At 42.2% G+C, this 117,682-nt stretch overlaps 4 protein-coding genes across 6 annotated transcripts in view; 1 reads left to right on the forward strand and 3 right to left on the reverse strand.

The window, feature by feature from the left end:
- The window catches only part of ADIRF (adipogenesis regulatory factor), a 6,004-nt gene extending 3,115 nt beyond the window's left edge, over positions 1–2,889 (reverse strand). The window contains exons 1-2 of one of the 2 annotated variants that reach the window (XM_026851946.1): positions 2,825–2,889; positions 1,128–1,238 (exon numbers count right to left, since the gene is read on the reverse strand). In XM_026851946.1, the coding sequence (XP_026707747.1) occupies positions 1,128–1,188 (61 nt within the window). In that variant the 5' untranslated portion in view covers positions 1,189–1,238; positions 2,825–2,889. Of the gene's footprint in view, positions 1–1,127; positions 1,424–2,824 lie in introns of those variants that run through there. The other variant, XM_026851945.1, reaches the window with a different exon arrangement.
- Positions 2,890–8,426: 5,537 nt separating this feature from the next.
- SNCG (synuclein gamma) lies at positions 8,427–24,652 on the reverse strand. Its single transcript, XM_026852007.1, has 5 exons — positions 24,349–24,652; positions 19,280–19,321; positions 18,294–18,421; positions 9,945–10,031; positions 8,427–8,794 (listed from the first exon to the last, which is right to left on the reverse strand). The coding sequence occupies exons 1-5, from the start codon at positions 24,467–24,469 to the stop codon at positions 8,783–8,785; spliced, it is 390 nt and encodes a 129-aa protein (XP_026707808.1). The 5' UTR covers positions 24,470–24,652; the 3' UTR covers positions 8,427–8,782.
- A 7,465-nt stretch (positions 24,653–32,117) lies between these two features.
- On the forward strand, positions 32,118–52,349 carry MMRN2 (multimerin 2). Of its 2 annotated transcripts, XM_026852047.1 has the most exons (7): positions 32,118–32,688; positions 43,549–43,671; positions 44,173–44,279; positions 45,618–45,686; positions 46,916–47,089; positions 48,174–50,081; positions 51,074–52,349. In XM_026852047.1, exons 1-7 carry the CDS (start codon positions 32,405–32,407, stop codon positions 51,460–51,462), a joined length of 3,054 nt encoding a protein of 1,017 aa, XP_026707848.1. In that variant the 5' UTR covers positions 32,118–32,404; the 3' UTR covers positions 51,463–52,349. The 2 variants fall into 2 exon arrangements, with proteins under 2 accessions (XP_026707848.1, XP_026707849.1); XM_026852048.1 differs by lacking the exon at positions 46,916–47,089.
- A 3,579-nt stretch (positions 52,350–55,928) lies between these two features.
- Positions 55,929–98,655, reverse strand: BMPR1A (bone morphogenetic protein receptor type 1A). The gene is made up of 13 exons (XM_026851936.1): positions 98,487–98,655; positions 95,684–95,805; positions 77,634–77,834; positions 69,458–69,620; positions 67,508–67,610; positions 65,948–66,047; positions 64,738–64,837; positions 63,681–63,825; positions 62,748–62,940; positions 62,064–62,361; positions 61,139–61,314; positions 60,249–60,379; positions 55,929–59,215 (listed from the first exon to the last, which is right to left on the reverse strand). Exons 3-13 carry the CDS (start codon positions 77,698–77,700, stop codon positions 59,090–59,092), a joined length of 1,602 nt encoding a protein of 533 aa, XP_026707737.1. The 5' UTR covers positions 77,701–77,834; positions 95,684–95,805; positions 98,487–98,655; the 3' UTR covers positions 55,929–59,089.
- Between the last annotated feature and the right edge of the window lie 19,027 nt (positions 98,656–117,682).

Genomic DNA, 117,682 nt, shown 5'->3' on the forward strand with positions numbered 1-117,682 from the left:
ACTTTGCTTTTCTTTCTTGAGGATTAAGTAACCCTGCGATACATCTTGCTGCCCCCAGCGTGGAGGGCACGGGTCTCTCCGTGCCCAGCCCTAGGCAGCAGCTGGGGTCAGACATTAATGAGAGCACAGCTGGAAACATGCTGTCAGGAAAGTGTTGGTGTCTTGCTTCTGGGGATTTGGAACAAGTTAAGCTAAAAACTAAGCTCAATTCTCACTTAATTTTAATGCTTTTCTAAGAATGAGGGGAGAACTAGCAACTTTGGGGTCTAATATATTTAATGAAAGCCAAAACGCACTGGCAATATGTCCTTAGAGCAGACACCCTCTCCAGCTCCACGGATGTGACGGGAAGGGTGGGCTTGGGCACCTGTTGATGTTAGATGGAAAGGCAGAAAAATTGCCAAAATCTTTCTTCATGATATATCCCTATATTCCTAAAGTCTAATAATTTTCACACCTCTCCCAGCCATTATAAATATTAAACCACGTTGCATTTTTCCAGCTTTCTGCTTATCTTTCTCCTTCTCTTGCAGCTATTGACAAGGCTTCCAAGATGGCACAAGATGGGGTAGAAAAAGCAACCGGACAAGCTGCAGAAGCAATGTCAGGCTTTGGGAAGAAATGTGGATTTAAGAAATGATGCTAATTTAAGCAAACAGTATTGCATGTAAAAAGCTCCCTTTGGTCTGCAATTCCCTACTCCTTTGTGTAGAAAAATGAAAGCTGTTGATATTTGAATAATTTCTTTCTCTTCAAATATAAAATTTTAAGGCAGAAGGGCCCCCTCATCCTTCACATAGGAAAAATACATCTTTTAGCACAACTGCTCACAGTCTTCAATATGGCTCAAAGGCTTCGGCAAGCTCTTGCCCTACTCTTACAACAACGCAATGATTATTGCCACATCTGCTGAGTGTGTTTACAAAACCAGTGAAACTGTTCACACTCCAGGACACCACTATGATGAAACTGGGTGTCCTTCCAGTAATCAACAGTTAAACTAGGGTTATATTTCTTGTCCATTGTTTGTTTGTTCCCATCTGCTGTATTCTCGGATTAAAATAAATAAAAGGTATTGTAAGAGTCCCACCTCCTAGAAATATATAAGGATATTTAATCTTTCTTACCAGCACCTTTCGCTGCACCTTCAGCCTGTTCCTTCAGTCCCTGGAAGTTTTTACCCGACATCGTGACTTCTGACACCTGTTACCACTCCTCTGCTCCAATAAATTAAACACCTGGAGACAAATAACACACTATGTGAGGGGTGTCCTGGCCTGTCCTGGGGTTTTATACCTGGGCCAGGAGACCTGCTGATGCTTTTGGGGGTGATTGGTGCAATGGGTGGAGTTTGAATGTGAGGAATGAGAGCTGAAGATGCACCCAGAAAAGCTATTTATTTACCCTCCCCAGTGAGAGGGTGTGCCTGGGTTGAGATTTCTGCTTCGTCGCACTGTCTTTGTTTAGAAATTTGTTGCGTTGGGATTTTTTTTTTTTTTTTTAAATCAAAACCACAAAAAAAAAACTTTTCCACCATCACAGACAGAGGAAAACCACTGAGCTGAACTTTTAAAGAGTGCTGGAAAACTACTGAAGTAGCAGTGCTTGGGCACGGCCAACGTTCGTCCCCACTGGGCTGGCTTCTTTCTCCGTCATTCACACCCTCAGCTGAGCCTCCTGGGAACAGAAACTAGCCCAAACTTCTTTCAGTTTTTAGCAGTTTTAATCACAATCCACTTTTTTTTTTTTGTCAGCTACAGTTAGATGGCGAAAGTTGTCATTTATGTGTATTTTTATGAGAAACCACAAATCTAATTCATCTTTCCAGTTGCCTGTTCAAGTTGGACTGCAAGAGCCCATCATGACTGAAGGCCTTGCCTGGGTTAGGGGGGTAACCAGTGCCAGCAGTGCTCAGGGGAAGGGAGAAAAAGAAGCCAAATCAGCAAAACCACCTTTTCCTAGTGTGACTTTGTAGTACGGATTTTGTTAGCACAGAAAATAATGCTAAAAATCTTTTCCTTACGTAGCATCACTGGCATTAATAAAAGTTTCAGACTTTAATCCCTGGCATTTCACAGGTTTCCACTAGCCTTTTGAATTTTTGTTTTCTACCACCAATCCCCAGTGCAAAGAAACTTTGTACAAATAAAACTATTGGCAGAGTCGGGGGCCAAAGGTCTGGCCGGCTCTGGGGGGGGTTTGGATTCCTCATCGCCATTTTCCAGCACACAAAGCACCTTGGTTCAAGCGTTCACACTCATACCCAGATTCATCTTCCCGAGGAAAGCCTTTTTGTTGAGAAATGGGCACGAGAACAAGATGCTGTGGATAAACTAGGGTGGGAAGTGACAGTGCTCGTCAGTTCAGTACTTCATTAGTACCCAAGTGAGGAAGGGGTGAAGAAAAGGAGGCTGAAGGCTTGCCTCGCCTGGCTCTGCGCAGCCTGGCGTTCCAGAGAGCTCTTTTAAACTCTTGCACCACTGGCACCACTCATTTGTTATTTCGAACAGCAATTCTCTTTTCCTCTCAACAGGTCAATTAGCATTTTAATTATAAATTCCCATCAGCTCTCTTTTTCAATTCCTTGCTGATTTATTTTTTCGGAATGCTTTTCTTGGATTTACAAAATCTCAGATAAAAGACACCCAACATTTTGGGGATATGGCTTTTTTTGGACAAAACCACCAACCCAGACCTATTTATCTTTTTTGCCCGAACTCAAAAACCTAGCAACAACAAAACCACAACAAACAGGCAGATTTCTGCTGCCTCGATTAACTTTGTGCAGAGTGTTAGTGAGAGCAAGAGGCTCTCCAGCACGCACCAGGCAGCTTGTCTTGGCTTGAGAGAGGACATGTCCAGGCTCCAACCGCAAATACCTTCCAGCTGCCCTCCCAGCTCTTCTCTGCTACTGGATTTTCAGCTCGAGGGCGGCTCTGACACTGGCTGGGGTGATCTGCCTGAAAGGGAGAACGTTTAGAATTGATGCACGCTTACACCGAGCATTAAACATGCAATATTTTGGAGACAGCCATTCAGGTAACTCTTGCTCGCTAATTCTGCCCTGACACCTACCTAGATTACCCAAGCTCCAACTATTATTCTTCCCAGTGGAAATCTTTGTTCAGCACTTTAGACTCATGGGTGGCTGATCTGTGACACTGCCCGTTTTACCTCCCGCTCAAAACATTAAGTAGCGTGAATTCATGAGTTAAACCTACACCACAGTCAGCAGAGCAGCATCTAATGTAACCTTACCCCTAGCATTAATATCACTAGCTGGATTCCAAGCAGAAAAACCCAAAGCGAGCAAATTACACTTGCTTGTCAAACTGACATGGTGTGATCCCAAAGGAAAGGAGACCTTTGATACAGTCCGTGTTTCTCCCACATGATGGGATAAATGGTCTGTGCATCAGGTGGCTTGCAGAGTTACAAAACCACATCAGAAAATTAATGGAATGTATTGCATCATCCTTGTTCACGTTGTCGGTTAACATTACTTTTTTAAAGCTAACACGAAGCATTTTGAACTGATGTTGGAGTGCTCAGGTATAAAAGGGATGGTTGGCCCAAGCAAATATAAGGATTTGAATTTCATCTGCTTTAGAAACTTACGGCAATTTATCCCTGAGTTTTCACTTTGTCCTGTTGTGAATACTGAAAACTACTAATGTAGATTGGATCTACTCGTGGGATTTTTTAAAAACCTATTTCTCAAAAGAATTTAACTTTCTCTTGGCCTCTAAGGAGAACAATATCACAAGAGAAGCTGTTGAAAGCTTTTCCTGAGACAGACTGTTTAAGGAATAGTAAAAGTAAAATAGTAATTTATTTTTAATTATAAATCAATGAACTAAGCAAACTAATCCTATGGCTTTAGATTAATTTTTGTCCTGGTCCAAGCTACAGGTTCTCTGATTTACATTTCACTGCATACACGCCCTTACACCAGGTGTAAGTGTGCACACAGGTGTCTGTGACGGGCTTCCCTGCGCCTCTTGAAGTGTCACGGGGGGCGTTTGAGCTCCTGATGAGCTGGGGACAGGCACCAGCCTTTCCTCACTTCAGCTGGAGTTCAACACGCTTGTGGCTGCCCTGGGATGCCTGTGGCGTCATTCTCAAGCCAGCCTTCGAATGTGCAGTCTCGGAAACGCTGCATCTTCGGCTTGCTAGGAGTTAAGCTATCCTGAATGTCTGGGTGGAAAGCGAGCTTTTGTAAGAGCTGTTCCTCCTCATGAATCCCAGTCTTTGCTTTGACTCCTTTGTCTGTGTTCGGACAGCCTGTCGCTCTTGTCAGAGAACTAACCGACACGCGATGGACCTGCCCGCTGAGTACTGTGGGACTCATTTCACCAGTCGGTTCTCAACCGGGTTGTCTCATGACAAGAAAAGACAGGGGTGGGGCAGGAGAGTATAAAGCACTTTGGACTTTTGCTCCGTTCAGCTCTCGGTATCTGCTGAGCCTGCGGACAGAAACCCTGGTGAGCGCCAGCTGGGGTGGGCAGCCTGCCTGTGCGGGCAGAGCCACGCGCCGAGGTGCCCCTGAAGTCTCAGGCTGTTCCGAAGGTCACTCCAGCTGGTAACGCCAGAGCGCGTCGCTGACGCTGCTTGGTCAGAACCAAGATGTGAAAAGTGCCACGATCCCCGGCAGCGCTGTCTGCTCGCCTCTGCTGGGCACTTGTCTCGCCAACATGCTCCTCCCGTGCCGGGGTCCTCGGGCTTCTCCTCCATAGTCTGTTGCCTTTGACGAGCCGTAGGGTATTTCTGTTCAGTGGGAAAAAAAACCCCAAAACTGATTCCTTAACTGCTAGGAGGGCTCCATGAGCCACGGCTCGCTCCGGAGCTCGTTTACAACCCTAAACATCCCGTCCAAACGGCTGTCAGTCCAGTCGAAGGCTCTGCAGGGAAATCAGAAATTGTCCTGGTTTCCCTTCCTTTCACACCTCTGCCGTGGCATCTTTGAGCACCATCTCACGTATCAGTAAGAGGAACCCTTCTGTTTTTATTACCTGACAGGATGAGAGGTAATCGATCAGAGCTAGAACTCATGTTTTACACATGAAAATGGGAAAACAGGGTTAATTTGATGAGATCAAAATCAGGCCAGTATATGTGGAGTTCTTTACCTTCTGGTCCCTGAATCTTCAGGCAATGTTTAGGTGAAGTGTCCAGTTTCTGCCACCTTCTGGAACACTGAAGATTAAAACTTGCTTAAATACTGGGATTTTCATGGAGTCTCATGATAGTCTGCAGCCTGAGTATTAGGTGAAAAAATTGTCTGGTCTTCAAATTATAAAAATTAAAAAGATGAGAAAAGCTTGGCTGTCACCTTAAGGACTGGCACAGGGCTGAGGGAACAAATAACTGGTCCTGTCCCGGGAGTGAGGAGCATGGGAGGGCTGTGGCTCTGTTTTGAGACACTCGGGGAGGAAGGAGAGCCGGTTTCAGTGCGTGGGTGAGACAAAACAAGTTATGTTTCAACATAGAAAAAAGTCTCAAAGAGGGGAGAATATGTGGTTGTGTATATTTTATGGAGAAAGGTATTAAAAAAACAGCCCTTCAGTTTTTAACCAGGCACTCTGTGAGTTCAGCTTTAGGACATGCATTATGCAGTCATGAAAACAGAACTTTTGGATGAGGTGGTATTTTAGGGCGTGTGTTACATTGAAATTAGTGGAATGCACTGAGATTGCTTTCTCTTCTGCATCCAGACAAACGTCTTTGAGAAACCGGGCCCTGCCTGCCCTTTAGCCCTTGGCTAAAGCATGATTGTGGCAGGAGCAGCTCTGCACCAAAACAAATCACTGTTAATAACGGCAGTTTTAGATGGTGTTTTACTCCTACAAGGGGGAAAAAAAAAAACCTGCCCTTTTTCAGCATTTTGGTGGTCACTTGTACGGTGAAGTTGAGGCAGCGCTTGGCAGCTGCTGTTCTTGGCTTGTTGGATCCCCGTGGAGCACGAGCACGAGGAGCCGTGTCACCGGGGACAGACCATGGCCCTGCCACGCCGGGCCCCGAGCGCTGGCTCGTCACAAGGGGATTGAATTAACAGCTCATACGAGAGTGGTATTACACACACGAGGTCCACTTAAATAATTCACAGGGTGAGATGTGTAAAAGAAACTCTTGATCGCCCAGGCCACAACATGTCAGAAAAAATTTATTTTGCTAGTGTTTGCCTCTACCAGTTTTACCTGGGGCAGGGGCATTCCTGGCGTTTCCCTTGAGAAGGCACCTTCTGCCGTGGGTTATTTTCTGATGGGTCTCCTCCATCCTTCCATCTTTCAGCTCCATCACTTCTCGTTACTCTTGTCTGAACACTCATTAAAAGTACAGATTCGTTTACATGCAGTGAACCAGAGAGACATACGGCGAGGTTGAACTGAATAATTAATAATCTTCTGGCTCTTTTGTGACAGACCCTTCTACTTCAGGAGAAACAAGTGTTCACTTTTCTTACCTCGCCCGAGGCGCCTCAGCCTGGCACCTCTGCTCTCCCTGGCTGGGTGGCACCGGCCCGGGGAAGCGAGGGGAGGAGGGAGGCTCATGCCCTGCCATGGGCACAGCACTACCCTGGTCCCGCTCGCGGACGCGGGATGCTCGCGTGGGAGGAACCACACGTCCCCATCTCTGTCCTTCAGGCTTGTGTCTGCCCTGAGCTCTGACTGCAGCAGGACTAGACCAGACCTAGGCAGGGGCTATGGCAGAACCTTGTCCAGCCCAGGCACGACACGGTGCTCAGTGATGGGAGAAGCAGGCAAGCGCAGAGGCAGAGCCTTAGAAAACACTCAGACACTTTCAGTGCCCCCGGTCAAGTAGTGTCCAGGCTCACTGGTCCAGATCAGGTGTGTAAGTCCAGTTAAACCCTTTCCTTCCCACAGCAAAGAGGATGCTGTGGCACAGCACACCGATGTGGAGGCTGCAAGGCCGCGACGCAGCTCCGGGCCACGGAGCAGCGTGTCTCACTCTGAGCTCAGCAACTCTGACTCTCTCCTGGTTTAAGTCCTTTTGAACCGGGGGCTAAGCCTGCTCAAGAGATGGGCACTGGGGAGCAGCCTACTCCTTGCTTTGAGTTACAGCCTGGCCTAGCTGATACCTGCTCCTGCCTCTCACACGTGCTGTAGCTAGCGAAGGCACTCACCTCCTCTTTCCCCCTGGCTGGCAGAACTTTTTTTTTTTTTTAATCCCAATAAAGCAAAGCTTTGGAGCAGAAGGGTTTTTCCCTGTCTCTCTCTAGTGAACGCCAAGAATAGGCTCCAGCCTCCTGCTGCTGGGCGTGCGTATCACATACCTTTATGCCCCCTCACCGGGGCCTCAATTTGAGTTGTTCTGTTTAATTGGCAAGTTCTGCAGATGTTTTGCAGGACATCAGGAAAGAGTATGCACACATCGGCGATCACTTCCTTTGAAGGACCTTGTTAGCTCTGCTAGGGCTCTTTTGTTCCCTTTCCTTGCTGAGATCAAACATCCGTTCTGGGTGGAAATCCTGTGGTCTCTGCAAAGCAAAGCTTTCTGTGGGTTGTTAATGCGTGAGAGGCTGATCCCACACTTGCTAGATCCTTGCACGCTACAGCAAGGCTCTCCTGTAATCCCTCCCGTAGTCATCACCATTACTCACCTTAACGAAGAGGAGTGGTCTGGCTCTGAAACAGCCTAAATCCCTACGGTTTTACTCTGGCTTCTCACGGATTCACGAGTGCTCTGCCTGTAGGTGAAGACACTTCGATTTGAGATCCGTACTTACTGACGCGCTTTAAATTCACCATTATTTACAGCACCGAGCTTGTAGCAGCGTTTTCCCATTCTCTGTGCTTGTGAACACGGCAGGTCTCTGCTGCTCTCACGCTGCAATTTACGTGGAGCGTGAGCAGCTGCTGTAACCGATACTAGTCCTGTCTGCGCGGCACCAGGAATTCTCCTTTGGCACCTGTCACTGCACTCACGCATCTCGCAGCAGCCCTGCCTGCCCTGCCAGCAGTAATGCAGTTCTGATCTAACGACTCAGTGCCCATCAAGTCTCTTTAATTACCTTCCAGCCGTTTGTTACACCCAGATGTCAGGATCCAGTTTTCAAGCAGCACAAACAGCAAAGAATAAATGTTAACTGAGCCCAGCTGACTTTCACACTCCTTTAAGAAGCTTCCTTTTTTTTTTTTCCAATTCCCCCCCACACACTCTTGCTTAAACATGGGGGAGTATTTAGAAAGTGAAATCTTTATTTTTCAGGCCTGAGAGGCAGAAAACCAGCCTACCTACACGATCGACTTCAGAAATATAATTTTTCATTATTCCCCATTTTTTGCATCATGAACTAAGGCTCTTACAGTCCTGAGATCCCTGTGTTTTAGTACCAGACTTTTACAGGAAGAGTTCATCTGTTTGGAGTGATCAACAGTGCAAATAAAACCGACAATACAAAAAAACTTGTTCAAAAGCTTTTTTATTAGTTTAAAAAAAATATTTCTGCCATACCTAGAGATCCCAAGTGCGAGTGCAGATGGACAAGAGACATGAATCAGTGAGTCTGACCAAAACGCACAAAGCGGGCGGGTCGGGAGGTGGGGGGGAGACACGCACCCCTGCACTTCACTTACAGTCAGAGGAGTCGGGCTTACATACATGGTGTGACTGGTTTATGAGGCAACGGAAAGGCTACAGAGCTGAGTGCAGCTAGTCTATGGAGAGCAGGATTTTCCTCTTGTAGTGTCAGCTAATATTTCCATGTATGCTCTTGGAATGCTCTCTTCTGAGCTAGAAGTCCCTAAGCTGATTAATTGCCTTAATTTTCACCCTGTGAGAGAAGACAGACAGGAAAACAGTTAAATATTTCCAGTGGAAAACACATGCAAATAAAATTAGGAGAAAAATCGATGCTGGTAGTCACCACATTAAACCCCATAAACAGCTACAAAACAATGAGGACCGTATGTGGTGCAGAAAATAAATGAATTATCCGTTCCTTCTGGGAACCAGCCACAGTCCTGCTGTAACTCAGACCTCCAAGGAAAACAAGAGTGTGGTTTCCCACGCGGTTGACGTTGGGCTAAGGTGGGGCCGGGCTGCCCCCGGCGGAGCGTTGTGCTCTCTGCCGCCGGCCCAGCACGGAGCCTGGCATCAGCGGGCTCAGCCTGGGGACTGGCACCAGGGGGGCGACGACTGGCCAAGGTGGGAGGTGCAAGCTGCGGCTTGTGGGAGTGTCGGGCACCATGAAAAAGTCCGAGCATCAGAGGAGCTGAGAACTGGGGAGTTTGGGTACTGTGGGGCTTGTAGAGTGGGCAAAGGCCTTAGGATTGGAATCGTAAAGGAAATACCACGTGACAAGTGTTTGTTCCTTTAAAGCATCCTTCCATGATGGGCAAAAAGAGATTCCCCTCCCCTGCTCAAGAGCTGAAAGCGGCCCAGAGACTGGCGTGTGGTCCAGGGCTTCGAAAAGACATTGCAGGTAGAGTAGCTCAAAAATTAAAAGAACTAATTTAAATATAGAAAAATATATTTTTTAAAAATCTAACTTGTTATCTAAAAATCTATAGAAAAATTTTAACTTGTTATCTAAAGCTCTCCTGAAGCATGGCTGCAACCAGCAAAAAGCTATTCCATGTGATGATAAAACCACAGGAAAGCGTTAACTAGTGTGTGTGTGCATTTACAGCCCCAGATCAGCTCAGACTCAGATCAACCTGTCACTCACGGCAGATTCTTGGTCCCAAACAGAGACGTGGCAAAAGCGAGAACCGATGAGCTCAGGTTTTGGTCAAATAACTCATGAAAGTGGAAATACTGATGGGCTCCATGCACGGCAGATCGATAACCACAGGAAACGAAGGGGAGAGTGTCCTGGGGAAACCCGGTAGCCCAGAGAAAGCTCACACGTGGCCTGGAGAGCCCAGGGGCCATGGGGACGTCGGGGCCATGGGGACGTTGGGGCCGGGGCATCAGCTTACCTCTCCGCCGGCGTCGGCGCTCGCTGCTGGGGTCCCCTCTCCTGCTGCCCCCGGCTGCTCGGGCGGCTGCGGCACGGCCAGGTCCTCCTGCCAAGTCACAGCGAGACACCGTCCTCACTGCCCCGGGGACACACCGTCCTCACTGCCCCAGGGACACACCGTCCTTACTGCCCCAGGGACACACCGTCCTTACTGCCCCGGGGACACACCGTCCTTACTGCCCCGGGGACACACCGTCCTCACTGCCCCGGGGAGACGCCGTCCTTACTGCCCCACGCAGTCATCGCCCCCATCTTACAGACTATTTGAGCAGACGGTGCAAAACGGGTTTGAACATCACACGTACCAATAAAATACTTGGTTTCATAGATGGCAAATGTTGCTCAAAATCTATTTTTTTGTGCAGCTTATCAGAACAGTTGTCTACGAAAAAGCAACTCAAGTTCTTACAGCCTGGTTTAGGGTCTTTTTCATAAAGAAAATCAGTTCTTTTTCTGAAGTTTTCTTTCCTGCCACCAAGACCAGAATTTTCACTCCTTCGGTGTGAATAAACTTCGGAGGAACAAATAAATTTATGTAGTGTAAGACGCAGCGTAAGCCTCTCCTCACATCGTCTGTCTTACCCTAAACACTCATTGCATGGACTCGCTGCAGATACAGCAGTATTGTGGGGGCATTAATGTCAGATAAAATGTCATTACCAATCACTAAACTTTTCTTTGTGTCTAAAGCCCAAGCATTTTCCTAAGCACTTTGGGCTCTTTTAGCCACTTGCTCACATCTTTCAGCTTCCTATTCAAAGATAAAAGATCTTAGACATGATTTGGCCACACGGGTAGACAAACATCCCGACCATAGTGGATGTGCACGAGGGATGGACAGAAAGCAGAAATGCATTTCCTCGGTCAGCAAGAGCAGGGGGCAGCAGAAATAGCAGGACCTCTGCAGTCCAGCCCCGAGTCACCAGGGAACTCTGCTGAAATTACAAAGCTTCTCCGGTCCCTTGGAGCACACGTCCCCAGCAGCATCCCTGAATTTTTACTCTTTTCCCATATGGCCAGGGCCTTTATAGAAGGAACCTGAGACACACATATTACATTAAACAAAAGTAAGTGGAAGGGAGATATATAATTCAATATTTTGGAAACACAAGGCCACTGCTTTCACCGGTGCCACTGCTGATGCAATGCAAATCAAACGTCCCTGTCAAACCTACTGTAAGCAGAACTTCATGCTCCATGCGTTTTGGGAGACTCCACTCTTCGTTTTCATGTGTGTCCTTACTTTCCTGTCCAGTCACAACTATTCTTATCAGTAGGAGAACACCCCTGCTGCTTTTGGGTCTGAATTAGGGAAGGTGTTGTGAAATGAAAAGGAAAAAATAGACATCTTTCACAGAGTTGCGTAGATATAAGGTAGATCCCACTAAAATTTAAACTGGAACTTGGACTACAGATGGATTTTTGGCAGGAGGGGGAGTCGGGAGATGGACAAACCTGGCTGTCCTGCCATAGGGTTCTTGCTCTCCATGCAAGCTGCCGTAAGAGATCCATCCACCAAAGAAAGAAAGTGGCCAAAATATGAGCTGCAACCCAGTACCAGCGTCTGTCACAGCTCTAGGGATTCCCTTCACCTCCCTGCCGAGAGTCAGCTTTTTTGTTTATAGAGAGCCCCATGCACCGGGGGTGTTCCCATATGAAAAGCACAGTGTGGGTTTTTTTTTTTTTCCCCCCATTAACTTGCAGAGTATTGTTGGCTGCAGTGGTTCCTGCTAGCATCAGCCTGACGTGTTAAGTAAGCCCGGGTAACCTGGTTCTGGTCTCCGGTTCCTGGCGCAGCCTGAGGCCACAGCTCTGAGGGAGCTGCTTAGCCACAGCCTTTCCCAAACACGGGAACTCTCCTGTTGTCAGCAAACAGCTCACGACCGAATTTATGGGGTCTGATGTGGCCTCAGGACGCAGTCTGTAGCTTTAAAACAGTGCACATGCATACAGAGCCATACAAAAAGGACTACACCTTATAAGTCGACAGTGCCATTGGGCCAAAGTGAGTAAATAGTCTTAACATTTATTTTGAAGCTTTACAAACAGTTTCCTGACTGTTAGGTGGAAAGAAAAGAAACCTGCAATGCAAGGCAATGACAATTGCTGCAGCAGCAGGTGCTATGTAGGTTTCCTGCAGGCAGCTGTGTGAAACCGTGAAGGTGAGGCAAAGGTGACTGCCGAAGGCACTGAGCTGTGCTGCGAAAACTGGGGGACAGCTGGCAGGAACACAAGGACCCCCCCTCCTACAGGGCCTGACCCCCGGGAGCTCAGCCACGGCAGGTGTGGGAACGGTCACGGGCGAGGGGACCCTCCTCCAGGAGCGATGGGTGGGCTGGAGAATCCCTGCTCACCTATTGTGCTGCTTATTAGAGCCTGGAAATCCTGCTCTCTGCCAAGACTCTGCTCCAGGACACAAGTGACTCATCCATCTATTTTTGGAAAGGGAAGCAACCATGTTTCTGGAGAGTGTTTCTAAACTGTGGTGGAGGAACCAGCACAATTGCAGGATGAAGAGGTGTCAAGCCGTGTTAGGGACGTCGCCTCATGGCCTTTTTCTCACGCACTTCCCACCCCGGCCATCACAGGGAGCAGATGAGGAAGGGCTGCGTTCCTCGGCGGGGCGGTAGGTGCCGGGGAATTCTGGTCATCGGTCAGGAAAGCAAACTAGAGAGGAGCCCCATGTGCTGGAAGGGTCTTCGCTTCGGGCAAAGGGCCAGAACTCCCCGGTACCAACCCCAGCGGTCCCAGCGCGATGCTGGGCAAGAAAACAAGGGTGAAAATCCACATTCTCTGGAGGACAGCAAGAACTCTGCCAGGCCTTTCAGGGTTCATCTCCTCATTAAAAGGGATAAAATGTTCTAAGGGAAAGGCATGTTGCAACCGTGAAGTAATTAGTAACGCTCCTCCTGCTCTGAAATGACAGGCAGATTTGTTTTTATCCCCTTCAGAAATCACACACTGTCTTAGAAAAAGTATTTAAAATCAAAACAAAAACTAATTTAGCTTGCTATGGTCTGGGTTTTTTTGTTTGTTTTTTTTTTGGGGGGGGTAGTTGGTGAATCTTTTTGGCTAGAGAGAAGAATGAACTAGTTTAACATAATAGTTAAGTGAAACACAAGACCTTAGAATTCATTACAGGAATGCTATACAAGTTTTAAAATATTTTTTATGTATATAAATATATTTGTATCTAGACTATATACACGATAGTAGATTTATATATATAAAAGACAACATTTCACTGTTTATGAAACAGTTACATGTTCAGATCTCACTAGTGAAAAACTCAACACTACAGGCTTCTGGGTTCTGATATTTTCATAGCTTTGGGGTTTTTTAAAAACAAATTTTAAAAGTCCGTAGATTTTGAAGAAAGATTTCATTATAATGTGATTCTTCAGACTGCACTGTCTCACAGGTTCTAGGAAATTCCCCTTTTCAGCTCAGTGACTGTGTTGGCTGAGTCCACACATGAAATGGAATTTCTATTGTTGTCCATGTTATGTTATAGACCCGTGGGGTTTTTTTTGCCATCGCCAAAAATTCTAAGACACGCAACCTTACCAGGATTACCTTCCTTATCTAACAGAGAAAGCATGCAGACTCTAAATGCTGGATGCTGGAACATTACTCACCAAAACCTCCAGAAATTTAGTGGCAAGCAAGATTTCTGGTTTTAGTATTATTTTTATTTTAAGGCTGTAAACCCAGAGAGGTTCACTGGCAACCTAACCTGCTGCAAACTTAACAGCCCTCAGTGGGCCATCGGCGGCGTAAGGCAAAAGGCTCAGGCTCCTGTAGCGCTCGTGACGCTGGGTGTTGCTTTTCCTCCAATGTTACTTGGCAGCAGCCCCACACCGCTCCCTTGTCAACCCGCAGGCAACCCGTCAGGTCCTACAGACGGGCTGTCCCGGACGGGTCTCGGGCTGAATGTGCTCGCAGTGATGCTCACAGCTCTAAGAGGTCAACCCCTGATCGGAGCGAGTGGATCCACCGACAGGACAGACAGGCGGGTGCGTGGGAGTCCTGTCTTACCCTGCAAACCCAGGTGGAATCTAGGGGTAGCTTTGCTTTCACCCAGCTCACAGCCAGACTCTTAGGGTTTTTCCTGGAGCTGTGTATACAAATAACACATATTTACATTATTAGCCTACAGGATTACTGGGGCACGGGCTTCAGCCATGGAGAGAGCACACAGAGTCTTGTAGACTTTAAGATCTCACCAGTGCCACTACCTCAGCTACTCCGCGTGTGTAAGACGTGTGCCTGGGCGCACTAATGAGACAGAGGGAAGCACAGAAGGGTCTGCAGGCAGAGTACCCACCCCACACTGCTCCTGGAGTCTCCCCTGCTCCGCGGGATGCTGAAGGATACCACTGGGATGCATCACTGCATCAGTGAAGTACAATGAAGCCTGAATACAAAGGGGAAGAGTTTCAACTATTTATTCTGCTTAATTGTACGGTAGTTAGGCTGCTGATTTCCCTGTTCCTCCTGCTAAGCAGCTCTGCCCTCAGCTGCCTCTCAGATGCCCTTGGTTGCTCTCTCCTCGTGACACTCGCCCTGCCCAAACTAACTTAAACGGGGGGGGTCACTCATTGGTTTCTGCTTCTAATTCCTTCGGTGCGACTGTCCCAGCGTCGTTGGCATTGCAGGGCTGAAGTGAACAGAATTAAGGCCACGAACATCAACTGCTCGTATCCAGAATGTGCAGTTGTTATGAAAGCTGTAAGCTGTGGCACTGGCGCAGCACACGTGCGCGAGATCAAGCGCAGACAGAAATGATGTGAACCAGTGAGCGCACCCAGTGGTTGCACGTAACTGACAACCGCTCAAAGAATTAATGGAGTGAAATAAAAAAAAAAAAAAAAGATCAAACCCAATTCAAAATGACAAGAGCCGTGAACTGACAACCAAAATCTATAAAAACTGACAGGGCAAACAGATCTAAAGGGAAAATCTAGGTGGAGGGAAGCATGAAGTACTGGGGAAATTCTTCCAGTCCCTGAGGAACATTTTGTGAGTGTGTGTGTGTGTGCTTGTTCCCAACCACGTGGTGTCTGCACTGCAGCAAGCTTTGTGCTGTGTCATGCTGATGAAGAATTAATCCTCTTTAAGACAGGGATATTTAGTGGGTGGTTATCTCACTGAAATCCCTTAATGTCTACCCCAGGGACTGGGATGGGTGCAGAGCCACAGACAAAGCACATTACTGATAGCTCTGATTACTTTGCATATCAGGAAAAATGCAGAGGGTTTAGAGCCTTTTAACTTACGTATTTTTCAGTTAATACTTAAAAACTCCTCCTCCTGAGTCCATACTTTCTTGCCCCGTTGGCCATGACCAGCTCTGTACCAAAGCCCTGCTGGCCACGCCGATGCTCCTCGCGGTTGCTCTCTCCTGGCGCTGGCACCCCCAGGCAGAGCTCTCCCAGCCCTGGCTCCTTCCGCGGGGCTCGAGTGCTCCCGCCCAGGACAGAGGGGAGCAGCAGGCTGCCAGCAGCCCCACGTGTGTTCACATTTCAGCGCCTGCCATGTTCTGCGACGGGCTGAATTCCTCCCCACGGCCACAGTCACCACCTGATCCACCCACAGAGCTCAACCGCCCCGCGCTAAACTTAATCCAGAATCCTTAGAGTTCCCCACTCCTTGCTAGCATGTACCCACTACTGATCCCAGCTGTCAAGTGCACAGATTAAATGTCAACCAGCTCCCTGTAACTGATCCTCATACTGCGAACGCTGAGCTGGGACGTGCCTCCTGGGCCACGGCACTCGCCAGCTTTGAACCCCCGCAGCGCGGCTCGGTGCCGCGCGTTCCCAGGGAGCCCGGGGCCTGCGAACAAGCCCTCTGTAAAGTCATCAGGGAGCAACACTGGAGAGAGTGGGAAACAGAGAGGAGATGTTAACAACTACTCTTTGCAGTTAGAAAGAAGGCAGCACAAACACACCTCAGGACCGCATGTAACGGGGCTCTCGGACTTCAGGGGCTGAACCCTTTAATTCCGGTGTTGCGAGACTACACCAGCAGACGTTTCTCTTTCAAACATCTAGCTGCTCTGCTTTATCACTCCTCTTAGTGTATCTCCCCCGGGTCTCTCACACGCACTACAGTGCCTGCTGTGGCTCTTGGCAGCCTCTGGCTGTATTTCCATTAGCAAGTTGTGTAGCACAATAGGAACAGATCCGGAGAGCCCAGCACAAACCCTCGGCTCCTGTCGGGCCGTGACTCCAGCGCGGCTCAGGCTCCGTGGCAGTCACCCGGCACATCACCGGGGACACACGCGCTGAGCTCAGTCCTCTGGGTCATCACTATCCAAAAGCCAGCTAACAAATGCAAGTATGGTGAGTGACGGTGACTACGAGACTTACACTCCTGATCTAAGATGAACTAAACCAGTAGATGATCCCTTTCTTTCACAGAAACAAATATTTTTCCTGAATTTCTTTCTCCTGTGCCATTTCCCTTGTTTTTCTCCTCCCGTTTCCATCCTGCTGGCCACCTCTGTTATTGTCCATGACACCATGATTCTGTATCCAAAGCAGTTTCCTGTCTCCCTTATTTATCTGCCCTTTGCCATGTGACACATCCCACTTTTTTATTTCTTGATCAATCCCCCTTTTAACTCTAAGCAGGCAGACATCAGTGCCAGATGCCAGAATGACAGTTCAGATGCTTGATGCTTTAACCCTCGGGAAAACTCACAGCTTCTGTGCATTGCCCGAAGTCTGCGTAACCCGGGACCATCGCTAGCGTGAAGGAACTGCTGATTTTCTAAGGGACTACCCACACAAGGAAACTGATACAGTCAAATGATTTGAGCTCTGAAATGAACACCTGTAAGTTGTAGCTTGTCAGCCTTTAAAGGGGAGGCTCTCACTTCGGACGGAAGGGGGAGAGGACTGCTGCTGCTCAGTCCTTGCCAGACAGTTGGGTATCTGCAGGACGGATTCCTCCTGTCAGCAAATTCTTAGCTCTGCTGGGTCAACCACCCCGCTCCTGGTCAGGCAGAAGGCAGGAGGGGGTAGTGTGGCCCCACAGAGTCAGGAATCGCTGTTTGCACTCCTGCAGCCTAACTGCTGTTCCCTGTGGGAAGAGAGATTAATCTTATCCCAAGGGCTTAGCAGAATTTCTGCCTCGGCCCTTTTCACATGCTGTCAGGAGGGCATTTTGCGTCACTCGTAGCCGCTGTTCTCCTCTTTTGTTAGGCTATTCTCTCAGGATTTATATGGTGGGTAGAAGTTTTGTTTCGCATCACAATGTGTTTACGTGCAGGTCAGGAAATTCATCAGCCAACTGTCTGAACAATTAAAAGAATTTTGGCCAGCCTCGCTTGGCTTTGATTCCAGGTTTGGGTTTGCTGTGACTCATGGAGCTCTGGAGAGGGGAAACGCAGGCGGGTTTAGCACAGACCTGCCAGATCTCACCCTCGTGCACTGTCCAAGGGTTGCTCTGTGTCACCACCCGCCAAAAGCATCTTCTCTAATGATCGACTTCGTCCAGGGAGATGTTCTGCTCCTTCACGTGCCCCTTAATCCCCTGACACTGAACCCACCCGGTTTGTGGCGTTGGGCCGGAGGACAGAAGATGCCTTGTCTGCACCCGGTTAATCCGGCACAGCCTGGGTCTCATGGCTTTTACCAACAGGCGCTTGGTGGTTGTTAAAACCGGGACAACGCAGAGCAGGAGGGTCGGGCTCTCTGCTGGGCCCGGCTTTGCCTGAATTGCTGCTGCCCTCTGCTGCCTGCGGAGCTGCCGGGCCCGGGGCCAAGGCCAAGGCCAAGGCCACGTGCAAGGGCTGAGCTCCGGCTCCCCCACAGCCCGCACACCCCCCGCTCCGACTCTGGGCAGGTCCTCGCTGCAGCCTGGCCACGTTTCTGCTCAAGTCCCCCAGGAAAAATGCTTTTCTACGTTCGTAAGAAAATGGGGAGCCAGACCCTTGCCAGCAGTGCTCGCTGAGGGGCCAAGAGGCACAAACTGACTAACGTGTCCACCCGAACACAAGCAAACACCTCTTGTTTCCTGTGAGGGTGGTCGAACACTGGCACAGGCTGCCCAGGGACACTCTGCACATTCAAACCCCAACTGGAGACAGTCCTGGGAAACCTTTCATTGACTCTAAGGGGGATGGACTAGACAACCTCAGGTAGTCCCTTCCAAACAAAAAAAAAGTTTCTGTGATTATATTAGGCATCATACAATAATATTAAGCATTATATAAAAGCATCAACTGTACATATTTGCAGATATTTTAAATGTAATCCAAAGACCACTCTTCTGCGCATCACCAAAGAAACAAACGTACCTTTTTTACAACTCCTGTGGTGGCCACAATGGTCTCTGCTCCTTCTACAGTCTTGTTTGCCACTGTGTTCACACTGGCTACTACAGCTTCTCCCACCACATTGGCCTGCTCTTTGGTCTTCTCGGCAACTGGGATTTCAACGAAAGCAGAAAGTCAATGAATGAGCTAGACACTGCCAAAAGGCTGACAAATTCGTTGGGACAATTAAAACCATTGCATCAAGGTCAGAGAAGTAGTCAGCCCTGGTACAGTCCTTGTTTGTATTTTTTATATGAGATCATGTCTGAATTTAGCTCATGTACATGAGGGGTTTGTCTGACTCAAAGTGCTGCTCGGAGGGCAGCACTGCAGCCTGCCTGTCTTTGTGGGCAGCTGGACAATGAAAAACTCACTGTAAGAGACTGACAACTGTGCAAATAAGGTGCTTTGCATTGCAGCCTGTGTACGAGCTCGCTCTGGATACCTTCTGTTTGATTTAATAGATCTGGGTAGAAGAAAAAGTAATCATCGTGCAATTCTCCAGGGACAGGATCCTTTCAGCTCACGGCAGCCCACAGAGCTGCCCTGCCGCGGAGCTGGGACGCCAGGAGGATCCCTTAGGGGCCCTGGGGCTGCCTGACGGGGGTCTCCCAGCCACCACAGTGCTGGCCCAGCAGGATCTGATGCAATTAAACCCTCTCCACACACTGGGCAGTGCTCTTGACATGGTGAGATGTCTAAATTGTAGTGAATCATCCAAGCCTACCAAGTAACATTTGTTAGATTTTTTTTTTTTTCTTTGACCTGCTCTGCTGAATAAATATTTTCTCCCATTCACGTGTACGGCAAATGCCAGACCCTGAACCATCGCTTCTGGCAAGCACCCGCCATTCATCAGACGAGAGATCACAGAGGTCAGCGTGTCCCCCAGAGACCTTCCATCTGGCAGGAGCGATGGCCCAGCAGCACATCACAGATTTCCACATCTCTCAGGGCCGTGCTCTTACCTGAGGTCACACTTTGCACCACGCCTTCCTTGGTTTTGGTACCTGTGAAAGGAAAAACACGGCCCGTGAATGCTACCTGGCAAAGAACCCCCGGGTTTCTGGACACAGATGGATTTCTGAGGCGCAGCGGGGAGCTGTGGTGCTGCCAGCATCTCCTGCTGAGACAGAAGCCATTTGTAGAGGTGGCAGAGGGACCAGGTGCCTTGCCCAGTAAAGTCAATGAGTACCTTTGTGTCAGCAGTCGGGTAACCTCAACCACAAGTTGTCTGGAAATGCCTAGACCTGAAAAATCTTGATTATACCATGCTGAGGTACGAAAAATTATCCCTGGAATATTTCCAGAATGAAAAGAACAGTCAGGTGAAGGCAAATCAATGTTGAGCCAATTGTAAAAATGAACGTACACGAAGTCATCTGGCAAAATCTCACCCACTTCAGCCTCTCAAGACAAGGAGTCACATCCGTGACTCTCCTGCCTTCCAGCAGGTGCCTGGCTGCCGTGCTCATTTAAAGCTTCATTCTGGACCTCTAACAAAGACTCTGGAGAAACTTGAGGCTGAATTTACAGACCAACCAACCCACCTACTACATACCTACTTACTAGATTCACATTTCAGGGCCTCAGCTCAGGCTGTGGGTGCCTGCTCGCAGCGATACACAGAATGCAAACGCTTTCATCTCAAATTATGAAAGCACGCCATATGCAGGCTTACATTGTCATTTATCTCGCTGTTCTCAAGGCAGAAAAGCTAACAGGATGTGAGGGCATTCAGTCTGCAACACAAGTAGCCCTCAAGGAGTAATTAATCTCTGTGGTTTTCCTCCAAGCTTGAAGTGACCTTCTATACATCCTTTCTGTTTGTACACTGCAGCATGTGTGTTAAATCCTACAGTAGATGGGCAGCCCCCACTGTAACTAGATGCTTCTTCGCATTACGAAAACAAAGGATCAAATTTATCTCTGTTGGAAGTTAAACAAACACGTGTCAAAATGTTCCACTGGACCCACCTGAGTGTGTTTGGAAAGCGATCCGCGCCTATACACGCTCTTTTCAAGTTTCCCATGCTGGTACAACAAAAGGATTTTATGGCCAGCTGTCAAAACTACAGAAACAGAGCAGCAGGCAGGCCTTTGACTCCTGAGGTGCGGGAGCATCCATGGGTGTGGTGGGAGAAATCAGCTACAACCCACATCTTGTTCTCATGAACAGCCCGAAAAGCAAAACAGGTGCAGTGCCCTGATAACAGCCCGGCTCTGGTCCGCCTCATACATGTTATGTATTATTGAAAGTAATTCTCAATTGTTGACTTATTTTGGTTGCCTGGGGCAGAACAAAGCTGTTCTACTAGAGTATGCCCCCAACATTCCACTCCACCCTCCTGAACTGTGTTAAAACTGGAGAATCTTCGTACTTTAAATTGGTTTCTGCTGTAAACTGCAGTTACTAGTGATGCACAGGATACGTGTGCTCTGCTGTAAGCTGGATTTAATAACGATGCCCATGATAAACAAATGTGTGCAGAGGCAGAGCAGCGAGAAGATGCAAGTCTTAAGCCATGAACGTGAGCTCCGGGACGGGCCAAATGCCCACGGTTCAGTTCAGATGCCATCCTGCCTCAGTTTCCCTCCCGCTGCATTCCAGTAAAAATCTGCCACAATATTGATTTGAGGGACAAGATCTTCTCCCATCAGACACAAGTGTTCAGGCTTAGCCCTTCTTTGCTGGCATTTGGTCACAGAGCAGTTGTTAGGTAAGCGAAGGGTTTAACTCGCTGTACTAGCCTTGCCTACATTCCTGCCGAGCAGTGAACACGCTTAGTGAGACGAGAGCTGTACCTCTGTAGAGTTTTTGTACCAGACTTTGGATTTAAGATGACTCACTGGGCTTGATTCTTTTGCAGGGGGAGGGGAATGGGTGGGTGCCATATTTTTTGATGGAAAATAATTCCAGAAAGGAAGGATGGAGGTAGAAGAAAAACACCCCAAGCCCATTTCGCGACAGAAGCAACAGGACGGGGAAGTGCCCCCGCTGCAGCCTGGCGAGAGCTTGTCTCATCTTCCTAAGCCAGGCTCCTGGCCACACCCAGTGACTCAGGCTCAGCAGCCACCACGCACCCCATGAAATGTGACCTTCCGGCACATGCCCTTGCCAGCAACCCGCATCTGTTGAATCGCAAAGCAATCACCCGATGCTCAATCTCATTTCACTCATTAGTCCTTGCCTGCAGCTTTTGTACATTGAATTAAAATGTTCATCCTGCCTCTTCTGAGTGCTGTGAGTCATCTGCAAGAGCTTCGGTATCCCAAGGGTGCAACCGAGCTGGTGGAGCACTGTGCAGTGGGAAAAGGTTCATAGCAAAGGATATTATGTGTGGTGTAAGTCCTGCAGGAGTTTGTGAAGCAGAGCTCGGTGTGCTGGGCCTGTCTGCGACACGCACGGTCAAAAGCCATTCTGGAAAACCAGAAATGCATCCTTTGTTGAGGTTTTATGAATTATAGTATTAAGCCATACTAATGACTTCATACTCAATACTCTGATGCAGCTTTGCATTAACCTTGTTAATTAACTTCAGCATAACTTATCCCCCTATTTAAAACAAATAAAAAAGACAGCCCACTGAGTCAAGTGCTGGGTACCCATTAACGGCAAGGATCCAGTACCACCCCAGTACACCCAGCGGCTGCTGCCATCTGGAAAGCAGATGGTGGGTTTACGAAGTGCAAAGGTGACTCGTGCTACAGGCTTTCTCCCTCTTTTTGTGCAGGGTCTCCTCCCCCCTCCACGCTTGGCAAGCCCTGCGGCAGGGCAGGAGCAGACAGGAGCCACACCACGACCCCTGCGGCCAGGGCAGCATCTCCCACCAGCCCCGCCGCAAACCGCAGCGCAGCGGCGGCACAGGAGGGAGGCAGCTCCGGCCCTGGTGAGGGTTGTGCAAACTCAACCTCTGTGGCTCAGAGGGGAGGACCCTGAGGACACTGCCTGCTCCAGGAAAATGCCTTTGAAGGAGCGTTGTTGTCTTCTCCTGGGGCGGCAGCAAGTGTCTCACCAGACATGGGGGTTGTGCCCAGTCATCTGGGATCCTCCTTGAAGAGTCAGCAATGAGTTAACACAAACCTGAACAAAAGTCAGGGATCCGCTTTATCCATCCTAGGCTTTGGGTTTTTTTTTTCTTCCCTTTCCTGATGTTCTGAAAAGACTCTCAAGGTTTTATAAAAGTATTATTTCTCCTAGCATCCGAAAATTCGGGTTGCTCATAACTCTGGAGACCAAGCTGCTGGGATAAGGGGCTGTAAGGGAAGGAGCAGGGGAGGAACAGCTCAGGTGCCTGGTTAACCCTTCATTGAGAAAAGGCAGCACAACATACGAATCATTCCAGTTTTAATCAATATGTTTGGCTTCCACCTTCTCTGCTTATTTAAAAATCAATTCTCTGAGCTAATCAGCATCTGGCCTTTCCTCTTCCTCTCTGTGAAAGACTGAATTTTCCCCAGAGGGCTGAGCATCCCCCAGCGTGCAAGAGGAACTGAACCAACCCCAAGGCAAAGCACTGTCCAGGGCATGACAGGGCAGGAATCGGCTGCATACCAACACACCAAGACAAAAAAAATAAATTGAGAGAGCACTTAATCTTCGCCTTGGTCCTTATCTGATGCTCATTCAGAGATTTAGGTTTTAAGACGGCTTTTAGAGAACTTTACTGAAAAGGTTAAAATCCCACGAGCAGATGCCATACCTCACGGCTGTCCAAAAATGAGAACCAGGTCACAGTACAGGTACAGAACGACTGAACAGAGCTGTGAGGAATTACGTATAAAATTTCGGAATAAGCCTTTCTGCCACCACTCAAACCAGGACCAAGCTGGAGCAGTAGCGATGCCACGATCCGACACCTAGCCGCGATGTTTTACAGGCTGGCGTTCCAGCTACTGTGGTTAGTTTAGTTGTTCACAGGGATGCTGCTTACCTTTTCTTCTTGCAAGTCAGCTTCAAGCTGAAATGTGAACTGTTACATATGTTCATTTACAGCATGCCAATAGCTGAGTATTTAAAATTGTGGCATGAAGATATCAGAGCTGCTACACATACCATTTGTGTTTCATTTGCAATGCACAAATATATATTTGCAGCTATTGCCAGGGGAGCTGTTTTAAATAGAGTGGCTATGTACAGCTGTGGATGTTGCAGCACGATAGCAGGAAGAGCCTGCATGTAAACTTTCCTACTAAAAAAAAAAACATCCCTCTCTCCCACATCTAGCAAACACAAAAAGCTGCGTGAGGTGCAGCAATCAGCAGTGAGGGAATCAGACTTGGGAACTTAAGACTCTGTAGATTTGGTAGTACCTGGAATATCTGGCCATCTCCCCCATAAGTGCACACGCTAGATAGTGAAGATAGAGGGTTTCAAGGGTGCCCTTGAAGGGGGAGGTTTCTAAACCAGTGCCTTAACTGTGAGGGGGGTCTCTAGGCAGGACAAACCTGCTGTTTGCCAGATCCTGTCCTCTGGGCAAAGCGGGTCTGGACATCTCTTGTAAAGCAAGATCGGTGCCTGCATGGGGAATGAACCGGGTCAGCGAACAAGAGAAGGATTTCGGGATAACACAGTGGTATGTACGTGGGGAAGCAGATGCATCCTGCAATCCCCACTTAACAACGCTGCTGGAGCTCTCGGGCACTCCTCAGGATGCGCCTCGCAGCGCAGAGGCGAGGCAGAGCCCGGCTGCTCAGATGCTCGGAGAGAGAGTGACTCAGCCTGAAAACAATCAGTGAAGAGTCACAACAGAAACCTCCCACCTGGGCACTTGCTCCTTAACGCTGCATTAGTTCTGCCTCTTCTGAAGTAGTGGCCGTTCCTATGTCTAGTTTACAGTTGGGGAAACTGAGGCACGGGGAGGATGTGGCACCCCAGGCTTACACAGCAACAACGTGACGGAGCGGAGGATGTTATCCAGACCTCCTGCCATTCACTCCCAAGCTTCAGCCACAATATAATTTCCCCAGACTTTCTCAAGGACAACCCATGCAGCAGTGCATGCTCAAATGTAGACTGAAAATAGTTCTCTCTTACCTACATACATCACCCCTTCCTTAGTCTTCTCTGCAGCCTCCGTCACTCCCTGCTTGGTCTTTTCTGCAGCAGCCACCACACCTTCCTTAGCAATGGAGAAACCTTTCTTAAAGACATCCATTCTTGCTTGCTAGGGGAGTACCTGGACGATCCGAGTGAGGGACAGCAGCAAAAAGACCAGGACTGCGGTATGAGCCTTACCCTCGGCAGACACTCGGTCTCTCTGCCGGTCTCTGCCTTTGCTCTTACTCCTCCGCCGGATGAAGGCAGTGTGGCAAACCTCACAGCCTTTGCAGGCTCTTATTGATGAAGTGCACTGCAGTGTGGCCAATGCCTGTGAACAGCTGATACTGAAATATTAATGATACAGAGCTGCTTGGGAAGATTTAAGAAGGGAGGGGGAGAGGAGGAGGATGGCATCGGTAGGTAAGGGACTGTCTGGAAAATTTCCAGACGGATAAAGCTTTTAAAATATGCTGCAATGCTCACAGGAGAGCATCCTTGAGTGAGAAGAGGGAGACTTTTTATCTGAAGAGCCGAGTTCCTGAAAAGGCATCTCCCCAGGGCTGCAGCAGCAGGCAAACACAAGCTCTCCTGGGCTCCCCGAGGGTGGGGAGCATGTAAAGCCGGTCGCTTTTGTAACAAAAAAATAACAGGGGCAAGTTTCTTGATCTGGCAGTTACCAGAATCCACCCTGCACAAACAGGTAACGAGAACATTATTTCTAGAAAATACTGAGAGGAAAAGAGAGCCAGCTAATGCCTGGTGCTCAAGAGAAGGAAGCTACAAGTCCTGCTCGCCATGTCTGTTAAGTCTGAAGGCTTTTAGTATAAATTATGGTTTTTGCTTGGCTGCACATCCCGTTACAACGGTTCGTTTCTGAAAAATCAGATGCCTGTTGGGGGAAATCCTGTTTCCTATTTGTTCCTCTGAGTTGCTGTAGACAGAGCTCTGCTCCGCCACCGCAGAGAGAGACAATGTCTGACAGCGAGGCCGTCGCCCAGGCCGGAGCTCTGTGCTGCAGAGCACAGCGGGACCAGAAAATCCTCCCCTGGAGAACTGGTGGGGAACTCCTACACTTTGCACAGAGGATCCATCCAGTCTCAAAGCCTCGCTAGGAAAAAAAATACCAAAACGTAGGATGGTTAATCACAGTTGGATATCCCAATGTGCTTAAAATCAAGCTAAATTGTTTTCTGAAGTACATCCTGAGGGGCCCAAACCAGCTACTGTCCCACTAGCAAACTGAAATTCAGGGCAAGCCTCTGTGAAAGCAACAAGGTGATTTATTTATCTAATTATAATTTTTAAATAGTGCCATATCTGAAACTGTGGCAGCCACGGAGCATCGGCCTCTGAGCACAAACCCTGAGCAGTTCTGTCTGCTTTTACTCACCAGGCCAATAAAATATGAAATTGAGAGGTTTAACTATGTTATGGGATGGTGGCACACTGTAATGCCATCAAGTGTGGTGGTCCGGGAGCCACTGCTGCCACAAGTTATCAGTGTCTGGAAGTGTCAGATGGGGAAGGATTACACAGAGAAGAAAAAAGTCTGAATAAAAAATGGCATGTCTGTACATGCACACAGACCCGCACACAGACCCAGCGTTCCACCTTACTGTGGAACTGAGACTATCTCTTTAGTTTTGGGGAGTGGCTTTTTTCGCTTCACGCTGAAACAATCGAAAAACTGTTGGTCTGGAAAATAACGTGCAGATTTCTTAATCTTTTTCTCACAAGTAAGTCTCCTGACTTATAAATGAAGAACAAATTCCCATTTGGATGTAGAGGAGCCAAATCTCTGACAAATAAACTTATAAATTGTTAATTTAAGAAAGTGCAAGGTTCAGAGGAAGACCATCCCAACACACCAGTTATTATAGGAACTCTTGTTGTCCCAGACTGTTGCAACAAGGAGCAAAGAGGTTTTTCTTACCATCTTTCAAAATTTCCTTTAGGTGGCTGATTGACCGCTACCCAGAGTGGTCATTCCTGCTCCCCGGGTACTCTTAAACTGGGTATCTGTGTCTTACTGTGCTGTACAGCCACTGGTTTAACCTAGCTGCTCTTGGAGTCAGTCACAAGACTCCCACTGATTCCATCAGGCACAGGGCAGGAGTCTTGTGTTTACCACACATTTAGTAAAAACGGAGCTTACCATCTTTGGGAGCTGCTAGAGGGCCCATCTACTTCTTCACTGGGCTTTCAGAGACCATTAAAGCAGAGCACAGAGCTTCCCAGGGTCATAGGTTTTACTGGTATTTTCAGAAAGCCTAGGCTGATAAGACTGAGGAGTGTTGTTTTGATTTTGTTAAGCTATTGTTCTGTCATTGTGATTTGTACAATTGAATTGTACATATTTTGCATTGCTATAAAAGGTAATAAGTCCATGAAATACCAAGCCATCCTGGGATGTGAAACATGAATCATCACCGGATTGAATTAGCTGGTACTCGAGTGGGATACTCCTTTCCTGCCCTCTCCTCTCCCGACGACCTTCAGAGAGAGCTCACAAGAGGCTGCTGGATCCCTCCCAAGGCAGCAGGCAGCTGCACAGGCATTGTTTTACCTTGGAACCTTTTTAGGAAAGCTCTGGACTCGAGACAACGTCGTGGGAGATCTATATAGAGCAAAGCATCAATAATGGCTCCTCGATGTTTACCACTCTGTGGAAGCTGCAGTACCCTATTTCTGTTCTAGGCGGAGGATTCAGTCCGGATTTGTTGCTGATCCTGCTTCAGGTGAACGTAACAACAGGAGTTAATATAACCTTACAATAACCTGACCTTAATATAAGCTTATAACGACCTCAGCTTTAAGATTTTGCTCGGATCTCAATTTTGCATGGTAAGGTTTTGCCTCGTATTAGATAACTTAATCATCAGCTCAAGAGAAGTTCCTCCAGGGGACAATTCAGAGGACCCAAGGTCCTACCTCAGCTGGCAGCAGCCTCATTTTCTCTGTTACCTCCTTGGGACACTGAGGAGAAGTCAGTTAAGCTAGACATTAAGTTCCCATATTTTTCTATTGAGTTTTATTCTTGTCATTTTGTAAACACATTCATATCTCACCAACATTTAGCTGATTTGCATAGTACCAGAAGAAAACCTTTACTTGACTTGCGCAATGACCCATCCAACCGCTGCTCACTTAAAGCCTCTGCTCAGGTTTGCCCATCAGGTCCCTCGCCGCATACCACCGCGGTTTCTGGGCGGTGTCCGAGAGGTGCAGTTCCCCGCTCCCGCGTGCCCGATCCTCTCTCTGGGTGTTGGTGGCTGACATCTGGAAGCAGGCCTGTGCAACGCCTGCCAGCAGCTCTGGAATATGGGCAAGACAAGGCTAACTCAAGCCTACCTATTCCAAAAGCACAGAGGCAAGAGAAAGAAAAGAATGCAAGGCAGAAATCAAGATTTCCTGTCCTCTCCTGTCTTTTTCTTTGTGTCTGAAACAGATTAAAACAGGATTTTACTTAATTTATGTCTCTTCTCTGTTTAGTTTTCCCAGTTGCAAGTTACTCTGCACACAAACCCATCACCTTGTTGTTTAACGATGGCTTTATGCTGGAGACTAACAGCTGACAAAGGCATCTTGCTGGATGAAAAGAGTGGGATTTGGTCACATTCTACTGAAGTATTTAAATGGTGTATGATGTTGTTTGAAAGATGGGCCAGGAAAGGAAAGACAGGCTGCTTTTGTGGCTGGTAAATATCCTTTGTTTGGGAAGTTTTTGCATGGAGAATAATATGAACAGGATCAAACCTAGCTCCATATAAAGAGAAATCCTCTCTCTCCATTTATGAAAACGTCAAAATGCAGAACTCAATGACTGAGACGGTTCTTTCAGGCCATAACAAGACCAAGCAACTCTGTCTGACATCCTCTTGGCAAACAGTTTAGGACTTGAATCCCTGCATGCAAGTTAATGAGTAATTTCCTCAGCCAGAGAGTGAGCAGCGTGAAGGCTGATGGACAAGGCATGTTTAAGACAAGCCATGTTTAAGGCACGTTTAAGACAAGCCATGTTTAAGACAAGCCACGTCTAAGGCACACACACGGAGGAGCAGAGTGCTGCCAGCACAGCAGTCTGTCGTGGCTGATCTCTGCTGTTGAATACCACTGATAGCTTTTGAGCAAACTAATAAAAATTTAGTCGATGAAAATCCACCTTCCCCTGAAGGCCAGAGCCCCGAAAGGAATCGCTGCCCAGCCCAGCAGCCCCTCCCTGGCTCTGCCCCTCCCAGAGCTGCTGCACACACACGTGTCCTGGCACTGGGCAGGGATGAGACAGCGTTTTCCAGACCTGAAACCCAATGTCTAACGAGAAGTCATCCCCTTGCTGTGCAGCTAGCGCTAAAACCATCCTATTCCTCTTCCCAGACATAAAATCCTTTCAGTTATTCAGGCTGCCTCAGAGATTTGCAGCTGGAATATAGGAATCTAAAGCAACACACGCTTATTAAAATAATTCCATCTTGTCTTGGCTTTTAAAGCATTTTTCCAAGGCTTTTTTTTTTTTTTTTTCTTTTAAATATACAGATTCTGAATTTAAGTCTATAATTAAAAGCATTATGGAGCAGGCAGAGAATCTGGGAAGATACAAAATCAATGAACAAAAAAATATTAATCTATTAATTGAAAAATTAATTTCTAAGGGCTGTTTCTCCAGAGAGACACCAACTGGAATAGCCAGCACGTTTGCTTCCCAAGTGTCTGCTCCGTGGTGACCCTCCTCCTGTCCAGCTGTAGCTGCAGGACTCTGACTCTGAACGAACAGAAAGGGGCCAAGATGAGATTTTACACCATACGCAGATTATCCAGAAGACACTGTTGGTATTTGGCAACTTGATTAAGGAATTGCAAGTGGGACGTTGAATTCTTGGGTGGGCACCATTGGAGGGGGCTAAGAGCTGTGTTTGATGGAAATGGTTATACTGGCCAGGCAAGGGTAGTCCTGGCAGGTATCTGCAGGATCCCAGGGCATACTGGTGAATCTGGTGTAACTGGCAATGTCAACTCTTTCAAGACTTGTTTGAAGTCTGAAGGCTAGTTTGAATAGTTTGGAGAAGTATTTATCAGAAATACTTGGGGGAAAAAAAGTATTTTCATTAATAAGGGCACAGGATAAAAAAGCTACTAATGACAGGGGACCAGGAGAAGAACAACAATAACTGTCACCTATCAGATTTAGTTGCCGAAACAAAGAGCGAGTGGGGTGGGTTTTTCTGGCTAGCTGTGCTGAGAACTGCTAGAAACATTTGAGAAGTATCAGAGCAGCTCCAAATCTCTCTGCGCTGCTGTGATCGCGTCACTGACTGATAGGGTTTCAAGCATACTTTTGGAGTAACACTTATTTCCAAAACAACATTTCCCAACCTATGTTTTAAATTTGATTTACCTTGCCCATTTCTGCCATTCCAGCAGGTGAGGTACAGCTAGCCTACAGCAGGCAACTGAAAAGTGAATACCTATTGATGTTAGTGGGGGCACAGCTGCCTTTTTCATCTAGAAGGTACCTCCTAGAAGAGGCTGACCTCAGAAAGCAAATTATTACAGCAAATGTCCTTGTATGTTTGTTTTCTGTGGTTCCACAGAAGGCACAAGCTAAAAAAAAAAAAAAAAAAAGAGGCAAAGTTGTGGTGTAACTTTTTCCCAAATAGGTAAACTCCTTCTATCTGCTCTCTAGATGTGAAAGCAAGAACACTTACAACTCAGTCTGCCAATAAATCTAACGTCTAATGTTATGATCCAACACTATAATCTGAATATGTTATTCAGACACCCCAACTACGAACAGCTATTAGACAGAAACCTTAACTAGTGTTTAGAAAGGAAGGGCCTTCGGATAATTCATGCCTTCCACGTGTACGTGGCAGCCCCGTATGCCGCGCCCATCACAAGGAAAGAGATGACAGTCCCTGGTGTGCTCAATATTTTAACATCTTTCATAACTGCTACCAAAAAGTCATGCTAAATTATTAACGGAGCAATCCGTGCCTCCCGACGGCTGTGCTCGCAGCAGCGCCGTTACAGAGGCACAGAGAATGGGTTCTGGCACCCAAAGGAGCAGCAGATGCTCCAAGCCAGGGGAAGCGGTGTCCCACCACGTGGGAGGTGTCACATCCACAAAGAATAAAGATTTAACAGAAGAGTTAAAAACTAAGTGGAAAGGTATCTATTGAAAGACAAGTCCAAAGGGTTTGGAAGAAGGTCCCAGGTGGGACAACTTCAATATCTGTAGTACGAAATCACTTTTGTGAAGACAATCACCCAACAGTTCAGGTTATAAGCCTGTTGTTTGTTTTGTCTCATGTTTGTTTCAGTTCCTTCCCAGTAATGGGTCATTAAATAAACAAACACAATGCTTAGGTCACATCCAGTTACTTGTAAGAAAGGCACATCTGTATGTGAAACACAGCACATAAAATCTTCACACATTAACATCTATTATAGTAGGATGCAGACAGTTCTGAAATAAAAGCAGGAGGAAGGAACAGGGAGAAATTCCTTATTTCTTTCAGTCTCCAGTCCAGAATTTGTGATTTGATCTCCCTGGAGAAATGACTACAACAGCAGGAGCAGATTTTGCCCTTAGAATTATCAAAATCTCTCCTTGGAATTATCAAAATCTCTCCCTACCTTGCCCCATGTGCCACTGCTGCTGTCTTAGTGCTTAACTGCTCTTACACAGTGGTGTCGTCACAGATCAACAAGGGCTTTTCTGCGCTTTCCTAGGTTCTTCCATTAAACATAACAGAAGGGCAACCAGAAGGAGAGGGGTGCAGATCCAACCAGCGATAAGGAGTTGTGAATTCACAGCCTTTAATAAGGCCACCTTCCAAAATCCTAGAGAGGTTTTATCCTCTCTTTTTCAGCTGGCATTGGAATGACTCCAGGAAAGCTTTACGTGTAATGCTCTGCAGGATGTACCGAACCTCGGGCTGCGCATCCCATCATTCAAACCAGGAGATGATCTTAGCAGCCCCTCACAGCATTCCCACTCGTTTTCTCCGTGAAGCACTGTTCTCCCTCAGTTGATTCTTAAAAATGCCAGACTGCATCACCCTGTAAGACAGTGAGAAAGGAAATAGAGTTTATGATAGCAACAAAACTAAAAGCAGCACCATCAAGTAAAGCAAAACCGGTAAGAAAACTACATCCAATCTCCACAGCTTTTTTTTAACTTATTATTGGGATGTGGTGATGCAAGTAGCTCTTTCCAGCAGCTCTTGGCAAGTGTTTTTTTTGTAACACTAATTAAAAATGCACCAAAAAAATTTAGGCATGAGATCCAGAGAAAACAGCCCAAACAGAAATCCTTAAAAATGCTCAATAATCCTGACCTCTCTGAAGGGCTATTCCATGAAAATCTTCCACTTTAATGGGAACAGAGTACGAGTCACAGAGCCACTTTGCAAGGCCCACACAAAAATGGATGGTTTATAAGCTCTTTTTTGCTGAGCATTTACTCTGATTCCCTTAACACCCGTAAGTTGTTGGACCTATCATGAATATTCTGCTACTAAAGCCAGACTACTTCAGCCTTTAAACTGTAGAAAAACCCCCACCATGTGCAGACACTGGAGCAAGCAGGCCTGTGACGTTTTCTGGCACTGTAACCAGAGTCTGTTACACCACTCAGTATTTTCTTTCCTTTCTTTTCCTTTCCTTTAAGCTAACATCCTTTTCCTGTGCCTGAGGGAGAAGGCAGTTGATAGAAGCCGAGTTCCTGTTCACAGATAAGTTTAGAAGGCAACCAAGCTCAGAAGTTCCTTCAGTAAGCTATATTCCTACCACCTTTTTTTCCCCCCTCTGTCAGAGACATTTGAGCCCCACACAGGAACCAGACTCACATTGTTCAATAGCCACGGACGTTTCCACAGTAGCTGGGAGGGTCGAAAGCTTTTTCCTGTCTTTGTTACAATTTTTTTTTTTTCCCTTCCTTCTTCTAACTTTCCAGTTAAAGAATATTGCCAGGGCATTCCTGAATTAATCCAGGCTGAGCTTCAGAGAAGAGAACAAGACACAGGTGTAACTGGGTGGGAAAAACCCCACAATGCTGGTGAAGCTTTTGCTCATCTGTAACACAATAGGACTGGCAAAGCTGGTCAAACACTCAGCCCCTCATGGATATCATGATGGTTCAGTGCACAGCTCAGAGCCACACATTTACGAGACCTCTGCACACCCCCAGAGAACTCCTCTGCCACACGAGAAAGAAGGTTATTGGGATGCAGAAGGGCTCAGGGAAGACACTCCAGATTACCCTTCCAGTGTGATCTCCTCACATCAGGAAGAGAGGGAGGATTCTGAAGCTGCCAGCCCACAGTCCCGAAATGGGTAAGTACCCCAATGCTTTACATGTGATGGCAGTGCAATCCTGTCTGATACCTTTATATCCTGCTGGTAAAGGACCATTTGCAATAGAAGTTTCTCATTAAAATATATTTTAGGGATTGATCTATATCCAAACAGGATAAATGTTTTAACTCCAGAAAGCTGAATTGCTTGTGGGAAATGAAAGCAGAGTTGGGACTGGCTCTTTGACTGGACTGAGAGAGCAGGATGGGGTTAGGGGTCTGGACGCACCTGGCAGATGTGAAGACAGAACTCTGCTGGAGCACCATAAACCGAAACACTATTTCTGGCAAAGCAGAACTAGAGGAAATTCACTCACTGACTTTTTCTTACCACAGACCTATGCTGATTGTTTTCGCTGATCACAGCAAGCTTTGCCTGTCATCAGAATGTGCCTGGCTGCAGACCTGGGCCTGGGAAATGGAGAGGGAAAGACAATGGCAGGATGTGAGCAAAACAAAAAGAGTGAGGGGTAAACATAACAAAGCAAGGACTAATAAATAAGTTTGAAAACGACTGCAAATGCAACCTGCCCAAAAGGTTTTCACGACAGTGGGATGCTTTTGATATAAACTATAGCAGGAGAGCAGGCATCCTGAGTGGAAGAGGCATGTGCTTCACTACAAAGGTTTCCAAACACTATGGTTTTCGTAGGTTTTACAGGGCACGTAAGTAGGTCTCCAAATGTTTAAAATAGATGAAAAGCACGACAGGGAATGAATCTTTCATAGCGCTGACGGCCGGGTGCTGCAGAGCCCTGTTGGGGAGAGCTGAGGCAGCACAGCCACGCTGGCCACAGCCCAGCGCTTTAGGATGCTCTGGTGTTTTTCCCTTTAAACGCTCTGGACGGAAGGAAAAAAAGGGGGATGGAAAGAGACTATAAAATCTTGCTCGTGTCATGCTTCCCTTTCACGCAAACTAAAGTCTGCAATCTCGTTTCTAATATCATCTACATGTAAAACTAAGGCTTCCCTTCTGCATGTAACACGGGGAGTGTCTCAAAGCACCCTTGTCCTTCACGCTACATCTTCCCATAAATCTGTACCTCTCACCTTTAAGTCATTTTCTAAAGCCTGTAAGTGTTGGCTTCCAGTTTCCTAATGGGCAGCGTTCGATAACGACATGCACCGTTAATTCTCCAACTCCTGGCTGATGCATTTCAGACGCTGTCAGAGGAAGAAACCGAGGTCTAAGTGGCACTCTGGACTTCAACATTCTACTGCAAGGTGGTAGTTGTTTGAAATGCCAAAAGCATTCTGAAAACTATACGTACTATGAAAATTCAGCAATATAGAAATGATGCACGTAGAGGTCAGCAAGATGCTCTAAAATTACTGTCCTAATAGGGATTTCTTCCTTTGCTATGTAACATTGCTCAGTACCAGCTTGTGTAATTCAGTTCAGCACCAGCTATTACTCACGCTAATTTCCTTCCAAGAAGATAAATACTTCCTACTTTTATGGAGATAGTTTCAGAATGATTCAAATCATAATGTTCTTCCCAATTATAGCGCTATGTTGATGACTACAGGCAATCAAAATGTAGCCTGGCAGTAGATTTACGGAATTTGTTTCTTTTGCTGGAGCTATCACGTTTATAGTACACACAAGCCCAGGAAGCTGGTATATCTTAGGAAATAAATCTGAGACTTTGAGAGGAACTAGGTCCAAAAGTGAGGGAGGAGAGTGTGAGTAAGAAGGGTCAGCACAGCTCCCCTCGTAACTGCACCCCAAATTCTCGAAGTATTGAACATGGTCGAAGCCACGTATCTACAGAGCCTGAAGTCCTCAAGCACACATCAGGAGCTCACGGCTGGAGTATCCTGCTTTGCAGAGACTAAAAGTTGTCATGAATCTGGTATTTCCTCCCTACAAGTGACACTTACGACCTGGAAAAAACACTGAGGAACTGGGCTTACATCTCTAAAGGGGAAAGCAAGAAGAAAAGCGTCAGGAGTTATTCAGGAATTAAGAGATATGGGGAGACAAATGCCATAAAAAAGCCCAGGGTGGTGGAGAATACTTTTCTACCAAAACTCTGTCTCACTTCTAGTTTGATTTTGAAATAAGAAAATACTTTATTTTCAGACCTCGGAAACAACCAACCAACCAACCAAAATCTCTGCTAACTTTGTCTCCAAGACAAAGTTCTGACTCTCATCATTCTCTAACAAAAATGATGTTTTTTTCCAACCTCTTGCTATTTTCCTTATGTTTTAGCAATAGTGGTTGTTACAAAATATTATCAGATTAAAAAAAAAAAAGTATAGTAGTATTTTTCTTACTGCAGTTACTTGGATAATTGAGACCATAATGACTAACATGTCTAAGGTAATTAGTCAGACAAAATCCTCTGGTCTCTGTTGCAGCACGTAAGGTGAAATGACTCATTAGCTCCCTGTCAAATGCTTGGATGTTACTTTACTGATGAATTCCACTCAGAACAACAAGATTATTCTAATAAGAAAATCAGTAAGAAGTCACTGACCTTTAGGTGACTTTTAAAAAAAGAGAAACGTGTCCTCTTGTTTCAAATATTCTTTAGAGGAAGAACTGCGCAACAGCTTAGTATCTCAGCTGTCGCTTGTACCCGAGCGACCAGGAGAAGCTCTGCGTGTTCTAAGTGGACAAGTGTTTGCACATGTTACTTACAAAATCAAAACTATCAAAAGAGGCCAGTTTTCCAAAGGAAATCACCCTTTGTTCTTCTTTTCCCCCTAACAGCTGTGCCTCGCATGAGCTGGTCAGTTTGACTTTAGATATTCTATTCTGTGGCTGAGGTAAATGTGTCCCACGTGTCCCCAAACTTTCAGCAGAATTAAAAGTGAAATGAAAGCACATGAAGAGATCTGTACTGTAAAATTGCTGGACTGTATTTGTTTTAGCAATGGAAGATGAAAAAACAGGTTCTGAATTTCAAAAATACTCAGTGCATAATAGCCAAAAGAGATAATAAATACATTCTCACGATTCATTCCCCATATAAAACAGATGCCTAATGCAGAACGTCACAGGAACACCCTGCTGTTACAGGCAGCTACAACGAGGTTTGAAAAGGTGCCTGGGACAGGACCACATGTGTGGAACTTCTAAAACTGACACAGTAAATATGGAACAAGAGCTTGTATTAGCTTTGCATTAGCTCATCACTTCCTCTAATACTTACCACTAGGTGTAAGCAACTCAACTGCTGTCTGATGAGGGCATACTGAAAGGGATAAGTCAGTCAATGAGATAATACACCACTATCTGATGAGGGCATACTGAAAGGGATAAGTCAGTCAATGAGATAATACACCACTATTGTTGTCCTGACAATTGCTGTGTGGCTGACACACCTGATAGCTGGTGAAAAATTGTCCTAAGCTGACAAGCCACCTGGAGGTTCCTCTTTCTTCAGAGCTTCTTCCATCAAATACTCGGTACCGTAATCTAACCCACGTGCCTGCAACACCAAGAAGTCAGACTGACAGCTCAGATTTCATGCACTTAGTGTTCATATTTCACACACACACACACACAAAATAATGAGGCATCTAAAAGGTACAACCCCATCAGACGCTGGGTCTGACAGCAAAGCCCAGAGGTGCCTGTACCCGCAGTCGGCCTGGACTGCCTGTCAAGCAGCACTGTAAACCAGATCACTTCAGCATTCCAGGTTAAAAATAATCTCAGGGAAAAGCAGAGGTTATTTTTAACTTTCCTCCTCAGTAACCACCCTGGCAGAGTCGGTCCCCAAACAGATAGCTCACCTAGTAAGAGAGAAATGGAATGTGGTGGTGAAATGGGAAGGAGCAATCAAAGCTGGTTTCCCCACCTATGACAAAGTCTAACAGGACTTCTCTGTCTTTCCAAAAGCGTAACCACCGCCAAGTAGCCCCTGTTTTGGGTTTGCCCTCCAGTTGGGTAGGTGGTTTAGTTTTCCTTCTTTCTCTTTAATCCACAAACATGCACCCAGCCTGTCATCTATCGGGATTTTTCTTAAAATTACAACATGTCTGAAAAAAAAAAAAAGAAAAAACAAACCTCAAAAAAAATCCCCAAACCCCACTATCTGAACCGTAAGTAGGAAAGGCAGTGATCCTCAGTAGCTCCTTAATTGCATTAATATACTTTGAGGTTTGGACACACAATTCTGTGAAGTCACCCTTACTGAGAGGAAGGCTCCCTGATGTCAGGCAGGCGCATCCTTATCTCACTGAAACACTTTCTCTAAGTCAGCACTCAGCCAGCCACAAAGCAGCAGGCCTCTTGTTGGGATTACCCCGGGTGTCGAAATGCAGAACAACTATCCCCCAAAGTGTAGACAAGCAGAGAAACCCCAAATCAGTCTTATGCTAAGGAAAGTCAGAACAATGCTCCATCCGAATCGCTTATTTTTTGGTCTGCTTTCAGAGGAAAACATCCAATTGGTTTAATTAAGACCAGTTTCACTCTGACTCATCTATTTTTTCCAAACCAAGACAGGGACTTTCTTAGGAAGCTTACAGGATACTGAAATTTCCCACAAAGGGGCACAGAACAGATGCTTAATCTAAAACAGGTTTGGATGAAACGCAACTAAATGTGATCTTCAGCCCCTGACATCCTGCAAACTAGTGGAATGGCCCTCGAGTGCTCCACAATAGTTTGCACAGTGCCAAGTTCATTAACAGAGGCAATGGTTTCCCATCAGTCAGGCACTCGACTCCTTTCAGGACTTTAGGAAGTTCTCTGATGCCTGGCTCTGGCTGAGCGGCAGCTGCAGGTAGAATGGATCCCCATTAGCACGTTTGGGGCAAGCGACAGCGCTTCACCACATGCAGGACAGGTGTCATCGGACCCTCGGTGCCCAGTGGATTTTTTTTCTTTCCCAGCTCATTAATGCCAGCTGCAGCAATTCATTCTTCCAGCAAATAGCAATGAATCCCTTGACTCAGCACAGCCACAGAACCACCATCGGCATATTACCACGTGGATCCGGCATCTTCCCACCTGCGTGGGTCAATGCCCCTCGGATCAGCGGGCAGCCCTGAACAATGCCAACCCAAAGCAGGATCAGGGCAAGGCTCGCCTGCACCCCGAGGCCCAGCCTGACCTCCTGCCCATCTCTGCCATGCTGACATCAGCACAGCTCTGCCAGCCGGCGGCCACTGGCTGCAATTCCTGCTCCAAGGCGAGTTCTGGCAAAGGAACGAGCACGCTGGACTAGGGGTGAACTTAAGTCTGCAGGAGTCAAAAGATGAAATCCACATGTCAGCTGCTCTCTGAACAGGCTGCAGAGCTTCTGCTGGGGGAAGGACAATACCAGTGAGGTAACGGCTGTGGATGCTTTGTGAAGAGGAAAAACCTCTTGCATTTATTTCGCTGAAGTAGGTTGTAGGACAGCTGGATCTGGCTCAAAACCAGCTCCCAGCCAAGCCTGCTTTCTCCTGAGCTCCTGCTCCCAGGGAGGCTCCAGGTTCAGGACTGGATTTGCTCAGAAAGCTCTTCACTGCACTAAGCTTTTAGGACGTTCCACAGGACAAGTCCTGGCCGATAACAGACTAACTGGCACTACTGTTGGCATAAAAGCGCCATTCAAGCAGCATTACTAAGGGCTCTGGAACAATTCCAGCACCGTGTGGAAATCCACGTGTTTGAACCTCCCGCTGCCACTCTTTTCAGCCCAGCATGTTGGGGTAAACTCCAAATCAGTCTGCTTAAACCCCACTGAAAACCAGAGTGGTTCGCAGGATCAGTGACGGGAAGATCCCAGACCCCGGGAGGGAGCTCTGCTCATCCTACGGGAAAGGCAGAGAAATCTGGGGTTCTGCTCTCCGACTGCAACACGGGGCTCCTGGCCGCTCAGGGAGAGCTGGAGAATTCACCGACAGCCCACCAGCGGCATACCACGTTTCCTCAGGAAACCAGCACCTTTTCTGGCAGCTGAACACCTTCTGCGTTCCACAACAGACACAAAGATACACCTGCCTTAAAACTGATGCGCATAGTCCTAGTTTAGATTAATTTAAATGCGGTATTTTACCTTTGGTTTATGGAGGCTGCTTTTTCTTGTCAGTGAGAATTTTGCACTGAGAGAAAAGCAGAACCTAGGTTATTCCACAGCTAAAGCCTATTTTTTTTTTTTTGTCCTGCTTCAACTGGTATAAATCAGGAGTCGTTCTGTACAAGTCAATTGAAAATCACTTGTTTAAATTAGAAGAACATAGTCCTCGATTATCATCTTGTAGCACATTTAAGCATCAATAATTCCTTATCTGGTGCCTTTTACGCTGTGTAGAAAAGGAAAGTGCTACGGACCTGGAAAGTTTTGCACCCTGTCAGTGGTGGCCACGGGAACAGCTGGGCAGTTTTCAAAGTAATTATAGAAACTGGCTTCCTTGAGAACAGAAACCTGAGGAAACTGATGTGAAGGACAACTCAGTTGTACTAGTACAGCCAAAGGAATAACAAAACTTGTGGAAAAAACAATGTCCTGAGAAGTCCCGAAGCTTTTGTTCAGGCAAAAATTCCACTGACCTAGGAAGCATCTAAAATTATGCATGGCAGCGTCAGTCGTGAGAACTGTAATTAAGAAAAATTAAGTACCTGGCTGAGCTGGGGGGCATTACTGACACTCCCCATCCTGTTGCAATTGGTGTAAGACAAAAGAAACTCCCTCATATTTGTCTGGGCAGAGCGATAATTACTGCAGACCAGAACCTTGCTTTATCTCCTGGTTCTGTGGGGTTTGGTTTATATGATATAAGGAGGCCTGGCCGAACCCCAGAATCAGAGCTCAAACCGCCTGCATTTTGCTGTGTTTCAGTAAAAGCTGACATACTACCCAACATAAGAACAAAAAATTTTCAAGATCAGTTTTTAGTGTAAAGGCCTAAAAGGTTCAAATAACAGGAGACTCTGCTAAGCTAAATTTGCTGAATCTCATTTAATACAGAACGCTTTGTCACCAGATGTATTTAACCTCAGGCAGGAGAATACACTTGCCTCAAAATAAGGCAAAGTGGATGGATGAAGAGTTCATTCAAATAAGGAGATCAGAAAAAAACTTGGGAAAAATACCACCTAGTCTAGCAAAGGAAATTCTTCAGATGCTTTTTTTCTGGTTTAAAAAAAATTATTATATTTTTTAAATTCTATAATTTGCTCGAGATTTAATAAAATAGAAAACCAACGGAAACATCTGTAGCCCTGAACTTGGTAGGGTCCCTGCCAGCGTTGCTCTAACTTGCAGTATTGTGATCAACTTCACCATTCACCAGCCTGGAAAGCTCTTCTGCTCTCCTTACATGAGCAACTTCTTTCTACTCCTCTCTCTCCTTGGCAGCAGAAGCTTGAATCAAAAGGAAACTGTATTAAAGAGAATAAAAGCAGAGAGTGTTAAGGTGGTTATATATTCATGGAGTGAATGAAGCGACATTAATTACAAAGATGGGAAAAACCCCGTAGAAGCAGAACACAAAGCTGCTGTGTTCCAGAAACCAGCAGAATAAAGAAAGTGCTATTTGTGAAAGAGCGGTGCTGTGGAACGTCACAGCCTGATGCGGAGCCCACTGGTGCCAGCAGAAGAGCTGCTCACCTCGCTGAGCTTTAGGTGAAGCCTTTCTCAGTCTTTACTTTGTGCCACTTAACTTTAAAGAACGACACTTCTTCCCTCGAGGCTAATAGAATTAAGGAGTATTTTTAGTTGCATATAGCAGTTTCCTTAAAAAAAAACAAATTGACAAGAAGGGCAAAAAATACTGCAATATAATTTCACCTTTGGAGACATTACAGATAGGAAAGATAGGCCTGCCTTACTTATCCAGTGAAAGAATAAATTTTGATGAGCTTCATGGAACATGAAACCACTAAATTTTTTGTGATTAAAACTGAAACATGACAATATGTAGCCCTTCAGCTCCACAAACAAGCTTTTAAGAGCAAGGGAGAGAATTAACGAGTAGGCACTAAAGAAAACCAGAGACAAAGACATGTGATCACTGTTAAAGGAAGTTTTTATTGACAGTCTATCACACTCCCCTTTTTTTCAAGCTATTCATTCCCCATAATACTAATAACTGCCCAAAGTAGGCATCAAGTTGGGAATCAACCACTGATTCCATTTTTGATACAACATGACCCCTTTCTACAAGTGGGAAGCCCACCAGATACCTTCAACACATCACCGGGTTCGGGGAAGGAACCCGTCTGTCCTCTGTTAAGCGTGTGCGCACAGTTACATGTGCACTACAGCCCGAGTCCTCAGTCACACGATGCCACGTCCTTGCTCACGCACGTTGATGCACGTACGTGTTTGGTATAGATTTGTACGGCTGACGTGACTCAAAAGAACTCGTTTGGGAGCTGTGTATGGTGAGAAAAACAAATCAACCCAGATGATGATTCATGGGGAGTGGATTGTTTTCATTAGGAAAGAACAAAACATTAAAGCCAAAGAACCCCATTTTAAAGGGATGTTTCCAGACCCCTGCCTGGACCTGGCAGGCATCCCACTGGCAGACCAAGATGCTGCACCCAGCAGTGATGCCAGAGAGTTCTAGTAGTAGCACCTGGTGACTTTATTTCCCCAGAAAAAAACAGCAGAGACGATTTGAAGGGAAAAAGCCACTCCCAGCTATGGCTTGCCAGGCACGTGAGAGAGGGCAGCCTAAAGACAAGCACGGATCAGGCCTCCGTTCCAGAGTTACTCAGCGCACACCATGCACTGGAAGGTGGTGCAGCCTTTCGAGCCTGGCGCGCTCACGCCCCCCTTGGGGGCAGATGTCAGCCAGGGCACGTGTGCTGCTCTGCTGGCTCTGCCCGCATCGCCCGGCCGTCTGAGCAGAGCGTCTGACACTTCAACAACGATTTAATAAAAACTTGAGGATTTGTCCTCTGGTTCAGTCCCACAGGAAACAAAACTCCCGTTGATAATAGGCACAAAAATTCCCCCGGTCACTGACAAAAGGCCTTAAACCTACAGCTCATCACCACAGCTGCTTTGGCTTGAGGTCACTGCAAGGGCCGCAGCGGCCCGCTGCCCTGCTCAGCTTCCCTGCCGCTGCAGCCCTCGCCAGACTCCTGACCCTGCTTCCAAGAGATCCAGAATTTTGCTTGCATGAGTCTTTGCTGAAATCACTATCACATCTTCCTTAAGAAACCGGGGAGGAAAACCAGTGGGCTATGTGCCAGGGAGCCTGGCGAGCTGCCCACAGGTAGCCCAGGGTCTGCCCGTGCCTCCCGGTGTTCCCACGTTCCCTGCAGCTTCCTCCCCTTTCCCTGCCCGGCTGCTCCGGCCACAACTTCTGCTTCTGGGCAGCACTCAGTTCCCCATTGTTTCTGCCACTCTCTCAGAGGGGCAAACTTTTTCCATACATGCTGATTATCAGAGATTTGGTTCCTGTGTTGCCGTTTAAAAATACACTGCCTAAAGCGTAGCTGTTCGTTATCAGACCTAGCTCTCCCCCCCACCCAGAGCTCTACTCCATTACAACACGAGCTCTGACAAGCTTTTGGAGTACAAGGACTCCTGACGCCTCTAAATACCCCGACTGACATGATCAGTGTGGTAGAAGGTCTGATACTACTTTTGTTCTGAGAAACTAGTGTTGATTTCATACAGGAAAATCATTTAATAACATGCATAATGACACATAATATGATTTCTAATTTTTATCCAGGCTTCATTTAAACAGATACGCTGCACAGATTGACACCAGCAAGCTGTAACACTCATAGAGAAGGCTGCAAAGATGCTGGATGTTGTTCTACTGGTGATAGAACAGCAGACCCTGAAAGAGGCCAGACAGAGGGGGGAAAACCCCAATCATGTGAAAATAGCACCTGCTCATTTATCAGATTTACTCCCGGGCATTAAAACTTTCCTGACTGCCTTTAAGACAGATCATCTGTAAAATGCAATTACTGGTTGAGTGACTCTTCCTCAGAAGGTTTTAGCCAGAGTTAAACAGGGAGCGAGCAGGAACCCCTTGACTCCATGTAGCTGCTTTGGCCAAACGAAACTGCCACATCCCTTTTCTACTCATCACTATCCAGAGAGAATGGGAGGACTCCTTGGTGCTCAAGTGGTGAACTTCTGTAAGCACACTATCTGAAATGTGTTGAATACATGCGTAGTTTATGAACAATAACTGCAGTTACTAATTAATCAGATGCCAATAATGCTTTTACACTCTGGGTTTAATAGATGTCTATATAATTCTGACTTGAAAAATGTACTGGACTAGTAAAACTCACTTGTCCTTGCTAGAAGCATAAAACTAAAACCCAAGAAGCATAAAACTAAACCCCTAATTTTCCCAATATCGTTTTCCTGTAAAAGATGAGGGACATGATTTCAAAGCTAGTCTCATTAATAAAATTAATAAAATAACGTGTTAATAAAATAACCGCTGTATTACCTTGCAAAACAATACTTAAGACAAGTGATTATTAATGGAATTTATGTCAGATGAAGTTTTCAGCAGCAGTCTGCCTCGACCTGATGAGTCAGTCATTAGGCATCCGAAATGGCAACATGCCGAGAAAGGCAATTTGATCTTTAAAGTGACATTAACCTGCAGGTTATCACGGGTTGGAAATTTCTCCTGCTAAATGAAAGGGCTGGAAATGGAACTAATGCATCAAAGTTCAGACAATCAACCCTTTAGTAACAATCTCAGATAAACATCCCAAATGAGAACAAATTAACTAGGAGTGGAAGGAGAAGCTAACATGCATTTTCCACTTGCCTCATCATCCAGCTGGGGAAGAAAAAAAAAATAAAAAGAAGGCCCTTCTGCATTTCACTCTTCTTTGGCGCTGTTAACTTAACAAAAACCTATTTCAAATTCCTTTCCCATGTCTGTCTTCCACTAGGAACTGGTGTTCCCTCCTGCAGTCCCGGCTGGTAACGTACATAGAAGCCTGCATGAAGGAGAAGTACATTGTCAACTCCCAACAGCCCTGTCTAAACGGAGCACCAGACTGCCAGAAGATCATGTAAGTATGTTAAATAAAACATCTGAAGTAAACAGAATTTTCTCTGAAGCATCTAAATGATGTTTTCAAAAGTATTTGAAAGTTTTGAGAGCAGCCCCGAGGAGAAGGGCTTGGAGGTAGTAGTGGATGGAAAACTGACTGTGAGCCACCAACGTGCACTCACAGCCCAGAAACAAACAAATAAAAAAATAAAATCTACTGAAGAAGAATAAAGCGTGAGGCAGAGCACTGGAGCCTGCTCACTGAGCCTGTAAGCATGCTCACACACCCGCTGTAAACAGTAACCCTGTTTACAGCAATTTTATGTAGGGGGAAACAACCCCAAATTGCTGTGGGCTCCCTAAATGTTCTACTAGGCAGCAGCGATAGTTTGTGGCAAAGTTCTTACCCGGGCTCTGCGTTATCATCTCGGCACCAGGCTGCTGCTAGTCGGTGGGTGTACCCCGAGTGACGCCAGCTGACAGGAACTCTCAATCTAACACCCAGACCCTTGCTCCCCAGGTACAGGACCGCTCTGAAGCCAGTCTATCAAGTGAAACAGAAGGTCTTGAAGTCTTTGCAGTGGAAATGCTGCCCTGGATTTATTGGCAAGGACTGTGAACAGCGTGGTAAGGAGAGCTAGAGAACAAGCGTGAGGATTAATGACTAAATGCCAGTCAGTGGCAAGAAATAAGTCTATTTGTTTTTTCTTTTTTTTTGGTTTTTGAGAATTGGTGCCTTATTTTTCGTTGGTCTGCTATCACCAAATCACTGATACCTTGAAACAACAAGCAGCTGCAATTACCTGCAATTAGTAGCGAATAGCATTAAGTACTTTTGTGCTAGGATCAGCTTTGTGATCTTCACACACAGAGGAAGGTATTCATTTGCCCGTGGGGCCTGTCGATGTCCAAGTCCATCTGGGAATGCCTCGTTCCGGGCAGAAACTGGTGTCACCAGGAAGCGATGCTAGTCCGTGAAACGCCCCCCCGGGCAGGGACATCACAGGGTACCCAGCTCCAGCCCTGCAGGCAGCATCCCTCTCCCCCCTGCTCACCCTGGCCCACAGACACCCGTTCCTAGAGGGGGGAGCAGCTCTGCAAGAACAACAACAGCCCAGACTGTGGCTCCCATAGAAGCTCTAGCCACAGACTTCACATACACCGAACTACTACAGCAATTTGCGCTGCTGAGTGATTGTGTGTGTAGCTCCATCGTTATTACAGGAGAGAGGACAGTGTGGTTTAAAAACTGGAGTGCTATATGGCATTGGCAGGGTTTAACAAAGAATACTCCAAAAGCAGAAAGAGAATTTAAACAGGTAAAAGGTAATCCCCTCTAGCAACAAAAAAGGCAAACGTCCAGTCACACACAATCTCTGTATCTCACCTACAGACTCCACAGATAAAATAGGAGTGCCTGGTTTTCTCTGTGGGTTTAGCTTTTCTTCACCGATTTATCTCCAGGTAATGCCTCAGCCTGACCTACATTTATAATGTTGGAAAGATATTACCAAATGCAGTGCTTCTAGTTGAGTCTCTCCTTTTCCAAAAACCAGCTGCTCCATCTTTCTCTCTTCATTTGTACAGCATCACTCGCTGTGTTGGTGCCAACAGAATGTTCAGGTAAGCGTGGAATAAGGAAGAGGAATTTGCAGATCTTTTGACAAAACTTAAAAAAAAAAAAAAAGCATCTATTTGCAATAGACTTATTTTGTAGGAGCAGTCACTCAGCACAAGTTAAGCCCCCACCCCACGCACAGCACTACCGTTCTGCAGCGCTGTGTGCCAGCGCTGCCCCGCAGGCTAAGTAAATCCTCCAGACAAGATGTTCTTTCCCCGAGAAATGCAGGGGCCTGTCTCCACAGCAGGTACACTGCACAGGAAATTACCCTGCAATGCCTCGCTGAACTCTAGTAGTTTCATCACCTAAAACATTTTCACAGATGTATTACCTCTCAATTGCAGATCCCAATTTTATTCTGGTGCCAGGAAATCAAACTGAAGGACGGGAAGAAGAGGAGTTCTCAAACCACAGTATGTGCTTGAAATTACTTTGCTTCCTATTCTTTCACCTCTCAGCCAGTGATCAGAAAAAGAGATGTATTTTTAAGCTGCAATTTTAACATGATAAACTACGGCCAATATCTCTAGTGAAAGCAGTGTTCAGGAAAGCTCTTACACGACTACATGTATTGGCACAAATGAGGGCTTTTGTTATAACACTACATCGATGCTTGAGACATAAAAGCATCCCAAGTTTCGAAGCTGTATGCTGGCCGGTCATCAGCCTTACCTGGTGAGCATCCAGGTGGTACAGAGCCTTAACCTCGCAATGGCACGGATATTTTACCCCTTGCTCTGCTAAGTGGACTCACAGGTAAACACACTATGCTTGCTCACAAGTCTACCAGAAAAACAACTTATTCAAAACACTGTTTTAGAGTAGCTACCTCACAGCTTTGAGATTGTTATTATGATGAGGTACTGTGGATATCTCAGGCACTCTGTCCCACCACTCTCAGTATCCAAGGACTTTTCCTCACTCCCTGGGAAATGGTGGGGCTTGCAGCGCTATTGAGTATCTCCCAGCAACCGGCTTCAGGGTGGTACTGCAGCTCAGAGTCCTTTTTGCATCATGCTCTCAGCACTGAATAACCAGTTGCTTTACACTAAAACAGTCAAAGGTAACCGCAGAGGGTAAGCGGCCCCCAGGATGGCACAGGTGGGATATACCAGTTTCTGCAACTCAGTGTACACTTTGAAATCTACAGCTCAGATGAGCAGGTGTTTGTTTGGAATAACATCAGTTAAGGGGGCCCTCAGTGAGAGTCAGCTGTGATGCTTACCCAGTATGCTTCTGATTCCTTAGTGCAACACCCCAATTGCTCTCCTTTTATTCTGGGTTGTTAAACCTTGCTAACCTTTCAGTCAGTGGCTTGAAAGGACTTACTATTCCAGAACATTTTAATGGCATGGGGAATATTTCAAAAGAAGAGCATTTTACTGCCATCATGGCTAGCATGGCTGAAGTTCTTCGTTAATATTTAAATATATTATGTTTGTATCACTGTTGGAAAAAAAAAAAAAAATCTTTGCAGAGAAACTGTGAGTTAAGGTGCTGTAAATAAACAAATCCCCCAAATGTCAGTGCAAAATTTTCAGAGCAAGAAGTACACAGGTGTTCTCGGAGGTCTTGTAGGAATACCTGTTGCCTGGTCCCTGCACTCCATTGCATGACTTTGTTTTTTTAATCTTGTGATTAGTGTCAACATCAGTGGATTCAAGAGAAATGTTGGAAATCATTCAAAATCATGAGGCTTTACTGGATGATCTTCAAAGTGATATTCATCAAGCAGTCAGCAACTTAGGTGACTTACAGAGAATATTTGAAAACAACGGTACAAGCATGGTGTTAGAAGTGAACCAGAGCAATTCAGGTGAGAGGTCTGATGCAGAATTATCAGCCAGCCAACAGGCCCTGTACAATGACACGGATCAATAAGAAAATTTGAGAACAAAAATACCCTGATATTCCTTGGTCTGCTGGTTGCTTCTAAAGAGAGAAAAAAATGGGCACAATCCCAACACAAATGAATGAACCAAATTCAAGAGTAACTTGAAACAGGAACTGAGGTGAAAAGCAGATTTCTGTTATAGTTTTCTGGAATTATAGAATTCCAGAATAACCACAGAATAAGGAGGTTCATTATTCTTAAAATTTGTTAGCTTACTATTCTGCTTCTATGGCTTCTTCTCTTCTATGGGGATGCAGAGTTTAGGTTTGGTTTTTGTTCTCTTCCATACTCATGCTATAAACTCTGACGTGCAGGGTATCTGACTGGTGTAGGTAAAATATGTACCACCCGCCCTTCTCTGGAACATTGCTCCTACTGTACACAGGAGTGGGGAAAAAAAGTCACGGAATTTGACCTACTAATGTAAGCCACATTACTTACTAATGTAAACCAATGATACAGACTATTGCCCTCAGTGAACCTGGAAGGTGCTCAAGTTTGAACATTGAAGTTAGAAATCAAATCTTAGTATAATTCACACAGATTTTTCAAGTTATTTATTCCTGGCCTGGAATATTCAGCTGTTAAGATGCTGAATAACTTTGTGAAGGAAAAGGTGCACTGTAGGAAGTATCAGAAAAAGAACAACATTCCGAGACAGTCAAACAAGCAAGAGCCCACCAGCTAACCGGTGTAAAAATAAGCAGTTATGGCCACTTACAAAACTGCTTGTCCAGGAGTTTCAAAATTGAGGGTTTTTTAATGAGTTAAATGGGGCAGTCAATACGTATCTAAGTTATTGTCTGCAGACTCAAAGACACAATGTGCTTCACAGTAACCTTGATTTAAAATTAGGCTCTTTCTGCAATTGTCAAAATTTATCATGTGGTCAGATGCAATGAGACTGCAGTGTAGAAAAATACATACTTGAGTTACACTGGTCAGATTAAGATGGGTTCTAAAAGCATGATTTATTTATTTATTTATTTTTAAACTGTGTTGACAGATCTACAGGAAAGGTTTCTGCAGCAAGTTTTGTTTCCCCATGTGGAGAATTTTCTAAGGAAGCATTTTAGCCCAATGTGGGCAAACTTCAACAGAAGCTTACAGAACCTCTCAAACATTGTAAGAAACCTGTCCCATGATGTGGAAGCCAACAAGAAAAGCATAGAACGATTTCAAGAGAGCACTGTGCCCAAGAAGGAATTCCAGGAGCTGGGGACTAAGTTTGAATCAAAAGTACAAGAAAACATAGTCAAAGTCAGTCAGGTGAAAAGAGATATAGAGAACCAACTGCAAGTGCAGCAGGCCAGCATCCATCACAATCTCACCACGATCAAAGCAGATACTGACACAAAGCTCAAGAAGCTTCATAGGATTCAGCAGTCCCATTTCTTAGCTTTGAACAACAGCATAGCAAACATAAAACAAGAGCAGAACAATCTTGAAACTAAATTTGAGACTCTGAAAAAAGATTTAACTGAACTCTCCTCACATCACGGTCCCAAAGATGAAAATACCCAGTTAACCATCAGACAAATAAACGACGTTCTGGCAGGGCACGCAAAGCAGCTGAAAGAACTTTACATGGAGTCAGATGTGGCCTTTCAGAATATTGAAGTTTTAGAGAGGTGGTTTAAGGAGTTAAAAAAAAATATCTCAAAGTCTAGGCCAGAAGATCTTACAATAACTTTAATGGAGAAATCACTTATTATGGAAGAAAACAGAGCAGCAATGGAAAGGCAGATAGCAGAGCTCAACTATACTCTCTCAAATCTTCGGGAAAACTATTCAGATGTGTTGAGATACATGGAGGAATGCAATTGTCAGAGAATATCTGCTGACACTGATGTACTGGAGGAAGATTTGAAGAATGTCACTTATTCCCTTGAAGGCACCCAGTCAAACTTAAAGGATATGAAGCACTTGGAATCAGTTTTCAGGGATCTCTTGAGGAATGAAATTGAAGAGCTCTCCTCAGCTTTTCCATCTATCTATCAGTCCCTTAATCTCCGTCAGGAAGAAAACAGACAACTTCAGTCACAAGTCGCAGGTTTTTCAGAAGACATAGGCCTCCTGAAGACAAAAGATGAAGAAATTCATCGACACATCAAGTATCTCAACAGTTCCTTTGGCTCTCTTTTGGAAGATGCCATGCGGCATGAAGCAGCACTGGAGGCTTTACTGGGAGAAGAATTTATGGAAATCTTGTTTGAAGAAGATCCTAGTATCCTAATATCATCAGTATCTCAGCTGCAAGAATCTCTCAGACACATCTCAGATAAACTCCAAGAACAAAATGTGACTTTAGAATCTCTTATTAGAAGGTTTCACCTCTCAGAGAGAGGTCAACAAAATAATCATGATGCTCGTACATCTCCTAAGCATCCCACAGAAGAAACACAAACATCCTCGACTCTAGATGAAGTCAGCAGTCAACGCAGCATGGTAGCACACATGGAACCTAACTATGAGGCTGCCAAAGAGGACTCCTTGGATAGCTCAGCTTATAACGATATCATGACGCTGAAGAATGATATCAAACACCTGAGCTTGGCAATCAAGAGGCACGAATCCAGAAGTGACCTGAACCTCTGCTGCAATCATACAACAGTGAATGTTGAGCCACTCAACATTTCTGTGGGAATTCTCTCAGCAGATTTAGCAACCATCAAGCAGAAGCTGGAGGAACATCTACTGATATTTAAAAAGCTATTTGGAAGCAATGAAGAATTAGTTGCCTCGAATATAAGTCTGGATGTTACAAAGATTCAGTCTATGCTGACCAGAAAAGTGAGAAGGCAACAGAAAGGTCAAAGCAAGCAAAGAGACAAGAAAAAGTCTGAGAAGCACAGAGAAAATATGCAAATGACAAGTGGAAAAAATACGGTGCAGACAGAACTTTTGGAAAAAGGTGGGTTCTTTTCTTTTACTTGCTCGTGTGCAGGTCCAGCTTCTTTCTGGGCCCTGCTAGAAGTTCCATACACGGAGTATATTAGTTGGTACCAGTCAGGTATCTCGTAGGATGCTGGAGGGAGAAATTCTGAGATAATTCACGTCCTCCCCCTTCATCAAAATAAGCAGTTTTGAGTGAGAATCAAGTTGATACACTGCTGCACTTTGCTCGAGGCCAATAAAGTCACACCCATTATAGCTGCTGGGAAACTGGCCTTAAACTAATTCACTTCAGACGTTTAGAACACAAATTCTGTTTGTAGATGCCCACGTTAATGTAGCAGCAGTCTTCTCTTCTGAAGCCGATGGGGAGTGCTGGGCTTCCTGGTCTTGCTGCTTTTTTTCCTGGTTGAGCCTACAAGGAGCACACTCAAAGCACCCAATACTTCCTAACGCAGACAAACGAACTGCCATCATCTGCACAAGTGCAACTGGGAGGACTGTCCAGAGGGATGCTCGCTCTCAAGGCTAAGCTTCAGAGACCAGTTTTCAGCTTGTGCTTCACTGTGACTGGCCAGTTCTTTTTCCCTGTAAACATGTGGCCGTAACCACCTGGCAATTACAACCATCACAGCTTTACCACGGGCTTTTGTGTTGTAGCCCTTGTTAAATGTCCACAACAGAGCAAAAATCAGACCCTTTAGGCATCTGTGCCACAACACCGTAGTTAAGACTGAATAAGCAGAGAATGTATTTAAAACTAATTAATCACACAGCAAAAGCATGATACTTTTTTTACCTTTTTTTTTTTTTTCCTGGGTGGTCTCAGCCTTGTACTTTTCCAAGAGCAGCGGTTCAGGTATTTCCAGGGAACCATCTGATCTAAGCCCAGGCACGTATCCCTTTCAGGCATTTAGCGCTCCAAACGGGCACAGAGAGACCAGGGCTTCACCCCACCTCCCACGCTGACGAGTGCTTACTGTTAAAATCCCGTTCCTCTTTCTTTTTCAGACTCATTGGTGGCATTCCATGTGGGATTCTCAGAAGGAAAGGATAAAGAAAAAACTCTGAGGTTTAATGAAACTTACCTCAATTATGGAAACAGCTATTTCCCTGAACATGGCTACTTTAAAGCACCGCACAAAGGTGTCTACCTGTTTGTCGTCTCTGTGGAGTTTAGTTCAGGACCAGCATTGGGACAACTCTCCTTCAGCCGTGGGTACAAGAGAACTCTCTCGAGTAGTCAGAGGAAAACACCAAATGGAAACACCATGACTACTTTTGCCGTGGCAGAAATGGAGAAGGGGGAGAAAGTATGCTTCGAATTGCTGCAGGGCTCTATAGTGACACGGAGTCCGCCTGGGACAACAATGGGTGGATTCCTAATATTTAAAACTTGAATAGTGACATTTTGGGTTTTATTGGTATCTTTCCATAGATGCAATGGATCAATTCACTATTGCTTCATCTGTGATGTATCCAACCCTACTGCATGTGTTTAAACATAGCACTACCCTAGATTTGCCTTCATGCTTCGTTTCTGGAAGTGTTTGGCTTTCGATTGGTTGCATATGAGCAGCAATGGGATTTTCTTTCAAGTCACAAGCTAATGGTTTGGACTCCAAATGCATCAGCACACACATTCCCAAATCCTTCCACTGTGAGAATTGCACCCAATTAGAAAAGTATTTTGTGGGAATTCCTTCACATGTAACACAAATAATTTCTCCTTTCCCCTGGCAAGAGAGCATCCTCCCATGACAAACATCCCCACCACTGGCAAGGAAAAGATTTTAGGAAGGACCATACCTATCAGCTCTCATATTCTGTGAAGAGTAGCTTAAAAACAAGAAGCTGGGACGATTTTACCTTGTAGTTCTCTGTGGACCAGAGACAGTCACAGACTGTCTCGGAAACTTCTGCAACTCACTCTGATGTTTCAGTCTGTGCCCAGCATGAATACCGGCAGAGATAGATCACACCCAGTACGATGTACCGTTAGTATTTCTGAGCAAGGATCTTAGAAACGGCCCAAGTCTTTCTGTTTCTGGGCCTGCCTTGTATTTCAACTACGCTGCAAAAATACAGTAATAATACAGAATTGTTATGATGAATTACATTTACATGTAGACAATAGGAAAATGTCAACAATATTCAAAAAAATACTGGTGAAAATGCAGTTTATTTCTTAAGATAATCCTGAAGAATATAATGAATTCAGCCCAGAGTTCAGCATTTAATAAACAGTTTAGAACCAAGCAAGCAAATGAAACTAACAGCAAAAAACCAAGCTCACTGGTCTGCTGTCATTGTTGAATATAAAATAAATTTATAATTAGAGTAAACCAAAAAGTATAATTTCTGAACTGTGGAATTTTTTTTTTCATTTCCAAAAATCTCAAGATGACGACGTTTGGTCACATCCTAAGCTTTTCTTCCGTCAAATAAAATATCCTAAAGGCTTTCATTTGAGAAAAGTTCAATTACTGTGGTATTTTTCCTCGTCTACCCAATGTCTTACAAAACAATATTAAAACAATCACATTTGCCAAAATGAAATGCATTTAGGAATTCCAGTATTTGTGATGAAAGAGGTAAATTCTTTTTATGTATTTTATGCACTTTTAAGGTTGCATTTTCTAATGGAATTCTATCCTGCTGTTAAGGGGTTTTCTCCCCACCTACCTGTATGCGAATCAACATTAAACCACAAACTTTTTTAAAAAAAACCCACATCGGTACCAATACACACCGCACTTCAGACAGCAGTTTGACGAGCAGACAATATGTATCTTTTGAAATAAGGCTACAAAGCAGTTCCAGCTCCTGACTTGCTGAGAAGATTGTTATTCTCCATCCTGAAAATTCCAACAAAGCAAACAACTGAAAATGATCTCCCATCTCCTCCTGGCCAGCGCTCAGACGTGTCACCGGACACGGCTGTTTCAGTTCCTACGCACTGATGCAAATTCATCAGTAACACATTTTTATAGAGAGATAAAAAATAATCACACATAAATAATACAATTTCGATAATTATTATTGGCAGGCAATAGAACTTATTTTCAGTTAGCAAAAGCATTTTTACAACAGGATCTTTCTATCTTTAGGATATAGCACCATCCTGTGGTCATTTTAAGCAGCAACGTTATGGGGAAAAAAGTGCTTGCCTAAACAAAGACTGGTGCAAAAAGTTGCCCCCACTATTTTCATTATGTCCTTCTGTGATGCTAACATAAAAATCCCAGCTGTCACACCAATCATGGCCAGTGCAATTAGTGAAGATATTCCACCAACTACACAATAGCCACAACCATGAGAGAAAGTCTGCTTTGCCAAGACTGTAATCGTAAGGCCAAATCTTTGTGCAGTGTAATTTCCTGGTTTTATGTATTAGAGACAAAAAGGTTTGAAACTACATACAGTCTAGTCTTCCACTGTACTTTCCAGAACTCTATTGCAAGAATTTAACACCTGACTTTAGAGGGGGGGAAAAAAAAAGTGTTATAATTATCTTTATAACATACTGATAGTGTATATGATGCTCAGATAATCAAAATTTTCAGCTACTGTAAAAAACAATCTTTAAAGCTGAAAATATTCCCAATCAAAGGCAAAAAGAGAACAGAAATTAATCATGCTTCTTCCTGCTTATAAACTAAAAGTGAACTCTATGGAGACTAGTAGCCAATACATTTCCGAAATGAGAAAATAAATTCTGAGGTTTTATAGAATTGTGTACTCACAGCTGAGATATCCCTTTTCTTGATCTTCATTTGCTTGAATCACAAAAAACAGAGTGAATTTAGCAGGCTATGCAGAAGCACCTGCATAATTTTGTAACCAAGAGCACATAAGTACGTTAGTTCAAATCTCTTAATCTGGGTATCACTACACAAAAATAATGTTGTGCACAGAGGAACAAAGAACAATTACAGAACCCCCATCCCGTTATTTTTTCTCTTTTTACCTGATGAGCTTGAGGCAAATGTATATGGATAAAACCAACATGCGGTGAACTTGCGTATGTTCAAATAAAATAATTATTCAGTTTTGACTTGCTCCTGGCTTTGCTATAAGACAGGGATAAAAATCAGGAGGAAGAAACATGGGTTTTACTGTTGTGCCCAAATTTAGTCCAAGAGACGCAGAGCCTGAATTTATAGAGCATCAAATAATTCTGAACACCACTGAACAATAAAACGGATCATTAATAACTTATTCAAAGACTGCGGGAAAGAAAAAAAACGTAAGCGAGGTATTAAAAAGTAGGGAATTATTTAGTTACAGTATTATGATTTCCAAGTCATTACATTAAGGCAAAAATCTTATAGTAACAAAACACATTACTAATGTGTACTAAAATAAGGTTATTTACTTAAAAATGATACATTGGACATAATCTGTGTACAGAACAAGCAATTCATGGTAAACTCAATAAGGCACCTTCTAAAGCAGATGCTGTACAAAATACATCAGTGTGTTACATTTTCAAAGGAGTATTCTACACTTCTGGCATATAACACACACAAGAGTGTGACCATTTGTCTCGTTCCACTCTCCACTCATATTTTATTTACATCTTCTCTAGGTTAACTACAATGTTATTTATTCTTCTTGTATACAATATAGTACAGTTCATTTTGGGCACGGCATGTCAGAGCACAAACGTCACTACATGATGTGGGCTTCTAGGATTGCATTCAGTGGTAAAATATCACAAAGCAACGATTACATCAGATTTGTTCAAAAATGAGAAGTAACGTGCACTCCGCTTCTGCCATACCCACCAAGGGTAACACACCACGATTCCAGAGAGCGCTGGATCGCTGCCAGTCACGTTCAGACATCACCCCTCTTTGGAACAACGACTGTGGGCACCGAACAAAGGCTTCTGACTTCAGAGGCACTGTCAGAAGGATGAGGAAGCGCTAACCCACTGTAATATTTGACAGAAGATGAGTGCGTTTACCTTCCCTTTAAAAATATCTGCAATAGCCAAAGAATGCCTTTAAACTCAGAATTTTGGCTTTTCAAACATTTTCGACCATTCAAATATAGTCTGTGAAGACAGAGTAGATTAAATGTATTCAGATGATTCGTTTTACAAACACATTCAAACGGTCATTTAGATCAAGATCTAAAATTTGATACTAGACTATTGTGCAGGTAACTTCAATATGAATTTTACATTTTATTCAATACCTCAAAATAGACCAATTAAAAAAATAATTTGGAAAAAGTGATGGATATTGGGAAAACTGTCAGCTTACTGAGTAAAACTCAGGAAAAATTACATACTGAGTGGAACTTGGAATAAACTCAAAATGTAAGCCTCCATTTTTCTGTAGGAATACCATATTTCTTGTGGAATTTACAAGTTAACCAAGAACACAAAACTTTCATTTCCACTGCTGTAACAGTAAGAATTATAGAAGTGACTCAAATTATTTTTCACCTAAGGGAAATCACATGGAGCAGGTTAAATAAAATAAAAAAACCCAAAACCCTCTACATGTGAGTGTTTAAGAACTTCCAAGGCACAGTCTTGATACCCCCCCAATATATTTTCCTCACTTTTGATTTTTATATTTAAAAAAAAAATTACAATTCCCCATTTTGTAGGGTTTTTTTTTTTTTTTGATGACAAATACTTAAAATTTTGGCCAACAAAATAAGATTAATCACACTCCAACAGAAGAATGCTATTACCCTCCCTGACCTTAAAGGCTTCTGAACTCTACAGTATTGCATAAAGCAACAATTTAGCTTTAGAGTCTGCACTAAGTATGCTTCATGATGTAAAAATCAATGGGCTAGCTTTGAGCAGAGTTTGTTTGTGTTTTTGTTGTTTTTTTGGTTCCCCTCCCAATGATTGTTAAAACACCAGTATAGACATACTTAGGCTCCACAGTTAATGACTTTGCACGGAATGGAGATATGAGCTCATGTGCTTTATGCAACCAGATCCTTCAGGGGTAACATTTTTTGAAATATCACGCAATCAAGGAATGCTAAAGACCTAGCAGCTCCTGTTCAGGTCAGTGACAACTGCATATGCTGATATGTCTGAGTACAAACCTAGTAAGCAAAGTGCTGAAAAATTAAGGTTAAGCTTAAGGCAAAAAGATTTTTTTCCTCTCAAAGATCATCCTTGCAGCAGTCAACTAAATTCTGCGTTAAAGTAAATGTGTAAATCAGTTTAGATCTTAAGACATCTACCAAAGATCACCATCCTATTGCCTTGCAAATGCCTAAACAATGGAGAAGAAAATAAGTGAATAATTACAAATTATCGAAACTTAGACTTCCAACAGCAGCTTCCTCAAGACTTGGGAAAAAGGTATTAAAAAATTCACAAAACCAGTTTATAGCTAATAATGCTCTGACAACTTCTAAAAGAAATAATAAAAAAAATCTAATAGTTATGGGTTAATTTAAATAGACCTCCCTGCTCTGAAAATGTAAGCTAGCAGGGTACCTACATAAACATTTTTCCTTCTTATTGATAAAAATCCTAGAGCAGGAAAAAACCCAAAACTTATCCCTTTACTTTTTTTTGGCTCATGCCAAATATTTTCCAACTACTTGTGCAAAAATTATGCGCAAAGACATGATTAACCATTTCAAACTCATCATATATTTCTTGGCAATGGACGGAGAAACATTTTTTTTTAAAAAAAAGCCCTTTATCATGAGGATTGTGGCACAATAGCATGTATCTCTTGATGTTTTCAAATAAGTTATAACCATAGTTGACACACCTATGAACTTCTCAGCCAGAGTACATATTAATACTTAAAGGCATTACTGAACAAAAGTAATGACTTTATTTAAAAAAAAAAAAAAGAAATGTCCCTCGAAATAGCTAGTTTTCTATAAAATACGTAGAACTGTTAAATAAAGTCTGTACATCACAATAGAAAATAAAAATACTGCAATCTTTTGCCTGACCATTTACATTATGTGAACTACAGAATTCGAACAAAAAACCCCAACATGTTAGAAGATTGTAATTGTTCACAAATCACATTAGTCCTGCATTACATTGTTTTCTATCAGTTGTATTTTCAAGGGAAATTTAAACACATATCAAAACAATCTCCATGTACATAGTTTAAGACAACAAATAATCTGGCATAAATCAATCTGAAGTTTTAACATTTTTTCCATCAATTTTAATATTATTCCTAACTTCTTTCGTCAAATCTCAACTATGGCGTAAGTGTGTGTGCATGTATCTAATCGTACACATATACCTAGGACTAGGCGTTTGGGTTTTTTTAACTCAAGCACAAACCACACTGTATAAATAACTTCCCTTTTTAAAGTTATCTAGAACAAGATTTACAGTACAAAGTTATAGGCACTTAAATTATCGAATAGATTCAATGGTTCCAATACTGTGTGTTCATTCTTCAGATAATTCATGCATTTGAAGCTTCAACTTGAGTTATGGTACTATTTTCTAACTTCAAAGCAGAAGTGCCAAAGGAGTTATAAATCAGTAATTCTGCCTTACAGTAACCTCACGGAAGGGTTCTGGCTTTTAACCAGCTTGTCAGTGAAGAAAAGGAGGGAACTACACAGTTTCCTGTGCATGCCAAACAGTTGGCACAAGACGACCAAATTTTGCAGTGATGTTAACTTTTATCTTCATGGATTATCTTTCAGTGCCATTCCTCACAAATGTGCTTAACTAGAACTTAACTCACCCATTGATTTACCTTGTCCCAAAGGCTGACTGTTGTCAGTTAAGTGGCCCAGAGATCCAGCCTCCTGCTTTTACATCAGGGCATCCCCGTTCAGAAGCTTCTGCACCCTGCGGATCTTACCGTCAACAGTTCACATGTTCAGTTCTTCTGGTCTTGACCTTTACTATGTTCTCTAATCTTCCGAGTGCTTGGCCTGTGCATCCTGCCTTCCCTCTTTTGTGTCTGTAAATTATAGACTTGTTCTCAAGTCTTTCAAAACTCAACTTCTGCCTAGTTTTGTCAGATGACGAAAAAGCACGCTCCTACAGCTGACTGATTCCCTCCTGTGTGGAAGAAAATTCAGAGCATGACAGGCACCTAGTAGTGAGTCTCAATAAAGTAGAAAGGCAAAACACATCCTGAATGGTCTTTCTGTTCAGATGCAAATTATTCTACAGCAAAACTGCTTGTTGCATGTGGCACTGAAAAATGCACCAGATTTCGTAGTCACGCAATTATAGAGCCCACCAGACTGTAAATGAGATGACCAAGGCAGCCTACACCTCTGGGAGAGACTGTTTCAAGCTCTCTACAGACTTAGGTGAGCATTCCTTAATTTATTAAGGGTTCACATTCTTGCAATTCTCCTCCTTGTGACCAAAACAAGAATAGAAATAAACTTAAACCCGAGATCTTTGGAGGATAACTTAATGGCAAGGAATAAATTCTGTAGCAAAACTCTGATTGTGGAGCCACAAAATGCACGGAGCCCTGACCATAAAACTTTGTTCATTTAAACGGTTTCTTATCTATTCCAAATGACAGCAAAATAATCCTGGCACACACATCAAGGCATAAGGAACTGTTAAACCGAGTAGTATCACAAACAGATTCATAACCTACAGGCTGTTTCACAAAAACTTGGTATGGATTGACTAGGTTTTATCAGGTAGAAGGCAAAGAAAAAGCTTATATTCTCCATCTCTGTTGAATCCATATAGCTTGTTAGGCTTTCACAGAAAGCACTGTAATCTGAACATTCAATTCAGTACCCAGAGTTTTACTGGAGACTCACTAAGTATGACTGAAGTCTCAATGCAGCTCAAACAAAACCAAACCGTGTATTTTAATCAAGGCTGTCCGTACGTAGCATGTAGTGTACAGAGGCTCTCAGCATCACAGTCTATGAAGTACTGAAAGGTTTGATTAGCAGCCTGTAGAAGTGTGCTGAGAAAATATACTGAATCTCAGTTATTTCCTCTTTCCACATAGGTCTCACCCACGTTTGAGTGAAAAGGAGTCCAGCTTTGCTCTCCAATGTCAATTTACTATGTCAAATCTTTACATCTTGTGATTCCACCATCTTGGCAAGTGTCTTCTTGATCCTCAAGGCAGTGAGCCTTGAAGCAGGGTTATGAGCCCAGCATTCGGACATTAATTTCAATATTGCTCTTAAACACTGTGAAAAGAAAAACCAGAGTAACACTATTGTAACGACTGACAGGCCTGAGGTGTATAATTTTGCTTCGTTGTCAATCCCAAATTATAGAACAATTACAGTCCAAATGTGCCAACTTGCACATTTTCTGCAAAACTGCTGATAGAGAATTATTATAAACAGATCAACTAAAAAAAAAAAATCCACCCAACCCAACCACCACATCCCAACCCTTCTTTTTCTGCCCTTTCACTGCCTGTATGACAGCAGCTGGAACTAACCCAAGTGTTTCTTTAGTTTCACAAAGGTGCATTACCAGAACTTGGTGGTACAACTCAAGAAGAGCAGTACAAAAAAGGCAGCAATAAGCAGGAAAATCTCCTTATGTATGGCAGAAAATGAAGATGTGACAAAAGTTCTTTCAGCAGTCAGAAAATATGGAAAAAAAAAAAGGGAATTCCTAAAAGAAATCAAGGATTTGGGGAAAAAAAGTATATGGCATATCTAGCTTGCTACATGGAATAGTTACATCTTATTTACTGTGTTCAAGCTGTGGCCCTTTAAAAACACATTTAAATTTAGTATTTTAGTTACATCACGGCTTGCCCTGGAATATACCAATAAAAAAAGAAGAAAAAAACCCCTAAAACCACAAAGAAATCGCTTCATACTCCATGAAATACTTTATGCCACAAACCAATATGCTATGTACGTTAAAACTAATAAAACCAATTAAAAACTCATTTTAGTTCAAATCAAAACTCTGAAAATTGTCCACTATCTAAAAGTAAGATCTCAGTCAGAGCTGTATTCATACACTTGGATGCTGCTTGAGAGTATCTTCCCCTCAGACCACTGAAAAGATATATAAAAAATTAAGGTATTTTGATTTGATTTCAAACATCTCTTCCTCATAACTGTTGCTGTGAGGTCTTAAAAATATCAGAATGTCTGAATGCAGTCCCTATTTTACCGTGGTTTAATATTTATTAAACTAAAATACCCTTCCATATTAATGAACAGAGGGAACTGTTGTTTCCTCCGGCATACTCACTTCATCACTATTCCATCTATTTGATACGACTGGGCGCAGGCGTTTGACACACACCACTTCTCGCATGTCCTCGTAGGATGGATCGTTTGGCACCATGTCATAATATGGCAACTGATACTCTTCAACAATACCTGGAGATAGTTGTGAAAGATCAAGAACCATTAAAAAAAAACAAAGCTATATACCTACTCTTAGATTTCCTTAGCCAGGAGCAAAAATTAACTCCATTGTGTGCCAAGGCAAAGCCCCCACACTGTTACGCTGTGATAAAAATCCCAAAATTTCACTATAATAAGCAGACATTTGCCAGAAAAGCTCCAATATTATGAATATTAAATGTAATAGTTACAATAACTCCTTGCAGCCCCTTTCACTGATACCCAATGTAGAATTTGACATCTTCTAATCCACTACATGCTACAAAGAAACAGGGAGAAAGCATAAGCTGGAAGAGAATACAAGTAAAGATCTCTAAGGTCACAAAAGAAGAGTGAAATAAAAGGCAGGTCGAGTCACAAAAATATGTGTAAAGAGAAAACTGAATGAAACCAGAAATGCAAGAAACTGTAACAAAAGAATAATCTCTTATCAATTACATTTTAGAAGTTTTATTAACTGCAGAGGGGTGAAATACATCTGCATCCCACTATTTCTCCCAGACCAGACACTCTGCTTTTTGATCAAGTTAAAAAAAAAAGCCCGAGATGCTTAATTGGAACAGTGAAAAAGGTTTAGTTCAGTGATTTTCAAGCTGTACTCTAGACAGACTGTTACTACTGCTTTTAAAGAACACAAGCCTGTTGATATAGCAGGCTTGTTATATTATTTCCTGGAGAAGTATTGTTGAAGTGAGCCTGGTAGATTCTATACAGAATATTTTAGAAGTTTACCTCCTGTGACGCAGCGCCGAGCCATCTCCCAAATGATCAGCCCAAAACTGTAGATGTCAGCCATGATGTATGGCTGGAAATGGTTTTTATTCAGGCTTTCATCTAGGACCTCTGGAGCCATGTAACGTTTTGTTCCCACTCTAGTATTCAAGGGAACATCAACTTCGTTTGTGTCACTGTATGAAAAGATTAGGAAATTAGTGAACTGTGTACTGTTACAAGACATGGTATGAAATCCTGTATGATGCAGTCACTACACTCCAAAGCTCCCATTTACAAATTAAACTCTTTTCTTCTCAATATTACACTTACACTACATTGTACCTCCCTGAAAAAGATTATCTAGAAAAATGATAGTACGGAAGCTGACAGTTTACTGCTGCTTTTGCAAGGCATTAAAAGAATTATGAAACAAAATGAATTCAAACCACTATACAGTTGAGTACATTTGGTAACAGCTCTGAAAACTATTCGCAAAGGCTTACGCTTTCTTTCAGGCTTTACTGTAGCAAAAGACAATTCTCTGTCTCCATTTCAGTTAAAAAAAAGGATTCAATAATATTATTATAGTATTAGTTCAATTAAATTTCAACTCCCTTTACACTGTTCAAATGTTCTACGAGATAAATTATAACAAAACTACATGACAGCAATTACTATGAAAGGCAAGTTTTGAATAATGAATGAATTAGTCTCCTCTCCCTTTCCTCTACAGATCTACTTCTATTTTCCACAAGAAAAGTCTTTTATTTGTTCCCTTATTTTCATCTCAGTGCTCACCAGCATTCAAAGGAAGAACAGCATTTTACTCTCAACACTGAAAGCATGTAACCAAATGATTCCATCCTCCTTCTGAATTGGGTATCTGGCGTATTAAAAAAAATTATATACAAGTTTTACTGCTACAGAGGATTTGTTCACCTACCTGTTAAACTTGACTGCAAGACCCAAGTCAGCAATGCAGCAGGTTCCATTTTTCTTTATCAAGATGTTTTTACTCTTCAGGTCCCTGTGTGCAATAGCAGGCTTGCCTTGTGTCCCATAAATCTCTGTGTGTAGATGGCACAGGCCACACGCAGCAGAATACGCCAGTTTGAGGAGAGCCCTGTTGTCCAGCGTAGTGCATTTCAGGAAATCATATAATGATCCATTTTCATGATAATCTGTAATCAAGTAAAGCTGCGTCCAGGAGCCAGTGCCTTTAATATCTGCAGCTATGAACCCTATGAAAAGTGTAAACAAAGTTACAATTTATTTTTGTATGATTTTTTATGCAACAGATTTAGTAAGAGTTCCTAAAGCTACACTGTCTTGGACTGTATCTACAGATATCTGTTCCCCTTACGAAAACTAATAATGTAAAATCTCAGATTTCAAGTATACATGAGGTTCCCACTCCAGTCTCCCAGCAAAGGGATTGCAGACATGTTTCCAACCAAGAGCAGCAAGACTCGCCCCTTTCAGTCACATTTTATGGGGTATGTTAAGGGACACTCATCTTGTTATTCCACAGAAGCCGCTATACATCCTTCAAGCGACCCACTAAGAACTCCTCCTCCTACACCCTCACACAAGCCCTCCAGTAGCCAACAAAGTTCTGCTTCCTTACCAAGGATGTTTTCATGGCGCATTAGAACAGTTTGGTAAATCTCTGTTTCTCGGAACCAGCTGGCTTCTTCTGTGGTGAAGAACACTTTCACTGCGACTTTTTCACCCCTCCATTTGCCCATCCACACTTCACCATATCGTCCTTTTCCAACTTGCCTCACCATCTGAATTTGTTTGGCAATAGTACGCTGAACCTAGGGAAGAAGAAAAAAATTTAAAAAATGATGAGTGGGAGATAAAGGAAGGAAATCCAGTGATGAACTGAAAGTACCTGGACAAGCTGCTTCTCAAGCTTGGATTGCTGTGAATTTTGATCCCACTACAAAATTTGTTCTATATTACTTTTCACTATTCCCATTTCAAACTCATTATTGCGGCCTCCAAGGAAGAATTTGTATAACAAACCCCAAAAGATTAAATCAGCTCAACTTCTTATTTAATTCAGATGTGTTATCTCCCAAGATATTTGTTTCTATTTTATATATAATTACAGTCATCTGTCTCACTGGCTCATTTTTATGCAGGTATCATACAGGATGTTAAATCAAAAATTATGAAAAACTATCAGCCAGTAAAAGCAAATCTATTTTATCAGACAGTGGACACTAATAAAAAAAAAAAATATCTTTGAGTTTGCTCAATTTGATACTTGTATTATCCATATATTTAATGTCTGCAGGCTCTAATTTTTCTTTAAATTTTGCTGATGCCAACAGACTTCCTAACATAATCTAATTTTGCCCTTCATTTTAGTTAACTATGTGAAGATGGGTTTTGTACGTTTAGTTTGTATTGCATCCTCCATAGTAATTGCATATAGAATAATTAACATCCTCGATGGATGAAGTGCTTTGTTCTAGGCATTAGGTACAAATTAAATTTGGTATCTGATGGAGAGAAGTTCAGTGGAGAAAAATCTCAATTTATGATTTACCAACAACGGCAGTCCTGATCCACTCCCAGAACTCTGTGACTGGTCAATAAGATCTTTTAAGGACTCCCCAGCTGGAATAAATGCTTCATCTTGTTCCAGGTCACGATTATAACAGTGCCTCTTTGCCATCGATTTACAGTAATGCCTGCAAAAGTAACAGAAGTTAAGCTGAAGTCCAAAACATGCTTCAAAATATGTAGTCAATTTTGCTGGGAAAAAAGGTATTTAAGTGTACAAGGTTTCTTAAAAGGAAAAAAAAAAAAACCCCAACAGATTTAACTACCATTTTTTTTCAGACACGTAACCTACATAGTTTATTATTATTAAGAAGTTGTAATGCAGGTAGAGGCATGTCAGATTATTATGAGTCAGGCAGAAAAGCCGCATTTTTAATACTCAGCTCACAGCCGGCGTTACCAGCACAACACCCCTGGTTCTGGTTTAAACTAAGGGACTGACCCTTGAACCAGGGCAGAGCAGGCTGACACACGGACATTTCATTTAGAACAGCGATCACCTCAGCACGGGGCTGGGGCTGGCAGCAGCAGCACAGTCTCTTCAACTGCACCTGCACGAATTGCCATAGCTCAGACAGTCAAGGATATAGTTTTGAAACGCATCAGGAAAAGGAAAAGTTAAAAAGTAAAACACATCCTTGTCATTTTAGGTGTGCAAAAGCACTTTACAAAGGTAAATCTCAGAAGTAGATGGAACTTAAGTATCAAAAGCGATTGAAGATCCATAAATATAGAAAGTATTACAATGTTCTTATTTACTGGATGCTATAGCATCAAAGTTATGTGTAGCTTAGAAAACTCTAAACACTTCATAGACAGAGAAAAGGATCAAATTCACTTAAATTGTGTGCTGTGAACATTTCATTTTATCTAGCAATGCAACCTGCTATCTGCAGACGTGAAATTAAATTACTACGGTGTCACTTCCAATCTATTCCTGTCAGAATTACGTATGATCTGAGTACTTTTACAAAATAAGTGCTCTGTTTACATTCATTCAGGAAATTTAGTGTTGAGAATAAAGAAATTGCTTTCCTTACTTGTAACAAAAGCAGCTAAATAAGATGATCATGACAATTATGCAGACTGCCATAGAAATCAACACTGCCATCCAACGAATGCTGCCATCAAAAAGTCCATCTATTAAAAGAAAAAAAAAAAAGGAAAGTTTCCAAAGTCTGTTGAACAAACATCTATTGTGAACAGTTTATTTAAGTGTATTTTCATATACTGTGTATATGAACGTGCACAAACTGTAACAGGAGGTTTTGTCTGAACGTCAAGAAATCCTTCTTCACTGTGATCGAGCACTGGCACACGTTGCCCAAGGAGGCTCTGAAGTCTCTCTTCTTGGAGATACTCAAAAGCCATCTGGACACAGACCCGTGTACCTGGCTCTAGGCGGTGCTGCTTGAGCAGGGGCGTTGGACCAGCTGATCTCCAGAGGTCCCGTCCAACCCTCCACCACTCTGTGATTCTGTGACAGAATGTGGAGTCACTTGTACAAGGTCAGGAAGGAGGAAGACAGCTGATGCACATAACATACCAATGCATGGGAAATCCCACAAAATTTATAGTGTTTTAGTACCAAAGTAAGTATTCACACCAGAAAAACAGAGATAATTTCATGTGGATGACAAGAAAAAAAAAACCCAACATTTTGGAGTTGTTGGTTTTGGTCGACTCTTGATAGTTTGTTCTTAGAAACAGAAATGAAGGATTTACAGCAGTGAGATTCTGGCAAGGTAGTAAGCAACAGTTACACCAGTATGACTTGTCTATCAATAAGCACATGAAAATATAAACTCTTTTCACTGGGAGCAACAGAAAGAGAATGAATTTACAGTAGGTAACAGTTAACAATGTCAAAATAAGACACATTCATTATGGCAAAAGCATAGCAGAGATTAAGGAAACCATTTAAGAGAAAAGAGAACAGGCTGTGGAAAGAGAATAAAACCAGATCAAAAGATCACATGTAGCTCAAGATACCAGCAAACTGAGGAAGAGAATAAAAATATCATGAGTGACTGATGGAGGAAAAGATTGTCTTGCACGTGCAGAAAAAAAAAACTGGAAATAGAGTATGAACTGTAGCACAGAGCTTCCTGTCAAAATTCCTTAGTAAGAAAAAACAGATCTGTGCAATACTGTAATCACATTTTCTCCCTGTTTTTACCTGTTGAATAGAAGGACCGAATTCCGCACAGCATTTATTAGCAGCAGCGTGAACACCCAGGGGCTGTTTACCTGTACTGTCAAGTGGTGGTAACGTTGGCTGCAAATCCTGATTGCAGAAATCAGTCCGACAGCACTCAATCGTTCGACGTAGTTGTGCTTTAGGTGAGTCCTGTTGGAGGGAGAATTGGATAAACACTCAGATTTTGAAGTGATCAGCTAGGACAGGGACAGGTGATGCTATGGATGGGTCACAGCCCAGACAGAAGTTTAAGCTATTTTATTTAAAAAACCCAGAACAGCTCAATCTCACCATTTAATGTATGAGAACTTCACAGTGCCAGACAGGCATCATCTAATCTCTTTGGGTACATACGTTCCATGTTCACTTTTTAAAAATTTATTTTTCAAGGAATTTTTTTTTTTTTTTACTTAAGTTGCTATTTCATACATTGCAAAATTTTTAAGCTTGGTCAAAAGCAGTTAATTGTGTGTTAAATAAATACTGCTCTTAAGACAAAAAAACCCAATCCCTTTTGAAGTTTTTCTCTTGGACTCATCATGGCAGCCCTGCTTGCTTCAAAAACATCTTCAAGAACAACATATAAGAGATGGCAGGGTACGACAAGTTAATCTGAAAGACACTGATATAAATACAAGAACAATTTTAGGAGATCATGACACCTCAGGTCTGACTTGCAGTAGCCCTAAACATTCACAGCTGTAACTGAAGCCAACAGTGCTTCCAAAAAGCAGCACTGCTGTCAGCTACATTATATAGAAACTCAAGTCCTAGAGATTTAAAATTAAATATCCAAAACAGCAACAGCATTTGGGGGGATGGGAGGGTGTGAAAGCAACCCAGCTGGTGATTACCTCTGAAAGCTTTCTTTAATGCAAGCACCGTGACAACAGAAAAAAAGCAGAATGCAGTTTTCCAAGGCAGTATTCACTTGCCCAGCTAGCACTGTATTCCTGCCTTCTAAACAATTCCTTGCTTTCGTAACAGATAAAGAAGTTCTGAAGGCAGCAATCTGCTTAATTATACCCCTTTAAAGCAAAAGTTATATTCCTGCAATTAACAATACATAGCACTTCTATAAAGGTAAAAAAAGTTGTTCATCAGACAGGAAGGCATATACATTTGATAAACTCTGTGTAAATGTTCATGAAACTTCAAGGGTGCTCTTGTGTACTCTGTGGAGACAACTCATTAATATGTTCTCCTGTCAAACGAACTGAAGAAAACAAGAAATTTCAAATTAAAACAACAAGAAAGCCTGCATTAAAACATAAGCTACTCAGGTCCATTAGGTTGATTATAAAGTTGTCTCTTCAACTAAGGAGACAGCTGACAGAAGTAGGAGGTTGATGTCCTCTGTTCATTTTGTCAGCGGCTTACAGATAGCGGCAGAGAACCCCACCAAGCTAGGATTCCAGCCCAGCCTTTGCCCAAACACCATTAAGTGTCCCTTCTGCACACCCACGACTGCTCCGTCCCTTTCTCCTCACTGGTAAATGCCGAGATGCAAAATTCTACAATTGCAGCTGTAAACAACAGAGATTTAAACTGCTTATGCAGTTCCCCTACATAATCTCCATGAAGATCTTAAATTTTAGTATCTTTTTTACCTTGCACTGGAAGTCTGAACCTTCATACTTCATGCAGCCAGAAGCAAGTGTGGGTTCCCCATGTTCATCTTCCTCAATGATAGCGAAGCAGTGCCCATTAGTTCTGGAATAAACACATCACTTGTGCTTTACCAGCTTGGTTGGTTTTTAATACGCAGCATTAGTTGACCACAAACCTATTAAGAACACTGGAATGGCAATATCTTGAAAAATTCTTCTTTAACACAGTGGTTACCGTACAGTTTGAGAACAAAAGAACCCCTCAATATTTTTAAATAGAACACTCTAGGGGTATTATTTTCCGAATATTCTGCCTTCTACTCCCTTACCCCCCCTTCAAGATTGCTCGTATGCAACCACACGTGCAGTTTTTTAGAAACAACTGAGGGGGTGGAAAAGCAGAGACCTTACTAGAAAAGCTTACTGACTACAATTTCATAGGTTAAAAAAAAAATAAATTTGCTTGTGACTATTCTTGACACTGCAATGATAAACTCTCCAAGAGAAGCCCCAATATGTGAAAGATGGTTATTTCAAGGTCAAAAGCTCAGTTACACTTTTCCCACACGGTCTCTCTCAAATACTCAGCCTTTGGGGCAAAACAAACCAACCCCCAAATCCACTTTCTGAAGCTGACAGTAACAAATTAATTACATTCTTTCAAAACTAATGGCACTTAAATTCCCCATTACCTCTTTATACAAATGCTTTTATTTCTACACTACATGAAAACATGAACAATATTTGTAAGGAACACCAGACCAATTTTCAATGGTAGGTCTGTGCTTTCAACTCCTGTAAAATTAAGATTTTTACTAAGTAAATCAAGACTCATTCACTCCCTCAACACAGATACAAAGGAAAACAAATCCAGAAGTATTTTTGTTTGCCAAAAATTTTAATCTAAATGAATGTAAAGAAATCTAGATTTGGGAAACAATTCCATAAAATACCCTGCACATGAACACTGCAGAAGTGTTAACTCTCTAACAACTTTATTATCACAATAATGATATATTCAGCCACCAGTTCAGAGGCAAAAAATTAATAACGCCTATACTGACTGCACACACCAGAGGGCGATAAAAAGCAAAAAATAAATACCAAGATGAAATACTGGATTGTAACTGAACATTTTCTAGGTGCAAAACTATGTAAAACACTACCTGTGTTTACTTTTAAAAAGATAGTTGTGTTTATTCCACCTCCTCGGGTTCCTCAAAATGGTTAATCTGCCAAGCGACAGCTTTAGAGAGGCTTATGACTCTGTGTTAAAGACTCAAATCACAGTAGCAAGTAATGTTTTCTATTATGTATCTTTATATTAATTCTTGAGAAAGAAAACAGAAGGGCCTTAAACACAGAACCGCGAATGAAGAGCAAACACAAGCACGACACGAATAACACAACATCTCAAGCGAGCACATAATCAGAACATGGGTCTGTAGGATTTGAGGCTTACCAAGCTAGAACTACCCTCCAGCCCCTCCATGTTCGGAGGCTCTTCTTTTTATCCCCCTGCCTTTCCCTCACACTCCACAACTAAGCAACATTTAACAAGAAGAATTCTCAGTGAGCGGCTATGTAGTATTACCTTTTGACTATCAGGTGAAGAAATATTCGACTAAGCCAGCAGGTGGCCATATCAGAAGGTTTAGATTTGGGGCATTTAATATTTACTCAGTCATAAACTGCTACAGGTTACCCAAAACCACAGCCCTTCGAAGCAGTTGCTGGGGGCAAAATGACCAGTTGCAAATGCTCCTAAGGTATGGTGAAAGCAGGACTGGGGGTTTTAGAGCTCAGCTGTCCACAGAACCAGGGAGTTTCTAATCAATTATAGTCAAGTCATCTGACAGAAGCTCAGTCAGCACTCTCAATCATTTGCTCTCTCATGAACAAAAACGAGCCTCTTCAAGGAGCCTCTTCTATCCTGTACGCAATACTTACATGCACGTGTTATTAATAGCATCATCTGGACAATGTCCTGAGCAGTAGCACTTAAGAAAAGGTAAGGTGTCCTCTGGAGCAAGTGTTACTCCATTTGCTTGTTTCTTTTGGTCAGGATTTGTCTTCATTCCTGTACCATGAAGCATGCTGTCTCGATTTTGACCTGGACGTTTAAAAAAAAAAAACCCAAAGAAAATATTTTTGCATCTCTCCGATAACTGTTCAAGAGCTTTACAGGCAAAACACAACAACAGGATAAATTTATTAACAAATAATTGAACGATACCAGACATAAGAACCTCCTTGGCCAAGATTATAGCAGAAATCTGAGTTAGTAATTTTATTGTAGAAATGCCTAGCTCAAATATGTTGCATCTTAACAGATCTTCCAACTGTAATCAATATAAAGAAAAAAAGGATATCTTCCCTTTCGGAGGTGGGGCAGAAAAGCAGTGATGTAACCGGTAAGAATTTTCTGAAGAAAGCCTTTCTCATTCATGTGTTCAGAAAACCAAAATGCCGACCGCTTGATAACCACTACAGTATAATTTTATGCATGACTGAATGTACTTAATATGCAATTTTCTAATTTTCTGAACTAATTTTTTATGGATTCAGAGTCTCATAGAAGAGTGGTAATAACTCTAAAATCTCTTGGGTTTTTTGATCTCTGTATGCATTAGTACTTCAAAACAGAGCTAAAGTAAATCTTGTTTGCAAATTAAATTTCAGTAAATGACATGAACATCCACACAAATGAGCTTTCACCGTATAAAAATAGGGCTAAATTATGTTTCAAGTAGCCCTCGATTTCTCAACAGGAGGAGAGTTGAGCATCATTTGTTCTGGTTCCTATTACTGAAGTGCTTTTGTGAACGTAGGCATTCAGAGGAAAAATTCCATCTGTTTTCTTAGTGAAGCACATGCAGTAAAGGCACATCCTCATTTGGAGCATGCTTTGTGACCACTATATGAGATGAGAACATCTTCATCCATCTCCTCCAGCTTTATCACATGTAATTTTACCACAGAAAAATCTTTTTCTGTCCATCCCTAACAATATTCTTGGCTCTAAATCCTTGAGGTGTGAACCAAATCGAGCAGGAAGAGTTGTAAAGACTATCACCTGCACAGACACGATGTACAGCAAGTGCCTCTGGGAGGCTCAGTGTGCAAGATAAGGTAACAGCCAGTTAGGATCCGCAGCAGCTTTACAAATTCAGTCATAATTTAAAAAGTGGAGGTACCTGGGTATCTCTCAAAAATATTTTAGTCACAACATCAATTTATCGGAGAATAAAAAAAAAAATACTTTGACCAGGAAACTCATGGTCTCTTAACAGATTGTTGTGGCTTCTCGTCAAACCCACTGAACACCAGCTGTAATGAGAACATCACTCATGTTGTACCTTGCTTGAAAGATGTGCAGAAAAATTAGATTAAAGCCCTGTGGAGATACCATAGTACCCTCTGTATCACTCTCGTAACATCCACTGTATCATCCAGCCAAATGTGCGATTATTTGTGAAATTTTACCCTACTTTTCTGAAAAAAGCAGACTCGCAATTTCCTTATCTGATTAATACAGCACACCCAGTGCATTGTTCCCATTTCAGCAATTTCCCTGAAATAACGAAACTGTGCCTCTTCCAGATACAACTGTGACTCTATCCTCAGTGCAGCACCATTTACCTAAACCCTCAAATCACTTAGCCACGTTGTATTTGAAATGTAGATTCCAAGCAGTACTTCAGCGATGCCCGAGTTAAATATTCCCCCATATGTTAACAGGAAAGAATGTCCAGTGCTAGAATAACAGAGTTCACCTGTGCAATAGGTATTTTGGATTTAACCAAAAGGAATTTTGCATGTATGAAATAGCAGCTCCTCCATCTGTCCTCTCTCTTTCTACAGATTTCCTCCCAGCGTAAGCTGAAAGCTCATTTTAATACTGTGCTACAGATGTTACACAACATTTTGTACTCCCATTTAAGAGGTCCTTAGGTGCTCAGAGAACAGGTAATTCTACTTAATATTTAAAGGGAAAGCCACTGCATATGTACAAATATTGTCTTCTAATTTTGTTGAACTGCTAAACTATCCTTCCTAATTAATGTTATAAAACCCCCTTTACCAGGGACATTCCATGTTAGAAGTCAGAATACTTTATCATCTATGTCTCACAGTCACTCATCCATCTTCCTACCCTGAGTGCTGAATGAAGCATTTTTCATTTCAAGAAAAAAAAAAAACCAACAAAAAACCCAGTACTCTGGTTATCCCCCACCCTCAGACCTTCACCTCTCAAACATTCACCCTGCTTGATCTTCCTTCTGGGAGCAGGACCAAGAAAGGAAAGATCACATTTTAGGGATCTTGTGACACTACACTGCATGACGATGTCACTAATGGCTTCTTTTCTGTGACACATGCAGTTGTCAGCTAAGAAACACAAACAAATCTTACATCATCTTCAAAGGTGTTCAGTGCTCTGCATTAGTACACACAGCTTCAAAAGGAAAAAGTTTGCTCTGAAATACAACGTCCAGAGATTTTGGATACGGCACAGCTGCTTTTTCCATTATTTCCTGTCCTCTACTGTGAACTGCACAGGGGTGGCAAAATAATATACCTGAGCAGCAAATGCACTGTCACACACTGGAGGACTTGTTCAGGAACCTGGATCAGCTTCAGCCTGTTTGTCCAGCCTTGAGAATGATATCATCATATAGAGCAGTTTGTATATTTAAAAGTGTAACGTGTATTTTACCACATTTCAACAGCTTGCAACATTCAATGAAACAGCAGTGTGATAGTGAGCTGGAACATTCTCTTCTCATGTAACCAGAGTGTAAGACAGTAAAGAGAAATAAGCCGATGGGACTTCACGTTCCTAGTTCATCATTTGCTCTCCCCCTTCACAACACTGTCTCATATATACTTCAGGAATTTTAAATTTCTAGAAGCGTCAACAACTGCTACAGATAAGACGACAAACAGTTTTCTGTATAAATGTTTTTAAAATAAAAAATAACAGTGTCTGCCAATGTATCATATCCAGCCCTTGATCAAAAAATATAAACTATTCAGAGAACTAGTAAGTCTAACTTACTAAAAAGTTAGAACTACAAAATGTATTTTAAAGCAGCACTGTATATTAAAAATCTCACTAGTTTAGAAGCATAAATCTACTTGAAAGCATGGCTTCAAATACCAATATTAATAGGGATAATCTTTAATGTGTGGCGGTGAAGTGGTATTAACCACTAAAAACTGAGTCTTCTGATCCAAGACGTGTGTAACCCACAGAAAAACAGCTTTAAGAAAGGCAGAGAGCAGTAAGTGAAAGACAATTATCCCTATAATTTCTTACTTAACTGTATCCCTCTACCTCCACAAATTGGACAGACAAGTTGCAATGCCACATCTCGTAGCCTACAGCATTCGAGTTGTTCAATAGCTTTCTGAATTCGTAATAGAGATGTTCCACATAAAAAACTTTTTTATTCCACAGTCCATTATCCTTAAAAGGGACTTATCCTAGCAGAACTACAGTACTGTCAGCATTTCTTTGTAGCTATTCTTATCCAAGCTTGTAAACCCCAATAAATTTAATATTTGAATAAAAAGCATCTTTGTCAGAAGACCACCTTCACCGGCAATCCTGCTGGGGCTAGCTAACACAGGCCTTGCCCACGCTGGGCTCTTTTCATTGAAGATGAAAGTTGTACCAAAGCTCTTTATGTTAGATATGCCTGCCTTATGAAAAAAAATTACGTGGTAGTTTAAAATTACTTCTTGCTTTAGGATGCAGACACTGCAAAACCATCCACTCCAACAAGGACATTTCACCTTTCTGCTGATCACAAGCTTTCATAATGATTCAACAGGTACTGCAATGGGAATTAAATCTTGTTACGCTGATACAGCTTGAGTAAAATACTAATATTTTTTCTTGAAACACAAAATAATTTGGAAAAAAAAAAAAATCAGAAAAAAATGTGAGTGCGAAGAAAGAATCTCCAATGCTTCTAGGAGCTCTGTGTCTGGCATTTTAACCATAATTCTCCTTAGAGTGCTTTTCTGTATATCAAGGCTGTGATCTCCAAAGACCAGGCATGTTAGAGGTAGCTCCACCTAGCAGAACTGGTTCCCAAAAATCACAGCACGTTCCCAGACTCCCGGTTTAAAATCCCCGTCCCACCCTCCAGCTCTCCCAGGAGCTACACCAGTGCTCAACACACAGGCAGCCCCTGCCCCTCTACCTTCCCGACCCGCGATCCCCAGCCTCTGCTTCCACTTCCCTTCCTGAAAAAGTCACTTCTGAAGACTACACTCTGTCCTTATGGATTCAATATGAAAAGCCAGAAAATTTTACATGTATTTTACTGTTAAATGAAAAAAAAATACACTGCATTCTTAATTAAATTAAGCAGACTTTTGAGGAATAAAGTTACTTAAAACTGAATGTGAAATTATAATAAATATATCACCCTTTAATAATCCATTAAAATAACTTTAATCAGTCAAATTAACAGTACATGTTCGCTGCCCGTGTTTTAAAGCTGATACTGTCATTAATTGGGGAAATCACTGGTAAACAGAACTACACTATCCTCAAAGCAACAGATCAGCTTCTGAAAACTCTAAATTCCTTCTGCAGATTTTATTAAACTTTCTTGATTTCAGATTAGTTAATATGTTTAAATTTAGTAACTATTTCACCTGAAATGAAGAAATTATATAGAAGTTTAAAAAAGTAATATCCTTTTCTATAGCAAATCTTTGAATAAAAGTTTAGGTACAATAGTGAAATCAAATATCAATAGATTTTTTTTCACTAATGGACACTTTAATAAAGTCCATTTTAGTATCTAATATTAACACTAATTATTCTAAAATTTAACTTTTAATAACCTTTCTTCATACAGATTGAATGCTATTAATACATTTTTAGTCAACTAATTCATCATAATGTGTCTTTTCTACCTCCATTGGTTCCTTTATGATGCATTTTTGTAACGTCCTGCGAAAGTTTTCCTTGTTGAAACTATTTTTTTCCACTTTCAATTTCCACTTTTTAAGACTTTTCACTTTAGATTTCCTCTTTCCTATAAAAATTTCAAATACTCGATGACAATCAACTTTAATCTTTCTGTCCCTAAAGCACAACTCCTCTATGAACATAGGGACTAGCAGAAAGACTTGACTGTTTTTCTACTCACCACCCCTAGAAACCCAGCATATTTCCTATGTTTGAAGATAAGCCCTTAGGCAACGTGCATCAAAGAACCAACAACATTTCAGCAAGCTCGACTTTCCCATGGCTCTCAAAACTCGCTCAGTATTGATTTGGAAGTCGAAAATACTACTGAGACAAGGCAATTTCTTCTTTAGAGGCTGAAAAAAATTTTCACACAGTCTTTCAACTTAATTTAGCTATATTGTTGATTAGAAGCTATTTATTGAAGCATTATTAATAAACGTGACCATGGAAGGAGTTGTAATTTAATTTGTATTTAAGAGAGAAAAAAATTGTTCCTTCAGTTGCTATTGCCTTTGAGTAAAATGCTGAATATTAACTAATGCCAAGGGATAAGCAAGACTTCAGTAAAAAGCACATCACTCCCAAACACTTCAAGGGAAGAAGCTGGTATCTTCTGCAAGAAGCAGCAAAACTGCTTGAATAATGGTAGAACAAGCTCCTCTGCAAACTGCTGCATCTGCAGGTGAAGTGGGAGAGACCTCTAGAAGTCACTGGTACCACCACCTGGGTCAAAGCAGGACCAACTTCTAAGTCAGACCCGGTTGTTCTGAGACATTCTGTTAAAGTTTTGACTGTCTCTGAGGATGAATATTACACCACCTCTCCAGAGAGCCTGTTCTAATGCTTAACCACGTTCACAGTGAAAATTTCCTTGCTAATTTCTCACTGAAATGTCCTTTATTGTGATTTGTGTCTGTTACCAATCTAACCATCTTACAGCTATCCGTAAATATTTGTAAATCTGTCCTATAAACTTCAACTATACCCAAAGGAAGCTATTTCTGTCTAAGTAGATTGAGCTATTGCTTGCCAATTAAATATTGGATATCCACAACAGGGAAAAGGACTGGCCTTGAGAATTTCCCTCTCCCAGCTTCACTAATGTAACAAAGAAGGAATAATCCTGGATTTAAGGCAAAGCTTCAAACTGAGACCCATGATCTTCCCCACTCCTGAAACGTGTGTGCATGCATACGTACACGCACACAGAGTGAATCCAGCCAAACATCAGTGCTTAAAGCACCTACCTAGAAGTTAGGAGACAATATTCTGAGTCCCTGCAGGCTAAAAAGATGAAAGTGCTCAAATAGCTTGGTAATGATACAGGAACACTTGTCCAGTTTTGGAAGAAGTGTTTACAATTCTGTAGATTGTACTCAACGATACAGAAGCCTTCGGTGTGCTCATGGTGGCCTCCTGGGCTGAACTCCGCAGGAACCTCAAGAGGAAGAATGGCAGTTTTAAATATCTTTAACAAAGCGCAATTCTGCACAGATCCAGAGAAGACTTCTGTTCTGTAAAAGCCTAGCTGTGAATATGTGTGTGGGATGGAACTCGAAAGAGCTTGAAGATGATCCTCTTTACACTGAGGCACTACTCGTTTAATTCAGGTTTTAGTGTAGTTGACAGCTCATCCCCAGTCAATTCCAGGGAAATAACCTTCACTGGAATTTATTTTACTGCTTAATAAGGGTTTGGGTTATGCTTAAGTGTACAGTCTTATGCTCGGATTCCCCTCACCCAGGACAGAAGCTGCAGCAGTTCCCAAACACACCCTGGCACTTGGTTAGAAGAGGATAAATACCAGCACATGGGAAGAGGCAGGATCAAGTGGCTTGGAAGGGACAGGCCCATTACACATTTGATGGAAATCTGCTCTTAAAATCAGTTGTCAAGCTACGTATCAAGCATAGTCCTGGTAAAGACATCTCTGCTAAATCCCTTAATCTAATATTGCAGGTACATACCAGAAACAGAACATAAAGATTGTCATTTGGGTACTTACCAGGCTTCCTTCTCTCCCCATTTTAATGGGTTCATTGAATTGCTATTCTTGACAGTAAATAACTCAAAGAATATCTCAAAATAAAATCAAGCACTAAGCAGTCATTGGTAGAAGTACAGAAAGAGAATATAAAACCTTTTACATTCCCAGTATTGAAATGGCAGTACCAAATTAGTCTTGCCTACTTCCCCCGAAGCATATGGAAAGCTCTGGGTACTCAAGCATGAGAGGTGCACAGCTGGGAGAACAAGAAATCTTACACAGAGACCAACTACGGATGTACATGCTTGACAGACATGAATAGCACTACTGTTCACGTCCCGAACATGAGAACGCAATACCACTAACAGCTCAGACACCACTCTGCTATTCCGACACTTCCCTGAACTCCAAGCAGTTACAGAATCACACCTGCCAGGTACAGCTGCTAATAAGGAGTAAGGAAGTAATAACAGAATGGATTTTCTCACAAACTAGTTATAATCTTTATATTTAAGCTTCAATTTCTAATAGAGCATGAGGCAATCACATTGGTTGGTTCCAATACTTTTCTTTCTAATTCCACCCAACTTGACAGAGGAGTTCAAGTCCTAAAGGCAACTGGATTGCCAGAAGTTTTTGATTAAGTGGTGGCTGGAAAGACAACAGACTACAAACAAGTCTCTTCACTAACTAAAAACCAGGCTATTATGAACATCCCATAGCCTCACCTCAGGCCATTGAGTAGGTGTATCAAGTGTATTCAGATTAGATACACCTCACTATCTCTTGGCTAGTTCAGAAAGCATGGGGAACCGCACACTGCCATTCCTTCAGTGGGTCAAGTTTAAAGGGATCAAAGATGCACACATACAGGAAACTGAAATTCAGAAAGTCAAACCTCTATTGTCTCTATTTAAGCATTTGCTAAAAGAGACCTAATCTCTAATCTACAACAACATGATTGCTGTAACATCCTTCTTTTTAAGGAAGTGTCTATGTCCGGCAGATAAGCCACCTGCCTGCAAAAGAACAAAAAACTCCCAAACCCCAAATGAAAAAAAACCTCTATTCCAGCCACTGGAATACACAGGACTTAGTTATGGATGAAAAATAGAAACTTATTTCCACTAGTACATATTTACCTTGAACATGGAGGATGATAAGCAGAGAGGCTCCAAGCAATCGCTCATAAACTCTCAATCGAGTCATTGTTCACTTTTAATACTTCCTGAGCAAGGCGGCTGGCCCTTCTGCTTGACAAATGTTAAGCTTTTGATGAAGCCTAATACAAGATTTGGTGTTTGACTGCGAAGATGCTTTTGTAACTTTTCCAACCTCGTTTCCTGAAAGACACAGTAAAACAAAGTGTTATAAGAAACTCCTTGCATTTCTGAAATAAGAAAAAGCCTTCAAGATTTTTCATCACACTGATCATAACCACATGGCTTAAAAAATATATGTATTTAAATTGCAGATGTTTATTAAAATTAATAACTGAAAACCTTAGCCATATTTACTATCCAACTGAATAGCAGGCTGCTTCTGAAATGCACCCATGGGAATGTTTTCACACTCCTATCAAAACTATTAAGTATGTTAACTCACTAGTCACAGCCATGTCTTTTAGACTCTCATATGTAATATGCAACAGATTAACAAGTAAATATGTTTTAAAACTATTTTTTTACAGAAATTTAAATCTAGAACTTCTTTTCTTAAAAACGCAACTCAGGGGTGACTTTCCATAATATTGAGAGAAAAAAAGCAATACCATGTTGAGCCACCAGTCGAAAAACGCTTGCAGAGAAGCTTTATTGCACTAAAACCCCAGCTTCTCTGCTGGATGAAAGCGAAATTTGTATTAAAATAGCTTAGTTACCTAATTACAATGTTACTTTTGTCTTCTAGAAAAAAAAAAAGCACACGATCTCATTTAACATTTGAATGAACAAATTAATTTCTCATTTAGCATCAACTATATTCCTCCAGTCCCTCTTCCTGTAGATCACTATGTTATATGGTGTTTTCTGGAGGAAAAAAAAAAAAAGTTAGCTCAGTTCACACCACCAATGAACTTTTATTGTTAATCTCTGTTAACTCCAATTCAAAATCCCGATGTCCTGAATTCCCAAGTTTTGTGCAAATTAGTCCCTCCTAAAAAATTATGCTACTATATGCACACGCCATTTGCTCCAAAAATAAAATAAAATCTACTTATCCAACGTATGAGCGCGTAGCTAAGACAGCCAAACTGAACAAGACGATACTTTTTCAGGCCGCAGCGGTTGTGGTCACGTTCTGCTTAACGAACTTTCCCCAGCTATTCACGAGGGACGCCTAATTGGGCCTCAAAGGACTAAAAAGCAGCTCGAACACCTAAATAGTTAATCGCGACAAAGGCGACGTTGCACAGGGCTGAACAGAGCCCTGATTTTGCCTTTCCTCGGCCTCTTGTTTCGGTGGGCCTGACCCCCTGACCCCTGTCAGCCTGGCGCTGCTCATGAATGCCCGAAGCGGCGTTCGCTCGGGGACGGGCTGCAATTACTGTTGGTGGCCGCTTCCACCATCAATAACTCAATCTGTCTGTTGGTGAGACCCGAGAACTTTTCATTTTAATTAGTGCTTCGGAGGCATTTAACATGGAGGCAAATTAGCGGCCAAGCCGGGAGGTGTCCGTCGCTCCCAATCCCGGCAGGCCCGGGGCAGGCTGCCCCGACCCCTGGCCTACTTTTCACACGTCTCTGACTTCTCGGTAATGAAGCGACAAAGCCCCTCGGCACCAGAGGAAGGCGGGGGCTCACCCGGGGCCTGGCACCTCCCGCCCGCGGGCAACGCTCCCCAAGGCTGCGCTGGCCCGGCCTTTGCCATGCTTGCTGCCCGGTGACGGGCGGGATGGACGCAGAACGCTGCGGACAACCCAAGCACTAGTAACTTCAAAATATGGTGACAAAAATATTCCCTCTCTTTATGTTTCCTAAGCACAAGAAACAGGGCCAGTTCTGACAGCTGGCAGGGAACATCCTCCCGGCGATAACAACATCAGGACAGCCACACATCTAAGTGTTACTCTTGCTTTATTTGTGCTTCAACTGCGACAAACTTCAATCCTCAATAAAACGTGGAAGATGAAAACTGCTAACAGCTTGTATGTAGTAAAACAAGACTTTATTTACAGTATTATTTTTGCAGTCCATCAAAGAAAACCCTCCATTAATAGTCTGTTTAAAGTATATTCAAAAATCATTTCTGTCTGTCTTCATGCAAGTTTCAGTGAGGACTAGATATCCTCAGTCTCACTCTTCCACGTTTCGAAAGGAGTGTTTTGAACTGTCAAAAAATTGGTGGTCATGCTCCCCAGTTCAATTACGTTAAAGAGAACACTGGCATGTGCAACGTGTATTTACCCCTGCACTACACAGTACGTTACCAGAAAAATCAAGAAGAAAGGGGAAAACCCCCACATTTTCATGCAATTCACCTGCTATTTTGTGGTGATTTTTGTTCAGTGAAACAATCTAATGTAGCTTTCAAAAATGTTGTCCAAGCCTATCCAAGAATATAACCCTCTCCACTTTGAACCAGTATTTTGTACCTGAATCTTCCTTTCATGAATATTTTACTTTTAACAAATATATATAAAAATGTAAACAAAAATGTATATAAAAACATGTCATAAATTGACACTGAGAACAAGTTCTGCTCCAATTCCTCATTTTAAAATTATTCTACTTTGAGAATGCTTATCAACACGTAAAACACTCCCCCAACAATAGAAAGTAAAACCCCGCTAGGCTGCACTTCCAGTCTCTTCCTCTGAAATGCACATACGATGCCTTAATCTTCCTGCCGCTGCGTGTCAGTGGCCAGTTGAGCCTTGGACAGGAAAGCCCCCGAGCTGGCCGCAAGGCCTGCCCAGACCAGCACTGCTGAGCCCTGCTGCACCCACGGCACCATCTCAGCGTTGGGCAGTGGGCTCAGGGCACCGGTGCAAAACTCGTGACTTCCAGTAACGCACCGGTGCAAAACTCGTGACTTCCAGTAACGCACCGGTGCAAAACTAGCGACTTCCAGTAACGCACCGGTGCAAAACTAGCGACTTCCAGTAACGCGTCTCAATAGGAACTATGTGAGCTGCACTGGGGACACATCCCCTGTTATACCACCCACATGACAGAAGCATCAAAGCTGTGTCAAAAACATGATGTAGATTCACTGAGGCAGTTTTTTCAGTCACCACAGTAAAATTCAACAGAGCTTTCCTGCCACAACTGTCAGAAGAGATTTCAGGCTTTTTTTTTTAACCCATCATTTAAATTGTTCTTCCTTTTACTCATGTACATTCCGGAGCTAAACAAACTAAGACAATTAGTTCTCACAGACTACATTGCTATTTTGCAGAAAGGGAAACTTCGAAAACATTTAGTTCTTAAAAATCACCGGGCACCCCGATATAGCTGTGTAGTTTAAAAAAAAAAAAAAAAGTTTTCAAAACCAGACTAGCTCTTCTAATGCTTCTAACAAATGCCACACCCTAAAACAACATAGTTATGACCTTTGTATGAGAATACTTCACTAAAAAAAAACCCCAAAAACCAAAAAACAAACACCACAACAACAAAAAATACATTCGACAAAATTGAAGAGGCTGCACCTCTTCGGAGCCCTTTCTGGATTCCCACTGTAGAGGAAGACTGACGGGCTGTTAAGGCACTCTATCTACACTGAGCAGCAGCTGGAATTTCTCCAAAACCTGCCTGATATTAACAGTGTAGAATGACATGACTAAATGACGTACTTCAAATGTGTTAAAGCACCAGTTAACACCTGGAATGCTACTCCACCAACAGCATGGTGAAGAAAGTCAAACCCTTAAGCCAACCAGTTGATTTCAAAGTCCTCAATCTCTTTTTTTTTTTTTTTCTATTGTGGCCATGAAGAAGCATACTAGCATCATCTGCTAAAAAGAAATTTATTCATCAATCGTAACACCCTATTTGTCTACAGTGTAGTTTATTATCCTTCCTAAAAATAGTTTATTGATGAAAATGCTTTTGTTAAAGCTGTGGGTTTTTTTTTTTTTCCTCAACTGGAATTCTGCTGTGAATTCATGGCACTATCACGGCAGTCTACCCCTACACTCTGTATGACTCCAAATATATGAAGCTAAAGCGTGCAAGATTTGTCATATGGTCCAAAACGATTCTGAAAGAAGGGAGTTCCCTAGTAACTGTTCTTCAGATGTGGCTCTGTAATATTTTTAACAGCATGATCCCCAAACCAAATGAGCTGCACTGTCCCAAATTTCAGTATGGAATGATAGTGCTGAACGTATCAGAGGCAGTATAGTAAAAGGGGAACATACAAAATAAGAACCATCAATCTCAGACTTGAGAGGAATTAGAAATTAAATCCATTTCAACAGACAAGATTTTCAAAACATTTTAGCTGTACGTACAATAAAAACTAAAATATTTGCCAAAGCAAAACTGAAAAATATTAAATGTTTCTCCTATGCATAATGGGGGCAAGAAGTGACTCCGGTAACCATAAGCATACTAACTCAACCACACGTTCAGTTTTGAACACAAATTTGAGGTGCAACAGAATACCAGAGATAAATTGGGCTGTCAGCCTAAGCCAGTATACAACAACTTTCAGAGCTTAAAAAACCCTGATATGATGCCACAAAAAGCGATTAATTTGGATGAAGAAAAGAAGGATTGTAAGAACAGTAAAGAATTCCCTACAAGGCAGATGACAAGTAGTTTCAAGAACAAAGATTACTAGTGTGGTTCAAATGACATTCTAGGACTTTGATTCTTGAATCAGCTTGATTCAAGAATACTTACCCTTTTCACTAATGAACTAAGCACAAGAAGTAAAACTTTGATAAACCTTGCAGACAAACATGAATTGTCAATTCAGTTGAGTGTTGTTGTTATGCAGGAAGATTTGGATCACATGAAGAACTGAAGTAACAGAAACGGAATTAAATATAACAGCATGAAATTGGGAAAGTTACGTGTATTGGGAAGTCTGAAGGATTTCTGCCTCACAGAAACTAGTTCATGCACAGGAGACAGCTACGCCCAAGGACTCAAGTATGTGAACTGATGACAGAACGTCAGACACTTCTACGTGATGCTGCTGGGAGAAAGAGACAACCCAACTCTAGGATTTCCTAGGAGGTTTCCCAGGGAAATGGTAAAACACGGGTAGCACAGAGACAACGTGACTGATAAATTCAATGTATGACTAGAAGGACGGATAATGCTACCTGGAGAATAGGAAAGCCCTATTGATGAAGATGAAAAGAAAGAAAAAAAATCAATACGGTGAAAGTTGGCAGGAAAATGATTACTCTTTGAAAATGTAACATAAGAATAAACACAAGGAAAGAAAGACAGCTATTCAACCTGAAGAAAATTACTGGTTCAACAACAACAACAAGGTATGGATTAGCCATTAAAATTTATTTAGATCAGAAATTATAAAACAACTCCTAGCCACTGGTTAGAATGTTCTAGGGCAGATTTTCAAACTAAATACAGTCCAAAGACTTAATTAGTCTTTAGTTTATAGAGGCCACCATCTCATGTAGCTGCAGGTGCCAGGATGGGAGCAGACTCTGATCCAGGAGAGACCTTACAACTCCATTTTGTTATTCGTAATACAAAACCAGCTATAGTTAACCTTAGCTTATTCAAATAGTCAAATTTAACCAATAATAAGAAAATGTAAATAAAAGCTTCAGACTCTATACTGTGCAATTCTGTCAAATATTTGTATAAATCTACTTTTTAAACATGTTTCTATTATTTTATTGCAAGGCATACCTACATGTTGGTTGGGCTCGATAATCCCAAGGGTCTTTTCCAACCTGAATGGTTCTATGATACACAAACTGCAGAAAAGTGTCATAGTGAAACAGCTGAACTAGTTATGCTAAATGCTGTCAAATACGCTAAGTTGAAAACACAGGTAAATCCACCACCAAAACCTATGAAAAAACCACAGAAGACGAAGACAACTGCTGGGTATTGCAAGCTAGTTGGCTGCATGGCCATCAATAAAAACTACTTCAAATAAGGCCCTATTCGTTAGGCGCTATCAGTGCAAGCTCACAGAAATAATTCCACTAAACTGTGGATTGTACTAAAATTATTTAAAACTATTAGTGACTGCGTATATTTAAAAGCCAAAAGATTATGTAAATTATTTCAGTGTTCCTTCTCCCTCTACAAACTGCTACAAAATCTGAAAAGTTAGATGAAGCATGCTTGTGTGCGTATTACTTCTCAAGAGACTTAAATGAAAAACATACCTGAGTTCTATTTGTGGGTCATTTATAACCGTGTGTTTCTAAAGCACATACTACCATGGTGCATTTGTTCATTCAAAAAAAAAACCCACGAGCTCCCAACAACTGCCTTCCGCAGCAAGACAGTTCAGAGTCCTTGAAAAAGGACCTAATTTTGAGCAGCTGGAAGAAAAGTGACCAAAATCCACCCTGGATACGCAAACAGAAAGCTTATAAAAAGGAAGATTTCACACTGCCTGCAAATAGCAAATGCGTGTACGTTATTGCAGAATTTAGAAGCCAAAGCACTAAATTATGATACATCTGTCTGTTTCATAAACAAAGTTGTTAACCATGAAGAAATTAAAGCCTAGCTGCTTTCTACCATGCCCAGCACAATTAGGTAATTGGGGACGCCACTCACTGGACTCCTGAATGCCCATCTTACTGTTACTCTGGAATCCAATTAACTAACTGCTACAAAGTTTCTGCCATTAAATTAACAGTAATGAAATTCAGTAAAGTTATTTTCCCAGTGCCATCAGGTACTCAAAAATATCCCAGTGTGTTACAAACATGACACACTCTCTTATTTGAGCATACTCAAATAGGATTTCACTACACAATTTTTATTTATCTTGACCCATTTCCTCTCTTTCAACTCCATCCCTTCGGGGATTAGCTGGCTGAGAGCTTCTGCCCTGAAGGCAACTGGCAAAGGAACACCCATGCTCCTTCCACCATAAATGACAAACTTCTGCTATTCTACCCAGAAGCTATCATTCTTTAATGTTTTTATCTATTTATCATTTCTGCTAGTTCCTTGGTGTCATACCAGTCAATGCGAAGGAGGAGAAAAGTCTCCACATGTAACACATTCCATCTCTAAATCTAGCAAACCCAAACTGGGAATGTAACTTAAAGCTTTTAAGTTTTGTTCACAGGAACGCTACTTAAAGACAGCCTTGGGTTCACTAAAAATCAACAGCAAAAGTCGTTAAAATTGTTACAAATGTCACACATTGATTGAAAATATTCACTATTGAAAATATTATGGTCATACAGTACTGCCTACACGATCCAGCATCTTTCGGCTCGGAATTCCTGTTGTTTTATACAGACAATATAGCCAGGATGAGGAAGAGAAAAAGCTGGGCCTCGATCCTGACTATAGACCTGCTCACTCTTTTAAACAATGGACACTAAAATCAGGACCGGTGCCTTTTAACGTACAAACGCTTTCTCAAGTGCAATATCCCTTTGAGCAATACAAAGATGACTAATGAACGTTTTCACAGCCTTACACTTTTTTTTTTCTTCCATAATTTCAGGACAATTGTTCATTAATCGATGTCCAAAAAAAAAAAAAAAAAATCCCTCAACTATAAAATTGACAGGGCAAACTTTTATTATACTTAGATATCATGGCCTTGGCTTGTTTCTGTTACACTTATAACCTTTGCCCAATCTAGAAAAAGAAATTCACACCTTCTTTTTGTCTCCAAAGCAAAGGTGATTATGCAAATTCCGGGACTCCTGAAGAGTTCTCCAGAACTGGGCTTTTGTTTGGTGCTTACAGAGCATATTTTTCATTTCATGGTGCCTAAGTGAAACAGCCTGTCTCTTCCTGGTTACTGAATTTCGTCGGTAACAAAGCATGCCACACAAGCCCGTGCTGCTTCCCCGTGTCACTGCGGTGGGTTTCTCCTGTAAGAGGCGGCGCAAGGAGCAGAAACCCCAAGCCCCCCCCAAGCCCCCCCCGGCCAGGCGGAGCTCCAGGCTCAGCCCTCTCGGGCGGGAGCGCTTTGCCCACATGAGGGTGGTGTGAGCCAGTTTTTTCTGAGCAGGGGCACGTTGCTAAAATCTCCATCTCTCGCGCAGAACACTGTTTAGAAAAAGCGGTTACTGTTTAAAAAACAGATCACTTGAATTTCAATTTCGGCACAAAGAGGAAAAGAGCAGCGACAAAGCTGAGACAATTCAATGGGGGGGTGTGTGTGTTGTTTTTTATAGCATGAGAAGTAGACTGCAACTCCTTCTCCCCCCCTCCCTCGCTTCCACGGTTAATCCTTGTTTTCTAGGTAGCGAGGTTTCTCCAAGCCCTGTGGCGAGGTGCCAGCTCCATAAAGCGAGCTGGAGCTCTCCCCTCGGCCCGGCCCCTCCCTGCGCAGCCCTAGGCGCCCGGCCTGACATGCTTTTCAAGGCGTGCTAGACTGCAGAGCAGACTTTCTGGCTCCACTTCCATTGTTTGCACGGCTGCTTTGCTCCTTATCCAGAGCGTGGATTAGCATAAGAATACTGTCTTCCCCCTCTGCAAGCCAGCTCCCCTCTAGAAGACCTCTACCCCTCACGAATGAACGCGGGGTCGGGTTTCTTTTTTTTCAGATTTTCTCTTTAAATCCTCCTTTCCTATTCAAGGCTTGTATAAAACCAATAAAACAAGTAAAATGCTAAACCAGCAAGGCTGACCAGGCTCAGAAATACCCGACTGCATAGATTAGTAATTACCAAGGTCAAAAGAGTCAACTCGATAATGCTCTTGACGGAGCCTTCACTCCTCACGCTCCCGTTGCGGGGATGATTTCACTTATTAAAGGATATACTTTCCAAACGGAGCAGAGAATTAAACAAGTTCTAGGAATCAGAAAGGAGACCTTAAACACCCGCTTCCTTTTTTTAAACTCACCCCTGGAAGACAAGAGTTTCAAATTATTGAGAACAGAGAGCATTACTAACCCCCTCCAAAGTGCTGGGAGCGATGCCCTGAACACGGGCTCGCCGCTGCCTGCTTACATAACTGCAAATCCTGTCCCTCTGGTGTCCGACCAGGACACTAGGGTGTCTCTTGGAAAGCAACTGACATGTGATCTAGTATTTAAAAAGGCCGACAGAAGAGCATTTCTCAAGAAGCAAACTGCTTGCCCTCAAAACGCTTAAAACTGGCGACACGGACATACGTTTTGTTCTGCCACCCGTAAGGTAACTGCCGGCCAAATTAATTAATATATTGTTAAGTGAACAAGATAAAAACACACTTGCAAGTGTAACTTCATAAATAAGTCACATAATTTTTTAAATCATCAAATTCAGCGCTCCTCATTGCAGTGGGCAAGAGCAAAGCTTTCCTCAACAGTATTTGCTCAATACGTACAAACAGCAGAGACAAGACTGGCAAGTTCAACATCATCATGATTTGCTAATACAAAATGCTGCTTGGCAAGGTAAACCTTAATCCTCATTTCCCTCACCTGCTTGCCATGCCCATAAAGCACCATACTCTGCTGACAGGAGAAACTCGCAGTCTGGCCGTTCTCACAAACCCTGTAAATAACACACAGATATTCTCAAAGGAGTCTCCATCAGTCTTCCAAAGCGGCCGTTTACTAGCTGGATACACCAAACAAAGTCGGAGACACTGCTCCTTTACACACCCCTAAGACATGGATGTGGCAGGGGGAAATTACTCTTTAAAGTGTTCTTACTACAGAGACAAAATTTTAGATATGTACTTTGCAAATGACATTTAACTGTTTTGTTCTTCATGAGTTATATTGCCCTTCCAACTTGGAATTGCTGAAATGCGCCCTTTACACCTCTCTCATAATTCTTTTAAATGACATGAATACTCACCTAACAGTTTTTCTGTCATCTGTGAGCTCAACACGCACCCTAGAAACTCATGTTGGAGTATTCTGATGAGGTTACAAGCTCCAGACACAAAACACAGAGGTTACCACCTCCACAGCCAGGGCAAGAGAAGTGAGCAAGTATTGTCAGTGGCAAGTGTCGCATGGCCTAAACCAGAATCAGTGGCAGTTTAAACTAATATGCCAGGCTCTGGAGAGCTGTGGCCGATGAGCTGGTGCTTGCCTGATACCGCCACAGAGGCACTGACCTCCCGCGAAAGAGCAAGGTGGCCAGCTGGGGGTAGTAACCTCACAAGCCATCTCAGAAGTAACTCCCAGAGCTTGCAAGAACCCTGATACACACCAGGCAGGTTAACAAAGCTTCAACAGGCCCAAGCAGAAAAAAAAAACCAACAAACCAAAACGGGGGGGAGAAAGGAAAAAATGAATAAAAACTGAAGTCCATTGGTGAGCAAGTATCTTGTAATTACAACATTCAGTATCTTACACAGAACCCGCACCGTATTCTGTTATTCTCAGTACTGCAGGGTGATAAATGCGCATGTATAAAGCATGACATGCTCATGTGCAGTCCGTTGGCAAATACTGGAGATATTAGATGGCTATATTAAGACAGTGCTTCCACGGTACACATAATCTAAAATTAGTTCTACACTGCATTCAGTTTCTACTTTTATCTGCAATACTTGATTTTTAATTGTGAGTATGTAAGAAAGTATTGTTGGGTCTGGGAAAAATTTCCAGGACTCTAGATGTAGGTGTCTGAGATTATTTTACCCCGTTACTATTCTGCAAGTTTTGCTGAGGTGAAAATACATTTTAACGTAAACCGAAGTTCAACTCTAAGCGTGTTGTAGATCCGCTTGGTTAAATAACTACAGAAACAACATGCCATGCACATGCACACAAACTAGTCTTAAGTTCAAACAATGTACTTTCATCAAATATAGCTTCAAAGACATTTCTAAATCCAAACACAGTAATCTTTCAATAAGCAGACAAAGAGTTCAAAGGTAATGTTTATACTTCAACAGTTATAGTCCCCTATTTCCCTGCACTGAAGTGCTAAAGCAATACTGTTGGGTTGGTTTGTTTTTTTTTTTAACACAACATTCAAAAACAAACACGTACACAAGAAGCACAACTAGAAAGCTCAATGAGAAAAATATTCAAGAGTTTAGTAGGTTTATTAATGGTACCTCTCCCATTAGTACTCAAGCAATTACACTGCTCCTCCTCTTAGTGCAAAAAGGTCATTTGGAATACACCAAGAAAGAAATGATTTTCAACAAATGTTACACAGTAGAGCTAAGAACAGCAAATCAACAACATATAAGGTGGTAGTTTGGTTGGTTTTGGTTTTAGATTAAATCAAGCTTCACATTCAGCTAAAAATCTTTTTTTTTTCTCTTCATTTAATCTTTGTTTTTCTCTCCGTATCGCAAGAGAGCAACTGGAGTAAGACCAAAGGAAACTAAGGAGGTGCAGAGATTATACTCTATGTTCCTTCTCCTACCAATTTCACTTGTTCTCCGACCTTTTGACCCTTGTGGTGTGGGACTTAAACTGCCCACACTCAGAACTACAGGAATGATTTGAACACCAATTTTTATTGCCAACATTTCTCCCCTTCCCCCATCATCCTTAAACTCGAAGGTATCTCCTCTGATGCCTTGACAGCTTCTTCAGCTAAAAATCTTACAAGTAAATCCATCTGCCTCCTAAATCACCTCTACAGTAATTTTGACAACTGAGTTATTCCCCAGTTGTTCAACAACACCTTGTTACAGCCATCTCATTCTGCCTTTTCTTACATTACTTCTCTCAAGGCCATTATGGCACCTGAAAGTCATGTATTCCTTCCACAGCTCCGCTACCAAACCCTCCTTTCTCTCATGATTCTTTAGCCTACACTAATCACCTCCAATACAACAGAATTAAGGGTGATTCAAATTTAATCCATGAAGGAAAAACTGAGGGTTACAGGAAGACCACAGATTTCATAATGGGAAGAAATTTTTGTTGCAAGTTGAAGTGAATAAAGAGTTATTTTTGGCAGAAAGAAAGGGGACAAAAAAAGTCACTGTTAGTGAACCTTCTCTATCAAACACTGTACAGCACTTTGTAATGACCGATTCCATGTCACATCCTGAGTATTTTTTCCATTCCTCTTTTTTGAGATTTTTTTACACATTTGAGTTAAGAACCATAATGAAACAAAACCAGCAGATGAAACACTGTAGTACAAATACAGCTTCACTCAAGGGGCATATGGGGCCATTGTTCTCTATGCCCTGACCTTAACAGCAGCCAGGAGGAAGTGTTTAGGTCAAGACTATAAAAGCCAGAGAACGATTAGGATGCTCTTGCTCTGGATATCCCACTGCATTAATTTCCTCTGCTGCAAAATCTATTCCTATCACCAATACCCACAGAGGGATCTACTCACCGTGAATGTACCCATCTACCCACTTTAAATCCATTTTAAATGTTGCTCTCCATAATAGTTTGCTATAACTGGTTATCACCATGTAGGCTCTGCCCTACGCTAAAAAAAAAACCTCTTGCAGACCTGGAAACGGACACATTAACACCGTTAATGCTTTCAAAAGTGCGTACACTTCGATACTTCTGCACATGCAAACAGTAGCAGAACTGGTGTCCTGTATCTGTTCTTCACTATATATATGAAGCAGGCCGGCTTAATATTTGGATTACATTATTAAAAATAACTACTGCTGTTATCACATCAAGTCAGTTCATGACAAAGCACATAAAAATCCACAGTGTTTTTTCAAATTAACTTGTACCATCAACAAGTTATCTCGCCATTCTACAGTATTAACAAAATTCCCCGTCTTCCAAAAATGACAAAATATTTAAATTAAGTGTCATATGACCAAACAATTCATGCTTATTTACTTCCTAATTATTCAGATTATTTTTCATCATAGATATTTTAACAAAGAAAAATTTCAGAACATTCAAGTTTTAAAAGACTCAAATTATTTCTCAAAATCCTGAAATTCTTGTACTGTGTTGTAAACACAAACCACCTATTTTAAGGACATGATAAAAGTATGCCTTCTTTACCTAGACTTGGCTATCGGACACATTTACATTTTTATAGGCTATTACATATCTGGATCAGAAGTAAAATAACTAGCAAGTTTCTAATCACACTTTTTAAAATGAATATTAAGAATATTATACAAGGACCTTTATCCAAATCAAGCTTAGACTTTGGTAAGTTAACAGGTAGCTGCTTATTATTTTAAAATACATTTTAATTGGACCCCTGGATTTATTTCTATGAAATTCTGTATAAACTTAAAAAGCTTCAGAAACATTTCACCTAATATTTCATTAAACTTATCACAACCTTGGAACCTCTGGAGAAGGATATTCTTGACTTTTAAACCTAGCTCAGGGGAACCTAGTCCATAACTGTCGTCTTAAGACTGTTTCTAAATAGTGCCATCCGAAAGAATATTTATCTGCTTGGTTTTGCCTCAAGAAAAAAAAAAAAAAGAAGGAAAGAAAAGCAACTCTGGAAATGAAAACAAAAACAATCCCTGTATTAATGTTTAGTAGAGAACCACATCTTACCATTCTTAATCTAAACATTAAATCAACAAAAAAGGAAATCTGGTATGTTTCTAATTACATCTCCATGTTACAATAATCTGACTGTAAAATACATTCCTATCAATACAAACATCTTCAGACAGTACTGTAAATGCATTTCCTGTCTACTTGTCTCACCATAAGTTCTTGAATTAGTTCTCTATCCCACCCTGTAAAATTCCCATCCTCAGCTACAGAAATAAGATACAAAATTTAGCCTCCTGTTACTACACATAGGAGCTTGCCCAGATTTCTCCGAGATGTGTTACCCACTACACTTTCAACAGGAGCTTCTGAGCCAGAGAGAACCAACATAAAAAACTGTAAAACTTGGGATTCTTGGCCAGCTTAACTCAACTTTCCCGAACTTGACAATACTGGCCTAGCAATAGGGAAGGCTCTTGTTTTATGCTCTCTGAGATTGAGATGGTCACGCTACTGGAATAAACTGGCCTAAGCCAGGCCCAGTGGAGGTAAGAAAAGCACTGTCAGGAGGATACTGCCAAGGGACCCCCCAAACGCATGCCAGCGTGCCACGAACAGCAGCTCCGCAGAGGAATCACTGGCGCTTCCTGTTCTGATCGACTGATTCAAAAGACGACGTGGACTTCTGGTTACTCCACTCCTGGAGAATGCTTTTAGCACACTGACCTGCATTTCCCATTTGTGGTTTGAGCCTGAAGTGGCTCAGCCTGTTTGTTATGGAATTACCTCCTAACAAATAGTTTGCCACCAAGGAAATGCAGTGGCAGCTAAGCCGGCCTTGCAGAGTAATTGCTTCCTAACTGAACGGAGGAGATCTCACACAGTCTTGATGGTTAAGAAAACCATTGCAGAACACCATCTCGTCACTGGCGGGTCTTGTTCTGAAACACTTGGCATGTGTTCATGGCTACTGAGCAAGCAAGCTCCATCACATGAGAAGGAATGGTTCTACCACACTGGTTCGAGAGGAGACAGAACGGTGACAACTCTACAGACACTAGAATCTGAAAAGTAGGAATTTACTCCTAAACTGTCAACTAAAGCTATTGGTTCAGTAGTTGTACATTAGAGGGCCTCAATATTCTTCCAGCTGATGCCTTGCTACAGGCAAGTCAAACCAAGGAAGTATTTTACATTTTAATAGGGGGAAGTCATCCAAGTCCAGCTTCCAATACCCCCAAAGAAAACAAAACAATCATACAGACAAAATCTTTATGTTAAACAGAAAGACAAGGTGATATGGAAGACCAGCTGCAGAAAGCAATTAAGCATACAAGCCATACTGACTACTTGGAATATACTAAGCTGTATTTCTCCAGTTACATCACACTAGAAATGCTAAAGACTTGCCCACATTCACAGTCGCAATTAAAAGACAGACATTCACTCTACTAAGATGTAAGAAAACTTTATGCTGTCTCAAAAAACAGAGTAGAACTAGCAAAAGTACAACGAAAGGCTGCATTACAGGGAGATGCCATATTAAAGATTGAAATAAACCCTCTTGACAGCCTTATGATACTCTTCATTGAACCTCAACATGGAGGAGATAACCAGATAGATTTCTCTCTGTACAACCTAGGAACTAACAAAGAAGTTATCAGGCAGCACTAGGTACAAACAAACCACACCTTTTGTGTGTAACAAACATTTAAAAATAAAGAATTCACTTTCACAGGATTTTGTGGGTGTCAATCATAAACGGGCTCAAAAAACCCCATCAGAAAGCAGGTCAGGCTAAGAAATCCAATACCACCAATCTCTCTCTCAGTAAGTACATAAAATATTTGATCAACACATAGGACAATGTACTCTGTCCACATCCGTTATGTATAGTTTTTCCCTCTTCTGGCCTTGCTAACATTTTTTTGTCTTTGTCACCTTGCTACTGAAATTCAAGTATAAAGGTATGGAAACAGGATGTGTAACATACATAGGAACAGAAATGATGAGCAAAAGGACTTGGGTTTGGCTCTGTTCAACTCCCATCTTGCCATTTTTGTGCTTGTTGACTTACAGGCTCATAATCCTTAGTAAAAACAGGACAAGCTGTGTCAACATAGGGAAATTCTGTGGTGGAGTGGTGTTGCTATTTGATTTTTTGTCAGATCAACTATTTACATACAGGGAAAGCAGAAAACAACCTCCTTCCCTCAACTGTTGCTAATACTATGACTATTGAAAAAGATAGTGGACAACAACAGAAAAAAGGTAACTTGGGTGGGTGGTTTAGTGGAGGGCGTGTGTTGGGTTTGTTCCGTCTTTCCTTTTTTAAAGTAATATTTTATCCAGAGTTTTCTACCTAACTGTGTATGCTTATGTCCTGCCACTTGATACCAAAAAGCTTTTGCCCAGCCATACCAGCAAAGTAGTATCATCAAAATAAGCCCTTTTCTCTTTCCCTCTGTGTAACAGAAGGGCATCCACCCATTTTTCAGTTCATTTCAATTCAGGAGAGCATCTGGAAGACACTTAAGAGGGAAATATAGATGATATCTGAAAGACATACTTATTAGCATTTACAGCTACTCTTTATTCAGAGAGCTCACCTGGACATGGCATCTCTCCAGGCACTACAATTCCCTCAAATCTCTTACATGAAAGGAGTGAGATTTTTCGTTAATAAAATTTACAGCACTACTTCTCTAAATACGGCATCAGCTCTAAATGCTTTCGGAGTGGATCATTAAGAACAGAGTGCAGAGTGATGAAAGAACTGTTTTATGATGATCCTCTACCATTCTAATCCTATAAAACCCTGAGACTTACCCCAACACAGATTATCCTTAACATATCAATTGCTTCTAAATGGCTGCTGTGTTTCTAGTATCCGTGGCAGACCGTCACAAATAGCTCTTCAAGTACACACTCTTTTAGTATGCACAGGCTCCCCCAAACACTTAATCTCAATTTTTAAATTTGCCTGTGATTACAAGCCTGAAAATAGAAACTGTTCTTTCTGGTAGACAAAAAGAGTAATCTTTTAAGACAGTGCCTCATCTGCAGAGTCCTCCACTGATAAACAGTTTGAGAACCGTTAATTATCGTCTCTCTCATTGGAGGAGAGATGACCTGCTCCCCTCCTCATGGTAAAAAAGGGAGGAAAATAGTTCTTGGGTCTGTATCAGTGCAAAGTCTGTAATTTCCAGCACTGACTCCAAATCCCTTACTCCTGAAGAAGTATGCTTAACCTATGCTAGCTGTTGCTTCGTTTGCAGGATAGTACAACCAGCCTTGGAATGATCCAGCATCTTTTTAGGAACAGGTGATTGAAACAGAAGGAATAGTACTTGCCTGTCGTCTTGTCAGGCATAAAATAACAAGGTGAAAGAAGCTATCGCATCATCAAGATATGCATTCAGCACGTAGACCAGGTGATGATCTTCCTCACCTGAAGTACTGGGAATTGACTACAAATTTTGCACTTGTCAACATGAATTCTAACTTCATAGCTTTGGGAATTTGCTTATGGTATGCCGAAAGTTACTGGTTTTGAGCAGTAAGTCAGCTAAAGATAAAATATGGGTTCGCTGAAATCAATGCTGATCTTGCCCCTGGAGCTGTTTCTCTAAAATTTGACCTCCAGAAGAAGATACATGCTTCTCTGTCAGTCAAATGTACGAATGTCAAATGTACGTTAAGATTCCTTGGCTGATCTTCATCAGTGAAAAATGCACAGTCCTGTTATAAGTTTCTATTTTTTTTGAAAAGTGGTTCAACACCTGTTTGTAACAGCGGCCAAAGTCTGCAAGAAAACATAATCTGAAATGCAAACTTCCTTTGAGAATGAGCAGATAATGACTGATGAAGCCTGCTAGGGTAAGTCTCAGAAGCTGTCCCACTGCTGTAGAGACTCCGTTTCTACCCGAACGGGGGAAAGTGAGAAGGGCCAACAGAACCACGGCTCAAAAAACCACTGTATGTGGGCACTGCCTCGGGTCCTGCTGAGCAGAACTGGAACAGTCTGAAGCTACGTGCAGGAGGGCCAGCACTCATCATATTTTTTGAACAGATATAATGTTGCATAAAAGAATTCTGAAATATATCAGAAATCTGACATTTCAGGGTTATTCTACTTAGCCTCTTAGTTACATAAAGGAAAAAAAGCAGCAAACTATGAACCAAACAGCCCCATCACTCATAATCATTAACAGGAATGCCTGTAAGATACCCAGGCAGGGGAATTAATTATGAAAAAAGTCTGTAATGTTTTATTAATAGCAATAATCAAAAACCAGCATAATAACGTTTTGTACCAATCAAACACTGTACCAGAAGACAAGATGCCCAACAGGCATATCACTTATCTGTGCTATCAGTCCTTTATTTCAGCTACAGCATTAGTAATAGCCATGACCACAGATTGTACCAAATACATTCCTCTGTTCTGGTAACTTTTTCCCAGTGTATCTTTCCATAATAGATGTCTCCCTACTAGACGCTGTTTTGTCTTTTTTCATAACTAAAACCCCGACAGTAGATCAAACAGCTGTTTCAGTGTAGTATTAAAGACTGTCACTAGCATAAAAAATGAAGGCTCAGAAGTTTTTATAAGAAAGATACAGTGGCTGCTTATCATGTGCTTTTTACCCCTGAAAAACTTGAAATAAAATTTCGCATGCGTTGACCTTACCTCAGAATTTGGAAACTGAATGAAACTGTATTGTACTTCAAGCTTCCTCCAGACTGTTTTCATCTGTACTTCCACTTCATTAGTTCAAAGGTGGTATTATGGAAATGCATATTTCTGTTAATCTGGAAAACAGGGAGAAAATTTGACTTAAGCCATCTCTGAAGAAATTGTACTGACAGTTTATAGCACATAATGTGAACTGCACATTGCAGATACTGGTATCTGGAATTACAGAAGCCATCTGCTATTGTGAACTGCTCCTAGCTAGAAAAAAACCTCTTAGACTCCTGCAGTTCTAATAGTTGTACTGTTGCAGTATACTTGTAAAATACTAACACTGAAAAGCATTTAAAATTAATTTTATTTATAATACATCATTAAACTATTCACTCATGAATGGTGGCGTCAGGGAAGAAAGGTGTTAAATATCTCTGTAGAGAGGTTTCCTGTGAAAACAAGCCTCTCTGATCTCTTCTGGTAACTCCTCGATTCACCCAATCTGTACCAGCCAGGTTTGCAAGCCTCCAGATACCCGTCTTCTCTAATTTTTTATTAATTTTATTATTTTTGGTCAGGCAGCGGTCTAGAGGAAGGACATATTGTGGGGGAAAACCAAACAAATAATGCACAAGTCAATCTTATTAAACCCCAGAGAATCTGTAAGACTGCAACTTCACAAGAAAAATCCACCGGTGTCACTCCATTAGTTCTAGTACACAGGGAGCTGCAATCTACTGAGAAACACTCAATAGGGTTATTGTAGCTGCACACAGGCATCATTCCTCCTGGGAAGAAATATCAAGCCAATAATTTGGAAAAAAGTACCAACAAGAGGGCAGGTTTGATTTTTTGGTTGTGTTTTGAACGCCAAGGCCAACAGTACTGGGAACAGGGATGTGCAAACCACATACCTGCATGATTTCCACCAGAGGAAAAGTTTCAGTATCTACTTTCTTCCTTTCTCTTTTCCTTTCTAAGCACTATAAAGACCTTTACCATTACAAGAAGGTCAAAATACTTCTGCCCCCATGTCAATTTATAAGCACTGTTCCTCACACACTGAGGTTTAATAGTCTTGGTAATAAATAATAAATTTGTGTAAAATGGTAACCTGAAACCATCCTGAGTATCAGATAGCACCAGTTCTTAAAGACAACTGTCTCCACTGAGCAGACAGGCTGACACTTGACTGTTATTTCTTCCATTGTAAAACCGAAAAAACATTCTTGCCATGCAAAAGCGTTTGTGGAGACTGTTTCTGCTTTTTTAAAAGTAAACTTGTAAAGAATCTGAAAATATATATCCATCTCTTTCTTTCTATAATGAAGGAATTTGAGTTCATCTTCTGTTGGACTCCAAAAGAAACAACTATAAACAGACAGAGGTTGGTGTGCTTTCTGTTTCTACTCCACCTCCAATCCCCCTGTATCCAGTATCTGATTTATACAAAGGCCACTGCATTGCTTAAAGGAGGCTGCTTTAGAAGGGTAAAGGCATTTCTGAACAATGCTGGTCTTGTTTTGTTTTAAAACTTATATCCTCTTTATATCTTTTCCCAACTCCCAAACTGATGAAATTCTCAGGAACTGTTAATTTCTGTGAGCGTTCATTGCATCTCCCGATCCCACCGTCATGTATCAGACATCCAAGCTCTCTTGCCAAAACTATTTTGGTGAACTTCCTGAACTGCACAACTCTAGGTATGTCTACATTAGCATTTTAATTCAAATCAGGACTGTACTTTTGAAGTCAATCTCCCAAACTACCCTATTTTCCTCGCTTTGCTTTACATTGCAAAGCAGTCTCCAAGCACATGAACCAGATTTCTTTTGAATAAAACTAGATCAGAGAATGAGCTTCAGGTGTGCACTGTACACGCTCCAGCCACTAACAGGAATTTAGCCACAGAATCAGACGAGGACCAGCTTGAAATAAAACCCTTGCAACCTCTACAGTGGGGATGCCAGGGTCTCAGCACCTGACAGATCTGATCCTATTACAGCATATTGCTGGGTAATGTGGACACAGCCTCTTTTATGACTTACTGTATTTTTGTGTCAGTTCCAAATTCATCGCTCCCTTTTTTTAAAGGGGAACTACAAAACCTCTGTCAGATATGGGACTAAAGTTAATGGCAATTATCCATTTATGCAAGTGACCTCACTGTGTTACTATTTCTTCCATTTCTTCATCAGCATGAGATGCTACTTAAGCAGATACTTAATTCTATAAAAATCAATTTACTTAAATATTTATTTTATACGGTTATCCAAAATGCTTAGTTATTAACGGATTAGTTTTTCAAAATATTTACTGTCATTCTTGATGGCACCTTCAGAAAAGTGTGATCGAGAACAAAGTAAAGCTATTGAGTAAATTATTTGCACAACTTCACCTTCCCTTTATTAGAATTTGGTCTACTACAATGACTACAAGAAGCAAACAAATTCAACAGCAGAGAGCCTCACAGTGCTTGTCACTAGTTACATATTAAATCCAGATTTATGTGGGAAGTTTTCTAAGTGTTAAGATTACATTTGGGATCTTCACATACTATTAACTCAGACATATCAGTCTACAAAAAGAAAAATCTGAATTAGATTAATACACCTAGTGAACCCAGAGAACTGTAAGTTTTCTGCCAGGGAACAGTCAGAACATCTAGGCTGAGCTGATTTAAGCTTCACTCTGTCCGTGGGGGGAAAGGGCAACCCTGCTAGCCCAGGGCAGGAACCAACACCAGGACCCGGACGGACAGACAGGAGGGACTTGCAGTGCCAAAGCTCAAGTCAGAGTGACTCACCCCGAGGGGGAAAACGTATTCAAGTTGTGGATTCCTTTTTCTTGTCTTCCCACTTATCTCTAGATCCTGCTTCCCTTCTCAGTAGCTCCAGTTCCTCCAGCTCCAGGGCCGCATCCAACTCATCTCCTCTTTTGAAGCAAAAAACTTTCCTGGCACTGGACTCTCCCTGCGCTCTGTTCCTCCAATTAATTCTCTTTTGCCCCAACTGCCTCATCCTTTTTCACCTCAATTACTTTATCTTAAATTATCTCCTCCTCCTGAAACCATCTTGCTACTTGTAACAGTTCAAGAAATATGCCAAAATTTGAAAACTGCCCTTTATTTTGAGAAGTGAAAAAAAAAAAAAAAGTAACCTTCAGTTCTTCAGTGTGAATTAGAAATTTTACAGTAGAATACACCAGAGCTAGATGAAGGGCATTCCCGACGTGGCTATAAACATCCAGTACCCTGACAAATCCATAGCTGAATAAGCACTGCAGCTTCTAGCCCAGAAACAGGCAGGAAAGGTTGCCATGTGAGAAATCTGCAATTGCAGGAAGACAGGATGCTCAGCAGGGCTCTCTCTACCTTTAAATGAAAGTTGACTCACCACAGTTTTTAGAAACAGAAGAGTGCAAATGGCAAATCTTTGTTCTAGCAGACATCTCTAACTCAGTTGTGCATTTTAAATGCAAAATTATATGTATTTAAGGAACACAAGTTTGGAAAGTAACTTTAATTAAAGTAACATAACAGGTAAAGTAATTCAATTGCAATTAAGTACATGATCATACAAGGACTCATTGGTACAAACTATGGGTTAAATACTTCTCCATTCACTACAGCTTCCAGTTACTTCTTTCCTGCTCTTTTACTTCCTCCAGCCACCAGAGCTTCATTTCTGCAGGGTCAGCTGTTCAGCTGATCATACCTTTACCCTAATTTATGAAACAGAATTTCTTTTAAAGTTACTGCAAATTCAGATCATGTCACAGACATCGGCTAGAGTGATAACGAACAGTTAAATCAGAAAAAAAACCCCAGGGGCAACAACCTTCATCATCTGAGATTTGGGGTGGGAGTAAAGGGGAGGAGGAGAAAAGCAGGTGGTGACAGCACCGTGTCTCTGTACGCCGAGAGTTCGGGCCAGCTGATGGCTCTGTTCACCACAGAGAGGTTTAAGAAGCAGAATTACTCATTTTCAGGTAGACTATAGTCCTAAACAAAAGGCTTTCTGTTAGAAATTTATGCACAAAGAAAATACTCTGCAGGCCCAGGCAGCAGCCTAGGAGATGCTTCAGTTAACAGTCTCATGACTGCCACCAGAAAATTTAGCCAGAGTTGCTGTAAGCTAGAAAGAGCTTGAAAAATAGGGAGTATACTGCTTTTAGAAGTCTATTACAGCTGTGAGATTTGAGTGGGATTTTAAAGGGAAAGCAGCCATACCAAATCTCCAAACCCTACTTCAGAATTCACAGGCAAGGATGTGAATTTCTCAAGAAAAACCTTTTCAACAAATTTACATGTGAGAAAAACCCCACAGCATGCTGGGCAAAGCAAACCTCATACTGCCCCTGGCGCATCTGGGGCTTGGTGGTTTTGTCCGTGGAACAGCGAAGGCATAGGAGTAAAAACATCTCACTGAACTAACAGCCCTTCCAGGTTCAGTGGGACTGTTACACCAAAGGAAAGGAAGTGGCTGAACAAGCATTATCACTCCCCAGCTACTGGACACCAAGTTTTCCAGGTAGCAAGATAGGAAATAAGAGCCTGAAATATGGGTCAAGCACATTTATCCAATCCTTGAGGCAAGCTAGTCCAAAATTTTTCAAAATCACTTAAGTAAAAATATACCTATGTAGAAGCTAATTTAAAAAATTGATTTTATACCTGCATTCCCTTGAGTTTTAACAAACACTCACCGGGTTATTCTTGCACAGAATTAAGAATGCAAGGAATAACACAATATGCCAGCACCTCGTGTCATCCTGTTCTTCCTATCTGTATTACAGTGGTTTGGCCCTTCTATAAATTTGGTGAAGACTCTCAAATGAGTGGAGGATACTACTGATCTTTCCACCACTTCCAGGTCGTTCTTGAAAATCCTAAATGCTGTTGTCTTTACTGATTACTTATGGCAGGAAAAAAATTGTAATCATTTGTGAGGTTTTGTTTAAGTCAGGTATTCATCCTTTTAGGAAAAATTTCTTCTGAGATGGAATTTTTTTATTTATTTCATGAAAATTATTAGTTGGATGTTAACTCAATGGGCTAAGCCTAGCACACTGAGAGGTTTTTTTCAGAACAGAGACGGCTGGCTCTTCCACATCCTTAGAGAACTTGTCTGCTCAGGAGATCTCAGAGACTTTTCACATCCCATCATTTGGTCCCTTTACACAGGAGGACAGAATCTGTGCCCTAGAACAACCTGAGCTTTTTCTTTTGAGGCCTTACAACCATGCAAGCTCACACAGACAGAAGATGCCCTGACCAGGTAATATCTGAAGGACCAACACACTGCTTCGCAGCCAGGCTCTCCCTGCTCATTACATGTTTCTGTTTCATTATCCGAGTTTCACACTGAGATATAAGACAGTGTGTCCTACATGATCAAGTTCCTGAGAAAAATCGCTGCCCCAGGGCGTATCTAGAAGTATTAGAACACAAATTCCTGAGTGAGGTGGGACTGTGCAGTACCAGATAGACAGGATGCATTTTCCAGAATGATATGAATCTGCACAGATCACAATGCACCCTACACCCACAGCATCTAGGGACACAAGGGATTCATTACTGGGGCCATGAGAATCCAGACATAAACCTCCTTAAGACCTATAATGAACGTCTGCCTCGGCAGCAGGGCCAGAAAATTCCACCAGGCTTTTACTTTCTCCTGGCAGAGTAATTTCCTATAGTAGAAAGAGGTTAAGCGTCCTAATTCTTAGAGGGTATCCTGAATATTTATTTTATTTTGGCATACCTAGCTACACCATCTGGAGCAATCTGAAGGACTCCAGAGCGTGCTGTGCTGTGAGAGCATGCTCTGTGCTCCCAGTGAAGCCGCATTATTCCTCTCAGTTGTCTTAAATGTTCTTCATCCAATGAGCCAGTAGAAGCTGAAAAATCAGCTGACTCTCCATACTTTGGGACTAAAAGCAATCTGACAACAGCTCGCTGTTAAAACAAAAGTGTTTATATAGTAGGCCACCCTCAAAGGCAGTCCCATCAGCCTGCAGCACTGGTGAGGCATCAAAGCCAGACAGTTCATTCAGTGCAGAGAGGTCAAGTCAGAATCTGACTTGCCAAGCTTTGTCAAAAACCAACTGGACTAAAGCATTTGCTGTGCAGCTCTTTCATTCATCATATCCCACAGCTCTCCAAGTAACCAAAACAGTTCTCCGATGCATACTTCTGCTCTTCAAGTGGCACCTCAAGCTCAACTCTTTTACCTCAACTTCGGAGGTGCCCAACCCAAAGCTCCTCCATCCACAACACAAACTTCTGCTCAGGATACTGAAGACAGACTGGCCTTACAATTAACAGTCCTCTGCTGCATTTGACACACCTGAAAACACAAGGCTAGTTGTGATACCATCAACTTCACGAGCCTTCCTGTGTTTCAAAACTTTACCCCAAAATACCAAGGCTCCACGCCGGTTAGCCGCCAGGCAGATTTCAGAGTCAGCTCTCCCAGCATGTTTCAGACCCTCACTCGGACCTACGCAGCACCTGGCTAACAGGCGTGGATGGAAGCAACAATCGAATCTGATCACTTGGCACACAGACCCAGAGGCGCGCATTCTTATAATGCCGATCCTGGGAATGTTGCCCAGACTTCAATTTCTTCTGACAAAAGAGCCAATCAAATCTGGCTTCTGCCTGTGCTGCAGGACATGTTAGACCATATTCTGATAGGTGATCCCCTTCTCCCTCACCCTAAGATTCCTGCAAAAGGTCAACTATTTCTTCAATTTGTCTTTTCACTGAGTAATTCAAATGGTGAGAAACATCTTCAGGAACAAAAGAAAAGGAAAGAATGTTCTGCCAAAACTTTAAAATCCCATGGTCTTGGGCACTAACAAAATACTATAGAACAAATAAGATCCCAAAACTGCACTAATGGTCTATTCACATTGATTTATGCCTCTATGTGCACGTGTAGGATTAATGTTTGGTTTCTTTCATTTTTAAGCTGAACAATAGTGTGGTGGGTTGACCCTGGCTGGACACCAGGCATCCACCAAAGCCATTCTATCACTCACCTCCTCAACTGGACAGGTGAGAGAATATACCAAAAGGCTGGCGGGTTGATCTAAGGACAGGGAGAGATCACTCACCAATTACCATCACAGGCAAAACACACTCAACGTGGGGAAATTAGTTTAATTCATTACCAATCAAATCAGAGTAGGATAATGAGAAATAAAACTGCATCTTAAAAACACCTTCACCCCACCTCTCCGTTCTTCCTGGGCTCAACTTCACTCCTGATTTCTCTCCCTCCTCCCCCCCAGCAGCACAGGGGGCAGGGGATGGGGGTTTCGGGCAGTTCATCACACGCTCTCTGCTGCTCCTTCCTCCTCGGGGGGAGCACTCCTCACATTCTTCCTCTGCTCCAGCGTGGGGTCCCTCCCACAGGAGACAGTCTTCCATGAACTTCTTCGATGTGAGCCCTTCCCATGAGCTTCAGCTCCTCTCACAAACTGCTCCAGCGTGGGTCCCCCGCGGGGTCCCAAGTCCTGCAGTGAACCTGCTCCAGCCTGGGCTCCTCTCTCCACAGGGCCACAGGTCCTGGCAGGAGCCTGCTCCAGCGTTGGCTGCCCACGGGGTCCCAGGTTCCTTCGGGCATCCCCCTGCTCTGGCGTGGGCTCCTCCCCAGGCTGCAGGAGATCTGCTCCCCCGAGGCCTCCCCGGGCGCAGGGCACAGCTGCCTCCCCACGGGCTGCGGGAGAATCTGCTGCAGCGCCTGGAGCACCTCCTGCCCCTCCATCTTCACTGATCTGCAGAGTTGTTTCTCTCACAATCTCACTCCTCTCTCTCCAGCTGAAGTTGCCACTGTGCATTTTTCTTCCCCTTCTTCAACAGTTCTCCCAGAGGTGCTACCACTGTCGTTGATGGGCTCAGCCTGGGCCAGCAATGGGTCCCTCCTGGAGCCGGCTGGCCTTGGCTCTGTCAGACACGGGGGAAGCTTCTAGCAGCTTCTCACAGAAGTCACCCCTGTTAGCCCCTCCAGTACCAAAACCTTTCCACACAAACCCAATCCACACAGCCAGGCAGAATCGTATTAAACACAGCTTGTGGGGTTGGTAACTTCTGACAAGGAACATAGGTGACAGGGACACACTGTTGGGAATGAGAAAACCTTTCCAAGGAGATCACGGCCTTCTGCAAACCACGAAGTCACAGCCATCATCTCAACAGCTCTGAACATCTGGAAGCATGACAGCATCTTTAAGGAAATCAGGAGACACCTCAGACAGCCCCCCCCCCCAAATGGTTAACAGCCTTTACCACGAGCAGACTTATCAGGTACATGACTTTTCCTACAGAAAACGATGTGGACTCTGCTCTAACATTCAAGAGATAAAGTAACACTCCCGGGGAACCAACGCAACACTTGCTGGGGCTTATTTTTTCATTCAGATATGAGAATACAAACGTACCTAGACATTTTCGGCAGTTTAAACAGACTTCAAGTACTAAGAGTCCTTACAATTAAGATTCTCCTGAAAATCATAAAAGCACTTTTTATTAGCTCAAAAGCGTTCTTCCCCAAAAGCAAAACAAACACCTAGGTGTCTGTTCTAACTCGGTCTTTCACAACAGAACACTCAATGCTTTCCCCATTGGATCTGACAGTCAGAAAACGGTTGAAGGTCAGCCATCATGCATTTTAGTTGTCAATGATGAGAACTATTAAAAAAGAATATGGAAACCTTAAGGTAAGAACTTAGCAGCTGGCACAGAGTTGAACATATTTTTTTCCTCTGGAGCTATAAAAATGCACATATTCTATTAAATGACCTGTACTGAAATCAAAATCCTACTGGCATTAGAGACACAAAAGCACAGAATTCTTGCCTTGCTCAATAAAATCTGTTTAAGTTCTGCTAAAACATATAAACCTTAAAATTTGCATTTGTTTCCACCACTGTAAAGTAAAATGAAAGAATCAGTCAACTATCATTAAACCTTAAAATTGGCCGTGACTGCAAAAGCAAGGGAAGTACATTCAGACGAAATTCATGCAGCGTGCAGCGTACCAAGAACATCGCTTGTATTTATACACTCAACCCAAAATCAAGGCTCCTATTGATGTAACCCCTACTGATAACACACCCCACAGTGCATACTTCATTTTCTGTAACTGATTAGTCATACTTTAATCAACACTAGAATTTTATTAAAATGTATTGCGAAGTGTTTTCCTTCAGACTAGTTCTGACTTATCAATATTGCTTTGGGAAAACCTGGCTACAATAAGGATGCTCAAATAGGAAGCAGATGGGGTGGCTTAGAATGCTGCAAAAGATCTGTGTATCCTTTGGAGATTCCAGCTGTTGACAATCATCTACGTAAGGATATATAAATATATAAAGTTTGGTTCCCAATAGGCCCATCCATGCTCCCCAGGATACAACCTCACTTCTGTGAAATAGTGATAGGACATTTGGAGAATAACCAAACTCCCTCCGAAAAGCTATAGAGGAGACAACCAAGGACAGTAGCCTTCTGCAGACAACGGCTTTTAGCTAAAGGTAAAAGACATGACATCCAGCTTCCTGCTCTCTTTAGAGTCACCAACTATACAATACCGCATAATAAAACAAAAAGGCATATAAAAATATTTCAAATTATTCTAAACAACTTCAGAATCCGTTTGGTCCAAGTGTAGTATCTAAAATGTGGGTACTTCTGTGGTCTATACGTTAGATCCTTTTGGATAAAACCAGAAAGTCATAATCCAACACTCTTCTAATGCCCAATGTTCCCCATGGTTGCCTAAAGCTATGTGCTGGCTTTCCACAACTAGCTGATGTTACCGAAACAACTCTAAGTCTTTGGCAGAGCAGATACGGAACTAGAAGTTCTACCATTTTTCATAAATCACTGGTACAAAAAAAAACCCCTTGTATATATAAGGGAAAGTAAAAAATCACTTTATAATCCCTTTATAATCCAGAAAACCATACGACATTACCTTGGTAGCGTTTGATTCTATCTGATCTCAAGTGGACTGAACTTTCCTTCAACTGTTTAAAAACCCGTGGTAGTACTCTTCCTGACACAGTAAGTCTGATTTGTTATTCAGACAACCCCAGATGTCCCATCCCCAGAAAACACAAGCTGTCTTTTTTTTTTTTTTTTTTCCAAAGAGGTCACACGTTTAAAAAGAAATAAACAACTAAAGAGAAAGCTGTAATAAAAGACTTCTGATTCCACAATTAAGCAGTTTTCACTAGGGACTTCTTCCTGCATACTTGGTCCCTGAAATGTCTTCAAGCACTGTTATTTCAAGAAAAATCAATTAGGGAAGTAGAAGAAAAATCCGAAGTAATAAACTGGATATCACTAAATATCCTTTTACTCATTAGGATCTTAAAAGGTACGACCATAACAAAAGTTTCCATCCTTATCAGCTGCACGATGACACCAAACTCGATTTGCTAGTCTAAACTCCGGCCACCACGGTGCTGCATCCAAGGTGAACAGGTTAGAGCAAGGCAACGCTGCATCGGGGAGGAAGTAACGTACGTGGGTGTGGAGACCCAACTGCTCAAAAATCCTCAGCTGTTTATTTCAGCTCTTAAGTCTAACGATTATACACTCAGAACACTTAAACGTTAATACTGCCTGTATTCTTTGGCCACCAAATCATGGGCCCTTTCAAGTTGACCTAAGATTTCTAATGACACATTTGTGAAAAAAATACTACATACAGGTTAGACCTGAAGGGCACAGACAAACACAGGGCAGGAAAACACAGCACCAAGTTCTAATCTGCCCTCTTGCATATCCTACTCATTTATATATTTCAGAAGTAAATAATTCTTGTTCATGTCATCTCGAATTCTCTTCTCCAAATGCACAGGACTACTGTGCCCTCAGCAAGGATCTGAAAGAAAACTAAACCACTGTTTTCTTTTTTTTTTTCCCCTTTTGAAAACCCACAATGAAAAGAAATTGTGGTAAATGCTGGTGACAGGCCACTTAAAACAATATCATCTCTTCTGGGTAACTGCCTGGGAACAGGTTCGTTTTATATGGCAAAACCACCTTCTGTGTGCTACTGTAAGAGATGGGCTGTATCCTGAAAAAAAGGACTCTGAGAAGAATGGCTAAATTAAATCCACAGCTTCTTCAGCCAGGAAGAGGTTTTTGGGAACAAAGCTCTGCAGGCGCCAGAGGTGTGCTACCACCCAAGCCAGAACGCACCTACTACCTTAAGCCTGCGGAGAACTCCGGCACACTCGCTCCTCTGCACGTACCTTTAGCCACTCCGACAACGCTGCCACATGTGAACAAACCGAACTGGCAGATGCTTTCCTTCAGACATTTTAATATACTAATACAGAGTTAAAGCATCATCCTACAGGTTGTGGGTGAATAGAGTGTTCCAAGAGAGACCTGATGAGTACAAATGGTGATTCTCTGTGGCGCCTGCTGAAGACATGTCACTTCACAGAGACGAGCACAAGGCTCATGAAAGAAGGGCCAAAAGGGAGAGACAGGCATAAATTGGTTTTTAGCTAATTAAGCATACTTGGGGTGGGAGAAGACTCCTAAAATATGAACACGTTTTAATATATGCTTTATAGCAAAATACATTCCAAATTAGAAGTTATTTTATTCTTGAGAGGTAGAAGAAATAGGTTAGACTTCACTGTCTGTGTTCCAGAGTGGCATAAAGAAGAATATAAAAGCTTTTCCACCAATGCTGAGACTGACCATCAGGGAAATATGCACATTTGTAATAGTTACGTTGTTCAAAAACATTTTTGAAATTTTCATGTTTATTTTAGTTCTGGAAAGCTCTCCCTACTGCAGGAAACTTAAGATACTTGATATCGTTGCTTTAATGTGACTTTTAACACAAAAGGGGGGAAAAAAATCAACCCCAAACCCCTCTGACACTAGCTGCTTTTTCTCTTTAGTGAAGGCACAAGGGCCAGCAGCTGACATTTGAATCTCATCTAAATTCAAACATGAAATACATTTTAAAAAGTTATCAGTTAGACTGATTCACCCATGACTGCAGTGGGTTCTCCATTGTGAGAAGACTGCTAAAGGCATTAGTTATGAGCATTCATGGCACACTGGGGTAGACATTTCATGTGGGTTTCCTTCCGCCCTAAAGTCTGTGAACAGAGAACAATCTCAGGTAAAATTCCTCCAACCTGAAAACAGCACACACCTCTGCTCAGACTAACCAAGCAGAGCTCCCCACGTACAGCACCACGCTGAATTTAGTGGAGACAAAGTTCCATTATATGGAGCATGGACCATCACAAGAACATCTTTTCTCTTTCCACACTGTGCCATTTGTTGCTAATAATATTTACACTTAAAAAAAAATATTTGAAAAAAAGATGGAAGTAGAGCTATTTTAGATGTATACATTATTACACCCTGTAACATAGAATCTTTTAACAAAAATCTAAAATGAATTTTACAGGTACACTTTAAATTATTAATGACTAAAGTGACTGCTGCTCCATTATTATTTTCTGGGATATTCAAGAGAAAGGAAAACAGAGCATCTTTGCGTGTTCCCTTAACATAGGTATTTCATTTTCTACCCGAGTGAATAAAATTCTTATTTTAACCAAGGAAAAATGCAAAAAGGAGTTCAAATACACAGGTAACCTCTGTCTCTCTCTACACTAAAAATCATCTGGAGTCTGTTAAACTGTCAAGCAAGTACCAGGGCTAATAGAGAAATATAAGAGCCAGAAAAATGTTTAACATTGGTAGCTTTTTTGTAGACTAAGCCAGAGCTCCATACGAACCTTAGCTGATGTAACACTTCAGATGCACGACATCTATTTTATAAAATTATACAGGCAAAACTGCAGCTAAATATTTTTACCTACTATCCTAGTCTACAGAGCAGCTGCCTCCTCCTCCTAAGCAATTTATAGAACTACTTATAAAATAGCAATCAATACTGTGAAAAAGGGCAACAAAGACTCCACATAAGGTTGTCAGACTATCTTATTTTATAATGTTTCTGCATTGTAATCTTCTATAACACAGAATACAGACTATATATAGCACTATTTAAAAATTCATCAAGAAAAGGGCCCAACTGCAGATCAGTACCTCTTGGGCTCTAAAGAAATTCAGCCTCATCTAGGTGTACGCTCAAGTGACGAGCTTGCGTGGGACCTACAAACCTCACCAAGGGGAGCATTCCTTGGAATACTTTCATACTTTAAATAGATAATAACAATGCAAGTGAAGCGTCAGTCTGCAGGTATGCCTTTTGACCCTAACATCATTCCCACCAAACCAGAAAGCCATAGAATTTACTCCTTGCAGAAACAACTTTCAGCCCACTAATGATTTACTGGAACTTGAGCATTCCCTATTTGACAAGAACGCAACACACTTGTGAGTGCTGAGAGATTTCAACACTGGATAGTTTCCAAGAGTATTCACTGAAAATAGTAAAGAATCCCAGTTCAGGATAGCGGCTTCCTTCCTCATGCAGGTGAAGAAAGGTGAAAGGCTGTCCACGAGCAAATTGAAAGTAAACAACAGAAAAAAAAGTCAGTTTTTCCTGAAGCGTTTTATAAAGGATTAGTTATTTACATTTTGCCTCTGTCTTCTTTCTACAGCAAGGTATATCAATTAGAACACCCATACCATATAATTAAGGGAGATATATATAGACACTACCATGACTACTTTTGCTTGTTCAAATCTGAAATGCAACTGATGGAATAAACAATTGTGGGAAAAACGTACAGGTTATGAATTTAAAATGTGTAAGATTACATGTCTTACAAACACAAGAAGGAACAAGTTCAATACTCCAATGTTTTTAAAATGTAAAAAACATGAAGTGTTATTTATGTAGCCCCTTCCTTATAAACCACAGAACTTTAGGAAGGACGAAACAACCTTCCACCTTTTTATAAGCAGCTCTGAAAACGACTAAAAATGACACAAAATTCCATAGCGATGCAGCAGCAGGCTCCCTTTATAGGGGTATCTTTCACACTGCCCCACAGAAGTACACAGCTTCCCTAACCATCAGCCCTATCAACTCAACCCAGGGTCAAAAGCAGATCAATTCCTTGATATTGCATTAACAGTGTAAGATTCTGCAGAAGAAAGTACATACCCCAGATAGGTCCCTGAATTTATCTCAAGTGATTTACTGAAGTATACACAACTGCAAGTCAAGAAACAAGCTTTCAAGCACACGAGGAAGATTAGAAAGTCTGACTTTGTTTTGCTGGCTCTAGAAGAGTCACAAGATAAAACAATAAAAGTTAAAGTGAACAGAAATAAATGAGTATGTTTAAATAGAAGTTCTGCTGAATAGAAGCTTGCACATTCCTTCTCACATTAGTATATTCTCAAAACTAAAATAGAACAAATATTTGAGTGTATTTAAACAGAACCACACAACAACTCAATAACAAGCTTACAGCTCTTTATATTTAAAAAGAAAACAGAACTTGAAAGATCTAAGCAATGCAACTAAATCTTGATCAAAGCAGCATGCAATCATTCTGGCAGTCACTAAAGCAGATGCCTGCCATCAGTGTAATATAAGCATCTTCATAACCTAACTCATCCTTATTTAGAAAGAAAGAGTAGTTGGGGTAAGAACAAGATAAAGTTTAAAGTTACAGGAAACCCAGGAAGGGGTGAGCTAAAGATGCTGTAATGTATTTTGCTTGTGTGTGTATGTCTGGTAGTCAGGTGAGACCCAGAAATTCAAGTTCTTTAAAATACAGGATGCCTATCTCTAATAAACCAGAATGTTATATGATAATTCAGTGGTCTGATTAAATTAATTTTAGACTGTCAACCACCAAAACCCCATGCTGATCAGACTATATGGGTCTCGCCCTTTCCTAAAATCAGAGATATCATGAGTTATCTCAAGAGGAACATTCTTAAGATACTGAAAAAGAGCAGCAGTTCGGATATGTAGTTCTTATCACACTACTTGTAACTTGATCCTAGAATTGACAAACTGAAAAACAGCTTCAGAATTTTAGTACCTGCCTCCAGGGAGGGGGGGGAAGAATGACACATGATCATTTTAGAACTGCATGATCAAGATGCTCTTAAAGATACAGAATATGTTACACCAAATACAGGAAAAGCACTAGCAGGGCGAAACGATAGCCTCCTGTTTGAGTGGAGAGCTGAGACTTACAGTAGGAGGAGGAAGATTTCACCCTCCATCAGCTCCAAAGGTCATAAAGAAAAGTTTATCAGCAACGTATATGGGAAAGTATCTTAACTGAATAATGAAAGATATTTATACTTCTGAATGGGATGAAGAGAAAGACGACTGTTCAAGATAATGAAAGAGGTAAGGAAAAGATGTGGAGAGAGAACAGCTTTGTTTTAGCTACTGCTCCTCTCCAGTCAGAAATTCAAATACTGCGATGTGAGGGAAGGACTCGTCCCAGAGCTCCTCAGCCCTTCATGCCGATTCAGGTGCGCTGATGCTGTACAGCAGCAGCCGAAAAAGAAAACCGTCTACTGCACATGAAGTAAGGACAAACAACTTTTCCATTATTTCACTGTATAGTACTTGATTTTTCTACAGGTCTTTAGGCACCTGGATTATTTAAAAAAAAAATAAATATTTTCTACCTTGTTAAAAAATAGTAACTTTAGACTGTTACAATTCTTACATTCTCTAGTCAACTTCTCTTTCACGCAGTCATGAATGTAAGAAGTTTTCACAGCTTAAGCTCTAACTTCAGATATAAAACCGCATGTATTTTCATCATTTACTAGGACTTTTTACTTAAAAGCATGACAGGATACAACACCAAACAGAAAAGCCCATTTAATACTTTAGGCTGTTAGGATATTATGATATTATGTTTTTAGGACAAAAAATTGTGTGAAACGCCAATTATACACCACCACCAGGATACGCAGCTACCACTGAAAAGCAGATAAAGAGCTTTCCAAGCCGCTGTCAGCAACAGTGAAAATAAAGTTTATGGAGAATCCAGGAACTATTGAAATCATTATTTCTGCTACTGCAGTGCTAAGAACTGCACAACAGTTATAATGGGAAGTTGCCTATAATCTGGTCTTATCTTTATTACATTTATCTTACTATCTTTATTTTACCCTCCTTAAAAAGGCTTCCTCTGATGCTATTCCGTTTATGTGCTACTAAAAAATAACAAAAAAAAAGACGCTTTTTATATGAGAAAATTTTCAAATTAAGCTGTTACAGCTGTTCCTCAGGGAAGGAACATTTATCTCTTTCATTAGCTAATCCTTTGCAAGAGTACCTCTACTTTCTGACAGTAATGATATTTTAAGTGGTCAAATTTAGATGATACACGTACAAAAAAAAAGAAAACCAAAAGACAAGAAGAAAGCCCAAAATTTCAAGAAATTCCAAGGAAATGGACTGTTTTTTTAAAGCCCAAGTTAAGGCAAGAGAAAAACACAACAAAACACCCCCTCACCCCTAATGAAAAAACACAACAGTATTTGCCTGACATTTTCTTGAGTTTTCTTTGCTAAAACTACATCCATTACATCCATATTTGAGAGCACTTTCTGGGTCACAGATCCATTCTATTTCTTGTTGATGTTGAAATAAACTTTAATTAGAAACGGTAATAAAAAGGAAAACATCAAATGCACAGTTTCAAATAAAAGCCAAGAAAAATATAAATGCTTGTATTTCCATCTTCTATTGATGTTTGGGGGAAAAACACAGGCTATAGGAAAGAACAGCTGCCCAACTGCTATCAGCCTGCAATGTAAACAAATAAAGGAACACGGGGACAAACTTTTTAGTAGGGCCTGCTGCAATAGGACTAAAAGAGGGTAGATTCAGACTAGATATAAGGAAGAAATTTTTTACAGCGAGGGTGGTGAAACACGAACAGGTTGCCCAGAGAGGTGGTAGAAGCTCCATCCCTGGAAACCTTCCAGGCCAGGCTGGACCAGGCTCTGACCAACCTGGTCTAGTGGAAGATGTCCCTGCCCATGGCAGAGAGGGGGGATTAGATGATCTCTGGAGGTCCCCTCCAACCCAAACCATTCTATTCTGGATTTAGGCTTAACTCTATGCACCATCTTACAAGTAAACATGACTTGCAAGCTAACACTGGTCCTTTGAAGTTATCTTCATGTGTTCATATATGTGCAGTACAGAAGCTGCCATTTCCAAACAGTAAATTGAGATAGGTAGTAACCAGAGGGTAGGCTAAGAGATCTTACTTAATGCCAGTACACAGCTGATATTTGGAAAATATACAAACAACAGGTGGAAAAGATTTTTGCCTTTAGTATTTGGGGAATTTTCTCTAGTTTAGTAACCTGCCTTAAGGTTTCTGGTTCTCCACCAAGTTCCAACATGGTTTCTTTAACAATTTGATTTCAAAATTTAAAATAAAAAGGATTCTGTGGAGCTGAGTGATAATATTAATATCTGATAACACAGCCAAGAAAAATCCAACTGGAAAAAGAATTTAATGCTTTACTTGTGCAAGACTCACAGATAGCCAGAACACCAATTCAAAACCTGTCAGAGTTTGTTACCTATTATTACAGATATAATACCATTGTCCTTTCTTGAGTTTGAAATCCCAACATGCATAAACTTATGCTGAAAAACATTTGCTGTCAGTTTTCGATCATATCTATATAAAAATAACTGCTTACAGGGCAACGGTTCAACCTATAACTATTTCATATCCTACCTCACAAAAGGAAGAAAACTAGTTCTTTTTGACATAAAATCCCCCCTTCTAAGCCCTACAATAGGATTTTAACATTTGCAGAAAAATCATGGGACTCACAAGAAGTACATTAAGAGTTACTTCTTTCCTGGCAAACTGTTTCTCATGTTTGTGAACCACTGCCAAATCTAACACTGACAGAAGAAACACTTCAGAACTTCAGCATTTTTTATAGTCTTTCCATTGTTTCAAATATGTGCTTAGAAACAAACAACATTTAACACCCATCATATAATGTTATCTTTCCCAGGTCACAAACACCCATAATTTTAAAAAAATATAAGTAATAACTGTGGTAGCACGAGGTTATGTACAGTTACTTTTGCCAACACAAATACTAAGATTTAAAAAAAAAAAAAAAGCTAGGCATCCACCCAATAGCTCCCACTGACAAAATATTCAGATTGAGATTTTCAGATAGCCTGTAGCACTAGACCACTTGGCAGCTCTCCTGCCTCAGTTCTCTTTATAAAAAGACAGGCTTAAATCAGGGAATAGAAGACTACCACAAATGGAGGATAAACAGAAAAAATAGTCTACATAGTTCTTCATGCCCCAACCTAGACCTTTAGAAAGCTGGAAGTCAGGCCATCTAAAAAAAACAAACCTTAGTTATAAGCAACTAATTTTAGAAGTGAATTGCAACAAACAAAAAATAATCTGTGGAGTCTCCTTCTGAAGAAAGATGTGCTAGAGAAGCCCACCAATCTGACCCTAACAAAAGGGCCATCACTCAGTGCCACAGCCATTAGCTGAGTTCTTCCCTCAACTGAAACCAAAGGAAGATGGTGGTACACTTGCAAACCAAACGCTGAAGTTCCAGTTTTCATTTTAACCCCCGATGCACAATACAAATCGAATTTAACCACTGCAGCCAGATAAACTAACGTGGCCGGCGTTGAACAAGGTCAAGCAATTTCTGGTCCTGTCCTCCACTCACTAACTCAGTCAGGTAATATGATGACAATTAAACAGGATCAACCAAACCACCTATTAAGACTGGTTAGAAATCAGATGAGACACGAACTGTCAGAGCACAGAGGAAGACAAGGTGATCGCTCCATGCAGACTGGCAACCCCACACATGGAAGTTGCTGTCAGAGCCATCAACTCACAGAGGTTGGAAGAGACCTCCAGAAGTCGCTTAGTCCAACCTCCTGCCCAACACAAAGCCAAATTCAAAGTTAGGCTAGGTTGCTCAGGACTTTAGTAATATCTAGAACACGTTTAAGAAGAGAGTTTTGCAGCCTCTCTCAGCAACATGCCCCAGTACCTCACCATTTTATTTTTTTTTTTTACATCCAGTAAGAAATTACCTTGCTGTAACTTGCAACCACTCATTTATCATCCTTTCAACATGCACTCCTGGGAAGACTCTAGCTCCACCTTCTCCAAAACACCCATCGGGGAGCTGCCGACAGCAGACCATTCCTCAGCCTGCTGCGGGCTGAGCAAACACTCCTGGTGCTCGGAGCCCCTCTGCTGCAGGGCACTGCACTGCTGCTCGCTGCTGCACTGGGGGACCTAGCCCTGCTGCACTGGGGGGGGACCCAGCCCTGGAAGGCCGAGCCTGCAGCCTGCTAGCTGCCATTGCTGTTCTATTTCAGCAGAACATGAGCCAAACCCAAAGGGTTTAGTCTTGATCCTGCTGTTCTCCCCCCAGCTGCAGACCAGAGCTAGCAGCCCGTGTAATCAAAAAATGAGGTTTCTCAGATAACTGGTGCAGTAGTGTTGGCTTTTTTGTTTGTTTTGGTTTGGGGCTTTATTTTCATAGGTTGGATTTCTGACAGATCAGGACAATGAAATGACTTAACCTGGTCACCACAATTGCTACATGGAATACAACAAAAGAAGTGAAAGGCGCAGAACCACCCGTTATCTCCCTGCCCTATCAGACAGGTGAACAAATAACCCAGAGTTTTACAGCGAAACCAACGCTGGAAACACACAGCATATCCTCCATTTGCAAGGTTGTTAACTCAAATGCCATGTTATTTTAGTGCCAAAATAATTTTGTTGCTTGCCACGGCAGATTAGGGGAAGTGTTTTTATGAAGATCTATGCAAACATTTTGCAAGGTAAGCATGCGTGGGCAGAAGCAACATAATTTAGATATGCTCGTTGCTAACCTACAGCATGACTGCAGCAGCTACACTCTGTTTCAGCTGAGGCAGAAGTCGGGCGTTGGTGATAGAACCGTACCAGTGCTCTGCATCTATTCATTCACCCTGGATCTCAGCACAGGGGCTTCACCATCACCATTAGGCTGCTTGAAGCTTGTGAACTGGCACAAGTACCTTTTCTCACTTCTAGGCACTATACATACACACCCCGAGATCTCAGGCTGAAAATGATGAAGCTGTCGGAACTGCATTGACCCCCCTCAGAGATGTATACCCGGTAACAGAAACAAAAGGGTGGTGCGTTGGGTGGTTTGGGGTTGGGGTTTTTTTTTGGTATCAGTTACCTTTATATATTTTCAACAGCAGCTGCATCCACTGCATACTGCTTTTTGGGAATAAACATTTTTTAACCAACACCACACACATTTTGAAATATAGCATGGGACACAACAAGTTGGGAAAACACTGAGAATTTGGCTAAAGAGTACATGAGATGATCACGTAATTTATTTTTTACTACATATAGTCTTACTAAGAAAACGAGATACAGCATCCATTTTCATTTTTGCTCTTAAGGTCAGATTTTATTGACCTTGGGTAAACTACATCTTCCCCAGAAGTTTGTGTTCAGATTTTAAACTTGTGGAGTGGACAGTAACCAGTCAAGACTAGATTTCTGATGCTCAGGCTGAGGAGAAGAAAAATCTCCAACGTGTACCAGAGACTTCTGGTAGGAGATGCAAAAGCCACAAGACTCCCTGCAGTGAAACAGAAAGAATCAGTTTGATCCCTTTGGTTTGGGGGAGCTCAGGGATGAAGCAGCAGCAACTCTCAAAGAATTTGCATCAGAACAAGATACTCTCTGTGAGTGCTTGGCCCTAGCTAAAACAACTGCAGAATTTTGACAAGATTCCCCATTTCAGTGGGCGATTGCTTTTATTTGTGGGAGGAGGGAGGGGAATAAAAAGAATTCCTTTGACAAGAGAGCTGCATTGCTAACCGCTGCCAGGATCATTTTACCTCTTTTGCTACAAAGAGGTTACATGCCATGAAGAAAAATCCCATGATCTAACAGCTTCATATTATTTTACAAAAAATACAACTCAGCCGGTTGCTAGAGAAGATATTTTTGCAGCTGATTCACTCTGTACATCTCACAGCACTTGATATGCAGTATTCATCATTTTGGCTCCAGTAAGCGTGGTATCTCAGGCCCTTGCTGAGCCTTCCCATGAACAAAGCTGTACTTTGCTCTTGAAGGAAATCTAGAGTCATTATTTATTTCACAGGAAGGTAGAGGGAAGAAAAAAAAGTCAACAGTTATGACACCTCAGTGACAGAATGATTTATAATCTGATTTTAAGGAGGGGGGGGGGGAAATCCACCAAACCCCACAAGAGTCAGAATTTCTTATTAAGATTTTCTCCTTAGTTTCTTTTACCTGAAAATATTTATGCGGCCTCAGAGAAGTACACAGAAGTTAACGACCCAACGGGAAGGGTAGATATAAGCTGACGTTGCTGTATCTTTGCACTGTAACAGGTACAATAAATATTCCACAGAGCATTCTGTTCCAAAGTCAACTTGAAACTTTAAATACAAACACAGTTCTATTATAAAAAGCCTTAATGATACTCTCCTGCTGCAGGTTTGTTGTGGTTTTAGTTTTGGTTGGGTTTTTTTTTAATGGTGAAAGCTTTAGAAAGTGTGCACTAAGTACACAACCATTGTTCTGCCAAGGAAGAAGCAGTACTGCTGCAGTGCAAACATTAAATGGAAATTATACGATCTTTAAAACACATTACTTCAAATTGCTGTTTTGTATCCATGGGAAGAGATGGGAAAACAAGCAAAACACACAAACCTACATCGCCATGAAAAAGTAAATATTTACCTAGAATTTACATAATACTGTAAATACAGGTTAAAAAACAACCCTTGGAAACGAGAAGGCAATAAATGCATCGGATAAAACATTTCTTGGAGAGCTCGCAAGTTAATTAAGCACCATAATCCGCTTCCACAAAGTCCCTACGAACAGAGCAGAGCTCAGCGCGGGTTCCCGGTGCAGAGCCACCGCGGGGCCGAGCCGAAGCCCAGGAGGTTCCGAGGCCGGCGCGGCCCC

Source organism: Athene cunicularia, assembly GCF_003259725.1.
Source record: "Athene cunicularia isolate RWA chromosome 6 unlocalized genomic scaffold, athCun1 chr6_part2, whole genome shotgun sequence".
In the NCBI taxonomy this organism is placed as follows: domain Eukaryota; kingdom Metazoa; phylum Chordata; class Aves; order Strigiformes; family Strigidae; genus Athene; species Athene cunicularia.

Coding starts and splice junctions, on each gene's coding strand:
- SNCG (XM_026852007.1), bottom strand. CDS start 24,469: ATGGATGTCTTTAAGAAAGGTTTCTCCATTGCTAAGGAAGGTGTGGTG. Junction 19,322..24,348: donor GGAAGGGGTGATGTATGTAG/GTAAGAGAGAAC, acceptor TTCCTTTCACAG/GTACCAAAACCAAGGAAGGC. Junction 10,032..18,293: donor CCACAGGAGTTGTAAAAAAG/GTACGTTTGTTT, acceptor GTGACTTGGCAG/GAGGACCTGGCCGTGCCGCA.
- MMRN2 (XM_026852047.1), top strand. CDS start 32,405: ATGCTGGTGAAGCTTTTGCTCATCTGTAACACAATAGGACTGGCAAAG. Junction 43,672..44,172: donor CCAGACTGCCAGAAGATCAT/GTAAGTATGTTA, acceptor CTTGCTCCCCAG/GTACAGGACCGCTCTGAAGC. Junction 50,082..51,073: donor GACAGAACTTTTGGAAAAAG/GTGGGTTCTTTT, acceptor TTTCTTTTTCAG/ACTCATTGGTGGCATTCCAT.
- BMPR1A (XM_026851936.1), bottom strand. CDS start 77,700: ATGACTCGATTGAGAGTTTATGAGCGATTGCTTGGAGCCTCTCTGCTT. Junction 63,826..64,737: donor TTTAGCTGCTTTTGTTACAA/GTAAGGAAAGCA, acceptor TTACTTTTGCAG/GCATTACTGTAAATCGATGG. Junction 62,362..62,747: donor GCGCCATGAAAACATCCTTG/GTAAGGAAGCAG, acceptor CACTTTTCATAG/GGTTCATAGCTGCAGATATT.